Source organism: Plectropomus leopardus, chromosome 21, assembly GCF_008729295.1.
Source record: "Plectropomus leopardus isolate mb chromosome 21, YSFRI_Pleo_2.0, whole genome shotgun sequence".
NCBI lineage: Eukaryota > Metazoa > Chordata > Actinopteri > Perciformes > Serranidae > Plectropomus > Plectropomus leopardus.
In genome coordinates this window covers 20,928,355-21,072,533 of record NC_056483.1, presented here as the reverse complement: position 1 = coordinate 21,072,533, position 144,179 = coordinate 20,928,355, and the positions used below count along the sequence as shown (strand labels likewise).

Here is a 144,179-nt window from a genome sequence, read left to right as displayed (position 1 = left end):
GCCGCCCTGGCTGCATTATGTGCACATGCGAACGTAAGTGAGCACGCACACACACACACACACACAAACACACGTGAACACATATACACACACACATAGGAGTTAAATATGTCATCACCTCCTGATAGATCTTTTACCAGTCTCTTATTTCGGCAGAACCTGAGACCCTCTATGAGTATGTACAGTATGTGTGTGTCGTAGGTGTGTGAGCGTGGGGTGAATGGGGTGGGGGTGTTCTGCACACCTGCCCAGGGTCACGGCCAAGTCTCGACAAGGCTATAGCTGCTGGCCGTGAGGACACAAAAGAGAAATTCTTCTCCACTCTAAGCCGGTTAGAGCTCAACCTGCTGCACTTGAGCTGCACAGGAAGTGACACAATCAGGCGCTAAATCCTGCATGCCTTGTATGTTCAAGTGACCATGAAATGAACCATCCGCAGAGGTATATTTAAGCGCCACATGATATGGTCTGAGGTGGAGATCACAGAGGGGGCTTGTCTGAGATATACAAAAATACAAAGAGAGGCTGTGCTGTTCACCCGCTCTTGCTTATTCACACAGAAGCCATATTTGATTTATGTCACTTTTCTCGGAGGAGGCTGCTTCTACAAGGATTACCTCCAAAATAAATACTGTAGATATAATTGTGTAGTTTCAACCCTATAACTTGCAGAACAATATCTTTTGATTCTGTGTATTTTCATTACCGGGAGTCATAAGGATTTCCTCCCTCACAGGCCTCCCACCTGCAAACACAGTTCCAGCTAGGGTACTTGATGGAACATCTGACCGAGCTGAAGGTACCGTGTGATAGGTGAGAACCCGCACCAAAAACGCACATTAAAGGGATAGTTCAGATTTTTTATAATTTATTTTCTAGGCCCCCTCCCTCCCCAGCACTGCGGCGTGCACCTGCCCTGAAATGGCCTAAACCTCACACACAAGCTATTTTAGTCATTTGGTAAGGTAGCACATTTAAAGTGATCATTTTGGGCCATTTCAAACATGTGAAACAATTTGAAAGACAATTTAAAACAACGCTAAGTCCGGAAATAAATAATAGTTAGTAAAACTGCATATTCTTATATTATTGCGCAGCACATCTTCACAGTAACACACCTGAATCTACTGTCAAATTCCAGCAGGTGATGAAGACAGAGCTGAGAAACAGCATTCGTGGGATTAAAACATTGAATTTAAATAGATTTTAGTTTAATATATTCATCATCTAACACCCGCAATTTGACCTGCATGTTTTTCACCCAGATCCAAACCTACCCAAAGAGAAAACTTTAAAACTACCAAACTATCACCCACACATCACCTTTTTGCAGGGTACATTTTGGGTACCTGTTGTGTACCTGCAGTTACCTGACCCAATGATGGACTCTCGTACTCTAAGGTATCCATGATAAGTGTTTTTTTACTTACAGTAGATGGTGAACTATTCTTTTAAAGTCTCAAAGACTGAGGTGAAGGATAGCAGAGGTCAGCTGCTTGGATAATGTCCATGTTGATTCGACAGGTTTTTGGCTGCCTACCTTCCCCTACAGCTTGTGAGCTATGTGTCTGTTCACTGGTGCTTCAAGAGTTCCGAACCGATACATACAGACAACTGTACACTATGACTTGTCTAGAAAATTTATAATATCCCAGCTCTCTCCAAATGTCAACTGGAATAGGCACAAGCACCACCGCCACCCTTAACAGGACAAGCTGTTTAGGATACGGAATGAATGAATGACGAATATCTAAGGCCCCATAATTCTTTATTTCAGACCAATTACATTAACATCTCATTAATAATTTGGTTTGGCCACTTGGGGCAGTTAACAAGCTAAAGTTGTTAGTTACAGTTACTGTATTTATGTACAAATCCAGCAGACGCGGACCACCATTACAGTCATTTTCTTGTCCACACGTTAAAGTAATTCCATTATTCACAACACTTTAAAATCAAAGGTTTTCTTTGCTCTGCAGCCTTCTCAGAGGTGTTTTCCACCCGGGGTAAATTACTGTTAAATATGTGCACCAGGCAAATTGATGGTAAGAACTTACTATGTGTAATGGATAAAAACACAAGCAAGATATTTACATCATATATTTCCAAGTTTCATCCTCAGTAATAGAGGGAGAACAGTGCTCGGTCATGCCCGTGCCGTGCTGACATCACACGCTGGAAGATGTGCCCGCATAATGATTTCATCACGCGCTGACATCACCTCGCACCTCTGTCAGCCGAGAGTGATGCGTCCGAGGTCTGACGCCATCCCTGCTGTGTTTACTGGACTGCTCTGTCTGTCAAGATGACATCAACGCAGCTTCACTTCCCTGAAACGAGTGAGTCAGCCGCTCCTGTCTGTTTGACAAGAGGAGGAGAGGAGAGGAGAGGAGAGGAGAGGAGAGGAGAGGAGAGGAGAGGAGAGATGTTGAAGGAGCACTACGATAGAAATGTCAAAGATGAAAAAAACTTCCACCTCACCCTAACACCCAGCATTTTCTATTCAAATTCTAGTCGGATTTCCATCCAAATTTAGTGCCAAAATTTACAGAAAAACCTCAAAGAAAAAGCACATTAATGCATGCTTCAATCCGCAACTGTTAGGAGTGCTATTACTCTAGTTGTCAGACAAAAAGGACACAACAGGACGGCATAATTAAAAGAGTGCCAGTCAAACCTCAAACAAAAACCATATGGAAAATACGGAAATACGTTGTTTATGTTTGTTTCGTATATTTATTTCGATTGCACTTTGTTGCATTTTGTTTATGTAGATACACCACATCAGACAAGTCTAAATGCGTTTTTAAAGTCTTTTTTCTTTCAATTTCTGGCATTTCCACTTTGAGAACTAAGAAAACCTTCTGACCCATCTTTTTGTCATTTCGTTAATCCCTCCTCGCCCCTTTCTCTCCTCCTTTTTCTTGAGAAATGACAGGATAAAATATTCTGCAGCTGATCAAACTGACAGATGGGGAGCAGATCAGAGAGACTGACCCCGGGCCTGGGAACCTCTGCACTGGACCACATCATTACAGTTAGAGAGGTGAGGGTGAAACATAAGAGAGAAGAAGGAGGTTATGTGTTCTAGAAAATCATTGATCAGTTCAATTGATCAAAGTGCCTTTAACTTTTTTTTCATTAAAACCTCTGAAAATTACTTGACTATTGTTACATATTGTATTTTGTTGAGTTGTGTATTCACATCATCACAAACTTTTCCAACAATGTTAAAATCCAAACAAATCTCTCATTTTAAACAAGGTCACAGTCTGTGTTATTTGGTGTGTCAGTGGTGTCTATCTCCTTTATGCATGCGTTAGCGGTAGGTTTCTGGTTGTCCGCAAGAGAAGATCTTGGTCATTTTTACCAGTCTCAATCAACGGGCCATTTGTTTTGGAGAGGAAAAAGACCTCTGCAGATAATTCAGCTCCCACTAAAAACCCTGTTGTACGTCTGGATCTTAAGTTATCAGAAAAACAAGCTCAGCAAATGTAGACAGCAGCTGCCCCTGCTCCAGCCTCTGCCATGTTGAACAGCATTAGATAAAGACTGATTTTTAAAAAGAAACCGCTTTACTCTGTGTTTTCACCTTTTTAAATCACATGCCTATTTATTTTGGAGAAGAAGAGACCTCCGCGGATAACTGCTCCTGATAAAAACCTGAACGTTTGGATCTTTTGTTATCAGACAAAAGCTCAGCAAACGTAAATGGCAGCTTGACTCCAGCCCTTGCCATGCCAAACAGCATCAGAGAAACACTGATTTTTAACGTCAGATTGCTTCATTTATGTGTTAACTCCTTTAAACCACCCGTCTACTTGTTTTGAAGTAGAGAAGATCTCTGTGGATAATCTACTTCTCTAAAAGTCTTGTCTGGATCTTAAGTTGATCTCAAGACAAGAAAGGTGAGCACACATTAGTAGAGCAATCCCTCAATGATAAGCCAAACAGCATCCAAGAACAAGTGTTTTTTGTGTAAACTGCTCTTGTCAGTGGTCTATTTGTTTTGGAGAGAAAAAGATAATTCTGTTCCTAGAAAAAAAAACTCCACAATATAGGAATTCGAACCAGGAGAAAGAGTTGGCAATAATAGCATTGCGCCATCTTTTGTTACCGCTCTGACTGAGAGACCCCTTCCAGCAGAAAATCACATATAGTACCTCTAGGAGTATCAGTGAGCAGAAAGGGGAAATAAAGCATTTGGGCATTTTGTTAGACAGAACAAGAAAGGTTCACATCGGGCAGGATTGTCTGCAGGGGCTCAATGCTGTCATTTGGCAGTTTTCAATCTGCACTGTGCACTATTTCTTCTGGCCCGTCCCGGGAGAGAGTAAGCGAGATGGCTGGAGGAGAGCGATGCTCTTTAGACAGTGGATCAGTTATCGCTGAGCCGAGGAGGCAGAACATGTGATAGATGCTGCTCCCCAGGAGAGCTGTGGAGCATTATGGAGAGGAGGGAAAGAAGGGGATGAAGAGGGAAGGAGGGAAGGAAAGACTGAGAGGTGAGGAGTTTAAAAAGAGAGAAAGGTGATCTCAGAGGAGCTTCGTCTCTTGAGACCTTCCTGCGACTCTGGGTGACTGTGCACTCTTTATTATTGCGAGACAATTTAGCGGTGGGAGCGAAGTCGCAGGCAACACGATGTCAAGTACAGTATGATCAAACAAAGAAGTCAGAAGCACTGAACTCAGCCTCTTCTCTCATGTCTTTGCCTCCTTCCTCTTTGTTTTCCTTAACATTCTTATTTGTGCCAGTGTGTATGTCAAAAGGAAGAAAGGCGAAGGGTTTGTTTCTGTACAGAAACTCTCTATGATTCATGTTTCCTCTGCTTTGATCTGCGAGCTGTGCACAGCCCCGGGATAAACCATTTCAGGTTGTCTAAACAATTTCCAATCACTGTTTCCATATTTAGGTTCTTATATGGAGGAGAGAAGAGAGGGCCTCGCATGCTAACACGCTCCTCTCTGAGCAGTGGTAAGGAGGAGGGGGCGGTGGGGGGGAGGGGTTCTATCCATTAAGAGTGAAGTCAGACATTGATTTGTGCGGACGCGGACACGCATGCACAAACAAACATGCATGCACAAAAACGCACACATCTGCACGACCATATGCCCCCGTGAGGTCAGCTTACCGGCGTAAGCCCCCCTGAAAACACCCACCTCAATCTCTCATCTCCCTCTCAAAACACACATCTGCTCCCCAGCGTGCCTTCCCCCTTCCAAACACTTGGTGAAATCAACCCGGCTCTTATTAGTCAACCCCACCCACCTTTTCTCTGCTCACCTTCCCAATTACCCAACATAAGACCCTCAAACAATTCAGAAACTACACAGCAAACCACAACAGCGCTTCAACTCCAAGCCCGCAGCTTGATTGAAGAAAAAAATGCTTGTGTGTGTGTGTGTGTGTATGTGTGCTGCATGACATCATTCAGCTGTTCCTCTGGGCAGGACTCCATCCAACTAAATAATCCAGGCCAGCTCCATAAAGCAGGGAGTGCCGCCACATTCCCCCAGCCATGAAATATCAAGTGGTATTAAGTCACCATAACTGTCGGCCTCCTCCTTCCTCGTGCTTCCTCCTGCATTCTTAACACACAAGCGTGCACACTTCATTTGCTTCAACTCAAATGCAAAGAATCAACAAAGAGATGCTTCCCCACATATCCTCTCTCTGCTTGTGCGCAAGTATCAGATGTACCCTACGCATGCAGCAGGTGGCTCCACATTAACCTCCGCTCAGTCCGCAGTCTGAGCAGCGCGGCAGAGCGCGGCGCAGGGCAGGGATCCAGTTTCGGCCCCTCATCCCTCCATCCCTGCGGACTGCCATTATACATGACATCAGAGCCTCTCGACAGCCTCGCACAGCTGTGGCCAGAGCCGAGCTGAGCAACACCCAGGATCCACCCCACCTTATGGAATACATTCTTCTTGACATTTTGCAAAAAATGCAGCTCACTTAAAATGTTTTTGTTTTGTTTTTTCCAGAGAAATTTCTACACGTCAGTATGTCTCGTTTCTGCATTCTAACTGGTCAATAGCTTTTTCAATTAACACTGTTTAAACCTATGAGTCCTTGCTTTCCTGTAAAAATGCTGGAAGATCATAATGTCTAACTGAGGCAACACAATAAATGTAGCTGTGAGCTATAAACAGGAGTTTGCTTGTAAGATTTTTTAAATTGCAATAACTTTAACAGTAACCATAGCACAGAACAAAGCACATTTGGTGTCCTGCAGGCAAGGTCTACAAAATTATCATTATTTTTAATTTTTGCTTTTATTGTATTTATTATTAACAAGAACTAGAGCTAATAGAAATCAACACAAATAAACAACGCTTATTTATTTCTCTGAGGGAAAGGAATTCTGTGAGTTGCAAAATTTTGCTCTGGGACTATATGTACTGTATGCATCAAAGAAAAAACTGAACCTCAACACTAATTTTCCTTCAAAGTCCGGGTAAAGCTAAATTAGCGATTTCATCCAAAAACATCTAAAATTTTTTTTTTTTTTGGGTGGGCCTAAAAGCTCAGTGATGCACTGGAGCCATCCTTTACATAAACCTTCCCTGTACATATAAAAACGAGGAACGAACCGCTAAGAATCACATTAGCAGCCAACTCATGTTGCGTTCACATGGAACCCGACAGACGGCAGACCGGCGACACCTCCTGGATGGCACAGGAAAAAAGGAAAAGAAATCCGATGAAATGGCAGGACGGTAAAATACAATACGCATGACAGTAAGTTGCTATGGTGATGTCTCAAAAAATGGAATAATCGTATTAAACAAAATTATTTAGTGTCTTTTAGTTTATGTAATTATTGAAGCAATGTACACATCCATACAAGAAAGCTTTCTCTTCATACTGTATTGCAAACTTAAAATGATTGTTAAACAAAAAGAAAGTTAAATTCCCTTCAAAAGTCCTTCATTCATTCATTTTCTACATGGATGGTGAAAGGAGAACTGCACTTACTTTGTGCCTTGTGCATATTTGTCTGAAAAAGAGACGCCACGCTATCTCCGATTGAAAATTCCATTCTGGAGGATGACAAAAGGTTAAATTTTTTTAATTTGGAGGGCAGTGGCGTCTACTATTGCTGGTATTCTTTGCTGGCCTCACCTTATTTTACCAGCCTGCTCTTGTTCACTAAAATGATGGCTCGCTGTCTGCAGGATTCCATGTGAACGCAGCATCAGTAGCACAAAGCACACACATCCTCCAGCCAAAGAGCGAGCCGCCGTGCAGCTACAGACTCTCATTACCAAATTAACCAGCAGCACAGTAACAAACACACCAGGAGTGTTGAGAACAGACTCTTGCTCTGCACTTAAAAGCAGCTAACATTAGCACAGAGCACATACCCAAAGCTGTGAGCAGTAAATGCAGGAAAGCTGATTTGGGCTAAAATGACTGAAGGTCAGTGGGAGATATTCTGTTTGTTTTTATATGATTATGGCATTTAACAGACTTTTTTAGTCATGTATTTATTGGATCGAAAGAGCTAATACGGCCTGCAGACTTTGTCGAACTCACCACTCACGCCAAATAATTTGAAACGACCGAGGGCTCAATTGCAACAATTAGATTTTCATAAAATGTGTTATTCAGTTTTCACCATGTTGGTTTTATTTTTGTGTGTAGCTGGGACAGAGAGAGTAATTTCTTATTTTAGCGGTGACATCATAGAGTTAAACAGCCAATCACAGTGCTCGATGCACAAAAGAGACTTGACTGATTTTAGTTTTTTTGAGAAAAGATGTTAAAAAAAACAACGGGGCAGATGTGAACGACACTAATATTTAATATCATGCTACAAGCTCTAAAGTTAGTGGGTTAGGGTTAAACATATTTTAAGCTCCTTCAGCAGACACACCCCAAACATCCCGTAGCAGAGAACACTGCTCAGTCTTAAACGATTTTGAAACCTAATATTATAACTGTGGTGATTTCTGTCATATTTCAAATTTGGCTTGGTGATTAACACATTTTTCTGCGATGTGACAGACGCATTTCACATGTATTTTTGCTTTACTCGGACTTTAATAAGTGGAATGTCGCTTATTTTATTTCAATGTCAGTCATCCTTTTCATTTCCTGTGTTAAACATTTGTATTTCACCACAGTGTTTCGTCTCTCTCCTCCTGCATTTCTGTTTCTGTCATAGCCGCTGAGGAATGTGAACAGGTGCCGGCTCCACTTTCAATCGGCAAAAGCGTAATGGGACAAAAGAACAACTGGCAAGAGCACCTGTTTTCTACCAGGCTGGGAAACTGGAGCCCGTTCCCAAATCACACTTGAGAGTCGAAAAACAAAGCGCCACTATCCCCTGCCTTTTTCTTTTGTCACAGCTGAAGATAAGCACATACAGTTTTCATCCAGTTAACCCTTCGTGCTCTGTTTGATAGGCAGTCCCTGAGTGGTGACGAAGGAGGTTACAGTCGCAGCTCTCTCAGAAGAGCTTCACACCTTTCTGGGCTGCACTACAGAGACACCGTGTGGTGGTAGATCACAGACCACATCCCAGCAGGAACACCAAACATTACAATATATAATAATATAATACATACAAAAATAAATGAGGTTCCATATATACATCCATATAGAGTTTTAAATTTCTCAAATAATTCAACTGCAAAAGTGATTTACTGTGTGTGAGAAAACTATTGTGTATATAAGAAATTATATATGTATACTTTCAAAAAGTGGTAGGCATAATTATATTGAATATTTTAGGCAAGAACATCCCTTGTTCCCCCACAGGCCTGCTGCTCAGTGATGATTCAGGTCTGAAAGCAGCTAAAAAAGCTGCTTGTTGACTCAAACAATTTCATTTAGACAACAATGATTACTTTGATTTAATTTTTAAGAAAAGCAAAATGACAGTGAGGGCTCCGATCACTACTGGCAGTGGAGGCTGTGCGGTAATGAATGATTAGGAGAGGAAAGATTACAGCCATACTGGACCCGAATCAGAAGATAGCAGACTCACACCGGATGCAGAAAAGGTCAGTGACCACGCAAGACAAATAACTATGAAAAGGTATTTTTGAAATTGAAATGAAAGTGAAAATAAATTTAGTTTACAATAGTTCTAAGGTATCACAGTTTCATTTAGGCAACAAAGGATTTCTTTCATCACTCTCTTTGGTTTGAAACACTCCTTGAAACTACTGTCCTGTCTGTCAGGGTGCACCCGCTCATAGATAATTCAGAACCTCAAGTTTCACTCTTTGGATCCAAAATGAGCTAAGCAAAACTGTAATTAAATTTAATTATATTTTTATTATATTAAATTGACTACTTGTTTTTTTTACCATACATTCTAAACGGATTGTTACTAAATTTTGTTATTATTTGTATTTATTTTGTTTATTTTATGAAGTTACTTCTATGTTCAGACTTTTATTATATAACATTGACAACTTGTTTTTTTTACCATATTATTTTATACAGATTTTTCTTAATTTTTTTGGCCAATTCATTTTTTAAATTTTATATGTTTATTGTATGATGTGACTTATTCTCAGATTTCTATTATATTACATTGACTTTTGCACTTTTTACAATGCATTATACTTGGAAAATGTTTTATTCTTATTAAAAGGATGCATTTACATATTCTACGGTCTATAATGCTGTATAATTTTTTACAAAGGCATCTCGTAGTGTGACTAATAAAAGGTCAAGGTGAGGAATAATGCATTGTTATACCGCCTCACTTTCTGTTTATAACGTTAGATCGTGGAAAGTGGAGACAGATTGGTCTCGCCTCTTAGCCGGGAACGGAAAGTAGTAACAGCACCATAACAAAGTCTGTGTAAAACGTAAAGCCGGAAAGACTTGACTAGGGGTAAGGCAACATTTTGATGATATGTTATGCATGTGACCCACCAAGGGAGATTTAAAAAGTCTGTTGGCAGTAAGCGACTAATTCAAATAAGAGGAACAGCAGCCATAAATGTCCACAAACTGAGAAAACGACGAGATTCGAGAGCTCCTTGCCCTCTCAGAAGAGGATGAAGTCAGCCGCCATATATCAGAGAAAGTAAGAGCCCCTTGATTGTTTATTTTGTCTGGTAAAAATGTTAATGTTGGTATACAACATATCATACAGGTCTAAATTATTCAGGTTTTTAGAACAGTTTCTGTATGTTTTAAATGGTATATAGTAGTAGACTAAACTAAAGTTGTGTTTATATTGGCATTGCTTATTTTATTATTTCTGTTAGGACGCAGACTAAGTTATGTATTACAGCTATGGTGCTGTAAGGCAGTTTAGTGCGCATGACAAAAGAGGATAAGATTACATCGTGCTAGAAGACAATGAGAAGTCTGCGCAGGTGTGAACTGATATAAGTTTATAACTGTGCTTTTGTGGTGTGGGATCGTATTGTACTGTTTTATGCAAAATAGGAATAGGACACGAAGTCGATAGTGGACCAGAAGAAATGTGACTATGGAAGGACTTAACCTGCTGTACTTTTTTTAATTCCAAATGTTTTTTCCTGCCTAACGTAAATACTTGGATTTCATAAATTGACACCCTTTCAGACTAAGAGACCTAGAAACTATTGTATGTTTAACAGGCCACTATTGAGATGTTAAATGATTATTATTAGCATTTCAATGCCAATGTTATTGTTTAAAAAGCGTTGCCGACGCATGTGTTTTATGTTTTATGTTTTATGTCACACTAGACACCAATGCTACTGTGTTACACGTAACGCCTGTCATGCTTCTTTTGATTCCTCAAAGCTGCAATGTAGTATAAAATCACACACTTGAGTGGCACGATGCCACTGTTGTTTGGTAGTGTAGTAGCGTGATCTCTGTGTAAAAAGGGCTAAATACTCACTCCTTTACTTAAATCAGGCACAAGGATGCACTGAAGATAAATTATTGGGGTAAACTCAGAGTCTAGTAGTAGTGTAAGTGTGATGCTGGTGCAGGGTATGATGTGTTTCCTACCGTCATGGCAGATGAGGGGTGACGCTGGCAGCTTCTGGCTCTGGGCTCTTAGAGGTCTCATCTGGGTTGGCTCGCCATCAAAACTCCAAATCAGCTCAAAAAACTGGACCTGCAATCACTGACATTTCCAGAATGGTTCATACATCAAAAAGCTCTGTGATTTGTCATGAATTTTTTTGTGTGTGAATTCCTCTAACTTCAATAAAATGTAAATATAACATAAACTGTGCAGTCAACATAATTTAAATCTATCTAAAAAAGTAAATGAAACTCAATTTCTGTTTTAACTGAACAATGTGTATACTTTTTTTAATTAGCCCTTTAAACCTGGATCAACATCAGTTTTCTTGTGCTGCTTTTAGATGCCTTTTACAAGCTGTTTAACCCTTTGGTACCTAAGCTAATTGGTTTGTTTCTTTCAAAAACATGGGGGACAAGGCAGCAAGCAATTTGGTAAGAAATGTCCCATAAATTTCAAGAAATTTGTAATAGGTGACAATAAAATGACTTGAAAGTTAGTATTTAAAAAAAATGGCAGAGAAAAAGACTACGAAAAATTCATAATTGCTTAGATTCTATATTTTATTTTGTTACAGAAAAACAAAATGTATACTTTGTTTTTCAGTTTTCAGCATTTTTGGGGGGCTCGTTTTCTTGTTATTTTATTTATTATTTTTAAAAAAAAATTTTTTTTACAATTCTTTCTCTCTTTTTTGCTAAATTTCAAGCACTTTTCTTGTATTTCTTGAAACACAAAATTCTTGCTATTTTTTGGGCCATATCTCGTTAAGTTACTCAATGCCTTCTTACCATGTTTTTGCAAGATATCAAACCAATTTGCTCAGGTTTCAAAGCAGTTACAAACAATGTGACGTGAATCAAAACTATACAATGTAAACTTAACACAACATCGTGGTCTGTTGCTCATTTCAAACCTCATATCAGTCATAATCAATGAAATAAAATACCTGACAAAACATCATTTACATAGCTTCAGTTAAGTAGCTTTAACTATCAGGGCAAACACAGCAAATAAATACCCAAAATGTCACATTTCTTTATATTCTTTCTAGCTGAGTTGTCAAACATCTTAACTTTAGTTGCGCTTTATAACAGTTTGCTAAATGCATGGATCGTTCACTTGTAATAAATACGTTAGCTCTGGGATCGTTCACTTGTAATAAATAGTTTAGTTTAACACCTGCAGCAGCATTTGTTTATTTGACTCACCGATTCGGGACTTCCTCTGGTCAGTCGTCGGGTTTCTCCGCGCAGGGCGTCACATACACACGTCTATGAGTCAACAACAAAGTAGAAACTGTTACCGCTCTGATGTGACAACATTATTTGGTGTTTTTACTGGTAAATCTGGGCTAAATTTCTACCTTTAGCAGCAGGTGCTCTCTGCAGCGTCTGAGCTGCGCGTGCCACGTACCTGCAGTTTTTTCGCATTTGTAGGACATTTCCGTTTGTTAGCTCTATGTGACCGGGGCACGTTCAATCCCCAAACATTTTGCATCCTTTTGCTCCCGTTTTAGGTGTTGCGTCGAAGATTGTTTCCCCAATAGATATGTGTCCTCAATCCAAATCCGACTCAAACCCCTAGATTTTTATGGTTTGATAATGAAAGCACTTAATACTTAATGGTTTTATCACGAACCTGAGTGTGTTTTAGTGTGTTTCAGTTACTTCAGCGCTTACTTTTTGTGACTTATTTAGATATTTTATTTATCTCTGTTTTTTTAAGCTATTTTTTTTCCCAAATCCTCTTCTTTTTATGAAATAGGCCTATTTTATATTATATGCTATATTTTTTTTTATTATTATTATTTAAACTGTAATTTTAACGCTACAACTTTGATTAGTGCACCCAAACACTGGTAAACCATAGGAACTACATGACTGATCCTTCCTCCGACCCTCCAGGGCATGTGGACCAATTTTAATTTAATTTAATTTAATTTTTACAAATGTTATCACAACAACTAGCATTGCAACCCAAGAAGCTACAGAGGGGGGGGGGGTTATGAAAGAAAGAAAAGTTTTTAAAAAAATAATTGCAAACCAAGCATTGTTAGTGATGCATGTTTATGTGAATGTATGTGCACATGTATAAAATGTTGGCACCCAAGAATTTGAGCAGGTTTGTCTTTTATGCTTATCATTCAAATATGTTAAAAAAAAACAAAAAAAACACAGAAAAGGAAAAAACTGCAATGCAGTGGCAACTTCTTAAAAAATTATAGGGTGCAGGGGGGTTAAATGAGGCAAACAAGTGGACAGTAAAAATCATTTGAATCCAGTAGTAACATTGTATATCTCAGAGGAGACTGATGACAGGAAATTGCATTTGTTGACTTTGAAAAAAAATCTTGAGTTGAGATCACCTGAGAGGCATAAGGTCAGCCATTCCCCAGGTGTGTGTGTGTGTGTGTGTGCAGACACACACACACACACACACACACACGGACACACACACACGGACACACACAGGAACTCATGACGGCTGGGTGGATCCTCTCCGGGGCTGTAGGTGCTGTGGAGCCATATGGTCGTTCTGGGTCACCACCTCCACTCAGGGTTCAGAGGTGCCTCATCTCTCATTGACATTAGATTAGACACATTTAACAGGATTTAAGCAGACACAGCCCACTCTGACACCGCTCCTCACCTTCAGCATACGGCCTGCTTTGATTTGATTATTTACTGTAACAGCCAGCGACTCCAGCGCAGAAAAGTGCATGTCAAAAGGGCTTTCGTAAAGGCTCCAAAAACCTTCACTCCCGCCATCCAGGAAATATGACTTGCTGCAAAGAGAAAGTCTCCCACAAGAGTGATGCAAATAAGACTCAGGAGCTAAAGCCCTTTTTGTGTGCGTGCGTGTGTTTCTCCGAGTGTGAGTGCGGCTTGCATGCAGCGAGTGCTGGCAGAACATGCCCCTCTGAGGTTAGACACGCTAGATGGAAAATACCCCTCAAACACCTCCAAAATAATTCAACAGTCTCTCCTTCTTCTTCTCTTTTCCACACTATCTTTGATCTCCCCAACCCAAGGCTTCTCCCGTTCCTGATTCATCTCCCTGTACCTGCGTCTTTACGGCACCACCCTCGTGCTGACTCTGTCTCTTTTCACTGAAATTGGATTCAGAGGCTGCTTTATTCACAGAGGGATCCACTTCAATGCCTGTCTTTTTTTCCTCTTCTCCTTCTTCTGGCAAATGCCACAGCGAGAGGAAAAAAGGGGAGAGAAGTAGCAGGAGGAGGAGAGAGAAGAGGAGCCTCTTCTGGATTGCATCTTCATCAGCTGGGCCCGCTGGTGCTGCTGCAGGCTGGGGCATCCTTCTCTGCTTCTATAGTTATTCACAAAACTAAAATATAGTTTTGTGAATAAGATTCTTGTGTTCGAAAAGGCGCGTTTCACCTTCGTCTCCTTTTTCTGGGCAAAAGAAAAGACACAGGACCTATCAGACAAAAGCAGGGATGCGATATGTTGCTCTGAGACCTCTCGGGGGAGTTTCCTGATTGGAGATGATTGAGTGGCACCCTTGGGGCTAAGCTTTGCATCTCCTGAAGTGGCCCCCATCTCCTGGCTCCTCACCTGAGTAAATGGCCTCTTGTCTGCTGCCAGCTCTTGATTACTACTCTTCACCAGAGCTGGTGAGGGGAATGGATGGAGGGCAAAGATGAGGGAGCTGTGTGTGTTTCTGGAGTAATTAAAACCAGGAGGCGCAGAGAGTCGTCATGACTGGCCTCCCAAAGCCAGGAGAGCACACTGCAGCTATGCATTAATGATACTTTACTCATATAACATAGATCTGTCTATGTGTGATAAAAGTTACTGAGGATTCATAGTTAAAAAGAATCACGTCAGTCTTCTCAGTGAGTAATACACATGTTTTGGCCATCTGACAGCAGCTAAAATAATCCTTCAGCTTTCATTTATCTCCACCAGCACTCACCTAGCTCCAAACTTACTTCCTCAGTTTTCTAATCACTTGCTACACTTGGTTCCAAACTCCTGTAGAGATAAGTTATGCAGCAGCTGCTACATTTTAAGTCCATGGTCTGTATTCAAAACAGGAAAATAAAAAAATAAAAATGTGTGAAAGACAGCACACCTGGGCAGGCATCTCTCTTTGAGTACGGCTGAATAAGATCTGTGCTCTGTATAATGGATTCTCGGGCTACCTGTGTGTGCTGATAAACACCAGCAGACATGGGAAACACAGCGGCGGCGGACCGTCAACTCCAACCTGCTCACAACGCCGACCGGCCTCCATCTGTTGCCACTTTTGAAAAGAGCGGCTGAAAACACGTTTGTGTAATTTGGCATGTTCTTTCAAATGGAAATAATCCGCCTGTTTCTCTTTCCGAGGGGAGGCTCCCCTCTGTCGTGGCTTTCAAGGTAAGATTAAGAGGACGTTTTTATCGCGCGGGGGTTTAGCTCTCTCTTCCTCTGGTGATTTTTCTGCCTTCAATCTGGCTGTTTGAAATACACAGAGGGCTTTTCTGAGCTGCACTCTTTGCCCACTATCGGTCTGTGAGGAGGGAGCCGTGAATGTATAAACTGTTTAATCTAAAAAGAAATAAATGAATAAAATTAGATTACAAAGATGTGGCATAAAAATCAAAGGGAAATAAAAAAAAGAACTCCCTCGCTTCTCTGCATCCAATTTTCTCTATGATGTGAATGAAAGTGTTTCTGCCTTTAGTTTGTAGTTGGTGGTGTGGCTGAAATGAATGGAAGCATCACAGCTGTAGCATTACAACTTCGGTTCGCTATTATAAGGGCTAGCATCCAATGAAGTTAATATTAAAGCTGATATTGCCTCTAAAGCTCTTAAACTTAATTTCAAGAGACATCATTTTATGAGCTGCACCTTTTCAACAAAAGATATTGACCTAGAGACATTTTGTCACCTCCTGGCTTGAGACTGGGCCGAACAGATTGGAGCTCTGTGGCTCCGGCCAACATGACCAGCAGTGCAAACAAGTGTGACTCAGATAGGACCATATGATAAACAGTCTGATCCCACTGATGAGGAAAGTGGAGGTCAAATTCCGTGTGTGTGTGTGTGTGTGTGTGTGTGTGTGTGTGTGTGTGTGATGCTTGAAAAGCTGCGTAAGGAAATATTTTCATTGAACTCAGGGACAGAAAGTGTCATGTCTGCACTAAGTGAACATGGCTGTTTTGTATCCCATTAGAGGCTCTCAGTGCAGACACTATGTTAGCATTTTTCCCCCAGAGCAGCCTGATACAACAGCACCTTGCTTTAGTAAGAGAATCTGTCATGAGGGTTTAGTGTTACACTGGATTCTGTGACCTGACTGAATTTCAGCTGCCACTGGCAACATTTTAACTATAGTCAAAAACTATTTATTAGTAGCTTTAGCCAAAATGATAGCCATCATACAGTAGTAATTATTAGGATAACAAATTTTAGATAGCTTCAATAGCAAGGACTGGTAATCAGTAGTATGTGCACTCCGTCTATCTGAGGGTCATAACAATGCACTTGTAATTTAGTACTTTTACACCTGTAGAGTGGTTGACTCACGACTTGCGATTTTGGGCTAAGGGCCCGGCATTGTTGCATTTTTCAGCATTAAGTCAGTTCAGCCAGCGTTCACACTGTCCTTTGTCAAGTACACCAAACATTCTAAGCAAATGTTGTGTGGCCAAAACAGTCGACTATTGAACAGACTATTCAACACGTTCTCATCCCAAGTCATCACATGTTGCTACTTTGCGGTAGACGTCTGTGTCTACATATTATACTCTTGCTATCCTGCATCTGGTCTAAACGTTCTGGGATGCCGCTACCATGGTGGAATAATGCTGCATGTGGTTATGTTAGGCAACAACAGCACATGGCAACTAACACTGGGACATCAAGAAATGCACGTGTTGGCACGGATCTTTAGGTTTAATGGGAGTAGGCACATGGTAAGAAAAAAACATCACTTTCACACAAGAAGTGAACACTGCAGATTCCTGCATGAATGTTCCCTTCCTATAGGCGCCCCCGTGCAGCTTATATTATGTCGTTACCGGCAGCGACCTGATGCCATTCTGCAGTGTTTCATGATGCAACTGGTTCATTCAGCTGCGTTCTCAAGTGCTGACGGCCTTCCGGTGGCATGTAATAACACCGCGAGTGGTTCTGTGTGGCCACACGCCATCCAGCAGCGTTTCATTCGGACATGAAAGGTGGTTTTTGGCATTGCAATCTTATGCAAAAAGCATCATAAAAGCGACAGAATTGTATAAGTGTCGAATGAGAACGGGCTGGATCAGTTGTATATGCATTAGGTCTATCTGAAAAGTCATAACAACCAGCAGTGAAGTGATAGCTGATGAGATGGGTGTGCTACAAGGTAGACGGGTAGGTTACCGAGGAGCAAGTGTCCACTACATTAATAATAACCCGAGATCAACCCATTACTCTTTTAACTGTAAGCTGAATCTGATGGCCCACAGATTTCAGTCTAACACCGACTTAGTTTACATAATTAAGTGAACTGGGGCTTTTTTAGCATTTGTAGCCTTCAATGACTGTATTTAATGATGGATGGCATAACTACTCCCATAAGTAAAGCCAAATCACCTTGACTGATTCCTGGTGGCTGGCTGCAGTAAAGGTAATAACCCCTTCCTCCCAGGCTAGTTGATGGGACATAGGCCAAATTAAAAACTTCTAGCACAAGTGAAATTCTTATCATGCTGATGTATGTTCAAGTGTTCATTTTTTTGATAAGTTTGGTTTGATTATTTGGTTATTTGATAGTGTAAAAAAAGTCACATTTCATAAATTTAGTCTCCAAGCCCCAGCTGAGATATCTGAGTGGCATCCAAGTAATTGACAAAGACTTGACAGAGCCCCTCCAGAGTCACAAAAGACCTTCAGTAAAGTCTTTTAAATTTTGAAACAACGTATCAGGCCTTCTTGCAGCTTCAGCCAAATGTCTGCCACAATGGTGTAATTTCCAGTGTTTCATTCTCATCTCTTCATAACTGAACATTCCAGAAGTCAGACGGACAAATCAGCGGCCAACTGTATCTTTGCCAACCAAATGTTGAGGAATGCAGGAGGTGCTCACTGCCACTCACTCATGTCCATGATCTGCCAGTGGCTGACATTTAGCAAACATCACAGCTTACATACAGCATACACACAGATGTAAACACACGCAAGAAAGCATTCACACGTAGACAATCACTCAAATCTCACAGAGCCGAGTTCTTGCATGGGAGAATGCTGATGTGTTTTACCTCTGTATCAAAACCACATCACACGCTGAAGCCACGATAGAAGTACAGCAAGACCGTGGCAGAACAACACTCACGCTACGTTTCTCAGAGGTTTGGAGGAGAACCTGGGCTCCAGCCTTACACAGTCAGCCAGTGCTGACCACACTGCTGTAGCAGATGGGAGACAGCAACAGTCACATTGCAAGGTGAGTTTGGATGTTTGAGAAGGGTGATACAGTTTCTAACAGCTCCAAAATGCAACTTTTCCAATCAATTGTTGCATTTAACTGTAGAGCAGAAGTTCCCTTTCTAAGATTTTTATTCAATTAGGATATCCCGCTGGCCAAATGAGACACCTCAAGTCATCATTTTTACCCTAACGTGACAAAGTGCTCCTCTGTGGCCTGATTATGAGCATAATTAGTCTAGACTACAGCTGGACCTCATGTGTCAAATACAGATGAGTCAGCATGGATAAAAGGAGGTCTTACTGTAATATTGCAGATGATAGTTAATGTGTAGTGCTACATCACTTTCTGCATTTGATGATGTGTTATGTGTGCATCCCAATGCAATGCTTTTTGAAAAGTAGCGAGTAGCCGGTAGCTGCTCACTCAAGAAGAAATAAAGCTGCTGAAAATGTCTGCAAATTGGGAAAACAGTAAGATTCAGGAGCTCCTTACCCTCTGAAAAGACATATAATCGACATATAACAGAGATAGTAAATGATTGTTAATGCCAGGTTATGCCATTGGTAATGTTTAGAGAACATGTATATTTTATGTCACACTCGAGGCTGACACTGTTGCATTAAATTACATCCATCACACCTCTTCTGATTCTGCTATGCCAGCATCCTGTATGAAATCACACACTGGAGCGTAATAATACTGTTTTTGTTTGAATCTATGCATTGCAAGTGTGGTTTTTATTCCGTTGGTGAACACTTCTCTATCAGCTGAATGGTTTCTCCTGTGCATATTGATCCTCATGTGTCAATTATGTGGCTCCTTACTCTTGTGCATTCTTGTGTTTTGACCATGAACAATCAGAACTGAATGTATTTGCAATGCTACTTGCCTGTTTGTGATCTATCAAGCTTTACCAAATGTTAAAGTATCTTTTCCTGCATATCTCTCAAAGGTACAGCTTCTCATCAGCGTGGGCTTTCCTCATGTGAACTGGCAGGTCAACATTAACTCTGAAAGCTCTCCCACGTGATTTGCAAGTGTATGGTTTCTCACCTGTGTGGGTTTCCACATGACTTTTCCATGTAGGCAAATCAAAAAATCTTTTCTAGTAAATGTACAACGGCTTACTTTTGTGCATTCTCATGTGGCCTGTCAGTTCACTGTTATGTCTGAAATTGCTCCCACACGTTTTGCAAGGATATGATCTCTCACCTGTGAGGATTCTTAGGTATATATACAATTGGGACTTAAACTAGAAAATTAGAAAAGCATTTTGCCGGTGTGAGTATTACAGTGAATCATTAATAAGTTGGGGTTATCTACTTACTGCTGTCAAGCCGACGGTTTTAACATGGTTGTCTTTTGGTGTTTTACTGATACTTTTTCATCCAAAGTCATCACATGTTACACTTTTGCAGTGGACTTTAATATGTGCAATGCATATGTATTACATTTTAGGTATCCCTCTGCATCTGCGCTACAGTAATGTCAAGACATGCACATGGTAGGATGATGCTGCAAGTGGTTATGTTTAGGCAACAAAAACACATGGCAACCGACACCGGGACGTCAACAAACACATATGCTGGCACAAATGGTTAGGACTGGCACATGTGTAAGTGTAGAAAAAAAATCACATTTGGGAAGCAAACATCAGACTTCCCCATGAAAGTCCAGGTTTGTTAGACCCATCCACCACCCCTCTCTCCCACCCTATGGGAGCCCTTGCGTTCCTTATATTGAATTGTTACCGGCAGCGTTTCAACCTGACATGTGGCGTATCATGCAGACATGACAGGTTCCGTCAAGCCGCATTCTCAACTGACATTGCCCGTCTGCGAATCAGGCCGATGCGACAGATGCCATCCAGCAGTGTATAATAGTTGATGCTGTCCAGGGGCCAATCATGATTGTACGCCAAAAACACTGTCAAAGTGGTAGTATTTGACAACATCGGAATAAAAACAGGCTGGTTTTACACTGTTGTGGAGCCAGCTGCAAGTGCCCATTTGACGGACTGCAGTTTAGGTACTTCCTCTTTTATTTATTCTTTATTTTTCAGCATTAGAGGCTTTTGCTTGTGTCAGTCATTTGTTGCGCTGCACAAGTTTTATGGAGACTGCAGCAGCATTTATTTATTGCATGTTATAAATAATATAATAGGAAATGACTTCTGAAATATTGACATTGTTTTGGTGGTGGGATGAAGGGACTCCCCCCCCCCCAGTAGATTTAGTCCCTCCAGTGTTGACTCCATGGCTACGGCCTTGGCACACACACTTTCACACATGCACACACCCACAGAAGATTGCACGCTCCTAACCTCTATTACTCCTCACCTTCTGGTCCCTGCAGGACAGTTGGATGGGAGCCTTCATCTTCATCTAGTAAACATACACTCTCACTGTCAGGATAACATGCTTTCCAAAATCCATGCTGAGCCTGAACGAATGCACACGGCCTCACAAGCGAACACTCACAACACCCCACAGACAGGAGTACAAGTGCACACGCACGCGACCCCCACAGAGGAAGTGAGATTAGCTTTTTGCTGCTACTGTAATTCAGTTATCCCTCGCTGCCGGAGGCCAAATGGCGGGCAGGGAGTGGGATTCTGCTGTGTCTGTACTTTATGTGGCTGGCGGCTTGCTTATCCCTCCCGCACACAGGTGAATGCCTTTTTGCCTGTCTGTCTACTCTACACCTCATCCCCCCACTGTCTGCCCACAACCTCAGGACACCGTGGGTGCCCCCTCGCTGCTAAGCTGCCATCCCCAATCCACTTTTGTGACGGTTAATTTCTGACATGATTTCCCCTGGAGAATTTCACCATCGGCGGGGTGTGCTCACTCACGCCACCTCTGCTCCCAAACAAGCGTCACAATTACAGAAACATAATTCTAAGTTGGCAGTAGGACGGTTTTTAGAGCGGCGACACTGTGACATGGCCCACCAATGGTTCGCAATTATAGCAGTGGAGCCAGTGAGCCCTTGACGTGCCAGAGCCCACGTCATTAATCTGCAAACCCGCACGCAAATGCACACACACCATCCATGAAGTGAGTCATGAGCACACACATGCATGCATGCACACAGTGGGAGGCAGCTTTCTGGCGCAGGTTAGCCACAATCCGGGGCTTTTCCTCCCTCCACCATGGACCCCTTGCCAGGCCAGGCTTGGAAAGAGGTCACATTCTCCAAGGTGTGTCTAAACAGAGATGACATGTGGATGTGCTGGCACGAGCACCGCTCTCGGCTCCCTACCACGCACCGAAAAGCAGTCGCGGTTGTTTTCTTTCCCCTCTTTTTTTTCTTCTCTTTTTCTTCTCTTTTCCCCCCAAAGAGCAGCTCTCTGCCAGAGAAAACAGAATCATTGTTTGTTTTAATGGTTGTTCCATTCCTCAGGTTTATCCTGACTTAAAAATACCAATAAAGTAGAGAACAAGCTTGACAACTGGAATGATGCTTATGTTAATTTGGGTACGCTATTGCCTCTATCGCCTGAGGAGTCCTTTCTGTCACTTTTCATTAAACAGTTTTTCTACTGACTGACATGTTTGTGGAAATGTATCCCCGTGACTTATTCCCATCATAACATGACAGCGTAGGATTTACAGTATGTGATGTATCATCAAATCTCTCAGGGCAAACATCTAATTACACATTGACAGACAGTTATAATAACAAATGCATGAATTAGGAAAATGTGTTAAGAAAATACACAAACTATTGTGATTTCCTTTCATATAAAGGATTCTTAAAAATTATCTCTATGGTTGTGTGCTAATACTGGCCTGATTCCTGGTTCCTGCAAGCAGTTTAATTTGCGAGTGACACCTTCCTGTGAAACAGGATATCTACATTTAGACTCGAATACAAGGTGAGCAGCACATATTAAAGATCCCCTCCAGACATGTTTAAGACATAAAAATACCCTGCTTTGAATTATAATTTGTCTGATATGGTGTTGGTGTGAGTATGCTCTAAGTTTCCAAACTACATTTATAGAAGTTGGATATTGGATCCTTCTGAACTAGTCATGATGTCATAAAATCATGTCTGTACATGCAAGTCTCAAAGGTCTGGTGTGTAGGTTTTAGTGCACATTGCAACACACCGAAACTTCTGCCATGCGCCAAGTGTGTAGGAGAACTACAGCTGCCGACGCAAAAAAGCCCAGAATAGACAAACCAAACACTGGCTCCATCTAGAGCATGCTTTGACCACTGTGGGCTACTGTAGAGACAACATGTCAGACTCCGTGGATGAGGACCCACTCCATATGCAAATGGCTTATTCTCAGGTAACAAAAACACAACAAAGTCAGGACGTCAACAAACGCACATGCTGACATGGATGGCTAGGATTAGGCAACAAAGACACGGGGGTTTAAAAATCATACTAAGACGGAAAGTGAACACCTGACTGCTGCCTGCCCTATGGACGTCCTCATGCTGCTTATGTTATGTCATTAGCTGCGGCGTTTCAACCTGACACTGTCCTGCTGTGTTTTATATGCAGACGCAACAGGTTCCATCCGCTGGCTGTGTGCATATCATGCGGACACGCCTGAAGGCATTCGGCTGTCTGCCGGTATAAAATAACACTGCGAGCGGTTCTGTCTGGCTGCATTCTCATGTAACGCCGTCCAGCAGCGCTCCATGTGGACGCAAAAGGTGGCTTTTGGCATTACAATCTTATGCCAACGGCAGCTGTATTTTACGAGTTCTATATGAGAACCAGCTGTTTGCTAGCTAGTCTTTCATTTGTCTGCCTTCTGTTAAAACAGGTGTTGTATAGATAAGTCCCAATGACAATTTCCAACATCATCTCATCCAATTTAGTCACATAGTGCTGCTCTGTCACGTTGCGGTTGGACATGTAAGGTGGCTTTTGGCATCACACTTGTATGAAAAAAGCACTGACAGAGTGGCGCTATTTGACAATTTTTGAGTGAGAACAGGTTGCAACTTCATGCATCATTCGTTCCTCCTCCTTTGATACACTTTTAAAACAAACACCATCCAGTGGTGTTTCACTGGATGCAAAAGATGGCTTTTGGTGTCGCATTCTTATGCCCAAAGCACTGTCAAAACAGCAGTATTTCACCAGCTGTGAATAACTACAGGCTGGTTTACCTACTTGTCTTTCATTTGTCGGCATGCTGTTAAAGGAGGAGGTGTTGTGCAGATAACTCCTTATGCCAACTTCATGCTTCATTCGTTCTTTATCCATTGCAACATTTTCAAAGTAAATGACAGGAATAAATACAAACAGGGCTTCCAACAAAAGTTTAGCTTAAAATGGCAGTGCTGTGTTGCTTGCAGACAGCTGAAACAGTCCAAAAGAAAACAATGCATTGAAACAGACGTGTCAAATTCAATTAGGACATGGTGTTTGAGCAAATTAAACAAAAACATATAAAGCAAACCCTTCAAATAATCTAATTTAAAAAACAGTGACTGGATTTAGAATACCACCATTTTAAACTGTAACTTTAACGGCATACAGTTACTCATATTTTGTATTTTAAATACGTAACTCTATTACTTGTATTCCATTACTTTCCACTCCAGTTTACCAGCTAGTCGTTAATTTGTCTGCCTGCTGTTAGGTGCTGGGCAGATAGTGTATAGTGAGTTTATCAGAGTTTTTCCACTATAAACAGCTGCCTGCTGCTGCTAGAAATGAGGTCAATGAGAGAGTCTGAGTCAAAATAGTAAAGTTACAGGCCAAAAAATAGTGGGAACCAAAACAATAAGCTGAAAGGTGCCAAAATGCAAAATTACACATAGTTTTTTGATCCGTTGTTAAAATAAACTATTGATTAGTGCAGCTTTAAATGTTAAATACCAAAAGCACCACAGCTACTGTGATATAAAATGTAAAGAAATGAGAGGAGTATCATCTCATCCTCATTTCAGAAGGATTGCTAAAAGCACATGAACTGCTCCAAGGCAGAACTTTGAGTACCATTAAAATGAGCAGTGAGTAACATCTTAATTTTTTTTGTGTCACGAGCCCAACACTGCTCCAGTGCCTCCCCAGCCGATAAGCTTTTTAAAGCTGACAGCGCAGGATCACAGCTATCTGGTAAATGGAAATGCGCTGAAAGCTACCCACACTCAGCGGATTGCTTTGGCTTGCATCATTCTGCGTCCCTGGCTGAATTAGTGCTTACTAGGTGGTAATAAAACAACTGCGAGCTGTAGCATTGAGTTCAGGGTAAAGACAGCACATTGCCATCCCCTGGGGAATCTAAAGCCCTAAGCCCATAGGTATGTCCACAGGTCCTGGCCAAGACCTGAGTGGGTATCAGGTTCGTCGCAGAGCTCATCAGATTCAGACCTGTCCTGGTTTTGATTTACTGCATCCCTGGAAGAGAACGCGGAACATCACCTGCATCTGGTTTGCACTGACAAATCAAATCCAGTTGTGGTGGGAGGGCACGGAGTTAACCAAAACAGGGACTTTAATCATTTTTATGGATGGAGGGAGTTTACAGGTTTTTAGTATATATATATTTATGAGTTCTGGCACTCAGGTGCTGAGAGTAAATCGCAGCAGTGATCAGGCCACAGTGAGCTGCAGCGAGCACAACAGGGCAGGTGGTATTCACAGCTGAGCAGAGGTGTGGCCGAGCTGAGGTCAGCGAGGACATCATGGGAGTGGACAGGATCAGATTTAGGCAAGTATATCTTTCAGAGAACTGCACTAGGTTGCAGATGAGGTGTCACTTGATATCTTGACAGTCAATAATGTAGATGTAGTGTTTATAGAGGGTCATTATGGTAACATTAAGTAGTCAATGAGTGTTACTCTAATCACAACACGATGTCATAAACACTGGAAAGCTCTTATGGGTGTGATGACTTCATTTGGCAACTGTCAGGGAATTCAAATTGCAATGTTATGTGGTGTTTGTATAGTAATATTTCTGCTTGTAACAGCTGTTATGTACTTGCAAAGCTAAACATATCGTGTTTTTCTCCAAACCTTTCTGTTATGTTCTATATGGAGCTGACAAAGAGCAGCTTTAAATGAAGTGTATGTGAATCTGAGACTGTGGCAATAATCTTAGACTGCAGCTACAATGACTATACTAAAGCACAGGTAAGGTACGTCTTGTATTAATGTGACAAAAAGTTGCTGCAAAGAGCATTACAGAAAAAAACACACACGCATACACACACACAACACCAACAACCCTACACAGCTTACTGGCCTTTCTGTGTCTCATACAGCAAGGCCTTGATTATCTTTGCTTTCTATTTATTTATTTATTCATTTATTTATTTTCCTTCCCTCCTCTATGATGGTCTTATTTGTTTGTCTGTCATGTCACACAGTGTATTAAACTCTGTCCTGTCTTGTCTGTTCTCACCCGTCTTGTCTTACTTCACTAAATAAACCAACCAACAATCCAGCAAGCCAACCAGCAAGCCAACCAACCAAACACCCAACCAACCAACCAACCAACCATCAAACAAACAAACAAGGGGCCCTGTTTTTCTGAATTACCAAGATCTTGTAAATTCAGAAGAGCAGAATTTTTTCTTGATGATGACTTTTCTAATAATTCTACGATAATAATTGCGTTAAATGAGAATAACAGAGCACAATGTTTTTCTTAAGTAAAAACATTAGGTTTTGTCCATAGAAGAGTGAAGGCCCTATTTTAACAGTTGATAGTGCATGGTCTGAAGTGCATCGCTTAAGTGCATCCAAGGCATGTCCAACTCCGAGGTATCCTTCGGTGTCCATTTCAGGATGCCACCAGCAATGCCGGAACATCAACTAAAGCACATGGTTAGGGTTTGTTGAATCCATCCACTGACCATTCCACCCTATAGGTGCCTTCATGTTCTTTATATCACATCATTACCAGCAGCATTTCAACCTGAAGCCGCTCAGCAGTGTATCATGCAGACATAAAAGATTCTCTCTGGCCACGTCCTCAACTGATGCCACCTGACGCAATTCAGGCTGCCACGTCTTTACAGTAAATGGCAATCCATCTAACAGTTGTAAGATTTCAATGACATCGCCACCTAGAGACATGATGGACCAAAGAGTGAAAATGAACTCAACTGAGTCTTGCATCACATCTGAAGCCTTACAGAGCAACAGAGTAATACGACACTGCACAATGTCTTTTCCTTGATCTATTTTCCAATCCCTTAACAGAAAAAGTCAAAGCAGCTTTGGAGGACAGGTGTAGGTCACTCATCCTATCAGTCCAATCAGCCCGCCAGACTCTGTAGATCCTCGTCTCCTCTCTGACTAATTTCATTTAGCTATTGACTATTGAAGGTAAGTCCTTATTAGCCTCTTTTATTAACCACTAATTATGCTTCAGACAGCAGCCAGCTGTTTGCTCGCTGCAGCTTTCTCTCCAGTTAGCGTCCGGGTGTGTTGATGTGTGTATATGTGTGTGTGTGTGTGTGTGGGTCGGGGAGGGGGCATTAAACAAGCCTGTTTGTCACCTGAGGGTGAACTGTGCCATAAGGAAATGTGCTGTTTGGGGGCCCGAGAGTTTTCATGTTGTCTCCTCATCACTCTTTATAGTGCGGCTGAGCAGTTGGAGCGGGATAACACACACGTCCCATTTGGAGTTTAACTAAAGAGAGAAGCCCGGTGTTTTTGTTTCCCCGGCTTTGGGTTTTGGAGAGCACAACAGCGAGTCCCGAGGCTGAGTCACTCTCTCCTCTTGGTTACGGCTTTTTGTGTTTTTGTTTGGAACCCTGCGCGTCTCAAATTATACACCTGACCCTCTTTTCCTTGCAAACACACACCAAAAAAACGTTTGATGTCAAGCTCATTTAAGTTCTGACTGGCACATGTTTTTTAGATGACACAAGCAACCTCTTCCTGCTTTACAAAATCCAAAAAATCCACCTCTGGCCAACTGGTCTAGCAGAAAATAACTTTTACAGCGAGCGTGTGACGGAAAACAAAGTATCACGTACGTGAGTGGAACTGCACTGCAATTCTCTAAATCTTCTCTAAATCCCTCACCCAGCACCACCCAGCATGCTGTCTGCTGGGTCTGCACTCATCATCACCCACCTGGCTAGCAGCACCCTCCCCCAACCCCCCAAAAAACCCATCCACTAGTCTGCTCCCCACAGCAGGCTGCCAGGCCCAGGGCAGGACCGCAGGGTGGAGAGGTGGAGGGGAGGACGGATGGAGGAGCAGGCGGAGGGAGGGGAGTGTGTTTGTTGGTGTTGATTAGAGGATCAGAGCCTCTAATGATGCCAGGTGGCGGTAGGAGGGCAGTCTCTTGACTCCGGTCCAAAGGCTTCGATTTGGAGGTGTGGTGCGCACTTGGAATTGCACACACACACGCAGAGTCACACCTAATGGTGAAGTGCATCATGGGGGAGCTCCTCTAAAAGGCTGAGATGCTTTTGACTGATTCCGTGATTGGCAGAACCTTCAAGTATCAGCAGTTAACCTTCTCCTTCTTCCTAGATGAAGCGATTAATGTGACTTCTGTCTTCAACTTAAATCCACATTTCACAGCACGTTCTCACGCTAACCATGTTTACATGATGTAATGTGCTCACACTGGAAGCGCAAAATAAGAAATGAATGCTAAAATGCAGACTATAACAATACTTAATTCATTAAAGTAACTACTGAGGTAGAGAAAAAGTCAACCCTTGCTGAGCACTGAAAGAAAAGTAGTTTTTATTATTAAAACTAAACTTCAAAAGGAAAAAATTACTTTAAGTCCTTTACTGCGCAAAAATATAAAAAAATCTTACACATATTTTCCACTATTGGTTGGACAAAACAAGGCATTTGAAGATGCATAAGAAAATTTGACGGGGCTTTTTTTGTATCATCTTTCGGAACGAGGGGACTAATAATTAAATCAAAAGATTAACGATTTAAATATTATATTTTTTGAGATTAGTAATGGAAATAATTGAGTAGCAAAAGTCATTTAAGTACGTAATTTGTAAGATTATTATCTGCTCAAAATTCATCCAATTCATCACTTGTTAAACAGCAATTTTCTGCAGTAATGGAGTTCACAATTTGAGATGATTGTTCGGTTTATCAGTTGCTGATCCATTGTGAGGCATACTCAGTTCACTAAATGATAGAAAAGAGGTCATTTCAGGCTGGAAACCACTGGTCTAGAATATATATATATATCCAGCTTTGTCCAGAAGTTTCAACCACATTTCACAGTCTTCATCAACACATATCTTTGATAATTGTGGGGTTTTGTAACACTTCATTTCATGGGTCTGTAATTTCCTGGTTATTTCCTCTCAAGAACTGTTTAATTTGGTTCTAATATACTAATAATATGAAAAATAGGGACCATGCTCAGTTTGCACTCTTCCAGCCAACCAATAACAATTAATAGCCAGCATAAGAGAGTGCTTTTAGTCAGTGCACATCAGGACAACTGAACATGTCACAAGAATACTATTCAACAACAAGAATAAAGTTTCCAATAATAAATGAACCATGATGGTATATTTACTTTGGTTTAAATGAGGCAGTTCTTTCAAGGAGCTTTCCCCATAATTAGTACCAGTTTACAAAGTTCATTCAAGGGAATGTCCCAGGAAATGAGTAGGACACTGTAAGGACATCCCAGACTCATAAAGTAAAGCGGTTTGTCTCTCTTTCTGCAGTGTTTCTATCAGTCATCACTTCAAGTGGCTGATCAGTCAAAGCTCACGGCTTCCTGTTTTCTACATAGATATTTAAAGGTGTACTATGCAGGACTTTCCTAAAAAAACAACAATGTATGACTCATACAAGAATTATTGCTCTTGATCATCACTTATGAAGCGTGTGGTGGTGATTTTGTCTACATTATGATCAGGTCAGGCTGTTTTTATGCACTGTTTGTATGTTCACCTACGAAAAGTAACAAAATAGAATTTATAATACAACCCACATAAGCAGGAAGGATGTGCTCTCATGACCAACGTGCTGATGGAAGTAAAGACAGAAGAGGTATAAAGACCAAAAGTCTGCATAAGGAAATAGATTGGGGTGGTGGATGGGTCAAACAAACACAGGACTTTCTAAAAAGGCCATTCTTGGGATGCCTATGTTTTGAATATCATACAGACCACCAGCCCGTTTTTATTTCAAAGTTGTCAAATAGCCTTTCTTTTCCATGACAACAAATGTGACGCTCCTACAACAGTAGCTTCCAGTGTACATCCAAGCATTGTAAGGAGGAGGAGCCATGTTTGAATGCATACAGATAGTAACCAACAAGTCCTGCATAGTGAATCTTTAAATAATAAACCATACAACAGTCTCGTTCCCACTGCACAAAAAAACCTGCTTACACTCGCTGTCATCTCGCTTTTAAATGTAATGGAAAAGGTAACAATAACAAGCATTCACACCAAATGACTCTGCAGTAGTCACTGGTATGTATCGCCTCTGGCTCTGATTGGCATTAATGGAAACACAACACCCATGTGAACCTGCTAATTTCAGCCCCTTTACCAGCAAGATTTAATGATTAGCCACAACTAACTACCATCCGTTTCCTCATGAGCAGCATTAAAACATTAATTGAAATTATTCAGCACAGGGTTTGAAAGAGAGACTGAATAAGTAATGGATATACAAAAAAAAGTAACCACTATAAAGTTTGTGAAAAAAAAACTTAAAAAACTTCTTTGTTAAAAAAAAAAACTGTATATTTTCGAAGAGGCTGGTGAGACTGAGGACATGGTCACTATCTGATATGCGTTTCATAGCTCTGGAAAAAAAGTTTCTATGTGGCCCTCAAGTTTAAGATTATTTTGTTAAAAACACTCTTTAGTTGCAGCCCTGCCCAGAACTAACTTTTACTTTCTTATTTTCCATCTCGAGGTTAATTCCATCATAAACCTGGGGACTAAAGTCTAACCTTCTTTAGAGCCTGGGCTGCAGTGTGTGGTCTGCTGGAGTTGATGTGCCCCAGGTGCTGCAGAGCCTCCTTCCAGCTTTCAAAGTGACCGTCCAGGTCTAAATTGGACAGGAGACAGAGGAGAGACACAGTGAGCGAGGGGACCTGAGGCACGTGGCTGCGCTCCACATTATATAAATCCACACCACTTTATGGGCTCCATCAGGGTAGAGATCTAAATCTGGGTTAACAAGCAGAGCTTACCACTAAGAGCCCAGGGCACCAGAAAAGAGAAAAAAAGTCTCCTTTCTGAAATTCATTTCCCATAAATCATCTCAGGCCCAGGTCTTTGAAGTGGCTTTCTGAGACTTTGGACAGGAAGTGTGGGGCTTAGAGCTTTTTTCCAACCCAAAGAGGGAGAGGAGAGGAGAGGAGAGGAGAGGAGAGGAGAGGAGAGGAAAGGAGGAAGAGGAGGACAGGAAAAAGAAGGAATCAGGAGAGTAGTGGAGTAGGAATTGAGAGAGGAGAGGAATCAGGAGGGAGGAGGCAGAGAGAAGAAGCAGAATCAGGAAAGGAGAGGAGACAGGATAGGACTCAAGAGAGGAGAGGAGAGGAGAGGAGAAGAGAAGAAAAGAAGGAGGAAAGGAGAAAAAGTAGGAATCATGAGAGGAGAGGAGTAAAAATGGAGGGGAGGAGGAATCAGGGAAGGAGAGGAGGAATTAGGAAAGTAGATGAGTACCCATGGAGAGAGAGGAGAGAAGAGGGAATCAAGAGAGGAGATAGAATTAAAAAAACAGGAGAGGAGAGGAGGCATCAGAGGAGGAGGAGAGGAGGAATCAGGAGAGAAGGAATTGTCGAAGGAGAGGAAGCTGCAGCTCCATTGTGATGCCGAAAGCAGCTGATAATCCACACATAAATAGAAACTGTGAACAAAAAGGAAACACAGCACGCAGAAGAATATGTGCTAAGCCTTATTTGGACTCTCATTGTTCGCTGCTTGTCATCTTGTGTGGATTGAGGAGAGGAGGAGAGGAGGAGAGGAGGAGAGGGGAGGAGTGCCGCTGGGCAGGCACGCCGCCAAATGCAAATATTGTGGAATAAATGGTGCTAAAGCTCAACTGTGCCATTTTGCACCTAAGCCTGTGTTGAATTAACACTGTTATCATAAACAAAACATTATGTTAGTGTGGAAGTGGGCTGAGCGTCGACAGATGGTTAAGAGCATTAGGGAGATACCTGCCAAAGGGCGCCTTTCACCCCCTGTTTGGGATATTAAAATTCACAGGCGAGCCATGGCTGCAAAAGCGCCCGTGGCATATGGCCCGGTAAATATTGACTGATATTTTAATTACCCTTTGCATAATCTAATAATTAATCACAAACATTACAGTTTCACCTTTCCCCGCCACTGCCTCAGAGGTGCAGAATCGCTGTCTGTGGAGGCTCGCTATGAAGCGCTGTCACATACTAATCGAGGACGTGATGGTTTTTGTTCAAGTTCCATTTATTTTTTATGGCAAATATTCAGACCCTGACTTCACTAGAGGCCACAATACGGTATAAACATAGGACGTTACAAAAGAAGCCCTGATGCACAATGCCCCCTTTTATAGTGTTATATGTATTGCTTTATTATATTCACAGGGCTTAAGGGTGCACTCCACCAGTTTCACACATTCTGGGTCAATTCACTCGTCACAAAGAGTCCTTAGAATCAACCAGTGAAAATAATTGTCTTTTTGGTAGTGGGGGGAGCTTTATATAGTCTAAAACCTTATTCCCACGGCACAAAAAGTTCACTAACACACCTGCTAACATCTGTTTTTCAAATGACTCTGCAGTAGACACCAGTATGTATCTCCTCTGGCTCTGATCGGCATTGATGGAAACACAGCACCTGGGTAAATCAGGTGCCTTAAGTGGCGGGATACAGTGACATTCCTCCACTAATTAACCTCCGCCAAAGCAACACTAAAACGTCAATTCAAATCACTCTGAATTGAAAGAGAGACTGAAGAAATAAGTAAGAGAGAAGTAACCACCGTTAAGTTTTCACAGACCTCTCTCCATGATGCTTTCTATTGTCCACCTGTTCTCCGGCCTGTCTGTGACGTCAAACTGACACACCAACACAACTATACATGCATGCTCATCTGCTGCAGGGCCGTGTACACAGCTTTGCTCTACTGGCAATGGGTAAGCAGTCCACAGTCTATTCTTAGCTGATTTAAAGAGTTTAAAAAACCAAACTGGAAAAAGAATAAGACCCAGATCAGGTTACTTTGCTCCTGGAGCAATGCTGATGACCTGAGATCTCTAACAACTGTATCCACATTCAAAAGCAAACTTAACTATTTTCTCAGATATATTTCTGTGGATCAGATACTGTGTCTGTGTGTATGTGTGTGTGTGTGTGTGTGTGTCTGTGTCTGTGTCTGTGGGATAAATGTACTTGTAAGCCCTGAAATTAACTGCAGGAGAGTTTAACTGTGCTCGATGCGACACATAAAAGTTAACAAGGGGATTTTGAAACTATTTTAACCAAGTCATAAAATTTCACATCTCACAGGAAATAATGGCAAAATGGAAATGTTCTCTATCAAAGAAAAAGTCCCTTTGAAAACTCTGGACGGTGCGCTTTATGGATTATCCAGAAGAATCGTGAAATCATTGACAGTGATTTTCTTTTTCAAATGTGACTAGCGCAAACTAAAACTTTTGGTCATTTGGGTGAGCTGATTCTTTAGCACCTGAATACATATACTTGATGACTTCCAACCAGTTTCATTTTTCTTTGTGAGATTGCTGACCTTCAGTTTGCATCCGATTCTGGTAGGTTTTTTAGTACATCTACTACACTGCTAGATCCTCTGTGTGTGTGTATCCACATGGTGTACTGTACAGGTGTGTGTGTGTGTGTCAGGGTGTTTTGCATTCATGTTTCTGCATCCTGTAAAGGGATTGTATCAAAAGAAAAGCTGGTTGGAGCTCAGCACAGAAACTGGGCTCAGAGTCAAAACGGTCTCACAGATAATACACACACCTGGCAGAGTGTGTGTGCGCAGTACCATACTGTACATCCTACGGTCTTCCTGGAGACAGAGACAGGCGGGGTGGAGAAGGTGTTGGGGAGGGGGGTTGGTTGTTGGAGCATGTTGCACTGAGTGGGTGTGGAGGAGCGGGTGGGCGGATATGCTCCATGTCGCACATCAAACTCCTCGCAGGCCAGAGGAGTTCAGAGGAGGCATGTGCAAACGAATAATCCAGCGCAGGCTCAGCATCCAACAACTTAGCATGCAAGAGAGGGCGAGCAGATGAAAAACAGCGAGAACCATGCAGCGCCTTGCCAACCTTTTTGGAAAAGGCAGCAGCTTCTTCTTTCTCTTGTTGCTGTTTCGGGGCAGGCTGTCAGTGAGGCTGTTAAAATATTGAGCAACACTCGAGCAACAGTTGGATGAACAGAAACCTGCTGTGTATATTGTTCTACTGTGATTGCATGAAATTCCCCTCTAATTGCTCTTGTTCCTCAACACAGGCCAACGGCTGATATTGAGAACATCTGAGAGCTTTCAGCTTGTGTGTGTGTGTGTGTGTGTGTGTGTGTGTGTGTGTGTGTGTAAAGAGTTGGAGGACAGCCTGGAAAATGAGGCTGTGAAGTTTGACAGGTTGGAAGGCTGATCGCAGCTTTCACCTGTGACTTCACATAGGTAATTGAGCTTTTAACAGAATCCATAAAGCTGCCATATGTGAGGCAAACAGGCTGAACGGTTCTGTGGGTTGTTACAGCGTACGAAAACCCAGAGGAGCCATGATCAGAGCCACACAGGTGTTATTATGAGACTGACAGGAAAACATGATGACTTTCTCAGCAGTATTTTTATAAAGATAGGTCTGTCCTGGTCGTCTAAAGGCACAATTTACACAGCATAAACACTTGTTTTTTATGCTCTGACTGAGCATCTACTTTGGCTGTGTAAGATGTTAACTGCCTGGTACCAGACCTTTTCTGTTATGCACGCTTTGGAAACAAAACAATTAAATAAGTACATAAGAACCTGAAACCCCCCCCCAGATAGCTGACCGAACAGTGGGAAAGAAACCATAAAAAAACAGGTATAAATGAATTAAATTAACATTATCAAAAATATGATATGTGAGGGAAGAAGTATTCAGATCTTTTACTTAAGTAAAAGTGGCAATACTATGGTGTAGAAGTTACAACTAACAGTCCTCAATTCAAACTCTTAATTTAGTAAAAGTACAAAAGTATCAACAAAATAAAATAACAAAAGCAGAAATAGTTAGTTAAAAGTGGCAGTGATATGTATTTGATTACTAGATTCAAAATCTTGCCTTAATGTGTTCATCATAATGGCTGACATAGCACAGCATTTGAATTACTTTATATACTGCTGAATGATTTAATCTATAAAGATATATCATAGATTATCAGTTTTATTCAGATTTTGTATTAGAAATCTGAATGTGTGAAGTAACAAGTGACTAAAGCTATATATATATATATATATATATATATATATATATATATATATATATATATATATATATATATATATATATATACAATATATATACACTTTGTGTGTGTGTGTGCCCATGTACATACTTTGTATGGTACAAAGTATACATGACGTTAGTTATACTTTTCATGGTGCTTTAGTCTCTAACAGTGCATAACTTTATCCTGTTTTGTATGAAAAAGTCTTTGTAGTGGAGTAAATGTACAATATTGGAAGTATGAAGGATGATGAAATAAAGACACTCAAGTGCAAATACCTCAAATTTGTGCTTAAGTACTGCACAAATGTGTACATAGTATACTTACATTGCTTTTTAGGTACTAAAAACTCAAAGACACACGTCTCTGTCAGAGTAAACACAGCAGCAAATCAGGCTTCATATTTTGAAATGTTTGATCAATAAACATTCCTGCTTTTCTTTTCTTTCCAAAGATCTACCTTGTTTGCCGTTTACACGATGGACAACAATGAAATACAGGTGTAAATAATACAATTAATGATGGCTGAATTCCAGTTAGCTGCCTCAGTTTGAGACTGGCTCACAGTCACACTCACGGCTTATAGGAACACCTGAATAGAACAGAGCCATCATTAATGTTATTAGTAACACCTGTGCTTTTCATAAAATGACAAATAAAAATATCTGCTGTGAGAAAGGAATATGAATCATTTTCAATCAGCTTTTGTTCTTTTTAATATAATCACCTAAGAGCTACAGTGGTAATTCCCAACTTATTTAGTATCATTTTTTCCCCCTACTTTTAATTTTTCATCAGCTTCATTTGAATAACAGGCATGAATAAATTATAGATTAAGGTAATTATATAAGAAAGAAACAGAATTTGAAGCAGGAAAAATGTTTGTTTTTTTTGGTTAACTGTGCAAATCATCTGTTTAGCTTTCAGAATTATCCTCTGCTACTGTTTGTCTTGTCCTTCAGTGGACTATAAGTTTGACAAGAGAATAGTGACACACATACACCGTGTCCCTTGTTGTAGATAGTAAAAGAGTAATCTCATATTTAAATATGACTCACTGTGAATCCATCGGGAGCTTCTGTCCGCTTCATTGTCTCGAATCCACAGAAATTAGTATCATACTGCCCTCTACTGGATCTACTGGTCACATACTGAAGCTCATGATATGAATCTAAGAATTCAAAATACAGTATATGAATAAGTTAAATTTGCACCATGAAGAAAACAAAAAGGCAACAGAAATGTTGTGGCTTTCCAACATTCAGAGTTTATTTTTCTAATATTTCTTTATATCACAAAAAGTCTTCAAAATGCAGACTAGGATCTGTATATAAACTGTACACAAAAGCAAGGCACTATACACCGTATGACTGAAAAATCAGATACATTTCATAATCGCCGTCTTTGCCTTTCATTGAGCCTGTATCCTTTTTCCCGTCTGAAACAAAAACTGGATGCATCCAAATAAAGCTGCATCGCTTGATTTGTAAATGGCAAATGGTGAACTGTACAGCATTCTGTAATATCTGCTATTTATCAACATATGACACAAACCTCCGCATTAATTACATAGTTTATTCATTCAAATTTAGCTCGGTGAATATTCATGGAGCTTTTTTAAAAAATGTGGATTTGATAAATATAAATTAATTGTAACGCACAAACAAACAGAGGAATAGCAGAGAGTGTGATGTGGAGTGTGTGAAACACATGGCTGCATGGCTGACAGTATACGGGCACTGGGCTGTGGCGCATATGGTACATATGTACATACATCAACATCAAATTCAGTAAAGTTCTTGGACCTGCACTCCATGCTTATGGACGTCATCTGAATCTTCTAGAGTGTGACTTTAAAGAACACATTTAATCAGAAGTGCATTCGCCTACATTTGTCTCCTACTTCTACGACCAAAACACAAAAAAAAGGCAGATGGGAGGGAAATCTGCAGCGCAAGAAGCTGGCACATCTCTCATTCACTGATCATCTCTTCCATACCTTCATCACTCCATCAGTCCTCAACCCTCCGTCGGTTAACTCAGGAGGAGCAGCCCCTGAGCCTCCGTCACGTGACGTAAACACATGAGACAGAACAACATCCTGGTGTCTTCAGATCAGCCAATCAGAAAAGTCCTTTCGCTTTCTTCAAGTTCACCTGCTTCCAGCCAGGCAAAGCTCCGTACTCCTCTCTGCTCATGTCCAGGGCTTTCTGTGGAAACAGCCGCGCATATTCAGCATTCACACTATTGTTGACCGTACAGATTGTTTCAGATTTCAAACCAAACAATCCCCCAGCTTGCATTGCGAGTAATGAGTAACCTCTGAGAACACACTCATGCACGAGTGAGACAATGAACATCATTCTTCAGTTCAAATCCCTATTAAATATGGTTTAAGAGCTAATATCTGAAGGATTCAGTAGTTTCCACACCAGCTCATAGAGTGAGTGAACATGCTAAACGGGAAAAGAATTAGACGTTTTATCAGAGAGCAGATAAACAAAAAGAGATGATGAAGAGTTGGAAAGAAAATGGATTATGGTTAAAGGAATACATCACCACCAAAATGACCACATGAGTATCTCTTAGTTACCTGGTGTTTAATTAAATTTGTGAAGAGAACTTTCTTCTACTTGCATGCCCTCATGATGAATGAAGGATGAAAAAACTAGGAGAATTCTTAATCAGCAGAGTAATAGGGGTCCACCTTTAATAAAAGCAAAACTATATCAAAACATCTGTTTACAAACTCTCACAGAACTGTACAGTATAATCCAAGTCTCATTTATGCAGTTGTATTCTCATGACTTCCCAAAAAGCAAAAGCTTTACGACCAAGTGCAATGAACAAAAACAAAAAGACAAAAAGTAGGCCGATACATCTACATTAATCTCAATAACCAAACACTCAAGCAAGCTTAGATACCACATGTTTAAAAAGGAATTGAAAGAAGTATAGAAATTGCTATCCAATTTCTATACACAACCCAATACTATGTCGATATAGAAAGAATATTCCCACACTATCTTAAAGACTTTCCAAATTTTGCATAGAACCTACTACAATATGGACAACTATCCCTGATTTATATACAATGCTAAAACCTCAGCATTTAAAACTGAGAGTGAAACTTACCCATGCTGTCTTTCAACCAGACTCCATTGACGAAAACAGCGATTTTACCTCACTGAATACAGGAGCTGTTGCTCTACTGCTGCCTTAAACTCTTACTTTATTTGTGTTAACGTGTTACTTTGGCGAATTCAAATTAACCTGTCAAAAGACTTCAATTAGAGTTACACAAAACTAACTCAGGAGCCGCTGGTCTACTGCTGCATTGATTGGTTAGTTAAACCAGATAAAATTACTGTTTTTGTCAGTGACAAGTTTCACTTTCAGTTCCCTGTTGGAAAAGGACTGTCTGTTTGGAAAGTACAGAGTAAACGGCTGGATAAGTTAAACTTCGATTATCATGCAAGACTTGTGTGAAAGTTTGTATTTCGTTTTATTTTTACAATTGTTAAACATGGACCCCTATTACCTCAAATCATCAAGAATTTTCTTTATTTTTGGACTCTTCGTCCATTGTGAAGGCATGTGAGAAGAAGTATTCTTCAAGAATTCACACTAAAATAGGTAAATGACTGATATACAAATGGTCGTCTGGGGCGTGAAGTATTCCTTTAAACTGAGGGAGGAGAGATGATGCTGTGCAACAGGAGCACTAGTCCAGGTCATCCATGCTCACGTCAGATGACTCACCTTCCCATAAGCCCCTACACCCTGGAGGGTGGAATGAATGAAGTAGATAAGTTCATAAAAAGACAGTAAGATGGAGAAAAGATGGCAGAAAATGACAGAAGACAAGATTACAAAAAGTAAAGAGGGCAGTGAACAGGAGGGAAATCTGAAAAAGATGAAAAATTAATACACAGCCATAAGTCCAATATTCACCCTTCTATCTGTTTTGGTGTCAACAGACATAAGAGGGAAATATTAAACTATTTAGCTGCTAAATTATATACTATATATAATGTTTAACGCTTTAACACCTGAATTGACATCACTTTTCTTGTGCTACGTTTAGACATATTATTTATATATTGGAAATTATGTCAAATAAAAAAATAATAAAAATTTGATTATTAAGCACTTCCTTGACTCATTTTGTTGTGTTTTTGCTTATTTTTTTTATTCTTGTAATCTTTTAAGAGTTTCCTGCTTTGTTTTTTGGTCAACACTGGTTTTCTTGTGCACTGTTTTGACGCCTTTCGCAAGTATTTAAACCTCTGAAACCTACAAAAATCAGTTTGATGTATTTCACAAACATGGTAAAAATCATAATGAACATCTTGGCAAGAAATGTCCCGCAAACTGCAAAAAATTAGTAAAAGGTGACAAGTGGATATTACCAAAAAACAGGGGGAAAATGTTCAGACAGCTATATTTATTATTCTCCTATATATTTAAAGTGATATCACAGAAAACAGGAGAAATAGAATTGTTTAAGCAGTTTCTTGACTCATTTTCTGTTTTTATTATTATTATTATTTCTAGTTTATATCATTATGATGAATTTTATTTTTATTTTATTTTAACTAACTTATTTGTAAGTTTTTTTTATGAATTTCTTGCTATTTTTTGGGCCATTTCTTGTTAGGTTGCTTGCCTCCCTCATTTAATGTTTTTGAAAGAAATTAGTTATCAAGGGGTTAAATTGTGGATGTGGGTGTGGTTTATCATCGTTAAGTAACATCAGTGACAGCATGTAGACTGCAGGTTCTTACTTCAAAGTCCTCATCAGACAGGTAGACCTCTAGACGGAGAGGGTCGACTCCTTCGGGCAGCGGCCGGGCCAGAAGATCTGCCAGGGGGTACGTGGTCTTACACAGCCTGGCCAACACGTCCTCCACCAGGATAATCTGGTTACACACCTCTGCCTCCTGCCAACACAAACACACACACACACACACACACACACACACACACACACACACACACACACACACACACACACACACACACACACACACACACACACAAAATCTGTTATTTTTCAACACAAAAAGCACCAGAGCCGGATCTTAGATGATAAATTTAATTAGGAAATCAGTGAGGGATGATGCTTTACACCTGGACTGATCTGGAAGTCTCTTCTTTGTACAAAAAGGCAGACACTGTGAGCAATCTGGGTTCATATCAGATGACGGAATTAATCAGATTATATGATGTGATCCACTCACTCACCCTCTCAGTGATCTCAGCGATGTCCTCTCTGTGCTCCCAGCTGGGGAACATGTTGGTGAAGGTGAGTGGCTCCAGACCAGCGTGGATCAGATACGCTTTGGGAGGTTTCTTCTCATTCTTTTCTGTGAGAACAAAACAGCAGCAGAATGGCAGTTTTAAAGACACAGATTTTCTCATTTTCGGAACATTTTGGCACCTAGCAGTCGTTGCTGTGGTAATTCTGCACTGCAGTTCATATTCATTGTTGTGCCGCTGTCTGAGGGTATTCTCAATCTAACATTCAATTATTCAATTAAGAAAGAAAAAGCTAAAATGTTTTATCTCATAAACCCCCCCTCACCTTTTTCTTATTTAATTTATTCATTTTTATTGATTAACTATCTGTTCATTCATTTATTTCTTGTCTTTTTTTTCTTTTTATGTTTACTAATTAATTAATGACTTCATTTATGTTTTTCCCCATTTCTTTCTCTCCAACATACCAGAATGACAGGTTTAGAATATATATACATATGCTTATGCACACACACGCGTATACACACAGACACAGACAGACACAGACACAGAGACAGACACAGAGACAGACAGACAGACACACACACACACCGCATATACTAACATCAAATCAACAGCCTCGACCCTTGTGGAAATTTAGTTGACTGACCTATTTTCAGTGTTCTTATTTCATGTTGTTATTGTTATATTGGATTTTATTAGTTTTGTCAATGTTGTGTCTTTTGTCTTGCAATTAAAAAATAAACAAAACAATAAAAAAATATATAGAATATTACACAGCAGTCAGTAACAGATAATGTTTTATGTATCTAATAACTGGAATATTGAAGTGGAATACCTTTACAGTACTGCAGCACTGTCTCCATGGCACACTTCCTGTCTGAATCCCAGCGGATTCGGGCTGAGCCGGTGCTCTCACTGTCCTGAGGCCACCAGCCCTGCCACAGATACACCTCGTGATGGTTGTCCACCAGGAACAGGGCTGAAAATCACAGAAAGAAAACAAGATGAGAACACCATAATTAGACTTTCAGAGTGAGGACAGTTTAGCTTAAGTGGCCGCTCATCATTTTTTCAGGCAGCTGATTCATGGTTAGGAGTTAGTTTCGACATCAGTTTTCTTGTGCTGCGCTCATGCGCCTTACAGATGCATTGAAACCTCTGAAATCTAACAGCTTGGTTTGATTTTTTTTAAGACATGCTTGGGACAGGCCAAAGATATGTTTGAGGCTATTACGAAACAGTTTTGCACTGACACATTTTTTTTCAATAGTAAAATATCCATCTCTGAACATATTTTAGTCACAATTATTTCATTAACAAATTTAAGAAATCTGTATAACAAATGTTTGTTTAGGTCCCGTGTTAATGTATAAAAATAAATTAAGTTGGGCTGTGATGTCATTTAATGAGTAAAATTAAATTTATTTCTTTTACAATTAAAGCTGAAGTGAAGAAATGAAGAAAAATACATTAGAACACGTGAACATGTTTTAAAAACCTGTTATATAAAAGATCCTATTATTATCTTCACATGCACAGTAAGATGAATGCATGTGTGCACCTGGCTGTGAGGCTGCATAAAGGTCCTCCTGCAAGAACGGCATCGAGTTGACCTCCTTGGGGTTCCTGGCAGGATACAGAAACTCCACAGCTGCAAACTCCCCTGAGCTGCTGCTCAGCTGGTACAGACGTGGTGAGAAGTTAAATCTCCCTGGGTCTGAGGGTCAAAGGTCAACAAATACATAATAATAATAAGTTAATCATACTATCCACAGCTTAATTAACAATCAATGTTAAAATCAGTCTTTGGGTTTCATGCGCTTTGGTTCTCCCACCTTGCAGCATGCAGTCGTACGTTTTCCTGTCCCGCCTCCCGAGAGGTTCCCAGAATCCTGTGGGCTCGGCTCCCTCATCAAACTCCCTGATGGTCACCTTGCTGCTGCTGTGGAGGCCTGTCTCCAGAGGACAGCTGCGCAAAGACAAATATACAGACTGATGAGAACAGCACTATGAAAACAAATCAGAGATGGATTTATCCAAATGCATCAAGGCAATCAATAGAGGATCAAGGAACTTTTCGGTTATTTGTTGGCAGAAGTCAAATGGAAAAATTCCACTCGTTTGAATTTCACCTCTTGGGTCACTTTGACTTGTGCTGACTGAATACTTAAAAGGGAGAAAATGAAGTTTCCACTCACAGCTCTTTGATTTTGTTGGCGGCGGTGCGTGCCACGTCCCGTGTGTGTGGCTGAGACTTGCAGCCGTGCCACAGGTAGATGAGGGCCTGGCTAACGCTCAGCAGCACCATCGAGACTCTGGAGCGCAGACTGCTGCAGTGACAGGCTACCTCCAGCAGGTGGCCCTCCACCTCCACCTCCCCTCGCACACAATACAGACGCCAGTCACCTGAGGGGAGCAGGGGCAGGGCGAGGGTTGAAGGACATACACACTAACGTAACTAAATGTTTTTTTTTACATTTTAGGCTATCTTGCTAATGCTCATATCTCAAAAAATTTGTTCACATTAACTGTGAAAAAAAGGAAAATTCTTTATTAACGTGTAACGTGTTGTTGCCAAAAGAACACAAGAGCTCTGTTTTTTATTTTTTTGACGTGTGGGAAAATATGGAGGTCCGGAAAGTTTCAGTTTTTTTCCCTCAGGAGGGTTGCTGTTCTCGCAATCCATTTCTTCTCTGAGCCACAACACAGTTCTCATATATACTGTATGAGTCACTCTTTATGGGTCGATTATAAATTTATATGACTGCCACAGTGTGACTTTTATTCATTGAGAACAGTCAAAGATCAAGCAAAATATGGACCTCTAAACAGACTATTAGCTTATTAAATCTGTAGAAAAGAAAGATGGAATAGCAGCACAGAGCAAACTGTCTTGATGATTGGTGACTAGTTCCCTTAAGGCTAATTTTAATATTACACACACTTGTATCTCTCTGTGCACAAAACTCCATTTCATTTTTTACTTTCATTGAGTTATTTTTTTAACTAACATCAGTCCTAATCATAAATATCAAATATTCATTAATTTTCAGAATTTTAACCTTTTATACGACAGGTTTTATCATGATGCCACTATGTTTTTAATTTAAAAAATAATTATTTTCATTATACTAAATGCGAAGCAGATTATTTTTATTTTCTGATTATCACAGCCAAGGATATGTCAATGATTAGCAGCAATGTTGATTTTTAGACAGTATTATTTTTTGTGCAGTGTCAAATATCCATACACATATCACTCTACATACTAAATGAACTTTTCAAAATCAGGCTATAAAAAACATTATACTTTTATATAATTTTCTACTTTCGCTGAGATTATTATTTTAAACAACATCAAATGGAAATAGCATGTATTTTCTCCATATGCCAAATATGGTAACACCATACCCAGAAATAATGCAATGCATGTTTCTATGCTTTGATGGCTGTGGGATGAAACATTGCAGTTTGAATGGGTTTCAAGGGCACATGCCACAGTTTTGTTTTTACAGTGTATTTTACACTTATTGTAGGAGCTGAGCTGATTAAAGAAGATTAATCAAAAATACAGAGTCTTGCAAAAATATATGCCATGTGCATGAACACAGCCAAAATTATCAAAAAATGAAGAATGAAAGCATGTAAAATGGTATTAAAGCTGTAATGTCAGCTTACTTTGGGAGTTCTCCTCCTCCTCTTCTCTCTTCCCCGAGTGGATGACCATCCCTCCTTTGAAGCACTGCAGGAAACATGGCGGCTCCTTCCCCTGCTGCACCTGAACCTGGAGGAAGATGAAGTGATAGGTAAGGAGTAAAGCTCACACAACTATATATACAAAAATGGACAGACAAAGAAAACACATACAAACAATGCTCTCTGGCGTACCTGTGCTCCTCGCTCCTCGTCCAGCTCCACGGTCATCAGCGCTGACGTTCCCTTCTCGCTGACCGTGGAGTTGCGGCCCTGCCAGAAGAAGTAGCAGCACTTCTCCTTCCCAGCTCCTGCTGTCTTCTGCTGCTCAGGGTTCTGTCTCCTTCCAACTGATGATGGAGAGAGATTGTTAGAAAGATTTAATGTCTGACTAACGTGAGAACTATTCAGTGCTGCGTACAGGACTAATCATGGAACAGGATCTTATGAGACTAGAATTACCGTCTTGTGGCTGAGTGACTCAGTGAACCAGTAAAATTGTTAACAATCCATGTCTTTCCACACTCACATGTAACCATGACAACTGACAGCGCTTTAAACATGAATGTTGCTGCAAATAAGCTGCATATTCTAAAACATTGATGCGTCACACACATCTTACTCGGCAGCACAGAAGATCACAGAAGATAGACACTTAAAATTAGTGTCACTAATTCAGTATCTGACCACATTTATCCCCTTCTCTCCAAGTTTTGGCACTTAATAATGGCCAAAAAAGTGTTTTTGCAAAACATCATGATGTCACAGTGAAATTGACCTTTGACCTTTTGCATATGACATGTACTCACTTCGCCATTTTCTCCAGTAAAACATTTGTGTGAATTTTTTTCATAATTTGCAAATACATTTTTGAGTTACGGTCAAAACATTTGTGTTTTGTGAGGTCATAGTGAACTTTGACAAAGACATTCTGATCAGTCCATCCTTGAGTCCAAGTGGATGTCTGGGCCAAATTTAAATTAGTTCCCTTAAGGCCCTTGTGTTCACAAGAATGAGATGGTGGAGGTCACAATAACCTTTGACCTTTAATTACTAAATTCAAATCAGCTCTTTTTTGAGTCCAAGTGGACCTTTATGCCAAATTTGAAACAGTTCCCTCTTCCCCTGTTCTTCACATATCGTATACATGAGAATGCAACAAATATGAGGTCAAATTGACCTTTGACCACAAGGCTCTAATCAGCTCATTGCTGAGCCCAAGTAAACGTTTGTGCCAAGTTTGAATAAATTCCCTCAGGGTGTTCTTGAGATCGTGTGTTCAAAAGATTGAGACAGAAAAGGTCACAGTGACCTCTGACTACTAAATTCTAATCACTTTATCCTTGAGTCCAAGTGGACGTTTGTGCCAAATTTGAGCTAGCTCCATTAAGGCCTTTGTGTTCATAAGAATGAGACGGATGAGGTCAGAGTGACCTTGACCTCTGACCACAAAATTCTAATCAGTTCATCGTTAAGTCCAAGTGGATGTTTTTGCAGAATTTAAAGAAATTCCCATAAGGCCTTAAGGATATGGCATCATAATAATAAGTTGTGCAACCCCAAAAATAATGCCTCTGGCCACAGCTGACGCCAGCGAGGAGGCATAGAAATGATTGTTAATCTAATTTCCATCGATCCATTTTCATCTGCTTAACCGGGGCCGGGTCGTGGGGTCAACAGGCTGAGCAGAGTACTTCAGATGTTAATCTCATTTGAAATGGATGATTTAATGTAAACTAGTTGGGAGACTCTTTCATGGTTAACTACTTTGATCTACTACTGTAGAGAATAGAACAGCAGAGGCAATTCAACCACATCATTAAATGTCTGGAACAGAGAACAATGGGGTCTCAATCAAAGATGGACATATTCAGAGTGAGTCAGAGGTATTTCAGAGAAGGCTATGATGTGCAGTTTAAGTGGCCTACGTTTACAGTAAGCCACATAAAAACTAGGGTCATGCAGTGCTTCTTGGGAGGAGGAAAACTGCAAATGATCTTATTAGTGCCATATTAGGCAGTGCAGTAGTTTAACAATATTAGGTTCTTGAATTAAATCATGAATAAAGCTTTATTGACTTTAAATAGAACTCAAGCTCCTCCCGTCTGTGTGTATAAGTGATGGTGCATATGTGTAAATAGATGACACCTACCTGCAGTGCTGACCATGTACTTCCACTTCATCACGTACGTGTCGCCCTCGTGAAACTGGCCGATGCTCTGGCGCGGCAGGCGGCTGTAGTCGAACTCCAGGATGTGCCACACCTCCACCGCCAGCGTGGTGATCTCGTAGCTACGCCACTCCTCAGCCTCCACCAGACCGTAACCGCGGCCCACGTTGAAACCGTCCAGTTTGGTGCAGATGGGCGCCTGATGGACGGGCAGCATCAGGGAGGCGTTGTACGCGTGGGGGTGATCAGAGGTGGATTGCTCCTGGGGTGGACACGAAGGATAGAAATAGGAGGATAGAATGTACATATCATTTGAGGCGGCACCAGACTTAGCTAGAAATATGATATGAATCTGTATTCATGCTTGTTTTCCTTTAAATTCTATAATGCATGTGGAAGAAACTTTGTGCATGTATAATTGAAATTCAAGAAAGACCCATGGGGAATGGGCAGGTTAGGGTCAAGGAACAGATGCAAAAGTGCAGGTGTAATTGTTACTTTTTACTTTGTTACTTTTCTTTATCTGTTATTGTCTTTGTCATTATAGAAGGGCTGTATCGCATTATGCACAAATTATTTTTTTATTCATTTATTGATTTATTTCATTTGTTGAGAGAATGTCAAATATTTACATTATTCTTTGTGTCAGACTGATTATAGTAATACGTATTTTATTAGTATTACTATAATCAGTGTGACTCTGTATTACATTTTGGTACCTTTTGATCAGCGGCATGGTCATTGTTTTTTGTGGGACTGGGTGTTTTCCTGGAGTCGCTCCAGTCCAGGAACTTCTCTTTGAACAGCGTGGTTTCATTGTGTTGAGTCAGTCTGCCGAACACCGCCCAGTCAGGTCGGCCCTGACCTTTCCTACAGGTGAGGAGGACACAGTACTTCAGCCACACAATACCCGTCCTTCCATCAAATGTTCTCAATTCACTGTCCAGCAGCCATATGTTGAATTTGCTTGTTAATGACAAATATGAGAAACACTGAGGCCATCAAGTCAGACTGGAGCTCTACCCTCTGACTAATAACATGTTTTTTGGTGGTTAAGCAGTTTTTTTGAACACCTTATTTAAAGGTAGGCTGAACCACTGCATACATCTGCACACAAAATAAAACTCTAAACACATAAGTGTAAATACGATAAACTGCATTGCAGGTTTTACAGACTGTACAGAGTCGTGGTCACTGGGAAACATCCATCATGACACAAGTACAAGAACTAATTTGTCGTTATCTGATATTTAAAAATCACATACAAAAACACTGGAAACGCATATAAATGTTCCTTCAATAAGTATACACTAAGTGGCAGAAAATTTTACCAGCAACCTTTTTGTAATCGGATGTTTCAGCCTGATGCTTTAGTGTAAAGGAATCATTTCATATTGTGCCTTGAAAACTCATCAGCTATTGATCTGATGACAATAGTCAATATTTGGGAAATCCAATCTGGCCAGTGGATAGTGGGTGCAAAACTTGCGCTTCTTTGTGCCAGGTTTTTTGGCTAATCTTTATAAACAGATGTCTGCATACACGAAGATAAATACAATTTAAAAGGCTCATAAAAAGCTTAATCATTCTTAGCTGTAGCCAAAGTGTTCCTTCTCTCCACATGGACTGTTTACCTGTCGCTCAAACGTGATTAGTCAATACTGGATTACAGGGGACTTATACAAAATTGTTCCCCCATGGCCTACACATATGCAAATATCTGTTTAATAGTATTACATATCATGACTCTAATGCTTGATAAACACCTTCAGTAGAAACTGTTGCAAAATGTGGTAATTTAACACACTATTTTTCATTACATGTTTTTGCATCATCTCTCTCTGTCTATCAGGTGTTTCGAAACCTCCTAAATCACTGAAAACACACATACAGTTTTATAACGATGCAGTATGTTTCCATACTTGGGTATGAGTGGGTTGCACTCTCCCGGGTCAAGCGGGTTGATGTCACAGTTTGTGTAGTCGAAGGTGCCGTTCCACAGGTGTTTGGCCAGCTGGAAGGCCACCTTCCTCTGTGCCAGTGTGACTTCTTTTCCGTGCCATATGTACATCTCACTACCAAAGTCAAACACCAGAACCTGCACAGAAACAGAGAGAAAGACGCTTTTTATTTCTGCAACCCAACAGTGTCATTTTTTATATACATAGTGGCTTTAAATCCCAGGCTGATTTTTAACAGTCAGGATAAATGTTTTGTTTAACGTGTTTATACTCGTCAGGTTGTCTGACCTCCTTGGGGTTGAGCAGGGAACATCGAGGCACCTTGGCCCAGAAATCATCATCTGGGACCAGTTTGTCATCCATCAGGCGATAAATACAGTTTGTCTCTACAATGGCTCCCTCATACAGCTCGTCTTCATCTGGTGTTCCCGCAGCTGCAAGAAGACAGAAAAGAGGATCAGCTTGCATTTCACTGCTTCCAGGACTGTTGTGAGTTTATCAATACAAATCCTTACACTGATAACTCGACTGCCCTCCCAGAATCTTCCAAAAGTCCTTGGCAGCATGGCTGTGTGTGCTGACACCCTCCTCGATGACCTGGACGTAGTTAGCTCGGCACCCCAGATCTCTCTTTCTCTGGATGAAGTTTGCCAACTCTGAAGCCTGAAAAAATGTCAGAGAACTAAAATTAAAGCCTTTATGCCTACACGCACCAGTCAAGATGAACTTACAGTTTACATCCATGCCTATGGAAACATGGATGACCTTTGACCTTCTGGATATATAGCAAGGTCATTGTGACCTTGACCTTCAACCTCCAATTTAGAAATAGTATATTGTTGAGTCCAAGTGGGAGTTTGTGCCAAATTTGAAGAAATTCCCTCAAGGTTCTCTTGAGATATCACATTTGAGAATGAAATGGATACAAATTCACACTGACCTTGACCTTTGGCCACCAAAATCTACTTTATTCATTGTAGAATGTAAATAGATGTTTGTGCCAAATTTGAAGAAATTCCCTTAAGGTGTTCTTGAGATATCATGTTCACGAGAATGAGCAGAATCCAAGGTCACTTTGACCTTTGACCTATGACCTATGACCATCAACATTCAATAAGTTAATTTTTGAGTCCAAGTTGTTGTTTGTGCATCTACACATACAGTATTTTTAGGTTTATTTTCTCAAACCGTAGACTACCTGATGGTTTTGAGGGAAAAAAGTTCATGTTCATGACTCAGGAAGAAGAGTCTGCAAACTCTAATGACCTAATCTCAAACAACCCCCTCATAAAGAATGAAGGCCGTGGCACAGAGCATTCCTTTATGTCCAATTGAGGTCAGCGCTCTGTTCAGCCAATCACAGCTCATCAGACCAGGCTTTAAACAATAGCCGTATTTTGTGTCTGCTTCCTGCAACAACCCCCAGACACACATACACACATTTCCTTTCAACACACACTTCTTCCTGCACTGTGCCACCATTACTTCCTCTCAGCTCTGTGTTTACATCCTGCACGTGAAGTCTGCCCCACATAACAGCACCTTGACTCCACCTGTGTTGACAAAAGTCCACCCAAACTGGCTCTTTCTCAACATATTTGAGTTATTTTTGCAGCGCCCTGAAGCCAGACTCACCTTGTTCTTTTCAATGACGTTGGCGAACTCTCCGGTCCAGACGAAGCAGTGATGGGGCGTGATGAGCAGGAAACAGTCGCCACTGTTCAGGGAGGAAGCTCTGGGCTCCACCAGCCTGGTCTGGACGTGCCGGCGGCCTGGTATTACACAGGCAGGCAAAACACAATACGAAGACAGGTGGCTTATCAGTGAGAGCTCTGATTATCACTGTCAGCGTGCCTGGATTATCAGAGTAGAGGTGTCGGGGCAACAATGTGACAGCCATCACCATTTAACCCCGTACATGTATGTACATATATCTGCATTGTACCCACTGTACCCTTAATATTAAAACCTCGTTCCAACTATTTCATGTAACGTGAAAAGTCTGCTTCCTATATGGAATCAAAAATGTTTCTAATTACAAACTCAACAGTTTCAGGAGCCTCCGCACCTTCAGGTTGGGAAATCTAACCTCCTCACAAAGTGCTGTGATAGATTTGCTGTGGATTATAGACAGAGGGGTTCTGCAGAGAGGATCAGCCCAGGACAGTGTGAGGTGACCCGGGGAGAGTGATTTAGAGCCACAGCTGTCACCCACAGACGTGTGGAGGAGGTGCAAAGACACCAAAATAGATCAACTCTCATCTCCCTTTTTAGATATCCTCTGGAAAGGACGCTCTTGAAGCAGCATCCTTCCAAAGCTTTGTGTCAAACAAAAGCTATTTGTTTTTCCATCCTCTTAACCCTTTGAAACCTGAGACGATTGGCCTGATTTCGTTCTAAAACTTGAGAAGAAGGTAATGAAATTACTGAAAAGTACAATTAAGTTACTTAAAAAATAGCACAAAAAACAAAAACAAACAAACAATGGAAATTAAAATAAAAAATACAAAATAAAAGCATGATCTGTAACTACGGGCTTAATAAGTAATAATAAATTTATGGCAATTTTTTAAAATATATATAATTATGATTATTATAAATTTCAAAAGTATTTGCGTCTTTCTATTGCATAGACAGCCAAGGTTTAACCCTCTGAAATCGTAGCAAATAGGGTTGATTTCTTTCAAAATAAAAACATTACATGCAATAAGGCAATTTGAGAAGTAACTCAAAAATTAGCAAGAAGTATGTAAAGCTACAAAAAAGTTATTAAAAATTTGCACACAAAAAATAAAATAAATAAAAAATAATGGTTTGTAAAATAATTTTTATATATTTGATTAATAATTAAACATAATAATAAATCATAATAACAATTTGATAATTATAAATATAGTTTTCTGGATATTTTTCCCAAGTTTTTCTAAATCAACTTATTTTTTTCAATTTTTGGAATATTTCTTGCCAAGTTGCTCATCCCCCTCTCTGCTAGTGTTGCATTAAATGGTTATTTTAGCCAGGTACCAACGGACTATTGCCTCCACACGGTTGGATCTCTAGGCAAGTTTCTATTAAACCTCAATTGTGCAAACTGAAATTGAAAGTACAAAATAGGCTGAATGGAAACACGTCAATTTGAAATAACTCCCTTTAATACCAGGCTGGCGTGAGGTGGTATTTCAGGCAATTTGAAAAAGCCATATTTTGCAAAACTGTAATGGACACACTTTTTTGGCTTTCATAGGTCACATGATGTTATGGCTATGTGCTTGTCAGTAGGAACTGGCACCACCCGGCATGATGCAGCAGGCGCTACAAGAGGTGTTATTGCATCACATAACTCTTTAAAAGTTGAGCTGTTGTGAACCCACAATTTCTCTGTGAAATCGTGGTCTATCGCCTCCCAGAAATCCCTTACACGTGGCTGCTCCTACGTATAAGGGGCTCGCCTTTTCATTATCGCTCGCATAACACGCCTCGGTGGCCTTCGATTGGAAATAACGATGGTTAGTGCAGTGGCTCGGAATGTTATCGCCAGAGGAGAAGTCACATAACATCACTCAGCGCAAACATGGTCATCTCACAATTGTGTTTTATCAACATATCAGAAAAGACAGCTTACGTTTTGCGCAAATCTGTAATGGAAACCCCTCATTTCACTCCCAAGTTACAATTATTCTTATTACTTTGTTTTCATTTTGTAAAATAATATTGAACAGGCAGCACAGAGGTTGGCAACAATCTACTGACAGCTGGGCTGTAGGAACGTGGGCAAGAAAACAATTGTTGGTAGTCATAGAAATTTGACAGTTGTGTTTTCCATCATCTATCAGCCATTACAGCTGCATTTATTAGAGTCAATTATATCTACATGGACTCTTCTCAAAATGCGTTAATGTGTTATTGCTGGAACTATGATGAAGTCAACTAAGAGTAGGATGAAACAAATTTAAGAAAATATCCTGTTGCCCTGTAGTGGATGCAGGTGCACCTGTCTGTTTATGGTCTGATCAGCTGGTTCACTCAACTGACCTTTGACCTGTAAGAGCATGAGTTTCTTGTAAGGCACGCGCTGTTGTTGGACATCTGCTCGGAGATGTTGACGCTGCGCAGGTTGACGTTGCTGAAGTTCTCTTTGCTGGCCAGACCAGCAAGAGCCACATCAGAGAACCCAGAGTTCTTATTCACTGCGGTGAACACAAAAGAGCACAGAGGGGGGACATGAGACAGAGGGACACACGCATAACACCCAATATTCAATCATTACATTTAGCTCAGATGAACACACGAGACAACAGCTAGAGGGTAAATGACCTTTCAAGCCTGACACTGAAGGTCTCTATACAAGTGTAACAAATATAGAACTGTCCACAGACAGTTAAAGTGTTTGTACTGCTGTCAGAGAGGTGAAGGAGTACGTTATGGCAGTGACATGACATTGACTTTGTGGGTTATCTAACCCTCGTAACATGCTGCAGACCACGTCCAGCTTTTAAAGGGACTGCTCTGCACCATGACGGGAATCTGATTCAAGTCACAGATGTAGGTCAGTATGAGTCCTGCATGGAGAGACAATTTATAGACTGTATAATATCAGTATGTTTAGCTTTGATCTGAGATTGAGATGTTCTGTTCGATGTTTGTGTCAAAATTTTCTTAAGGCCGTCTTGAGATATTGCAAAAATCCTTAAAGATATCACATTCACAAGTGTGCTTGAAAAATTGCGTTCATAAGAATGAGACTTATAAAAGGTCACAATAACCTTGACCTTTGACCACCAAAATCTAATCAGTTCATTATTGAGCCAAAGCAGACATTTGTGCCAAATTTGAAAAAATTCCCTCAAGTTCTTCTTGAGAAATCAAGTTCTTGAGAACCAACGACCCCCAAAACATAATGCCTCTGGCCAAGGCTGTTGCCAGTGCGGAGGCTTAAGAAAAAACAAAACAAAAAAACCCATGGAAATCAAGGTTTTATATTGCAACACAGGGAATTATACTTAGGGTGTTATCGAGCAAATTTAGAATTCATTTTGTCCCTTGTTTAATCCCTGAGTGTTTTGCTGTCATCATCCACTCTCACTCACTCTTCTCAGCCTTCATCCTCTTGCTCTCCAGCAGGCCGATGTTGAGCCTCTGCTCTGTGTACTCGTGTCTGATGTCCTCTCTGGCAGCCAGCATCTTCAGAGGGTTTCTAGATGACTGGACGTTACGCGCCGGGCGCACCGCTCGCTTGTGCTGCACCATCTCCGAGGTCAGCCTTTGGAGGGATCAAAAGAAAAAGGGCATCGTCAACAGAGAAAGATCAGAGTCACAATGATGATCTAGTTAGAGTTTTTACTTAAAAATGACCTCCAGCAGTGAGAGCTTACTTTGGCACCTGGGGACCGAAGATGGCATCAAAGTCTTCGTCTATCGTCACCTTGTTTATGGTGACGGGGAGCTCCTCCATTTGGCGGTAGAACTTGGAAAAAGTTTCATCTTCGAGGGTCATCACTTCCTTTACCTTCTTCTGTGTGACAGTGATGGTCGCTTCTGGCAGTCCAATCACTAAGGGGGAACAAAATGAAGCCGTGTCAGGATAACACAAGCTATTATCATGTTTACATAACTTCATTATTGCTATATGCAACTGTTCATGCTCAGTCATTGCTCAAGTCAGCAACAGCATCAGTGTTGACAAGTGTGACTCTTAATAACAGAAACTCAGACCGCCTGCTTGTTCAGAGCTTTGTGCTGAAATCAAGCCAAGTAAATTTATGGCTGTAACAACTGTGTGTGATATGTGTGGTGCGTGTGCCGTTGTGCAGAGATCAAGGCCGTTCCAGATCTGAACCTGGAGTCGGACTTGAAGCTGGATAAACTGGAGTCATTCCTCGGCAAGATCAACAGTAAAGGTCAGTCATGTTCAGCATGTTGTCTCCGAGTCCATCATGCCTCTGCTTGGCACCGTGCTCAGTCACTGGGTGCAGAAAAAAAAAAAAAAAAAAAAAAAAAATCAAGTTATTTCTTTGTTTTTGCTTTTCTTCTTTAATTGTTTTTGCTAATTTATGGCTCATTTTGTTGCAATTTTTACTAATCTCTTGCTAATTTTTGGGCCAGTTCTTCTCAAGTTCTTGAAAGAAATCAATTAAATTGAAACTGATTTGTGAAGAAAACTTGAAATAAGGCTAGCAAAAGTGGCACATTTATGCACGCATCCTTTAGATTTTCATTATATCCAACACCATTTTTGAATATATTCATGAGTCAAAACAATATATATTGGGTTAAACAATGTGAAAGATTCTGCACTCAGTGACTGAGCACGGTGCCAAGCAGAGGCATGATGGACTCGGAGACAACATGCTGAACATGACTGACCTTTACTGTTGATCTTGCCGAGGAATGACTCCAGTTTATCCAGCTTCAAGTCCGACTCCAGGTTCAGATCTGGAACGGCCTTGATCTCTGCACAACGGCACACGCACCACACATATCACACACAGTTGTTACAGCCATAAATTTACTTGGCTTGATTTCAGCACAAACCTCTGAACAAGCAGGCGGTCTGAGTTTCTGTTATTAAGAGTCACACTTGTCACCACTGATGCTGTTGCTGACTTGAGCAATGACTGAGCATGAACAGTTGCATATAGCAATAATGAAGTTATGTAAACATATTTATTGTCAGTCACAAACAGTAAACGGACACTAAATATGAATCCTTCTGCACTTCAGACTCATGCATATTGATGGAATCCCATGTTTAATACTCTATTGGGCTTTAGTGAGCTAGCAGAAGTCTCACAGCAACATCACACTTCAGTGCTGATGGTGTTTGTGGTTTTGGAGATGGTGATGATAAATATGGCATTCAGTGCAACACCAAAGAAAGAGAATAAAACCTTCGATATCAGATATCTCCTCCATGTCTTTTGAAAGAGAAGCAAAGGCAAACGATTACACTGTGTTCAATCAGTGCAGCGACTGTCAATAAAGTCTACACAACACTTCAGTTAATAACCTTTATGAGTGTCTGGTGACAGTTAAGGACATAACAAAGTCATGTCATTAAGTCTAAATCAGACTGCAGCAGCAGCTCAATCCCTAAAGTCTTCATTAACCAGCTTACAAATGTGAGCGGCTCCACATGACAGCAGTGTGACAGAAGAACAGGTAACAACAGGATACACGAGTGTAGTACAGAGAAGACACAGAGGAATACAACAGTCAAACTGACCTTCCTGTGGTTTGGAGATGGCAGGGCTGCTGTTTTTGGGTTTGGAGGATACTGGAGACTGGAGCGCTGAGGGGGAGGCCAATCCTGTTGTATTAACACAGACAGACATGAACATACAAAATCCCAAAAAGGATGACATGGTCACTCTACTCTATATATGGTATAATGTACAAATTGTGAAAAAAGTTTTTAAAGGTTTGTAGGATTAGGGGCATCTATTGGCAGGAATAGTATATAATATTCATAACTATGTTTTTATTAGTTTATTATCACCGGAAAATAAGAATTGTTGTGTTTTCTCTACCTTAGAATGAGTCATGTTGTTTCTAAAGTGCACAGAATGGACAAAGCAAACACTGGCTCTAGGAAGGGCCATTTGTGTTTTTGTTTTGTTATTTGCAGGGTGTTTTTAGTTTTTAGCACTTTTGCATCAGCCACCATAGTCCTCCTACAACTTGGCACATGGAAGAAGTTTGAGTTCTGCAACCTCACTGCTAGATGCAACAAAATCCTACACAATGGACCTTTAACATGATTAATTTCCACTTTAATTTCATAGGTTAAGAAAAAAATCATCAAACACAAATTAAACCCTTTCTCAGCTGCCCCCTCTGGCTGAGCTCAGAGCTAACGGGGAACAGCTCCAACCATACAGTCATTTTCTGCCTGAGCAGAGTGCTGTCTGCTGTGTCTGAGCCTGATGGAGGGAAAAGAGGAGTCATTTTCCCCTGGCTGCTAATTGAGACGGGGCTTTGGAGGATTCAGCCCAGAGAGCTGACAATGAACTCTCTCTGGTGTAACGACTGAGTGTAATTCAGCATGCGTGCTTCTGAGAGATGGAGAAAGAGGACTGTAGAGGTTTCTTGTGTCCAGTTTGTCTCTGACCTTTCTTCATCATGCGTGCAGCCACGGTGAACTGGGTGGAATCGTTGGCGGCTCCGTGGCCTTTTGTCTTCCAGGCCTCCTCCTGGGCCACAATCAACTGTTTCCTCTCCTGGATGGACATGCGGGCCTCGATTTCCTGGACCTCCATCTCAGTGTCGGCTATTCTCTGATAAAAGAGAGACAGGAGGGGAGAGAAGTTACTGTAAGTTACAATGAAAGCTCCTGATGGATTAAATGTTAAAGGAACAACCCACCTCAAAGTACTACATGGTGATGTATCATCAGTTTGATGTATTCCAAAAAGCACTTGTGATTATGTATTTTCATCTTGTACCCACTTTGAATCAAACTGTACCCACAACAGTACATTTTGTTGGATTTTTCAGAATGATTTGGGCCACTGGACTTGATCAGGAGCACATTTGTTTTTGAGCTCTATTATAGCTTTTTTGGAAGTATGGTGTCATTTGACACCAGAGCAACAGGAAAAACAAACCACCTAAAAACACAATGGTACCATCTTAACCCTGATTAAAGGTAGGTTGCCCAAAACCTTTAATGAGTGTTGCCTGATAGAACTGACAAATTTTTGACAGAAAAAAATGTTGCTTAAAACTTTCCTTCCATGTCACGCACCAGGAGAATTTTGTTATGTTGCAGACACATCTATTTCATATTTGCCTCTGGGTAGTCACGGTAGGCTTATGACACATGTATTGGAGTTTTGTGTGTCACTGCATGAGCAACATATAATATATACCAGGGGCCGTATTCACAGACATCTGAGAATACTCTCAGGGAGCTCCTAACTCTGCCAAACAACTATAAAGGAATTCTAGCTTAAAAGTGATTTAGGAAAATCTTCAGACTAACTCTGAGTGAGGAAGAGACAGGCACTTTTATCTTAGTGGGGGGGTGGAGGTGATCCTGTTGCCTGGTATGACACATTCTTTTAACAGACGTGATTGGTTGTCACAGACATGCCTTTTTGTGAGTCTGCAAGGTGTAAATTAAATTAACTGCGTCACAATATGAGAATGACAAAGCACTGTTTGTGTGATCTCACTGCTGCACTGTAACATTTTTCCAGTTGCAAATATTATTGTGGTGTTCTCACCTTATTTCTTCCCATTTTGAGTATATATCTAAAGAGATTGACCATAAACATTATTTCATTATGTCACTGTCATGCAGTGTTTAGAGAATATTTCTCCAACCTTTTTGTCTCTTTTCCACAATTTTCTCCTCTTCTTTAGAAACGCTTAAAAAGTCCTCCCTGTTTTCTTTTCAATCTTAGAAGCTCTTTTAAGGGCAAAGACACGTCATGATTAACTTTTATCTTTATCAGAACCTGGTCTTAGCTTCAAGGGGAAATTCTTAGAAAACATCATAATTCCAAGAATTTTCTTAGAACTATGTCACTAGGAGGAACTTTTTGTACTAGGAAGCTTTGTTAGATTGTCTAATCAATTGGCAGACATCCAAAAATACCAAAAGTGCACATCCTTGTCCATGTCGTCTTCTTGCATTCAGTAGTAAAATCTCTTCCTCTTCAAATCCCTCAAAACTCAAAAGGATAAAAATAATACAAATATACAAAATAAACAGCTGACAGAAGGATATCCTACTAATCAGAATCATGTAACTAAACAAGCCAGCTGAAGAATAGCATCTGGTTACCATGGAGATGACTGACACCTTTGCTGAAGTATAAATCGAAAACTGACGAGCTCTGTTTATGTTTCTGTCAAGCAACTTACATCATAAGTGTCGGGCAACTTAGTATGTTTTTAAAAGTGATTAAGTGTTTAAATGTGGAATTTTCCTTTAACAGTGGGTCACATTCACAAGACAAAGCAGCCAAGCAAAACAAAGACACCAAAAGGAGGATAATCAATCCACAGCAAGCACATTAATCTCTGCCTCATACTGAGAAAAGGCTGTTTACCAAAATTTGAAGAAAAATGATTGATTTCCTTTCTTTTCTGCTGGATGCACATGACTTCAAACATGTTTTAGTGTCACTCACAAAGTTAAAATGACAGAAATGTTAGTTAAAGTGAAGAAAAAGAACAAAAGCAGACAATATCCTTTAGTGACCAATTATAACATAAGTCATATGGTGCTAATTTTGATTTGACTGTGTGTGTTTGCCACAAGGGAGGGGGATTTAGGCGGAATTGCGAGAGCACTGAATGCAGTATTAACGGGGTCACCTTCCGTCTCCAGGGGTGTCTCTCATCCACCTGCATGGGCCTGGGAGATCTGGTGGTCTTCACAACCAGAGGGATGAATGAGGGAGGTAAGAAAGGATGAGGATTAAGAGATAAGGATGAAAAGATGGTAGAAAATGTCCAAGCTCTGCACAGGAATTACAAGCTGCAGGGGCTGCCATGCTGATTCACAGGCATAGTGGCAAAGCTTAGGGACAAGGAGGAATATTTGGTGGCATAAAACAGGAGCGGGGGGCTTTGGAGCACTAGCGATACATAATGTGCACTTGCTACAGCTGTTTGGCCAGCGTGGCTGCTGCTGAGCGAGCAGAGCGACTCAACAGTTTGTGGGTTTGTAATGTGAAAGAATGCCAAATAACCACACGTGTGGTATGAGAGCATTGTGGAAAGCATCACTCTGTGCAGGAAAGATGCATATTGAAACAATGGGGTTTGTGAATTGTTTTTGGATTTCAGAGCTTTGTAAAAAAAAAAAAAGGTGGGGAGGAGGGGGAAGCAAGCAAAGGGAGGGCAGTGCATGCAGGTAGACGAAGTGCTGCAACTTCCTACCTGGCTGGCTGATTCATCAGGGGAAGGAGAAAGGAGAGGAGGCTCAGGAGAGAAAGTGGAGGCAAAGACCGGCTCCTACAGAGGCAGAGCCGTGGAAAGAGGAAGTCGTTTTTAAAGGGGCACACAAAGATTTTACACAGGAAGATCAGTGTGCTCACTGATGCTGGGCAGCCTGCAGAAACTGTAGAATAATGTCTGATAATCTCTGTTGATGTCATAGTGATGACATCAGGGTTACGTTGGTTTGAGCTTGGAAACTACACATTTATAACAGAAAGCCTATGTAACAAACAGGGGATATGGCGCTAGAAAGATGTATTTTGGGAACTGTAGGATCCAGTGTGTTTGGAGCTGTACTCATGCTGGGAACCACAAGTCAGGATATATCAGCTACTGTTGCTTCCATGTTGACCAGTCCCTCAAATTTATAGCAGTGCAATATTGAATCACTTCATTCATTAACTTACTGTTCAGGTACATTTAATCTAATCTCAACTGCCATTTATAATACATATCCAGTAGATGTACAGCAACATTAGCATACATTTAGCTTCATGTTTCTGGCCACCAGACAAAGGCAAATGTTCATCCTATGTTTATGTGTTTTGGGCTTAGCTGTTAGCAGCTATCGTTAAATAGTTCTCCTCCAGCTGACTTTAACACAGACTTGTTACTTACAATGTAGCATAATCAGTAAAAAAATTAGTGTGTGATCCCGAACAGTTTTAGAGTTTACTGCTTCCTTTGGTCTCGAAGGTTTCTGGGTAGATCTCTGTTCACCCTCCATTTTTTTACCCCTGCATTCATAGAAATATTACGGAGTACGTGAGCTCAGCGGCAGCTGAAGCCCCGAGCAGCTGGAGAGGAAACAGGAGGCAGAGCAGAAGAGTGTGCCAAGCTGTTTGAACTTAATGTCAACAACAGCTCTAGCCTTTGAGAGGTTGGACAAGTGATAAGAATTACAGTCTTATGCCCCGGCCTTCATAAACAGCTCACATTACCAATAAATATCTTTAGCAAATGTATGATTATTAGAGACAAACTTGAAACACACAGACACATAAAAACACACCCACAGTGTGAGAGATTGAAAGAGAAATCCTTGACACAATAATAACTCTGAAAGCCAACAAGCAGAGGTGAATTAGAGAAGCACACACTTACGGTGCTGTACAACACCTTCACCGTGATTGTACAGGGAAACACCCGCACACAGTACCACCACCAATACCATCACGTTACACACACACACATACACACACACACACACACACACACATATATAGCTGAATGTGTATAACACTCAGGGTGGATTTATCAAGAGTCTGTTAGCAGCAGCCAGGATATAAAATTTAGATCATTAATCATGAGTAATTTGAACACACTTGATAAATACCACTGCAGCATGTGTGTGTGTGTGATTTCAGCCTCGCACACTAGCCTTACCCATAGCTGGTCGGACACAGCAAAATCATCGATCATCATCAGTGCTTCATTGTCCTACACACAAGCAGGCCCAGGAGAGAAGGGACATGTTTGCTCTGATGTCCCGAAAAAAAACAACTCCCTAAAAAGACCTAATATCTAGACATTATAAACTGCTACTTTTTAAGACCCTTTAACCCTTAAACTTGGATCGACATCGGTTTTCTCATGAGGCATTCAGACGCCTTTCATAAGCTATTTGACACTTTGAAACCTGAGCAAAAAAAGGCAATGACCAATCTGTGACGGAATGTCCCACATATCACAAGAAATTACTCAAAGATGACAAGAAAATTAAATTTAGTTTTAAAAGGGGGAGGATTATTAGAAACCTCTCCAAAAGAAAAAAAAGTAAAAATTTCAAGTAAACTGTATTTATGATAATGATAATTTAATTTTTTTTCAGTTTGTTTTTTTTACTTTGTTTTTTTTTTGTGTGCTCATTTTCACATGATTTTCTAGTAACTTTTTATAACTACCATTTTGCTAATTTTTGGGCCATATCCTTTAAAGTTGCTTGTTGCCTTCTCACCATGTTTTTGATAGAAAGAAATTTGCTCAGGTTTAAAAGGGTTAAGTAGCTAAGTACTGACTAGACTATTGTATGTCTGTAACAAAGACCCTGTCCTCGGTTGGAATAACAGAAGTAATAGAATTATAGTCTTTATTGACTCTGCTGTTTGCATTTGCTTGACTCTGCTCAGTTTGTATCTGCCTAATCTTTAGCGTTGCTCCTCTTTAATCTACAACAGGAAATTGACTGAATTGTGTCCACTGGAACTGATGAATGGGAGGATGAAAACAAGATCGACTGTCCTTCCCCTTCACCTCTGATTAGCCATCACTTGATTAAAGACATCATGTTTGTCCTGATTTGATTAAAACATCATGCTTTTTGTAGAAAACATTCAGAAAAAAACAGCAGTTTGAAATCAGCTCATTCACAGCTGCATCAGAGACAAAACTCCTCCTGACCTGAAATGAACTGAAACCTGAAATCAGACTACATGCACGCGGGGCTGCGGAGCCGGCCTGAACAAACCCTGATAAGCAGCAGGGAAACAAAAACAGCCCTGCTGGTGTGGATGGCAGCTGTTGTGAATATGTCTAAACAGAGAGGTACATGTCGCGTCCCACCCAAATCTTCCCTTCAAAAACAAACATGCGAGGATGCCAACACAGAAACACGCTCAACATGCAGAGGATGAAATGAGCTTTATTTTTTAAAAAGGTAGAAGACATGCAAACAGAGACAAAGGCAAACAGAAGAATGAGAGATTACATGTAACATGCAGTTCAGTGGAAAGAAGCCAGGCAAGAAGAAACACAGAGACAAGCTTACAGAGACAGTTAGTCATTACTGTCACTGACTCTTCACAGCTATTCAAACAGTTATTTTGAAAGCGCACACAAAGTAATCCACTATTCCCTGAGTGAAAATAAACTTTGCATCTCAATTTATGTGTACTGTTGGCAAAATTGGCCTTTCAAATTCTTTCAATACACGTTAATCTTAATAATCTCTTATAACAACTGGAACAATTATTTATTATATTCTAGAGATAAATGAAACTGCTATGTATGGAATCCTTTGGATGCCAAAATTAAAAGAAACCCATCTGAGCATATTAAAATTTTATTTCCTATTTGTGTATGAATAATGTGTGACAAAAGTAAAATTTAAAAATCCTATTTTTCATTAAATTATCACTTATAACTACTATCAAAATTAAAATGATATTTGCACAATACTTTTTAGTATACTCCTAACCACAATATTGACATAATAATGGCAATACAATTAAATTAAGGAGAAATGTACATTTACAAGCTGACAATTTACTCGTTGAATTTGAAAATTGAATTTTAAACTGATATCTTACATTTAAATTATGTTCGTGCTTTAGCTTATCTACATTTAAAGCCAGTTTGCAATTTAAATTTCACATTTAGGTCACACAATGTCTGCTGATCTTCAAATTAAATGTCTGTATCACATTTATTTATGCTGAACAGTACACTGAAAATCTTTCCAAATTAAATTTTCACTTCAATTTTCGGTTGTAATTCTACATTTCTTTTTTTTTAATATATTAATTGAAGTTTTACATAAAAATTGTGTGCATCATGCACACACAAATAAAAAAACTATCTCATTTTAATTAAATGATTTCATTTTAATATCGGCAACCATAGACTTCCATATCCACGGAATGAAACAGCCCCATGAAATAACGTGCAACTGATCCAGATACGACTGGTATCTGTTCTACTGCCACGACTGAGATAAATGCAGAGTAACTCTTGATACAATCCAAGCACAAAAACATGCAACAGCTCTGTATGAAGAAAGAACACAAGGAAAGAGACAAAGAGATCAAAAGAAAGACACGGACATGGACAATACACAACCTCTCTGTTTAGAGATATCCAAAATTGTTACCACGTGCCTTTGCAGGTTTCTACTGCAAAACTGATTATTTAATGGCTGTCGTCCTTCTGACATTCCTTTGACTCTAAAGTTACATGTCAGAAGAAGAAGATCAAAAGCATCTCTGAAACTCAGTTTAAAACACAGTCTGACTTCAGAGGCTCGTACATCCACAGTGTCATAATGCGACACTGCGGATCAAATCAAATTACTGAGGCCTCGTCACTGCCACTGTGTTAGTGCTGCATTCAAGTCTCACAGGCACACAGTAGAATGCTAAAGTGGCTGTTAATAGCAGCTCCCTTGCAGTGTTCACGTGTTTGAACTTGTTTTGAAGGTACCGACTGGAATTTGAACCACAATTTGGATGCTTTTGAAAGGTAGGTAGTACTGTGTTTCAAACAGGATGCTACCATTACATTCAAACATGACATGAATGAAGCATACAGTCATAACTGTATCACACACGATGTAACAGATATCAGAGCAAGACGACGTGTCTCAGGCTCGTCTGGTGATGTGTTCAGTCAGCAGTGAGTGTGCAGGTCAGGTGGTTACCTTCTTCTTGAAGCTCTGCTCCACCTCCCAGAGCTGAGCGTGTTGGTCGCCCACGGCAACCTTCACCGCATCCTGCTTCTTATTGATCCTGTTCCTCCAGTCGTCTTCACCGCTCTTCTTCAACAAGGCCACTCTGAGGGGGGAGATGAAGCAGAAGAAGGAGAAATGTTACAATTAAGTTAAAAAGTTAAAATTACACAATTATATATGTAGGCATATTATACAATATGCATAAACTAAACAGAGAGATTATGGGCTTTTAGGAGGCACTGACTTGGAAAAATGAACTGTGACATCAAATGTATACTACAGACTGAAATAAGAGGATGGTGAAGGCAACAATGGCAACATTATAAAGGTTTCTATTAACCCTCAAATTGCAATTGCGAATACAATATACACCTGATGGTAACACATCAATTTTTAGAAAAAAAACAACCGCGAAAACATGCAAAGCATGTAAAATCGCAACCTGTCATTTTGACATGTACGTTTTTGTTCATATTTATTTTAAATGAATAATTTAAGAACACTAGCTTGTAAAAAACTGGGCTTTAAAAATATTTAGCCAACGACAAATACAGAACAAAAAAAAGGACACACAGAGCAATCAGACCAAACCTTCAGCACAGATATTAAAGTATAGACTCAATATAACAGTGCTGAAATGAAGACAGATAAGCCTGTGCATGTGGTTACTGGAAGTTTTGCAGTTTTTAAAAACTCCATTCTGCTTCCCCTCAACTTTAATCTCAACCAGTCACAACAACAAAAAACAGGGACGCCGCCACGCGCCCTGCAGTCTCTCTATGGGACTGTTGACACTGAGCAGAGGCAGACAGCCTGCCATTTAGCAGCCACAGTCAGAAATACTGTAAAGTTGTATATAAACAGACTGTCCACAGTTTAAGTATAATAAGACATAATGATCACTTAGAGATGTCTGTCAGAGTAACTGGAGCTGGGAGAGTATTTGACAGAATTTGGTCAAAACATAGTTAAAGTAATAAAAAGTGCTATGTTGAATTTCAGCTAAATGAACTGTAGGCCAAACATGTAAGAAGACAATCTATGACAAAATCAGAGCATGTAGTCTTTTAAATGAGCTGTGAAAAAAGTGGGACAACATACAAAGAACATAGAAGATAAGATCACAAAGTGAAGTATAGTGTGACAAGAACAGAGGTTCAATTATTGAGCTCTTATGTCCAAGTAGGGAGCAGAGCAGACCCATAATGGAGGGGTCAGGGAGCTGGCAGTGTCCTCTGCCCCTCTAACAACCACCCCTCTGTGACCCAGTGAGGGGGCGTCCTGTTCTGCCCCGGGGGCCCAACAGAAATGCCAAATACACAGGATGAAAGTGACACTGAATAGATGTCTCCAGCTGTATCTGGGATACAGATCCTGCCTCCAGAAGAATCCTTTTAAACCGGGAGAGACTCAAAGACGTGGACACGGTGAAAGAGTGACTGAGGTGTGTACAACTGGAGCACACTGGAACTCAGCACCCACCTTTTAACAGAAGTTTACATGGACTTCTATTATGTCATCAATCAATTTAATCGCTGTCTGGTTTGTTGACCAGTCAAACCAGTATGCTTGTTAACACAACATGACATAACTACACTTATGTAATCGTTTCACTTGTCCAGTACTGAGCTTCACTAAAAGGGAAAGTTAAAATGCACATAATGAACAAGCATACTTAAAATGCACTGCGATGGGACAACCTTTATGTCACCTGGTATAGCGTCCACCCCATATAAGCTGCAGCCTCTGCAGCTGCAAGGTTCAACTGCGACCTTTTAACTTGTACTGCATGTCATACCCCCCTCTCTCCCCCCACTTTCCTGTCTCTCTCCATTCTATAATAATAATAATAATAATAATAATAATAATAATAATAATAATAATAATAATAATAATAATAATAGTAATAATAATAATAATGATAGTAATAATATAATAATAATAATAATAATAATGACATAATGTACAATATATTAATAATATAAATTACAGAATAGAATGTAATGTAATCTTATATAATATAATATAATGCACTGCAATGATTTCATATCATGATGAACAACATTGAAGCATTTTGTGTGCTAAAGAAACAATATGCATATTTATTCCATTCAATTAAATTGATGCAATAACTTTAACAACATTCAAGAGCTTCAGTATGAATGTAGATGTCCATTCTACCTTCTACCTTCCATATAAAACATACTTTTGTTGAGATTCAGAGCAGATGTAAACAGCATTCAGATTAAATGAAAAGTTCAACATTGGTTGCACATGGACATACAAACAACATTCTCAATGGACAAAAGAAGAAAACGAGCCTCTCTCAGCTTAAAAACATTTCTAGCTTACCTCTCTTTGATGGACATGTGTCTGGCCATCATCATGTCGCTCATCTCGTCTCCCTCTTCAGGTTGAACCACGCCGTCTATGTCTGCTGCTGGAGGCTGCGAACCAGTCACTGCTCTGGATGTTACCACAGTGAGTCTGGCAGCTCTGTGAGCACAAGCACGAAAGCGCACACAGCAGAGAGAGGCCAATCAATAATTTGGCAGCAAATAGATAAATGTTAATACAGGGGATTAGACTTAAACTGCATCTTTATGCAGCTAGAAAGGGCTGATGTAAAAAAAAAAAAAAAGCAAAGATATATATAGATATAGCTATATATAAATAAATAAATATATATATTCTGCAAACTGATCCATACATCAAATTTCCCGATATTCCCCCTCTACAACATCTTAAAAATAACACAATAATCCGAAAGTTCCACCACTACGTAAAAGCACAGTGGTGGCTCTCACAGTGCAAACTCAGCAGCACAAAACAGCGTGGGAGCAAACATCTTTCATGCTTACCGAGACGCTCTCATCAGACACTTCTCACAGATTTAAACCTCCCTGCCACAGCTGTAATCAAATAACCCACGCTGTCTCACAGAATCACTGATGTTCGCTTGTCGGGCACCAGTGTCTGTTTTTTTGTCTGTTCATTCAAACTGCTCTATGACTCCACAAAATCACCCGAATGATGATGAGTTGTACACTAATAGAGTCTTAATCAGAGTGTTTGGCTCAAAAGTTACTGCTGCTCAGACACAAAGGAAGCCTGAAAACCACAATCTGAATGTGACACTGACACAAAGGCAGGAAATGTGGTTGAATATAAAATGTCTGTTGACTGTGACTGAAAGTGATGCCGGTGTTTATTTGGTCTCACAATTTGCTCTTTAAATGTTTAAAGTCCAATTTATGCTTCTATCCAGCATCACTTTGATTTCTTAAATTTGGTTCTGTTAAAGAAGCAATATGTAGTTTTCTGCTGCTAGGGGTCTCAGTTGAAACAAGACACCACGGAGCAATGCCATCATTACAGTCAGTTTCTCTCATTTACAATTCCTTCAGTGTTCATTGGTCAGGAGATTTTTATGGCAAAAATACCTGCTGAGGACTCTTTCCTCTCCCAAATAATCACACCAGGTGATTTAAACCAGAAAAAAATACTAAATAAAGCAGTTTTGCATTAAAAATCTGAGTTTTTCCAAAGTTGTTTAATACAGCAGGGACTAGAGATGAGCTACTGCTAATGTTTCAAAGCTTATTTCTCTAATAGTTAAGATCCAGTCGTCCAAAGACTAAAAGCCTACTTCAAACCAAGAGGCAACTTCAGAGGCTTAAAAATGAAGCTAATGCATAAGTGCCAAAAACTGCAGATCCTGTAATGGCCACTTGAGGCTGCCTCCAAGAGTGAGTCAATCCCTACACACCTCCATGTTAAAATGCCCAACTTTACAGCAGAAATAAACATGTTTACAGCCTGGAACAAAAAAAACCTTTTGGTCTTTATAGCTAATTCCAACATTCAGGACATCAATACAGGAGGTTCATTTTTATATAACGCACACATTTATATTTTATTTAACCTTAAAGTTGCGCATACTTAACTGCAGGACCTCTTGAGTGACAGGCTGTCTGCGAGGTGTCACTAGAGTCTGTGACTTAGATCCACTCCTCACTTCTCCACAACGTCAAGCTCTTCTTCAAATAAGGTCACTTTTGGCTCCAAAAAAAAACAAGATAGCCACGGCCCAGATGCCAAACTCTAGACTTCAGAACAGCAGTCTACAAATCAACGGATGACTAGTAACACATATCAATAAACGACCTAGATCTAAAAAGTGTGTCCTAAAAATGTGGCTTAAAACTAAATAAACAGTCTCTGGCAGAAAAGCACAACCCTGATTTATGCACAGAGCCGATATGACGCCTCTGACAGGCAACAACGACCAAATACACAGATCGTACCCTTGATTAAATTTACCAATTTCTCTGGGTTTAAATATGTTGGAGACATTTGGGACAAAGTAAGAACACAACAAAAAAGAAAATATAAATATAAATTAGTGTAGTCGTTTTAGACATTTTTATGCTGAAAAGTACACCAAAAAAGTCCTTGCAACCTTAATAAATTATATATAAAAGTTGATATCTTTATGGTAACGAGACAATATTTTTGACAACTATAACATGCTAATATGTTTAGCAGGTATAACTTGTTGCCATCTTATCATCAGGCTAAAATGTTTTAAAAGGACTTTTTAAGCACTTTTTTCCATTTTAAATGTATTTACTTGAAGCAACTAATTAATTTTCAAATATATTTTTCTGTTAAATATAAAAAATGATGTGTTTGATGTCTATCTTTTCAGTGAAGGATTATGCTGGGTTCAGACAACACAATATTAGCCCAATTATAGCTCGCCACAGACTTCCTACGATGATGTTGACAACCGCCGCCGTGTCTTGGTTGCCTCATGACATCCTGATAGAAAGTTTGATTTCTTTTTTGGTTATCCGCGACTCCGGAGTAAAAACAGAAAAATGCTGGCGTAAAAAAGCAGAGGGAACTCAGCAACTAAGTGAGCCTTGCCATTAAAGTGCAGTAAAGTACAGTCTGACATTGATGGGTGCTATCATTTTATTCTTACAGTTTGCTTATTAAATATCTAAAGCCCACCTCCTACAACTATGCAGCGTCATTTTGTTTTTAAATTCTTTTTACTTTTAAAGAAAACTGACATCATGCAGCATCACATTTTGCACAAAGAGTTCTCTCTCTGCTGTTCTTACCTCCACTGACGGCCCCGCTCCTCTGACTGTCTTGATTGTGTCCGTCCTCCTTCAGATACGCCTCCTGCCTCTCCTGGAGCATGTGTCTCTCTGAGCTCTGTACCACTTTGTCTCCCCACCCTCTGGCCTGCCACTGCTGCCCCTCCTCCTCCTCCTCCTCCACCTCCCTCCTCTCTCTTCCAGTCTGGGGCTGTGGCAGAGCAGCCTGTCTGACTGCTCCCTCAGGAGAGGGCAGCTTCCTCTTCCCTCCTCCCAGATCAGCTCTGTCCTCTCCCAGGGACCTCCAGGCAGGACCGTCCGGGTAGCGAGGGGGTTCCACCCGGGCTGCTGCTCTGGTTATGTGGATGTCTCCGGCGTGGTCAGTGGAGACGGTGCCTTCTCTCAGAGCAGAGGGGGGTGGTGAAGTTGAAGGGTGGCCGAAGTGGGAGCCAGTACTGTTTTGGAGCTGTGGAACAGGGAGGTAGAAAGAGAAAAGTGAGTCTATTTGCCACGGAGGCTGAGAAACAGGTCGGGCAAACCACACACACACACACACACACACACACACACACACACACACACAATAATTGAGAGAATCCCGCTGAGTAATCACCACCTCCCTGACTCACTGCACTTCCTGAGCATCAAAGGGCAGCCTATCTAGACGGTCACTCGCAGCCCACATCACAAAGCCATGCCAGCAACCCCCCCTACGCACAATGCATCCAGCTGCCAAAAGACACTTTCAAAATTCATAAGTTTGTGAACTGACCTCACTTTTTTGATGAGTAACAAATGACAAGCAGCAGTAAACAGCCATCTAAAACACAGAAAAATCTAGCAAAAAATAGTCCTGTAACTTCTTAATCTCTTGCTCCAATTTTCTCTCCCATGCACTCTGAGACAGGCACCAGTTTGAGCAAGTCCCTGACAAAAAGCTGCTTTCAGTCCAAGTGGTAAACGAGAGTTGAAGTCCTTTTGTTTGTCTCTCCTCCACCACAGATGCATCTCTCAGCTCTCAGCCGGACTGAAATATGGTCAGCAGCATTATCCATCCACACATCACAGCCTCATTGACACAGCACGATGAGTCAGAACTTAATCAGAAGCCGAGCAGTGCATAATGAAATCACAGGACATGGATGCCACACAGCACGTGTTCACAGAAATGTGTGGTCATTTCTGAGAAGAGTGCCGCGACTGTGTCAGCCTCCACTGTCTTGGGCAAATGCATGGTGATCGTTTTCAGAGGAACCTTACTTGTAGGTGCTCTACCGGGCTGTCACACAGCTCCTGTTCGTCCCTGACGTCTATGTCTGAAGGCTCCTGGAGCAGAAACACGCACATACTACAATGCTTGCTTCATGTTTTCTCTATATTTCAAGTAAGAATGGGTGATACTGCACTACCACTACCACTTGATACCAATAATATTTCCTTGATATCATCTTTTTTTACTTAAAGGGGACCCATTGCGCTCATTTCCAGGTTCATACTTGTATTTGGGGTGCGTACTGGAACATGTTGAAATGATTTAATGAACAAAAAACATTATTTTTCTCATGCTGTCTGCCTGAGTATACCTGTATTGTTGTACTCTCTGTCTGAAACTCTCAATTTTAGTGCCTGTCTGTCCAGAAAAAAGCCCAGTCTGCTCTCACCGGACAATGTTTTCATAAAAATGACACTCCATAGCCAAAAATTAGGGTCATGAGTTACATAAAATCCTCCGTTTTCTAAAACCTTACAATCTAACAAAACAGGAAGATGTTCTCATTAGAAAAAAGTAATGAGTTAGAACAGCAGTTCCCAACTTGTGGGTTGCAGTCCAAAAGTGGGTTGCAAAATAAAATTGAATATGTGGTAATTCATATTCAATTAATGATTAAAGAGAAATCTGGACCCCGTCGCTTGACCAGTTTGGAACCACTGAGTTAAAATAATTTCACTTTAAAAGGAGGATTTCAGTAAGGTGATAAACTACAACTGATCCTGCTGTTCCCCCTACCTGCTCCATGTCTCCCAGTGTGATGGGTTGTGTCTGGTAACGAGCGTTGGCCCTGCGCTGGCGTGTGTCACCTCTGGTGCGGGTAACCCTGATTGGAGGCTGAGCCAGTCTGTTGAACAGGGCCATCTTTTCTGCCAGGCTGAGGGTGCAGAGGTCAGGCTCATCCTGACTCTGACTCTGACTCTGGTCTTTTTCCTCCACTGTGGACACTGGCTTAGAGCGCTGGACCTCCTGAGTATCCTGCATCTTCTGAACCTCCTGCACCTGCCGCGCCTCCTGCATCCGCCGAACCTCCTGCACCTGCCGCGCTTCTTGCATCTGCCGAACCTCCTGCGCTTGCCGCGCCTCCTGCATCTGCCGAGCTTCCCGTGCCTGCTCCCGGGAGGCGGCACTTTGCTTTGAGGATGCCTGCAGGCTGAGGGCAGGAAGACACCCGAGAGACAAAGAGGTAGGAGAAAGGGAGACTTCTTGTAAGCATGGAAGGAGCTCATGCAAGCTAGCAAGTGGCATGCTACATGTCAGGCAGCATTATGGAGCTGTGTGCAAGTAATGACATCCAGTAAAAGGTTTAACACAGAGCTAAAAAGGGTTGGTACACACACAGTGAGTCATGCTCACCACAAAAAGAACTATGACATTAAGTAAAACCATGTAGTTTCCATCAATCACACAGGAGGGCACCAAAACTCTTCACTTCCTGTGGGGCAAAACCCACCAGTGAGAATACCACTCTGAAAGAACACTATGCTGTGGTGTGTGAGCAGCATTCAGAAAACATCAATCGTGTTAGTCACACACTGTGGGCCAGCGTGAGCATTCAGATCCGTGCCATGTACCTGTATGGCGGGACAGTGCTGCAAACTAGGGTGGGGCTAGGGACGCGTGCTACAGCAGTGTGAACAGTCACCATGTGTGGCACGTGAGAGGGGACGCTACAGTAGTGAAGGACAGGGACACAGTCACACATACACAGAGGTGACAGAGAAAACACACGAGAGATGAACCAGATGACTTCCAGGGAATTAAGAAAAAAGGTTCATTTGAGCTTAAGGAAAGGGAAAAAAAGCATATTGAGGTTTAGGAAAATGTGGTTGAACGCTTAAATCAAAATTTCATTTCAGAAATCATGACAAAATGAAATTTTGAACTGCAGAAGATGTGAAGGATTAGACATCAGGGTAACAAAATAAGGAAATGTTGCTACATCATGAAGCATGTGGAACTTTCAAACACCTAATATGCTAGAAACATTGTCTGAGGGAGACGGAAATTTGCTGACTGCACTTAAGAATGACATTTTATACATTACAAAATTTAAAACCAACTCATCTTTCCAGACTAAGTGTTCCCGATCACTCTGTATAACGATACGATATGACAGGATATGACACGATATGATACAATACAATACGATACATTATGATATGATACGATACATTATCGTACCGTAGATACCATGAGAGGTGAACACTTGTGTAATTTAGCTGAACTGACCCTTTAAAGTACTCTGATTGTGCTTGATTTAACGAAATAGTTTGCCAGACCTTCATTTGCTTTCCTCCTGACATATGAGATGAGAAGACTCTCATGTCTGAAGAGCTAAGTATAAAGATAGCTATCTTAGAAGTTAGCTTAGCTTAGCAGAAGGACTGAAAGCAAGTGGAAGAAGCTAGCATGGCTCTCTGCACATCTACATGTGCCTTTAAAACTCACTATTTTTCACACTGTATCTCATTTGTAATCATAAACGAAAAGTAAAAATCTCACGGTGTGGCAAGGGTTAACAAGGGTTCATGAGCTGTAACTATATTTTGGTGACCAGCAGCCGAAGACAGTGATCCCCAGTATTCCAGTTTTTATGCTAAGCTAAGCTAATCCCCCCCCTCTATCTATATGCTTGCACACACACCTTAAAGTGGAATCAATCTCACCTAACTCCAAGAAGAGCATTTCCAAATATGTCAAACTATTCCTTTAATTCAGCATTTAAAAAAAGTAACTTGAGACTTACGTGGCAGCGATGACTACTTCCTCAGTGGTGACGGGCTGAGTTCTGGATCGGTCTTGTGTCCGTCTCAGTCTCCTGTCAACCGCTGCATTCCTGGAGCGTTGTTTTGGAGCTCCGCCATCAATACTCTTCTCCAATTCCTGAATGGAAATGGAGTAAATATGGAAAAATCATTTTAAATCAATGGAGTATTTTACTTCTCTTTTACTCTAGTGGGATAATCTAAGAGCAGAGTTCAGAAGTTGTTTTGTTTTTTAAGTGAAACACTGTTGAAACGTTGGCTTCACACACTGACAAGGGAATAACTGTAATGGAAGTGTTTTTGATGACTGAATTGACCACTGAAATAGACCGAATTAGCATAACAGTAATTAGAGACAGATTGAGTATATTAATATCGTATCTATTATCAAAGCTAGTTGGAAAAAGTAAGTATCTCCTGAGACTACGGGGCAGGTCTGAGGTCAGTTTCACAGATGTGGAGTGAATGCGCTCCAATAAAAATGCTTGTTCCAGTGAATGCCTTTGCTGAAATCAAATCAGTATTTCCAAGTTTTCATCTCTAAATCCTCACAGAAATAAGAGGATAGAAAATTAAATGTGTATGTGTTTGTGTCCATGATTGAAAGCACATTGCTCCGTGCTTGGTGTCTGGAACCAGGAAAACAATCTGTAGAAATAAGAGGACAAACAGCCAATAGTTAAAGCTCACCCTGAAGAGAGAGCGCTTGGCTGCTACGCTTAGCTTGGCCCGTTCATCAAGCTTTTCTTCATCGGCTACAGAGAGAGAGGCAGAGAGGAAAGACGATAATGACAATAGACACTTTGCATATACAGAATGAAGGTTGTAGCCATCAAGAGCATACTGAAGAACCTTTTCCAGGGTAGTCGTTTCATTTCACAAATGTCTAATTTTACTTGAAATCATGTTTGTATCTATATTTTTATCAACTCCATGAATAAACAACTGAAACTGAAGTTGAAAACATTACAAAGTTTCAACAATTTGTGAAGCTAATGTATACTTAATAAGGTAGCTAGCAACCGCTGATAAAATCTGCTAACTAGCGCCAGTTGCCAACAGTCATCAGCTAGAAATTAAAAGCCTGTTTTAGTTTATGCCTGTTCGAAAACAAGTACCCTTTGTATGAAAAAATGACTAAAAATTTCAAAATTTTTTCGTGCTGTACCTGAATGGAAAGCCTGACAGGCATAGCAACAGTAGTTTAGCACTAGGGCTTCACAAACAAGATATTGAGTTGAAGGCCCTGTTCATTCTTATGAAAGTTGCTAAGTGGTGCATGAATAGATGCTCAAGAATGCAGCTCATCCTTGCCTCCAATTTGTGGTCATTCACAGAATTGCAGCAAAAAGACAAAAAATGTAAAAAAAAAAATAAATAAATGAACAACAAAAAAAATAATTTAGACCATCACTGTTAAAGAGAAGTGTGTAAAACTGTTCACAAGACAGTTCAAACTGCAAATAAGATCAATCATGACTCTTTCAATCGGAGGTTTTATATTTGTAAAACTTTCCAACAGCTGAGAGAAGTGATTTAAAAAATCAGTGATGTAATCACAATGTAAAGTCTATGGGCGGAGCAGGAACTTTTTGGAAAAGAAACACTGCTGGTCATATTCATTCGGCTGCATATTGCAGAATTAAACCCAGAAGATACAAACTTTTTTAAGCCATTCCATTGGAATGAATAGGTGTCATCTTGGGGTCTGGTGTTCAGGTGTTATCAGACATCTTTGTGTATAAAGCCAAAACAGTTTTGACTTTTTAGGTATAAAATTAGGCTCTGGTGAATCAAAACTAAGCCTTCCATAGAGTAAGCACACCAGAGACTTTGCTGGCTGAGCTGGCTATTACTGATTCAGTCCGCCTCTAACTTGAATGAAAGGATTTAACTTTCACGATGTTACTGGACTGAATAGATAAAATCCCGATAGTTAAACGAATCATTTCACAACTCAAATTGGCTTCAAAGTCCGGCACTGTTCCTATGGGTTTGGTTTTATAATAAAATGATATTTTCAAGAAAATCATTGAATATCAATGACATCACATTTACAGTGTAGAAGATATGACCATTTAACACCTATATTTGAGTTTTAACTGTGGCATCTTCTGCTGGGGAAACTTTTTACTAAAAATTGATAGCAAATTCACTGTTATGTGTCTCAGAAATATTCCATCTCTTGTGAGAAAAGAAGAGTTCCTCTTTTCTGAGCAACACATCTTTAAGTGTAAAGTACTTTAAATCCATCAATAATCTTCATTACATTTACCTTCATCACTTTACAGCAACAGCACCATCTGGCTTCGGGGCACTACAGACTATTAGAGCCAAAACAAACCACAAAACCTGTGACTGGCGTCACTGTAGAGCTACACAGGTGCGAGAGGCATGGCTGCACACACACACAAACTCTCTCTGCAATACATATGACATGACATCACCAAATAACTATTCCCTTTGACTGACTCCGCTGTGCTGAGCTCTGCTCCCTTCAATTCTCCTCAGTCCAAAAAGCGTCTCAGCTGAGTGTGTGCTTATAAGAAGCAGATGAGCTGGTTCTGCTCTTAGTGGAGCTGCTGTTGTGCTACTGTGAGCACCATAACGACTCTATAAACTCCACTTCAACATGCTTTGCTCTCCTGTTAAAAGAGGAGATTTGAGTCATTTGGCCTCCACCCCGTCTATTCTTAAAGCTTTGACATAAAGCCACTGGAAAGTCACATTTTTACTCATTTGTGGCCGGCGGCAACAGTGAAGCTCTAGATAATAATGTTGTTTTCATTGGCAACTGTACACACAGACGACATCTTGTTTATTTATTGACCACTGAATGACAGATAACAGTACCTGTCCCACACTGACTCCCCTGCAAGTATAATTCAGAGCCCATTTAACTGAAATGGAAAGCAACTCAGCTGAAACTTAATTAGATACTTCACATCATGATGATCTCATTAAGTCAGCCCATCCAAAAACAAAAGACTGTTGGAATTCAATTTACTCAGAGAGCTGTGGTGGTATCTTACCCTCCAGTTAGTTTTTGGGGACATTCTAACCTTTTAAAGAGCCTAAATATAGTGTGAATGTTTCAAGACAAAGTCAAGACCAAGACTCAAGTGTATTGAGACTGAGATAAGACCAAGATTTTGAGGGGTTGAGACAAGGTCAAGACCATGACAGGGCGATATTGAGTCAGGACCAAGACCAGACTAGTGTAAGTCCTACACTGCATGACACATTTACGGTAAAATGTGGAGCATGCAAACCACAGAAACCACTTCTCAAACTGATCAAAAAGATCTTCATTTCCGTAAATCACCCACAGAAAACAAATGAAGATTCCCCTTCATCCATCTCTTTTACTGTCATGCAGTATATATGAGTGTATGTATAAATGTCTTCATAAAATGATGAAAAAGACATTGCAAAGGTGAATTTTATGTGTAGGATCTTTCTTTTGTTTTCTATAAGCAAACAAATACAAACACTTAGGAGCTGAAATCTATTTAACCATCTGCACAGTTTAGCATTTAACTGCATTTAAAATAAAAACCCAATGTCCTCTTTGTCTGAAACCAAGACAAGATTTAGTATAAAATGTAGTCGAGTTTGAGATGAGACGAAGACCTTCAAAAAGTGGTCTTGTGACCCGTCTTGAAGGACAAAGACCAATTTTGAGTACTAAAACACTACTTTGAATGCTGTAAACGTGCACATGACGATAATTTCATGAAATGTCACGCCATGATTATCCAGGCTAGAATCAATGCAATAATAATATTTTTCCAATTATGATTAGAATTTTCTTAAAACTCTTGAAATGGCACTAAAACACACTGGAATCACTTTACCTTACATTTTGTTAAATATTGTTATTGCATAACAGATTATATTTTTTTGCAAACATCCTTTAAAGAAAAAAAAAAAACATCTTGAAAAATCAGGCTTTCAACTACTTGAAATGGCATTACATCTTTGGATATTAAATATGCCAATGCATAATAAGATCTTTTGCAGAGTCTCTGTTTTGTTAGTTTTCTTGTTGGGTGTCTGCTGGAAACAGTTATTAATATTATCCCAATCCCAACAGAAATTCACCACCCTCAACTTATTTTGAGTGTCATCATAAATTGTCATATCCCTACATCAGACTTATGCAACTGGAACTCCCAGCCACTTAATCTCATTGGTCAAAGACATACTACACTCATGCTGATAATTCCACTAAAGCTAGCCATGCTTATTCAATTACTTCAGTAACACTTGTGTAAAGTGGCTGCAGGAGTTCATGAGCTTTAAGTGTATATACAGTGCTTATGTTTGGAGGCATGTTGAGCATAATAAATCCTACATGTACGTTCAACAAACAAATAGACATGCATTTTAACCATTTATGACAAAATGTGCACATAATATGTCCACTTCCTGTTACAGATAGTCTCTGGATATCAAACTACAACCTCAAATGGGGAAAAATTGACAAAAAATAATGACTTACCTTCAGTGGAGGCAAGATCTGAGCTCACACAGGACCTTCAAAAGTGCAAAAAGAAAAGCACAATCAGCAAAAGCTGGTGGTATTCATGCAACAAGGCATATCTCAGTCATATAGACAGGTGGCCAGTTGTTAGAGACAGGAAGGAGAGTCATTAAGGAGGTGAGGAGATGCAGTGGAAAGCAGTCGTTTCAGTTGTACTGGAAATGTGACAGCGAGTGTTAGAAGAAGAAATGAAAAAGGGAAACACAGTCTAGTGGAGCAGACTAAGCTGGAGAATTAGAAGGCATTACAGAAGTCTGCTCAGTTCCATGGTCTGAGTGAGCGATTACCAACAAAGGCCAATTCATGCCTCCTTGGTATGGTCACATGTGATGACCACTGCCAAGGACCAATCAGACGGACCTTTGGCCTTTAAGCTTCCCTGTTAGCTAATATTGTTAGAGTGAGAATCAAGGAGAAAATGAATGTGTTCATGTCTGAGTGTGTGTCACGCCCACTGGCCTGTGGTACACTGGGAACCAGCTCGTGGTATTAATCTGATTATTGACTTCCTACATACTAATAGAATCATCTATCGCGTGATCATTAGTCCATAGTGCCCCAAAACCTGATTGGAATCATAATTTATGTGCATCAAAGATCATAAAATCAATGATTTCTTTGACATGCATGATCATGTGGATATTTCCCAGCATTCCTCAGTCTCAGCCATGCATTCCAGCGTCCAGAGCAGTACCTATTAGTCTCCTGGCGCTCAGCAGAAGTGATGGGCTGCGTCCTAAACCTCTCTGAGGTCTTTCTACTCTCCCCGGGACAGATATATTGCCGGGGCCTGCGCCCCCTGTCCCTCTCCCCTCTCCATAGGGCCTCGTAGCCTGCGAGCGCCCAGTCCCCTTCAACCTCACTGGAGGGGTCGCCGGAGGAGAGGGACCAACAGAGTACCAAAAGGAAAGAGACAATACAGCAACATGAGGGAGAGATAGAGAGGGACTGGTAGCAAAAGAAAAATAATTTAAGCAGAGGCATAGGTTTGTGTAATTACTCACATCATTGGTTTTTAAAGAGAGAGTCCAGATTTTTTTAAGTGTGGTTCTATGGGGTACTTATCTACAGACAGTATATTACAAACTGTAGATTTCACTCGGCACGCCCCCAGTTTGGAGAACCAGGCTGCAGTCTGACATGATCATCATATCAAAGCATATTATGTTACATTGACAGCTACAGAAAATAAATTTGCCATTATGTTACATTACATGGAACATTATCCACAGAAGATTACTGGAAAAATTTTATTACAAAACAAAATTTCATGACTTTTCCAAAACATGTATGACTTTTCAAAGCCTGGGAAACATGACAAGATACTCCATGACTTTTCCAGTTTTTTCCATGATCGTGGGAAGCCTGTAAAAGAGTTAGTTTGGATTCACTGGCACACAGTAACACAAACTTACTAACTTATTGAAGCAGCATCAGACCAGCAGCTCACATGTTCAGTGAGCCAAATTACAAATCTTCGATAGATATGTCTTTGATAGAGCAAAAATGGGAAGCTGTTACCGTCTTCCTCGTCAAAACAGGCTGTCTGACGGAAAAATACTCTTAATATTGCGTACACACTGATATTGATGTTTTTTAGGTTGAATTTGTTTAAAGTGACTAAAATAATTTGTTTTGTTAGCCTCCCAACCACATTAGTGCTTAGCTTTGCTTCGGTGTCAGACTCCTGCCTGCTTCTCCAAACTGGGATTGTGCCGACTGACCTTTACTGTAAGTAATATACTGACTTCGAATAAGTACCCCCTACAACCCCACTTCAAAAAACCTGAACTATCCCTTTAAATGTGAGCTTGACCATGCAGATTTATTAATGGCTTAAGCATGCACATGTTCATCGGGACCACGTAGTAACCAGCTGAGTTATTAAGAACAAAAACCATACATCATAGGAAGCTTAGTGTTAGGCGATTAATGCATGAAAGCCATTTCTACAGATTAGAAACTAGGCTTTGTTGTTGACATCACTCCAGCTGCAGTTGCTTGTTAGTAGCCAGCTGATGTCAAGTAACAAGCACCAGTGTGAGCTCTAGAGAAGCCAGCCAGTGAGTAGCAGCAGTTGGATTTTGCCACCTACAGCTCATTCCTGCGGCTAGTCGGAGGGGTGGTAGTGCTCTCCATGTAGGAATGTCTGAGCTGGGCCACAGACACCCGGCTGTCCTGGTCCCCCTCCCTGACCTCTCGGGGATCATGGTTTCTGTGACCGGGCCCTCTTGGATCGCCGGCGTCTGACACCGAGCGGTTCAGGGCTGTGCTGGAGCTTCCTGGACCTGCATGTGCTGCTCTTGGCTGGATGTGTGTGGCGGCCATCCCTTTTTGGATATAAATGGCATTGTCCCGCTCTCTGGGCCTGCTTTCTGATGCTTGCAGACGGGATGTGTGATCTGTGTCGTCCCACCTGGCTCTGCTTCTGTGTCCTCCTCTTGCAGGATCCTCTGCCTCAGCGTGGCTGACACTCAGCACCCTGGACATCCCTAGTTCCTCTTCTCCTCTTCCTCTCCGTGGGTCCTCGGTGCTCCTCTCCCTGCGGCGGATCTCAGAAGGCAGCACCGCCTTCCTGCTCCTCAGAAGACCCTCTGTTTTCACATCCTCTGTCTCATCAGTCTCCTCCTCTGGCTGCTGTCCGCCTCTAGACGTGGGACCAGAAGCCATGGACAGATAACTAGGGTAACCGCCAACTTCTTGTCCTCCCTGCGGCCCAGGTCGGCTGAGCTGAGCCTGAGGGTGATGGGAGTAAACCAGCTGGGTGGCTGGTGGGTCTGTGTGGTGGCGTGTGGAGGCTTGGGCCTGGTGTTGAAACTGTCTGCGGTATACTGAGGCTTCATTCCCCAGCTCTGGGCTCCTCTGGCGGCCCTCCTCTCTGGCCAGCCTCTCCCTAACTCTGATTCTTCAGGGAGACAAAGTGCGGGTTAAAATTTGTACCACATGAACACAGCATGTCTCTTAAACCCATAAAGTTGACTCCTGTACTTGCTCTGATAAAGGGAGCAAACACAGCTCGGAACTCCTGCTCTAATCTAGGTGATTCTGTGTGTGTGTGTGTGTGTGTGTGTGTGTGTGTGTGTGTGTGTGTGTGTGTGTGTGTGTGTGTGTGTGTGTTTGCTTGACAGCATGAAAGGAGGAGCTGACTCTTTCTCTTGTTTGAGTTCAGGGCTGGGTACCAAACCACAAAGTGTCCTTAGAATCCAGTACCAAAAAATAATATTTACAGTTATCATTGAATCCTGATCAGATTTTGCTTTGTTTGATCAAATATTTTCTAAATCTTTTCTAAATTGAAACACAGCTTGCCATTAGTGGTGTTACACAAAGGTCAGATTAAACACTGGTTACATTACTTGGCCACTGCTCTCACTGTAGTTTTGCTTTTTTTAAAAAATAGAAATAAAAACCTATTTACTTCATTTTTGCATATCAGCATCCACAATCATGATATTAAAAAATCTACTTCTTTAATGCTATGCTTGTTTTTAATACTTAATTGGATGGCAGATGCTACAATTAATAACTGAAAGGAGAACTGCAGCACAGAGCTTTGCCAGAAGCAGGCAAGAATTAAGGATGCTGCAGTGAGGATATTTTCTCACTGGTTAATCAAATTACAACACTAATGTTACAGATTACACCGGACAATTTACAAGAAAGACATTTGTCAGTGATGCTCAATACGTATAGAGCACGGAGCACTTAGTTTGATCTGTAACATCAGATCTTAAGATCCTCTTCTTACTTTGAACAAAATGGGACAGTAACAGTTGTCGTGGCAGTGCGTGCTTTTCTCTAAATTTGCTTCATTCTTTTTTTCTTTTCATTTTGGGCTACGGCGCAGGCTTGACAGTGGCTCCCTCCTCTCATTTATCTCCCTCTTCTCTCATGAGGATTGCTCCTGTATCACCCCCCTCAAAATTCTTTTGTGTAAAAATAATGGGGGAGCTTTTATTTTGAAGCAGCAAAATAAGGAAATGTTGTGTTTTCAGCAGCAGGGACTTAACAGACTCCTGCATACGGCTAAAAGCAAACATGAAACAGTAAAATAAAGCAGATATGTAACATACAGTACATGGAGGTGGGAGAGAAACTGAACTCCAAGCCACAGAGATTCAATTAGAAGCTACAAAAGTACAGAGTTGTTTCAGGGGGAGAGGAGGGGTTTTGCGGTGTTGTCTGCAGTCAGCAAGATATCACCGCCACCAGCTTGAAGGTGATCAGGTGCGCTTTTGGACCTACTCCATAGAAGGACCATCTCTCGTGCGGATCAGCATGTTCAAATTGACAAAAGAAATCTGTGTGGCATGATCTGACTCAGCACAGCCAAAAGTGGTCATGGAAAAAGCCCATTTCAGTTTGCAATTGTTGCTTGTGTCATCTGACTAAGTATTGATAACCAGGGGTCGACAGATTATCAGCATGGCCAATTATCGGGGGTGGTATTGGGCATTTTGCTGATTATCTGTATTGGCATTTTATTCTAATGATCAGCGATACAATTAAGTCATGAAAAAGTGTGCATATTACACTCAACTAACACCAGAGAAGGATGTTTGCAAAACATTCAAAGAAAGTGTCAGCATTAGAAGAACGTTTACTTTGTAAAACCTCAGGGAGCTATTTTTATTTATCCATTTTTAATTACAATTTTCACTTTACTTTATAAAAAATGTAGCTGGGAACTTGCTGTATATGATGTTGCAAGTTTCAGTTCTGATTAACATTTGCTAAAAGCATTTAAACAAAGTTTTGTGTTGGAGTTTGTTATATTCTATATTACGACAGAAATATTTTCATTCTTATTGTAAATGCATATATATTCCAAATATCAGTTATCTGTCTCATTAAGTACTAATATTCTTTATTGGTATCGGCCAAAACCAGTCTTGGTCGACCCTATAGACAATGCATAAGTATTTCACAAATTTTAGTTCATTCATTTGATAAACATGGGCGCTGATACAGGAAAATGAACTAAATGGATTTTATTTCTTTTTAAAAAAAAAGGCAAAATGACAACGTGGGCGGTGGGCAAGTGATGTAATCAGTGTATGTCCAATGTGTGTGTAACACAAACACAACAGAAACTATCATGGTAGGCCTACTGGAAACAGCCCAGAAACCTGTAGTCACTGTTGGAAGGACAGAAGGTCAGTACAAGCCCAGGAGAAGAAGCAACACTGCAACATCACGACCTCATGTTTTAGCCTTCATCACTGCTCAACACGTTCCTGCAAACGTTTGTTTTAACATGGGGATTAAATGAACACAGCAACATGTGAGATGAAGTTATGGTCTGAAGCAGAGGGAACAGCAGCTTGGGGTGATGAGGATGATCATGATGTGGTGTCAGCTGACTCTCAGAGCTTCAAGCAGAGCTTCTTAAACATTTTTGTCTTCTAATCAATCTAGGACCCACACTGAGATAATGAGGTTTTATCTTATGGGAAAGGATATCAGGCTCCGTCCTGACCGACAGTTTAAGAAGCACTGCTCTGTAGGGTTGATGGGTTTTGGTAAGTCCAGCTGAATGTGAGCATGGCAACATGGCGGGTAAAACTGGGGTAACACACAACCAGCCTGGGTGTACCTCGAGGGCCAGTTGATGAGGGATTGGGTATCGCCCTCAGCATCAGTCTGGAGGAACCAATCAGTGCTCAGTTTCGCCCTCGCACTGTGCCAATGAAAACCCAGTGGGAGACAAGTAAGTGAGTGGGTGGGTTTCAGTCTGGAGAGAGTATTCAGCCTTTTTCTTGGCGCACATACACAAACAGCACTACATTTCACACACCATTGACTTCACATTGAGCTTGACCAGAGTGAGAATGGCCTTGGACATCAGCAGGATCTTACTAAGAATACAAGTCCAAACTCCCCACTGAGACATCTCATTGTTATTGTGGTTTTGAGGGAGCGATCACACGCAGTAAAATATGAACAATAAATCTCTTATTTAATGTTTGTTTAATGAAGCGCAACAACCACAAAACCACACTTAACTTACATTAGATCAGATTTGGCCACAGGCTGCATCTATGTTATCAATGCATCACTGTATCAGGAGAGAGGACCTGTCTAACTGAGGTCTTGAAAACCGCAGCGAATATGCAGCTGCCATCTCACTCCACCACAGCCAAAATACAGATGAGTCACACTGATGCAGCATAAAGACAAACAGTCTAATCAGTTCCATTAAGCCCAGGGCTGAGCTCGACACAATCAAGGAGTGTCCGAAAGTCAGAGTACAGACAGAGAGAAGGGAAGAGGAAAATACAGGAGGGAGAGAACCTTTCAGAAACTAAATATTGCCTTAGACCATTGATACTCAAGTTATGGCCTGTGGGAAAAATCTGGCCCCTGATAGGGTATCAGATGGCCCCCCAAACATTTTTGAATTTGCTAAAAAAATGAAGTCATTCACACTGAAAATTGTTTTTGTGATTTTAGTATACACAAGGTGCCAGAGTGCATAAAACAGCATCAAAATAGAGCTTGTTGATCCAAAAAATGCCAGTGGAGGATCCCCTGCACCCCCCGACAGAAGTCCTAGCTAAACCCCCAATGTCCTAAAATCCCAGAGATGTCCAAACATTTTAGAAATGTTCTAAAATCTCAGAAATGTCCTTAAAGCTGAGAAACATCCTGAAATCCTGTAAATGTCCTAAAATCACAGAAATGTCCTAATATCTAAAAATATCCTAAAATCTAAGAAATGTCCAAAAATCTTAGAAACATCCTGAAATCCTAGAAATGTTCTAAAATTCTAGAAACGTCCAAACATCTGAGAATTGTCCTAAAATCTTAGAAATGTCATACAATCCAAGAAATCCTCTAAAATACTAGAAACGTAATAAAATCATCAAAATGTCTTAAAATTAGATAAATGTCCTAAAATCTGAGAAACATGCTACATCCTAGAAATGTCCTAAAATCAGAGAAATGTCCTTAAATCCTAGAAATGTCCTAAAAAAAACTGGCAAATGTCCTAAAATCCTAGAAACATGTATGGGGCTGCTGCGACTGCCCTCTGGGCTAATGTCATTATGCAAAAGTGGCCCCAAACAAAACAGGTTGAGTATCCCTGCCATAGACCAAAAGCTGTACCAGACAGGGACGTAACTAAACTGCAGAGGTCTTTGAGGGTCCACTCAGTTCTGAGGAAACGAGAACTGACCTAGGACCCAAGCCGACAGGTCGACAGGATGCACCTACCTACACACAGTCATTTTTACCTCCTTACAAGCTAGTCACTGGCTATTCATGGGTGGAGATGTATGCTAATTGCTGACAAGCAGGGGCACACACTCAGTTTATGATTGATTGGCATTCATGAAGACACACACGTGCCTATGATCAAATCTGAGTTTCCCATGGTGCTCTTGAATCAGGTATAGGTTTTTAGCACCAAGGTGTTTTATGTGCAAATCTACACAGATTTACCAAAATTTCATGAATGAGACCCATTGTGTTCAACAGTGTCTAGTAAAAGAAATAGTTTCCAAGGTCAAGAAAAAACATTTAAACTCCAGGTCATTACGTGGGTAATAAAAAAGGATGAGTTTTGTTCATAACATTTTACTTCTACGTGCCAAAAGTTAGCCATTCACGTCAGATAGGATTTTGACGCTCATTTGCGATTCTCAGAGAAAAGGGAACGGGGATGCTCTCCTTTCCCATCAGGCCTCCCTGGTCTTGATCAAGCCCAGCTGTGGGTCACTGTTCTGACCGTGGAGTCACACTGAACCGCCCGGTAACACAACACCCTCCCTGCACCGCAAACACACACACGCTGGCCAAGTTTTGAAACCTGAGAGATGGATTTAGGAGCAGTGAGAGGGGGAGATGCAGACGGGAACATGGGATACAGAATGACAGCGTAGTCGTGGGTTGAATCATCTTCATCTGTTCGTTAGCAACACGGACTGCAGGGTCAAATCTGGTCAAAACCTGGGCCGGGCCAGCTGATTGTTGCGTCACAAATTAGGAAGAAGAGCATGCTGATGCTATCTGTGCTATCTGTTTCGGAGCCAGAACACTCCTTAGCACTGTTTGTCTGCATCCGCAACAAATCTATCAGCTTTAGATGAAACCATTAAACTTTTAAGGATATCCTTTTAAAAGATAAACATTTGCTGCCCCTTGAGGTATTTAAAATCAGATGATAAAAGTGCTTAATGTTACTTTTTGAGGCTAAGCCTTTTTGTCATGTTGTGCTTTGAGTGCCTTATTTTACAGTACAGTGTTGGGAAAAGCTCACTATAGGAATAAACATACCTTATGTTCACAGTAATGTATTTTAATTAATGCAATTATTAGTAATGTAACAATTAGTGTTGATCAATCTTATGCATTCTGGTAGTTGTAGGTTTTCTACCTTCTGAGCAAAAGTGAATATCACAGTCCTTTCTCTCTGTTCTGTCTGGTCATGTTGCACCAATTTCAAAAATATTTGCATCTTTCTACTGTAGAGAAGGCCAAGTTATATGTGAGGACTCTTTTTATATCTTAGAAATACTTCTTTGAGAATGTGGGATCAGCTACAGAGCCAGCGCGCCATCCAAACATCCTCGGAAACAGCTCTTCCTAACAAAATAGCAACAGCTTGGCCTGTCAGAGTACCTCTGGGAGTTTAAAAAGTACAACACTTTGCTTTTCCCAAACAGATCCACCTGAAACCTCTGGAACACAAGCACAGCATTTTATATCAATCTGCGCTGTGATTTACAAGCCCAGCTGTGGGTCTCAGTGATCTCCGCTCAATGATTGTTCCAGAACGAGCTCAAGTTGCCTGAGCTGGTATGAAACAACAGTCCTGCCAACAGGACAACCTTGGACACGTTTTGACAGGAGGGACAGAGACAGAGATGGACGGAGGGGGAGTTGGTTTGATGGATATCCCTGTTACAGCAAGTCCATCCATTAAAGAGAATGATACAGCAGTATTCTGGTCTACATGGGGACCAGGCTTGACCTCTGTGGGTTTGAGGGGAAGCTGTGGTCTGGACCCTACAGGGGGAACGGTCTGCTAATGAGATATTAAAGACAGAGCACAGGAGATGGGCCATTTCACAGAAAGACTTAATATCTACTCTGCTGACTGAGTTTGTGAAGGAAGGGAAAGAAACATGTGGGATAAAAATGGATGAAAAAGTGACGAGTCCACTCACCCCTGTCTGCTGAGGATGTTGTGGGCCTGCTGCTCGATGAATATGTCCCCAGGAGAAGCCCCGTGTTTCGGTGAAGAGAGGGAGGTGTGTCTGCTCAGCTTGGGTGAGCTGGGTGGAACCCCTGTCACAGAGTAGTCCTTGTTGGGCGCCCTGGCAGCTGAGGACAATGATGTCACATCCATGTACGAGGACGGAGGCTCGGGAGGAGCAGCTCTGCGTTGATTCTCCAGGTTCATCAGCCTCTCCCTCTCCGAGAACGAGTCCACCCTGGTTCTACCCGTCTCATAACCCGGGTCGGGGTGCTGTGAGGCCGAGCGTGCTGCCCGTGGACTAGTGGCAGAGGTGCTGGTGTGAGAACTCAGGGTGATGTCCCGACTGTCCTCCCCCACTGAGTCCCCTCTGTTTCGTCTCTCTGAACCTTCTGACTCCTTACGGGTCCGAGTGTAGCGGGGAGGTTGCTCCGGCTCTGGCTCCTGATCTAAAGAGATGCCGTAGCGTTCTGCCAGTTGCCGGCGTCGCTCTGCCTTGTAGCGAGCAATGCGTTCGGCCTTGGACTCCAGCTCTGGGGCGCTGGGGGTGGAGCCTGAAGTGTAGACAGGCTCAGTGTGGACAGAGGACTGAGGGTCAGGTCTGCATCGAGCTCTGGACTGTCGCTCTGGAGCCTTCACCTGCATTTCTGGGCTTTCGAAGCCCTCCATGCCATAGCGCTGGACTGTAACTAGAAAACAAAGAGAACTCAAGTCAGTTATCGCCATAGAGACACAAAAAGGAGTCAAAATTTTGGAGGTGCTGCACTTTTCTCACCACCACAGGGCTCAAAGGGGTCGGAGGCCCTGGTGTATCTTGGTGTGTCCTCCTCCAGAAGCCTGTTGGCCACCAAGCTGGGCAGCAGAGACGGATGCACCTCACCCTCTATGCCTTCCAGCCGCCGAGCGATACGCTCCTTTCTACACACGGACAGGAAGGAAGAAGTACATTAGGCATGTTATTATCCTACACAACATTATCATTATAAAAAACAGACTTTTTCATACACTTACTACCCCCCTCTCACCTGTTCATTTCCCAGTCACTTGAGCTTGTTGTTATGCCTTCAAATCGTTTCCTCAGTTCAGAGACTAAAGAGAGAAAATAAGAAACACAATATTGTTATGGATCAATAAAAGGAAAACATCTGTCTTAGTCGTGTCGTCTTAATCAAACCAAAGCATTCCTTCGAAGAATATTTCAACCACAAAAACGGAGAATCCAAAAAAGGTGAACATTCTTCATAAATTGATGAAACAGGAACCACATTTACCACTGGATAAATCAAACTTGCATTACGCCACACACACAGAAATATAGAAAGGCAAAACGCTAAGTCAACAAAGCTTGGGTTGGCTTTCACTTTCAGTTTTGTTGGCAAAAATGTATTTACAAACATTAAAAAACATTCCTGCATTGTATATTGTATATCTTTAACTAGACAACAGAGAAAAAGTTTAATTGTGGCCTCTGATCAAAAAATGTATGGAATTAACATTATTGTTACAGTAACATAAGTAATTTCAACCAGTGCAAACATGAGACAGCACTAGCTAAAAATGAGGAGCCTGCTGATGTTATCAGAATGTTTCGTACATGTGTCTGTGCTGGTAAACACGAGGTGAGATTAATGGTTTAATAAGATATTTGCTCAGTGAATCCAGGTATTATTACACAATAAGTTTCACTACTGATTGCTGGGCCTAAGGGATATTTGTTCATATGGGCTTATTGCCCAGAACATCATGCTTTTCAGTGACCAGTTTTGCCTTTCCATCTGATCCATATCAACTGGTCCACTTTACAATTTCACATCCACAGAGTCTTTCTTATTCCCTTATTCACAACTTGTAAAAAGTAAATAAAAAGTGGCCTTAACAGCTTGTCAAACTATTATATTCAGCATCCAGTGGGCCACAAACCTCTGCAGGACCATTTCTCTTTATTGGAGTAAATGGAGCTGAGAGCAATGTTTCATTTTGTACAATATGTGTGAGCACTCTGTGTAGAAAACTGGTTTTTAGACAATTCTTGACATGAATCCACCTGGCAGAGAGGCTGCTGTTGCACAACAGTGACTTTCAAAAAGCCTGGGAAAGTTGACATTGTGAGGGCCATTTGCAAAGCACGCAGAAATAAAGAAAAAAAACCTTACTCACCTTTGGGGAGATTGGCCAAGAGACTAACATCTATATCCTTGGTGCTTTTTGCTGGGTCGTCTTTTTCGTCGAAGGAGAATTCTTTCTGGAAGCTGAGGGGTGCAGGAAAAATACAAAGTGTTATTGAAACGGGGGCTGTGCTGTGGGAAAGTGTGGGGATTGTTTAGAGAGAGACAGTGTAAGCAGTTGAAAGGGGCTCCACTGAATAAATCTGGATCTCAACAGTCATCCAAATCATTGCTAAATGTTGTTGGAAGCAGGATCGGTTTGAATGATGTTCAACAATGTAGTCAATCAGCCGGTGGATTATGGATGAAGCCGCAAAAACAAGGAATTAATCATCAACAATACATTTGGATTCAAATCTGCAAATTTCCTCAAGTCTGCCCTAAATATTTATCCAGAAAGGAGAAGGTTTAACCCTCGTCACACCCTCACACATATACACAGCAAATTTCTCTGGAACATACTGAAGTCATTTGTGGATGTGATTCAAAGCCACAAAGTCTCATTACAACTATTAATGAACTGGCAGCAGATTACTGATGGTAGGAAACAGGCACGAATTGGGAAAACATGACTTTGCTTTGTCCATGCCAGTGACTAGGGGTGGGCGTTATGGTTTTAAAATAATATTGCGATATTTTTAGGCTATTCCGCGATACACAATATATATATCTTGATATTTTTTAACTAATGTTAACAACTAAAATACAAATTTACTTGAACTGCAGTTACAATAAAGTTAAATAAAGTAGCTACTGTCATGTAATAACTGTTATAATAACATTTAATAAAATATGGTTATAAATAAGTTAAAGTACTTTTATAATGAAATTTTATCAGTATTGTTAGAATTTAAATAATCAAAGTGGGACCCATGGTGCTTTTATTTTGAAGGACATGGTTATCTCAGGCCGGAAGTGTTGATGTTTTTGCTGTAGACTTGAAGCTTCATAAAGCTTTAGCAGAAAGTTAAACAGATACTGCAGCGCCTTTAACCATGAGGATTCATTCACTGTTGCAAATCGCAATTGTGCTCCACGGTTGCAAAATGCAACTAAATAGTCACACGCTTGAGCTCTGCAAAAGCCCTGCTTTGAGTGTTTGTCTGAGAGAGTGCGAGAACCCCTACCAGTGACCACAGAGGGGTATACACACTGATATACATCGCAGATTATTTCTGTCATAACAGCATCTGCTTTCATGACTAAAACATCAAATTCTTATGTGGACAATGTGTTCAAGTCACAGCCACATCCACACACAGTTTAGCAGCAACTTGTCAAGCACTGTGAACCAAGTGTCCTCCCTACTGTAGAGAAATCTCTCTAACTGGAGACTAATGTGTAGACCTGGTGGTGTATTTGACACCCAGCCAACAGCATGATGCTGAGCAATCCTTCTAACACTGCAGCAGGGGGCTTTTACGCTGCCATGCAGCAATGAGCTTATCTTGTAGTTTCTCACTGAGCTTGGACACGATCCCGGTCTTAAAGTCCACAGCTTTATCTGATATCTGCTATCTGGATGGTTCCACAATCAAAGTACTACTCTAAGGATGTGTTTAATGGAAATCTCCATTTCAGTCTAGTGGGAGCTCAATCAGTCTTAATGTGTGTTTTGGAAAGGAAATAGCACATTCTCCCTTTACGAATGAAAAGTTCAGTTCATAAGCAATAAAACACACTTGCTAAGTTCAGTACATGCAAGGGGTTTTGCTGCTACAATGTTACTTGCTCTGGTGTGACCAGTTGCTTATGATGGCTAAAGGCCACCACATACTTTCTGCATATGTGTGTCCATAACGGTAGGCATGACATTAATATCATCATCCAACCATGTTGGCAAGTGTCCGCACTAGCTGAACCCATGTGAATGTCCACGTGCAGTGAATTTTTTGTGACAGTGTAGACTGTTAGTATAGCAAGGACACTGACTGTGCATGCTCGAGTTCCAGAAGAAGACAAGAAAGAAGACAAAAAATGAAGAGGAAGACAAAGAAAAAGAAGGAGAAGAAGTGGGAGGAGCAGGAGTTGGAGAAGAGAGAGAAGACAAAAAAGAGGAGGGGAAAGAAGATGACAAAGATGAATGAGAAGAAGCCAAATGAGGAAGAGGAGAGAAAAAAAGACAAAAAAGAAGAAGAGGGTGGAGGAAGAGACAAAAAGAAGACAAAGAAGAAAGGAGAAGAAAGGAGAAGGAAGAGCAGGTGAAGGAAGAAAAGAAGACTAAATATAAGAAAACAAAGAAGACAACGAAGAAGAAGGATGAGGAGACAAAAAAGAAGATGATGGAAAATAAGACAAAGATGGCAAATCGGACGCTTGCTTTGACGAGAGGTTGTGCAAGAAAATCTTCCGTACCCACGTTTGTACAAACTCATCTTGAAAGACACACAAAGACTGCCAAGCGGCAGGAAAAGCACATGCACAGAATGCCAAACTGACGCACATCCTTCATTGTTGAATGGATGAAACCGCTACAGGGTTGCAACTATCCACGAATGTTCAACGCAGAGAGTAAAAAAGCAGCCTGGAACTAATATGAGTCAAGACTCTTAATGCAGAGAGGAGGGCAGTGAATGAGGTCAATGTGTGTTGATGATGATGATCTCATTTGTTTATGGTGCTTAACATTAAAATCTCAAAATTACAGCTCCCATGTGTAGGATAATTATGTGGTTGTACAATCTTTAAAATCCTTCTGACGGCATACATTTTTGTTTGAAGAAAAGTTATTATTGCCACCACTATTATCAAAGATACACAGCAGCTTTAATGTGATGATGATTTACTAATGTCAGATCTCTTACTGTATGCGGACCTGAGTTGTTACTCACTGGGTATAACAGCTGAAAACCTGATGAAACTGGTTTAGACATTACATTTTTTAGCACGTCTTACCTCAAGGCTCTCTTCTGTAGCAATCTGGGGTTGCTTAGTTTAATGGGGGTCTCACTCCCGAGTCCTGTGGACAGGAAAAAAGTGTCAAAATTAGTAATGTCACAAAGCTCATTCCCCTATTTCACTTTTAAACAGCAGAAACTCAAGTTTTTAACCCCTAAACACCTGGACCACAATCAGTTTTCTTGTGCTGCTTTAAGATGCCTTTTACAAGCATTATAACCTCTAAAAACTGAAACAAAAATTGGTTTCTTTAAAAAAAAACTTGGGGTAAAAAGGCAATTTGACAACAAACTGCAAGAAATTAGGAAAAGATGACAAGAAAATGGCCGGAGGTCTGTTGTTTGTTCGTTTGTTTTAAAAAAAGGGAGAAATGGAATTATTAGAGGTGTATTAAAAAATAGGGGAAACTTTCAGAAAATATAATAATATTTACATGTTTTAAATCATGTCACAGAAATATGTACATGTGTTTGTATATTAGCACATTTTTTTCAATTAATTCCTTTTCATTTTAGTCTTGTTTTTTTTTATCTTTTTGTGCTCAGTTTCAGGTCTTTTTTTTTTTATTTCAAATTATTTTTGAGTAATTTCTTGTCAAGTTGCTCATTGCCTTTTCCCATTTTTTTTTTAAACAACAGTTTGCTCAAGTTTTGAAGGGTTAATGAACACATTGTAAGGAGAAGCAGTGGGCCTGTCTGCAGGTCCTTGGCAAAGGACCACATTAATTAAGTGGACTTCCACAGAGAAAACAAATGATGTGGAAAACAATAATCTGCCTGCCTGACTGAATCGCATCAAATAACAAGTGATCTGTGTAGTTAAAAAGGCTTGCAGCCCCTCTAGCCCCCACAAACATCAACAAATCATTACTCTACTTGCACCCAGAGACAGTGACTGTCTCCGTCTTAAGTATCAGTCTATGTGCCGCGCCTGAGGTCATAGCTTCGAGGGTTTGATAGAGGACTGACTGTGTGTGTGTCACTGAGACGGGCGCTGTGAAGTCTGATCGCACGTCAAGGTTGCAGTGCAGCTAGGACGATGCCAGGAGGAGCCAAGCACGTCAGCGCCACTGGGCAGCACTTTAAACCCGCTATGAATACAGATAGGGGACAGCATGAAGACACAGAGGAGCCATAGTGTCCAATATACCAGGGATACTCAACTTGCTTTACTTTGGGGCCACTTGTGCAAAATGACAGGAGTCCTGGGGCCAGTCGCAGCAGCCCCACATGTTTCTAGGATTTAAGGACATTTATAGGATTTTTGGATGTCTCAGATTTGAGGACATTTCTTGGATTTGAGGACATTTCTCAGATTTTAGGACATTTTGGATTTTAGGATTCTGCCAGGATTTAGGGCATTTCTACAATTTTAGGACATTTCTAGGATTTAAGGACATTTTTAGGATTTTTCAATGGTTCTAGGATTTTTGGACATTTCTCAGGTAGTAGGAAATGTCTCGGATTTCAGAGACATTTGTAGGATTTTATGATGTTTCTAGGATTTTAGGACATTTCTAGGATTTCAGGACATTCCTACGATTTTTAACACATTAGGGGTTCAGCTAGGATCTCAGTCAGGGTGTGCGGGGGACCCTCAACTGGCACCTTGCGTATACTTTAAGTACAAAAACAACAACCAGCACCCCACCAGGGGCCAGATTTGGCCCATGGGCCATAAGTTGAGTATCACCGCAATATACCAAACACACTATTATGGAGTTATGTGACCAATTTAACACACAAGAGTTAACAATCAAACCTAATAGAGTCTGGTATCTATTAGGAAAACGGCCAAAGTCAGTAAAGAAGGGCAAAATGTGACATAAACACCTGCCTACACAGAAATATGGCCTCATTACTGAGAAAAAGAGCATCAGTGGGTATTAAACATCATAAACAGTCTTGTGAGGAATGCGAGTTCTGCGGAACATCCCTTTAAGGAATGACTACTTCACTCCAAACCACTAAAGTGTGGTTTTGGCTGCCCTCGGACCTCAGCGTGGCGAGAGCCGTGCAATTTTGGGACAAACATGTGGTCCCACTTCCATCCCATCCGAGTTCACCTCAAGGCCACATGACACCCCCAACCCCACTCCCCCACTGCTCCACCCAAACCCCTAAACTCTCCCCCGAGGCCGCCCAACCTTAGCCCCCCACCATTCCTGATCTGTTAGTCCTTATTAAGGATGTTTGGGTTGATGCTTTAAATCCCTCCTACTTAAGCAAAACACCATTTGAGAAGAGAGACGGCTTATTTTGAGAGGGCGGTGTGTCTGGATGTGTTTGGGGATAGTCGTGTATTGTTTCAGCTGGGTGGAATACGGCTGGTGAAAACACGGCTCATTCCTTACAAGCCTTGAATGATAATCCTTGTAATCTGAGCCGATTGTGTTGTCGTTTGAAAAAGATCCAAAAATTAGGTTGACAACATTCTAGTAGATATTTCAAGGTAGGAAACACTGGTTGGATAAGACTTGTCTCTCTAGGAATTGAAGGAACGCAGCCAATTTTCCCACGAACATCAGAACAAATCTGCAACCACAAACCTGAATCTGGAGAGCCTAATAAAATCTGGGCTAAAAGAACTTCCTCAACACATAAAATTTCACATTAAACCCTTTGAACCTTTTACATTGTTGCTCCATTGTCACATCTATCTAGGTTTTCAGTATACCCAAAACAAGCCTTGGCTAGACCTGCCATGTAACCTTATTTTAGGAGTAAGTTGAGCTTTATAGAAATACCATGATTTATCTTGCAAGTGGTGCAATACATGTCCTAGGTTGTTCTTTTAATTTGAAATACTTTAAAAGCTGTTCCTAGCTAGCGCTGGACATCAATAAGATGTCAGAAAGACACTGGACTCTTGTGCTGGATGGATGTTACATATTGATGGAGTGAAAATCGGCTTGATAATGTTTTAAATGTCTAACAGTGTTAGAACCTAACATTGCATGGACATTAAGATTGTGAGGTTTTGCAGATGCTGGGTTTTGTTCTTCATTCTTTCCAACTAAATGTTTTTTAAAAATTCTACGTAAAGATGATGTTGGCATGAGACATTTGGAAGACAGATTTTGTTACAACATAACTTAAATCCAACAAAATATCAATCTCATCTGTCCTCATTATTCTGCGTCAAACTGACATTGGCATTATATGTCCTGACACTGATTTTGATAACCCAACATCAAAAAAGAATTTCAATTTAACATAAACATCTAACGATGATGGTGGCCAATTTGGTTTGGCCTGAGCCCCATTTTTTTAGCCTGCATTTCTTTACATTCTGGTCATCAATTCCATAAAATGTCCTGCTGTATTAGATCCATATAGAAAAACATCAAATGGGTTGCTTGTGATACTGAAGGAAGCATTTAAACATGATGATCTTAAGTTAAAAGGCTATATTTTTTCTATTATTTCTGTGCAGATGTATGGACTTCTACACTAAATGTACGAACACCGAGTCTGTATTTTTCATCTGACTGAACACCGACAGGCACATGTCCCCATGGCTAGAAAAGCCAAGTACGCAGCAAAGTAAAGCAACTTCCTTGTCAGCTTGCCAGCTGATTTACCTGCTGTTCCATGTGCATGTGAGCATATTACTGAAGTACTTGCAAATGGGATAGTTCTGCAAGTTGCAAGAATAAAATGATTAAGTAGACAAGGTGCAGTTTTCATTGACTACCATTATATGACAAATGAAGACTCCAGTTGTAGACAATTGTGCAACAACTGCTTTACCGTTTGCAGATCCTGGACTTCCCAGTGAATTACTTTCTTTGCTTACTTCTCTCACTCAAAGGAAAGCCTTTGCAATATTTTCTGGTAAATGAGGATTTTTAGAAACCTGCACCAGGCTTATACTTTTTGCCTCAATCAACAAGTTTTTGCCAGAGTGTGTGTTTACCGGATCTCTACAGTGCAGGTGGTGAGCAAAATGTTATCATGACCAATAGTCATAAAGGTCAAGTATTTAAGACTAACACTCAATTTGACAAACAGCAGAATTCTTTCCAAGTAAGAATGTGAAACAAAACCAGATGCTGAAGCACAGGTTAATGAGCTGCTAGTGTGAAAATAACAAAAGTATTTGTCCCTGTGGGGCGGCAGAGTTCTCCAAAGCCCGGACCTGTATTCCTTTTACACCTCACACAGCCTATATGTCGGGGCATGCGGGCCATCCAGGCCGCCTCGATGCATTCGTCATTCCAGACCCAGGCATAAAAACCTCCACAGTGATCACAGCTGTGGCAGAGCCTTTGATGCTGGCTGTAATCTACAGAAACACTATGGTTTCTATAGCCTCGAGGGAATGCGCTGGGAATTCCTCCACACTGTGCCCTGTGTGCGCTGATGAGGCTGTAAAAAGCAGCTCAACACTGATAAAACATGAGGATAAAATGATTTCATGATTCAGTGGAGTGTCATTCAGGCTCTGACGTGAGGAAAGTCTTTTATGTACAGGTATCAAAGGTGTGAAAGACTCTATAACAAAGTCTGTCTTTTTATAATTCACAATAAAAAAATAAAATGATTCACACTGGGAATTGTTTTTGTACTTATAGTTTACATAAAGGTACATAAACAGCATCAAAAGAGAGCTTGTTTATCAAAACAAAATTGGCAGTGGAGGATCCCCCACGCCCCTAGTCTGGTCGTAGCTAAGCCCCTAATGTCCTAAAATCCTAGAAATGCCACAAAAACCAAGAAATGTCCTAAAATCCTCGAAATGTTCTAAAATCTAAGACATGTCCTAAAATCCTTGAAACTCTCCAAAATCCCAGAAATCCTAGAAACACACGAAAATCCTACAAATGTCCTAAAATCCTACAAATGTCCTAAAATCCTACAAATCTCCCAAAATCCCAAAGTCCTAAAATCATAGGAATATGGTACAATCCTTGAAATGTCTTAAAATCCTACAAATGTGCTGAAATCCGAGAAAAGTCCTAAAGTCCTAGAAACATCCAAAAATCCTTGGATTGTGCTAAAATCCTAGAAATGTCCTACAATCCCAGAAACAATCTAAAATCTTAGAAATGTCCTAAAATACTGGCAGCATGCTAAAATCTGAGCAATGTACTGTAATCCTAGACACATCCCAAAATCCTCGAAATGTCCAAAAATCTTAGAAACATGTATAGGACTAGCCCCGGGCCTCCTGTCATTTTGCAAAAGTGGCCCCCATGCAAAACAAGTTGAGTGTCCCTGCTATTGACAAAGGAGCTAAGTTGTCTCTGGGAATGCTCTGCCCCGACAAATCCAACTTTAACCCAAATCTCAGGTCAAAGTTCCCAATTAGAACTGGTTACAAATAAATGGGGTTCACAAGAAGACTTGAGTGGATGTCAATCAAACAGCAATGCTTACTGTAAAAAACCCAGCGTGGTGACTATAGAGGCATCAGGGGCCGAGCATATGTCCAGATACAGGATTAACTCAGATTCCTGGGATTACAGCGAGCCCAAAAGGAAACGTGTCACTCTTTAACTGTTTGCATTACATCACACTACAAGTGTGTACGTGCATGTGGAAGTCGTAACGTCCCCCCCGACAGTCGCCCCCTCCTCTGCCTCCCCACCTGCCTGCTGGGAGACTCAAATTGTAACTAAAGCTTTTCTGAGAGAAGCTTAAGACGTAAAGCATTAAAAAAACAGATGGAGAATCAGAAATGAGGTAAAGCCGTGTCTACAAACAGTAGGTTTGACAAAAGGATGTGACAATAAGCCAATTATGTCCTTAACACTAATAACAATGAGTCCTAGCTCAGGCTCTAATTTAATTCTGGGGAGGAAACAGAGAGCAAAAGATGACTACACTGACACATTTGAACCCTCGAACAAACCTCAACACACACCCTCCTTCCCTGAAAAACCAGTCTCTCTGCTCGTGTAAAAGCCTGAAACTGTGGGCCACCTGTTGTGGATTCCCAGACAGTTCAGCGTGGAGAAGCCAGATCTCAACACTCACTTCTCACTCAGGAAATATTAGAGAAGGGTGGGAATGAGACGCACTCTGAGCAGCAGACATAAACCTGTGGCTTGTGCACAATATAGCGGGATGATATGATCTCTAAATTTACCTTAGCAGCGATAACATGCAATGATATATATTACAATACACGATATTTCCTGAATCATGCTGACTCATGCTTGGTTTGATTACAGTATGACAGAACTTCTGTGTTATTGTCCAGTCACCACAGAAAGTGGCACAATGAAATCAAACCCCATTTTGTCATGAAAGAAGAGGTTAGAGATGCTTGGTGACATATGCTGCCTTTTCAGGGCTCTCATGATCTTGTGGTTACATGAGAATACATGTACAAGATATGCTTGGCATTCAAGTGGTTAAGTTGTCAGAAAATGCTGCTAGGCAACAGCAACACGGATGCTACTACTGGCGTCTAAAAGCCACTAAGGCTAACAATTTAGCAACTACAGCAAATACAAAGGCACAATGACAAAGGGAAAAAATGAAGCCTTTGGGAATATCAGCATTTTCCTTAGGCTTATAATAAAATTAGGGAAGAAAAACTGTATTAAATTACTATTTAATACCATCCTTGGTCCTAACAAATGTTTAACTATAATGCATGCTAGGCGAGTATACTAACGTTGATAATAACGTTATTTTTGATTGCTGACTTGACGTCATATGCATAAACATGGAGGGCAACATGTTAAGTGTAATATGGTATTAGTTTTAACTGCTGTCCATCTAGAGTGACCTAGTATAAATATAAAATATAATATATAACATGTGGACCACATAAAAAATAAAATAATATATAAAAACATTTCAAAAAACTTAAACAGTTATCAACCTTTTGTCTAAACACTAACAGCATTAAAATGCAACCCATCTTCTCTCCAGTGTCCATGTCGTTCTCAGTTTACGACCGTGAAGCACATGAACACAACAAAGTCGGAAGAACGACTGTCCAAATCAGAAACTACGACCTTTTCGACATCACATGAATGCAGCGCAAGTCTCTAGTGCCCTTGCTCTATAGGCCCAGTGATATGGAAGATATGGGGATTTTTGTACCAAGTTGAAGTTTAGTGGCTTAATGCACCATTAAGCATCTTTTACAGGAATGAATGGGGCAATGCCCCAAACACTGTTTCCAGTACTCTTTATGCATCCATGTAACTGTCATGATAGCTTGCTGTTGGTCAACAGTGCAAATTTGAGAGTGAACATTCACCAGAGTTAAACACAACATGAACAAATTGCACATATTTACTTTGCCCTTGCAATGGAATTTGTCTGGAGCAATTCCATTAAAACAAACTGATTTTCCTGAAAAATGTTGGCATTTTAAATGTTGGTGTGACTTAGTCTTTTAGTCTTTGGCCTATGACTGAAGGTTTTAGGATTTATATGTGAATATTTTATGATGCGACGAAATCTAGGTCGATAAAAGTGTAAAAATGTTGAAAATTCAGTAAATTTGGTTCGTTATTCAGCCCCACTGGTAAAGCCAGAGAATAAATCCATATATGCAAGTCCACTTTCCTAAATCTGAGTCCAAGTAGCTGCAGAGCCTCGAAATAGCTTCTTCCTCAGAACAGCCCCCTGCACTGTTAGAGTCCCTTATCTCTGCTACGTAGTGTCCTTGGAGGCTACAGCTGCAGTGCAAGGACAGCTGGCTGGAAAGCAGGACAGTGAGCAGAGAGGACGGGAGTCTGCAGTTTGTTGCCTGCCAACTTCTAAGAGCTCAGATTCCCAGCTCCACAACCGGAGTAACCTGTCCCCCCGAGCTCCCAGCCTGAGCTCCAAATCTCAGCTGCAGAGCCCCCAAAAGTCGCTGCTCTTACCTTGGCTGCAAAACTTGACATGAGTCAGGTAATTCGAGATCCACGGGTTCCGATACATTTTGGCAACAAAGTCGGGGGGGGAGAGGGTCAAATTGATGAAAAAGACGGGAGCTGCCTGAGAGATGATGCAGCTACAAAAGCAGTTTGTCAGTGCTCTGGGACAGATGGAGAGAAAGAGACAGAGAGAGAGAGGGGAGTCAGGTAGCGTTAGAGAGAGGCAGAGGAGGGAGGGAGTGGAGAGAGACGTCCCAGCCGCAGTGCCGGTACAAGTCGAGGTCCTGGTAGGGGAACGGAGGAGTGGTGAAGCTGTGGCTGTTAGATCCTCCGCTCTGGTTCCTTTAGCTAACCAGCACCCATTACAACAACCTGTCCTGCAGGGCTAAAAGCTGCTCAGAGAGGGCTAAGCTCATTAGCAAGCAAATTAGGCCCCATCCGTACTACAGATTGGAGCTAAGTGTCCTGCATGCTTCAGAATGAGCTGCACAGAAAAGAGGAAAAGAGTGTATGTGTGTGTCTGAGAGAGAGAGTGAGAAAGAGAGAGAGAGAGAGAGAGAGAGAGAGGGAGAGATAGTTAGGAGTATCCCAGGAGAGTGCTGCCTTCCCTTGGCTCGCACACATGAGCGGGATGCCAATGAAACCGGTGCATAGCGTCAGAGAAGGAGGGGAGAAGAAGCGCAGGCAGGGTGGATGGGAGTGGAAATAAAGTGAGCAGGGGAAGAGGAGAAAGTTAAAATGACCCTCTCAGCCAGATGAGAAATTCCAGTCATCTCTCAGCGGGGACAAAATAAAAAGAACAGCATGGAAAGAGAGAGAAAGAAAGGAGGCGGAAGGGACGAGGAAATGGTAAGAAAGAAAGAGAAAGAAAGAGTTCTGCAATGTCCACTATCATTATGCTTAACACCGTGGTTCTTCGTACAACAGCTGAAAAGAGGCTCATGGGGAAGACAAATAGCCTGATTTATCGACATCCCCACCATTCTCCCTTTAACGCACTCATCAAAAGTGTTTGTGCGTCCCAAAGCACACATAAACTGATATTCCCAGAGAGCCATGGCGTGTGTGAACCCATTTCCTATTATGATTATGCAGTGAGTGAATGCCAAGAACGACACAAAAGCACTCACACGCACCTCACCTATACATCAACATGACAACGACGTGCTTGTCATTGTACCGTGAGGGCATTGTGGGGAGGCTGGCGCAGAGCCCGACGCTGCTTTTCAGACGCCGTTAGGAAAATAGTGAGCGGTATCTTATCTTTCTGCAGCATGCAGAGAAGAAGCTGTCAGCACTAAACACACGGGCATCAACACAAAGCAGATCTAGCGGAGGGAAGAGGTCGCAAACATCTCAATTTGGGGGCTGCAGAATAGCAAGAATCAGGGTAAGCCTGATAATACTATTCCCATGCTGTGATTTCCAGAACACGTGCATGTCCTCTACACTTCTTGTAAATGTAAAGCAGGTTGTTGGATGATTTGAAAAACACCACCACACACCAGGCTTATCACATCATAAGATTTGTCAAAACCTATAAATCTGTCTAGCCTCACCATCAAGGGTTTCACAGGTGTGACTGACTGACTGACTGGAGTGTGTAAACTTTAGAGGTGGAATTTTTAGGATCCGTCTCAGAGATGAGCTCATCTGGCTCAGCATGTGAACTGCACATACACACATACATCAAAAACCTGCCATTTCACACGGGGGCTGAGCAGACAGGGAGAGCACTACCTGCACGCAACACTTAAACTCTATTACTTTCAGCACCAGCCCTCAGAAGACGGACTGTGATTCATCAAACTCAAACTCACTGCCAGACTGTCAGCAGATTATTCAAAAAGTCATGTTTTAACAAAGCTATTGATGAACTTTTGACTTGGTCGTGACTACAAATTGAAAGTTTAGTTTAAATAAAAATGAGGGCGCTAAAGAGACTAAAACGTGAGGCAAACTATTCCAGTTTGTGATAATTTCATTTGATTTTTTTTTTTTTTACAACTGTAAAAGCAGTTTATAAGCCACATGATTATATTTTACTAGCAGTCTGCCACCATTATCTGCACATCATCTCTGTTCAGCCCACTGATGTGGTGGTATCGGGGCTGCCTCACAAGGTCACAGTAGATGTTTGTGCCAAATTGGAGGAAATTCTCTCTGGGCCTTCTTGAGGTATTGGATTCATAAAAATATGATGGCTGTGAGGTCACAAATACCTTTACCTTTAATCACCAAAATTGAGTCCCTTCATTGTTCAGTCCAAGTGGACAATTGTGCCAAATTTGAAGGTATTCCATCAAGGCATTCTTGAGATATTATGTTCACAATAATGGGACAGACCTGGTCACAATGACCTTGACCTTTGACTACCAAAATAGAATCAGTTAATCACTGAGTCCAAGCAGAGGTTTGAGAAAATTTTGAAGAAATTCCATCAAGGTGTTCTTGAGATATCGCTTTCACAAGAATTGGATGGATGGATGGACAGACTCCCAGAAAACATAATGCCTCCAGCCAAACACAACAAAAATGGTTGTGATGCAGCATGATGCACTATTGAGCCACCCAATATCATCGCAGGGGAAATTCCATCAGCGCAACATGCCTAGTTGGTTACAGCCATGAATGTCTTTGGGTCCTTCATCAAGAATCTGTGGAAGAAGGGTGCTGCTATCTATTCAGATGGGTCAAATGTTTTTAAACCCAGCAAAACTTTTGTTAGTTATTGCATATAAGACACACAGCATTGTGTATACAATACTCACATACAAACTGACAACTCAATTGCAGATGCTTTCCAAAAAAGGCAGAGTCAAACATGTGACATCTAGTCTAGCTATACAAGCTATAACATATAGTGTGGTAACCATGTAAAAATCTCCTTTGAAGGACCTTTACGTCATGATGTACAGTCATCGATGATGTAAATCAAATGCAAACCACTAAGACAGATCTCACTATCCAAGCTGCCATCATCACCTCTACACCGACTTCTATCTACCATCTGTCTGACTTGTATGTAATGTTTGTTTCTTTGAGTCATCTGCAACAAGAATGACATCAGACCTACAAAACCACCCTACAGTTCCTACTCTGTTATTAGCAACGATGAGCCTTTACTGCCAAGGAAAGGCAAGTCCTTACAGGTCGCTGCAGTGATGCAACGCTGCTCTTGCTCTCTAATCTTTGTGGTGGATTGGGGGATTATTCAGACGGTAATGTAGAACCAAGAGAGGAAGTATGCAAGCAGTCACTTTAATTGCTAAATGGTCTCGTTTGCGTGTGTGTGTGTTTAGATTGCATATTGTATTGGGTTGTACATACAAAAAGAGGATAGCTGTTTATATTGTAATTGGTTATATACAAAACTGGGATAGTTATATTTGGTTGTACATAACAGTGGGATAGTTGTTTATATTGTATTGAGTTGTATATGAAATTGGGGTAGTTATATATATATATATATATATGGGCAGGAATAGATAGTGTGTAATTTGTTTGTTGAGTAATAATTAGTCAGTATGCTCCAGCAGGAATGAGGAATTTGAGCCTGTGCAGTGCCGCATTAAGAGGAATTACTTTTGCTACATATCACAGCCAAAGAGTCGAACAGGAAGCTGCACTTTAAACAAACTGAGGAAAGCCAGCTGAATGTTGACTTTAAGAGTGAGCTCTGATATTGATTATTATTTGGCTGTGAAGATGAGTTTTCAAACTAGTTTTAACTATTTATGATCCTTTAATAAAATATAATCCTTAAGCCTTATTAAACACTTCTAGGAAGGCAAACCTTCCTAGAAGTGGTCCGTCTACTTTGTTGGGAAACTCTGTGGGAAGTTTGCTTCCGTAAATGCCAACACAGACTATAAACCAGTCGAAAATGGTTTGAGATGACAGTACAGAGACCAGAAACTGGTTCAAAGGGCAATGTGATTGAAAATTGAAGCCATCTTTGCTGCCACACTGTAAAACATGACAAAGTGGTGAAACCGATATGTCCCAGGAAACCTAAAGCCATTTAAGGAGAGCATTCCAGGAAACTACACTGTGACCCATGTAGGGTCTGAACACCATTAGAGTACCAGTATTTTTGGATCAAAGCTGACAATTGACAATAATTTGTGTTGATGCTCAAAGTGGTGGTGACACTTTCGTGCCAAAATATACAGGCATTCCATGTTAGCCCCAAGCTTTTGTTTTTGTCAGCCTTTGAAATACCATGAAACCAAGAAAAATAAAACAAATTCATGCATTCTTATGTGGGATTTAACTGAATTTATTAAATGGGTTGAAGACCTCGCAGTGATGTTCCTGTGCATAATGCATTAACAATTGAGAGGAAGCAGTAAACTCACTAATGATGCTACCATTTTTACAATAACGCAACAATAAATCCATGTCGAAATCATCGAAAAACAGTAGCATCAGATGACTTTTTATATGTTGAAAGTAGCATGTCACAAAAACCACTGTGACTTAATCTTTTACTCTGGATTTTACTGTCATTCTGTCTATTTTAGTAGGGTTTTCCTTGTTTAAAAAACCTGCATGCACATGATAACTTGAAGTGTCTGTTGAAATTTAAGCATTAAAAGGAGTTGGCACCAGTTACAGTGAGCACAAACCAGTGGGCTAATTACTGAAAGCATGTGAAATTTGAAATTAAGAGATGCAAGCAATTAAAATGTTGGCTGATGCCTAAGCCTTGACCGACTGAATATTGAATAAGCACTGAAAGCAGTTGAAGTGGAATCGCTGAAAGGCATTTTAACTTTTTCTTTCACTTTCACGTCCTGTAGAGAGTTGAATTTTCAATTAATATGCACTACAAGTAGCTCATGGACTTATAAGCTTGTATGAAATCACTAAAAGCAGTTGAAGTGGAATCACTGAAAGGCATTTTAGCTTTTTCTTTAACTCTGAAGCTCCGTAGAAAGTTGAATTTTCAGTTAATATGCACTAAAAGTAGTTCATCTACTTATGTTTGTATTTACTGAAAGCAGTTGAACTACATTTAAAAAGAAGGGATGAAAGCAACAACACTGTCAAAAAATATCTATGTAGACAAGAGACTGAAAACAGTCATTGCCAAACAACTGTCATTTGAAATGTGAGAGATGCAAGCAGTTTAAATGCTATTTAGTGAGTAAGATAAAAGCAGTTGAAAGGTCAGTTAACTGCAAATGATATAGGCATTTGAAATTTCAGTGAAGTGTCAATGATAGTTTGAGTACATTCACTGTTAAAAGTTGAAGAGTCAGTTTGTATGTACGCAGTCATGTCAGTTGAAATGTTAACTTGTTAATAAAATGTATTAATTGCAATAACAATGTCAGTATGAGGCTGATATATTGGAGAACACTAGGAGGAAGGCACTTCAGGTTCTTGAAATTAAACAGCACCAAGAGCGGGGCAGGTTATGTTTAATGTCATAATAACAGAGCCACACCTCTCCACTAATCATCCCCCCAGATGTTCAGTCAGCTACGCATTCAGAGTGGATGCTATTTCAGCCTGGACAAGCTCACATGTGCAGCCAGTCACTGGGTCATTATTAGATAAACACTTCCAGACAGTCCATGTTTGCACTTAAAATGACCTCCGTTGCGCAGAGGCATCCCGACAGGTCTGCTACGAGAGAAGTGCTTAATGGCCACATCACCTTCACGGTCGGAAAATCTTTCAGACGACAGCGAACATTGAGACAGGAGGATAGAAATAAGCATTAGCAGGGCTTGTCTCCTGCTCTGGGCTCTTTCACAGCCATACTAGAAATAAAGTACAGATTTATGGCGTCCCTCAGGAAAGATATCCGTCTTGTCTGGCGAGAGAGTGGTGGAGGGATCCAGTGCGCACCACAATGCTGTCTCTGCAGACACATAACAGAGCCTTAGCCTCTGCAGCATCGCCATAAATTCAGATTGGGGGGAGAGAATGAAAGGTAAAGATATTCATATATGAACATAAAGGGAGTTGAAGGGAGGAAAACTCAGACAAAAACTCCATTTGCAATGTTGTTTGATGTCAGTTTGAAGCAAACATATTTTTCATTGTGCACTTTGACCTGAAAAGAGTGAAATTGGTATAAAAAAGGAGGTAGAAAATGTTCTTTGCAAGATGTCAGTTTCAACTACATATTTGAAAGTGATCTACAAGTTAGATCATTTCGTAACCACTGTATCATGTATGCCTATTAGCATATGCGCAGGGACTTTGCACATAAACATCGGAAAGTAAAAAGTGTGTAAATGTCCACTGAAAGAAATTGATAATTTTGTTAAAGAGCTGAGGATAGTTAAAGTGTCTGTTGATGTGTAAGCAGTGATAGCATATAAAATGCTACTGTAGCAAGTGGTTAAAATAATGTGTAATGTGTGTTTTGCTTGTGTCAAAGCGGAATAACTAAAACTTGTCTTTTAAATTTAAGCATAAGTAGGACTAAGTCATTGTTTTGCAAGTTACAACTAAGTCTCAAGTCTTTGCACTGAAGTCCTAAACATTGAATTTTGACTCTTAAAAAAGTCATAATATACTCTTCCCCTACTGTTGCGCCATTTTAACAACAGTTATTTTAATTTACAAAAATCATGATAGTTTTTATTTGTTAAAACAAGTTTGTCAAAGCTGTTACATCTCTGTGGGTAATTTGTAATGTTTTGTATACAGCAATTTGTTGGGTTTTTTTGACGATCAAGTAGTTTTTATGCATGTAGAAAATTATGTGACTGGTTCCAAGTTTATGAATTATACACATTTGATGTTTTAATTTGACTTTTCTTTTGTGCTTTTTTTAAATTTTTTCTTACCCTGTTTCTTATTTAACTTAAAATGCTGCTTCCTTGTCCTATTTGTTGACCCATAATGTTCAAGGTGAAAAAAAATAAAATAAAAATCATAGATGTAATTTATTTTACTTGCAGACAGCTTCGAAATGGAAATGTTTGCCAGCCAATCTGTCCTATGACAGAATGTAAGTTGTAGTGTTAACAGAGTCGACAAGCTAGCTTAAATATAATTGTGCACATGTACGTTCAGTTGCACCCTACAGAGCCTCAGGTCAGACATGACAGACGTCAGACTTTAAGAGACACTCCTGGACGCGAGCTTCAGCCCTCGTTATCGACTTCCTTTCACAACTGCCTCAAGTCTTTGAAATTTTACAGTTGCACTGCAAATAGATACACCAAGACAACGCTGACCTTCTCTGGCCATTGTACAGTGTATTAACACCCAGAAACACACACATACCTCAGCGTGGCTTTCCAAAAATAAAACAGATAAGAGGTCTTAAGTAGTGGACTCAGTCACTTCAAGTGGAGGGCTCCAAGAGGTCTAGTGATGTGTGCCTCGAGGCCTATCACACAGCTGAAATTTGACCCAGCTATAACTCAGTTAAACCAATGGAAAGATTAAGGTGGTTCCATATCCAAATATCTCAAGTCTTTCTTTTAGGGTTGCAAATTGTAAGCACTGTCCTGTACAATTTTGCTTATGTCAAACAATAATAAATGTTTTTTTCTTCAGTCAAAACTCACAGCAGCATATTGTAATTACTTTGACAGCATTTCATACCCTATTGATTAATTGATTAAATTTCACACGGTTGATCGAATTCCTAATGACCGATTAATCAATCATTGATAAATTGTATCATCCCCACTTTCTTTAAAATCTAAAAAATCTAATGCTTTTTTACAAAGCAAAAATCCCACCCACAGATATCCCTAAATTGTTATGTATCACCAATATGTGATGTTCAATGCCATCACGAATTTCCTGCACTGTCTTTCAAACTCTATGAAGTCTTGCTTTGTGATTCCACGGTGCATTTGCGGTTTCACAGACACCAAAATCTGACATTTGCTATTATCATTTTCTTATTATTAAACAGGTTACTATGGTAAGAACATCTGAAGTCACATTGTCTACTTCTTGCCAATCATCCATGGGAATAAAATATGCACCAAATAACAAAAACAGACCAAAAAACCTACTACAATGCCAGATAACATTTTTCCTTCTCTTGCCCCTTAATATGAAAGAAACTAACAGTGAGAGGGCTGCACACTTTCCAAACTCATAACTGCAATCACGATTCATTTGTAATTATAGAAATCGATACAGCACCATCTGTTCCTCAGTGATGATGTGACCCTTGAGGCATGTGATGCACCTGAAACCCTGAGACACACGTCTACACTATCTGATTCAAACCGAGCCCCGGGGACAGATAAATACCCAAGTCACACACACACATTCAGAGCATTCAGCTGTTAAATAAACACACATGTGCGTGCCTTAGTGTGATACACAGCACATCTGGTCAGGAGAGAGAGCTACGGCACCAGAAATCTTCATCGATCCCACTTGCCAGGGAATTTTGTTTCCATCCCCAAGCACTGCGGACACCTTCCCAAGAACTGTCATCCTGCAGGACGGGAACACTTAAGGGGATGGAGAGGCAGCGGTGGAAAGCCTGTGTCTCTCCTTTCCCTCCAGAGTCGACACAGTCTGAGGTGAGCCAGCGGAGTGGCGGCTGCCATTGGTGAAGTGAACCAAATGTAGCTGCAGTGATTGGTGCCTGGCAGGATACACCTATTTCCACAGTAAGAGCTGGAAACTCAGTGAACTATGAGATTTGTAGTACAGGTCTTTCATGTTTAAATAAATAAACATGTTACCAACAGCATAGGTGCTAATCTATGGTTGATCTATAAAGAACATTTTGATCAGCCACAGATATTGAATAGATGTATAAACTGACCTTTCATTAAATCCCTCCCCTAAACAGCTTAGCAACTGGACCAAGGTACAACAGGCCTGCCAGGTGTTGGACTCCACATTGCTCCAATGAGAGTGGTACCATGCGCTTTTTTTGCCAACTCTTTTCCAATAAAAGTAGCTAGCACTGGCTCCAAAAGTCGCTAAAAGTCGCCAGATGATGTCATGCACCCATTTGCAAATGACATCATCAAGTATTCATTTGGGATAATAGAAGCATTTTACATTTTGGTGAATTAGGTTTTAAAAAATCCTCAACAAAACATTTGAATGCAATGAGAGCTTTTTCACGTTTCCAATCCACAGAGCAAAAGCGTAAACGTAACCAAAGAATCTCACTACCAGTAAACGTCTGTGGCAAGCAACTTGTATGGGGATGAAATACCATAGCATATAACTGAACACTTTCCCTGTTGGTCTGAATAAGTGTCTAAATTTGTTGCTCTCTAGAAATAAAGTTGCTCAGTCTAGCAAGAAAGACACCAAGTAGGCAACACTGACTATGCATTTCAGAGAACTTTCCCTTTTCTTTTTTAATCTTGTGTACATGTGTCCCTTTTTATTTATCATTTTGTGCCCTATCTCTAAATTCAGATGTTTTTGCAGTACCATGAACGTCGGGGTGTGGATAGTTGATCATTTAATCCGTTCAGAAATGATTAGATTGATTGATGAGAGCAGATGGTGTTGTAGAGTGAGTGAAAGTAAACTTTTACCGGTCTCATTATCACTGCGCCTGCTGTTCTACTGCTCCATCTGTGACAACAGTACGCTCTGTGGTCCGCAAGTGTGGTGCAATGCATAATCAAACAGTAGTGCTCCTAATGAACGGTCCAGCATCAAAAAAAGAAAATCTATTTTTAATTGCAGTGGCCTGTCAAAAATAAATGAATGTGTGGGAAACCCTGCATAGAAACAAACTTGGCAACAGCGGACGTTGGTGGTCTGTGAGGCCTTTAAATACATCAAGACATGTGGATAGAGCATTCTCTTCACTGTACTGGCCTACTAATTTGTTCTGTTTTGCTATTTTTTAAAATGTATTTGTTGTGTCTTGCTTAAAATATACTACACTGCCCCCCTGCTTGTGTGTAAGCTTTCAAAATAAGTGCAAAAACTTGGACAAAATGAATACAGAGTACAGCCCAAAGGCTCGATCCTTATATGTATCCAACATTGAGCATTAATGAGCCTGAAGAATGGAGAGTTTGACAGGCATAGGACCAGTAACTATGGGTGACTCAACGTTAGTTAGACCAACATAAAAACTAGTGAGACACAATCATTAATGGCTACTATTTCTCCTCATTTTTTATTTTTTTCCCTGTATATCTTTTCACTGAATGATCCAAACCATGGTGATTCCTCTTTTCCACAGTTACGTCCTATGAGATTGTATGAATTGCTCATGAGTATTTCTACAAAGAGTTTTTGACGAATTGTCAGCACACACCTGGCAGTACGCTCCCACAGTGTCTCCAGAGATGGTCTGTTCTCTCTCACTTTCTGGCCTTTTCTTCCAGCGACTTCTCATCTACTAAAGCTAATTCAGCAGTCGAGCCAGACTCCATTAAAAATAGAGACAATTCTAAGAAAAGGTCCAAAGACAAGTCAACATGAAACATGTCACATCACTGTGGTTGTGTTCAATACTCACAGTTTGGTTTGGTAAAAGGCTTAGGGTTTAAGTATTATAAAAACAACATGGCATATGACCATTGCCAAAGGATTCAGAGTTGAAAAACTCAAAGTACAAAAGCTACAGTTTCTAATGTGTTAGTGAGAAACGCTTGCAATTTTTAATGTATTTGCATCACTTTTGTGTCTTTATCTGTATCTTTTGTGGTGTTAAACTGTAACAAAATCATGAATACCTGCGGTCTGTAATGCCTCTCACCGACAGCAGATAGTGTCAGAGCTCAAGTCTGAGGTCAACGTCAAGGGCAGAGACCCCAGCTCAAAGTCCTCCATGCTATTAGTGGCTCATCATAAATCACCACTAATTAGATTTTAACCTGGTGCCGGTGGGTTTAAAATAAAGGAAAAGCTGTTGTGGAGGTGTAAATATGCACTTAAGACCCACCACGTGAGACCACCAGGATTAAGCCTCCTGCAAGACTCTGGGTGCTACATTAAGCCTGGCGAGGGTCCATAGACAGGGACATTTTAGCCTCATCTGGCTGAGACAGAGTGATGGACATGGATCCAATTACAGTAGACAGGAAAGTCATAACTCTAACTGTCAAACTTGTTTAGTGACTCCACCAGTGCATTCATTATTCTAGTAATTAATTGGTCATTATTCTGCCAAACATCCCCTGGTTACAACTTATGTGACAGTTTCCTCCTTTGTATAGGCTACTACTTGTTGGTGAGCAGAGCCAAAATGATTTATTTGATTCAGAGCTGCTCAAATCAATACTGCCCAAAACAAAACAGTAAATACACAAAGCTAGCAACTAGACGGTGAACATAACGGAACAATTAGCAGCTGAAGAGCCAGATATTTTCCTGGATGGAGAGCGAAACAGAGCGAAAAGTGGAGTTGGACGACTTTAAACACATGCTAATGTTGCTCTGTGTCTGCTGCGTGTGTAAAAAGGAAACTTTTTGCTATCATGTAAGTCATGTCACCTTTATAAATATAGTTTTCACAACTTTTTCCATTGCCCCCAAGTGGCCAAAAAAATATTAATGCTTTAGCACAAATTCAGTAATGTGCACCATGAAAGCACATTATCAACTGAAATACAGTGTCTCAAAGATAAGAATGCAGAAGCTGCCTTAAGGCCCTACAGCTATTTAAAAGGGGTATTTCTTTTCTTATTTCATATATAACCTATTCGTTAAATATTATGGGTTTTTTTTTATTTTGAATATGAATGTGTGTTTACATTACATACCATATGTTCCTATAAAAAGTGCCGCTGTTCTACATTAGTCATTCCTCTGCTGCAATGACTTGTACAGAGATGCTGAGATGCAGAAGACCCAGAAATGCCGACCAGGTATAAAAGACAGCGTTTTAGACACAGGATGAATACAGGTGTTCAAGCACAGCAGGTATGAGGGAGGGAAAAGGTGTTTTTTGAACATTAGAGCAAGCAAAACTGTTATACTGGGACCCCAAAATACAACATGAACCCAAAAATGAGCATTATAGGTCCCCCTTAATTGAATTTAAATAAAATTACAGGCAGTAAACATTTGGCTTTCGAGGCTTCAGCTGGTTATCCAACATTGTTGGTTGGAGAAAACTAATGCCGGACCTTAGACTGTGTTAAAAATGTGACAGACATTTCAACTAATTTCTAAAAGTACCACGTCTAAATTAAACAACAAAAAAAAGCAAATCTTGAACTAGACTGCCAGTTGATATCCCGACAAAAGTCTTGACAACAGGGATTAAATTAACAGGATGTGGAGTCTACAAGGAAATCTGAGTTGGGACACACATGTGACACGTTCATGTCCAGCTATGGCGACAGAGCACTAAACAAAAAAAAGTCTCAGGTCAGTCTAAGCCCTATTTAACTTGTCGTCCCTGTGTTTGGCCATCCCTGCCTGTTGACAAGGGGACATCCAGGCTAAAATAAGGCTTTGAACAGCAGTATGAGACATGTCCAGTCCTGGTGCTTCTGTCAGTGAGACATTAATCCACACACAGGCTCAGATATTTGTCTCTGTTGTCTGTGAAGGCTGCAAACACACTGTTGTAGGTCTCTCGCGCAGTAATGTGTCCTTTGATAGAGCAGCTCCTGGTAAACTGACAGGAACAAGCTCTCCATCTTGACAGGTGAATAAGCCATCAGGCCTGAGCTCAACTCCCCAAAAGGAAAATGAAACACTCCAACTAGGGCTCTCCACATGATTACCTGGACCCAGACACAACACAGATCCATCAATACTCTGACACATGAACACAGTGCACTTCCTCTCAACCCCAGTAAGAGATCAGTTGCTCTGGATGGGAGCCAGTCAAATCACAGCAATTGCCCCCGCGGCAGTCTGACACCGTGACCAACAGTTGGGAAAAGTGACAGTGACACAGCCAGAGAAACAGCCAACCACTGACAGTGTGTAATGGTAGACAGTAAACATCACCGCTCTGCCTCATCTCCTCCCACGCTTGAAATCAGATCAGACCTCAGCCAATTAAGTAACTGTGAACTGGGACTCGTTTATATTTGGAGCGGATGGTAAAAATAAACCAATCGCTCAGGGCATCATGATTTAATGATGCGTGTATGGAAGCAATTAAGAGACATAATTGTTTGAATTTTTAACAGCCACCGAATCCTTAATATTGAAATTTAAACACCTCTGAATTCAAAGCATTGGAATATTTTACTTTGAAAATCATAAATCTGAATTTGCTCTAAATGTACCTTTTTGAAATTAAAATATGACACTTTTTGATTTGCACTTTAGGAGCTGAATTTTAACATACTTTTTTTTTTCAATGTTCACAAACTTAGATCCAAAAATGCAAGCTGAAAAATAAATAGCAAAATCAGGTACAAACAATTGCACAAAAACTACACAAACTAACTCAATTTTCAATTTTCAAGCCGCTTTCTTGGATCACATGACTGACAGACCATGCTCTGATAGGCGACACATTTTGGGGGGGATAATCAAATTCATCCTTTAAAACAGCAAATCAAGAAATTTCAAAATAGAACAAAAACACTGAGATAGTGTTTAAAATGTCAGTACAAAGAATTCAGTGCCTGCTAAAATTAAAATACTTATGTCTTGTATTTTCTCCCATAGCATGAAAGAGCGCAAACATTACCCTTAAATAAGTATGAACACGGAAACATCAGGATTACACTGGTTTGGTGTTTTGCCCTAACATTTTAATTAAAAGAAAGAAGTTTTCACACATTAGATGGAGGCGGTTGCTAAAACATGACATTCATTTTGATTGTTTAGTGTTGAGCATAGTGCTTAAAGGAGAGTATGGGTAATAATTAAAGACAGGGCTCGTATCAATGGAAAAACTTGTGTAAAATGTTTGGTGTGTGTTGCCCTGTTAGGCAGCACTCTATTTCTGTCGGTGCGTCCTGACAGAGTGAGAGCAGGTGCAGCACAATGAACAACTGTAGTCTCCACAGTCAGTCACTCAGCACTGAATGAATCACACATGGAGCGGCTCTGTAGCCCCAAAATCTTGACTGCTGACACAAGGACAGTTTGCTGATCAAAATGCAAAATCCAGCATAGGTGGAAAGTCTCATTATAAACTGGTAAAATGTACCAGACTGTATTAAATTATTATTACCATAATCCAGAGTTGATTTTCTTACAAACTTGTAATTTTCAAAAGTTTAACTACTTCTCCAAAACTTTAGGAACCTACCTGTATAGGCATCAAGCCTCGAACCGTCAAACGTTTTATCCAATTGATAAAACCATTAAAAAGGTACATCAAAGCAGCATTTAATCACCAAAAGACATTCAACAATACTCATCAGATGAAGCCACATACCTTCTTGATGTAGGGTATCTTCTCAGAAAGCCATTGGGTCTTATTGTTTAAGTGTTTCAGGTGCTTACAGAAGAATTTAGCTAAAAGTCTTTCCTGTGTTGTCCAGAGTCGACTGGTTCCACAGTCTCTGGGAAGGTCAGAGCTCTGGAGGCTTGTGGGACAGGACTACTGGGACATAAAGATAGACTGGTCAAAAGGGCCTGCCAGCTAACACCCCCCACCCCCCATCCCCCATCCCCTCTCTATCTACGAGCCTCCTTTGGGGCGCATGTGTTGTGGCTAGATCCACAGCAGGCATGAACACGAGGGGTGGGTGGGTTAGTGATAAATTTAGAACGGTGCTTTCCCACTCCATCAGCGTCAGGCCAGATCAATCAAATGACGAAAGTGACAAGTGAAGCTAATCAAAAAGGGGGATGTGGGAAGCTAAGATGATGGAAGATGGCCATTAAACCCTGGCACATTCAAAAGCTAAAAATTAAGGAATTACCATTGTAAAATACCGCGTAGTGAAGTTAACAAACACTGAAGCTACAGTCCAGGCTCTCCTAAATATTCTGGCATTTGAGATTTTTTTTTAATATGTCCTAATTTATCTGGTGTGGTCACAAAACACTCTTTAGATATTTGCTGAAATCATCAGTCTGTCATCGAAACGTTTATCAATTAAAAATGTGGTTGGTTAATCTCTTTAAACAGATTTTCACCATGAATGCAGTTTTTTTTTTATTTAAAAGAAAAAGAAAACTATTAAAGCTAAATTGTTTTCACACAATAGGCAATGGGTTGTGAGTAGGACTGGGCAGTATGGCATTAAAATATTATTGCGATATTTTATGGCACTATTGCACAATATTTTTAAATGTCCTTTAGACTAATGTTTACTACTAAAATAAAAAATAAATAAACGAACTACAGTTACAATAAAGTTATATAAAGTACAATGAAATTCAATTAAGTATCTACTGTCAAATAATAAAGTGGAATACACTACTGTTACAAAAGCATTTAGGGAAATATAGTTATAAGGAAGTCAAATAAAGTATTTTTATAGTGGAAAAAAAAAAAAAGACTAAGACTTTTTTTAACAGATACCACCAGGAGTCATTCACTGTTAGCAGGCAACAAAGTAATAGTTCTAAGGTTGAAATATTATTAATATTTCAAAGTTGCACTGGTGCTTCATGATCACAAAATGTGACTAAATAGTCATGATCGGAGCTCGGCGGACAGAAAAACACAAGGCCTCACCTGCTCACTCTACTGCTAGTACCACTCATTACATTAGACTGCTACCGTAGGAGTGTTTAACTTGATGATTTATTCACTGTAAGCTGGAAACAAACTAACAGCTCTCCAGTTCATATATTAATTGCATTTGCAAACCGCAGTAGTGCATCATGGTCACAAAATGTGACTAAATAGTCACGGCCTGGAGCTCTGCAAAAGCACTGCTTTGAGTGTGTGTCTATGAGAGGCAGAGAGCCGTAGGAGAAAAGAGGAAACCAAAATGCCTGTGGCTTATAAAAATGACGTGACAATTTATACTTGATTTTTGCAATGTAGTCATTTTATACATCATGGAACAAGCTGTAATACCTGGAGTATAATCGATACATCACCTACCCCTAGTTCTGAGATGGTATTTTGGTCAATGTGTTCTGACCTCCCACATGGACAGTTTAAACAGGATTTCATCAATACTACTCAGACTAAAGGAGGGAAAATAGCGCGCCACTGATACCAAAATGTTGCCTACAGGCTCTGCATATTATGCAGGTATCTCTTCTCTGATGACTAACTAGGGTTGTTGTCGCTCCCCCTAAGCAACAGTGGCATCACACAACTCTCATCATGGCCATGTGTAGGACTTACCATCATGAGTAAACTGTGTGAAGTATGTGGAGTGTCCCTGACTTAAGTTAGAATGTAACTTGCTTTTTATGGAAAATGTTCCAAATTAAATCCAGTGGGAAAACCCCATTTAAGGACTTTGACTTTTAACTTTTGACAGCACTCAATCTTTCTGAAATAGATCTCTGTTAGTCTCTGGGGTCAAATCGACTGTCAGGCCAATAATGCCGCTAAATAACACAAAATGGCACCATACAAACAAACAATGTACCAGTTACAGATTGAAAAACCTGATGTTTGATACACAACACAGTAAGTGTTTGCTTTATAAGTCAGTTAAATCATTTTCTATGATCTGTTCCATTATCTCATTCTGAAATATATTAACTTACTGGGAAAAACTGAACATGTGTCGTGAAGTCAGTGTTGTAAATCACATTCCAATTTAATGTCCATAAAATACACATATTTAATCATTCACGAATATCTGGTAAGTCCAGCTCTCGTAAATGTTTGAAAAAGGGGTCCCACATCATGCAAAATTTCCTCAGGCAGCCTTTCATTACACGCCTGATTTCTTCTAGCTTGACAAAATTAAGGACTTTATCCAAAGAGTGTGTGAAGGGGGTATTGGAAACTTCCACCTGGGTAATACCAAGCGTCTACTACTACTTTCGTACTTTATGTCATAGAACAAAACATGAAACCACAGACCTTATTTAAGACATCTAACCAAAATCCCATTTAAAAAACACATAGACTTGAGATGAGGCAACTAAAGTGCTAAGTGCTATATTGGGCCTGTTACCAGATGGTGAATTATATCTCATGGGTCGGGGGCTAGCAACAGGAAGTAGCACCACAGATCAGCAGAGACACTGGAGCATCGTAATAAAAAAAAATAAAAAAAACAACAGCTCAGTCTGATTTGATGCATGCAGGGTGTAATCATTTCTCACAGTGGAAATCAAACCAAAAAACTCATCACCAAACAAAGTCCATTAGTGCTAAAAAGTGACATGAAACTACTTGAACAGGCAATTCACCGAGCAGACAAATATCTCATTCATCATGCTAATTACACGTTTGAGGTTCAAACTCACAGCGAGGGACAACACCGGACAGATGGAGAGGAAGGAAGGAGAATCAAGCACACAAACACACACACACAAAGACCCTCAAAGATAAGAACAGGGCTCCGTTTCAGCTGGCCACTGAACAAAGGACACACTGGGCAAAGGAGAGGACACTGGGACACTGCCAGTCAGAGGGAAACTGGAAGAGGGGGACATAAAGGACGAGGCTGAGATTTCTCATTTAGTGTTTGGTTTTTGTGGACAGTAGTTTGTTAAAAATAAGGGTTACAGAATCGTTAGAAATGGCATGTACTGACTATCATTAGAGACACTTCCAATGTGGTTTTGAGCTTCACAGCAAAGAGCACCATCTAGTGTTGGAAACAAGGTACAACCACAAAGTTCACTCCAGCCTTCTGCTCTGCTCTGTTGGCTTTCTGAATCCTAACAACACCTCATTCTTCAAGATGTCACACCAACTGATTTGTTTATGGCCGTGTGAAAAGGTAAACCCTAAAAACGATTCGTTTCAGCTGGTTAAGAGAGCAGGTCTGGGCACAGGGCCAAGCTGCGAGGTCCTTCAGCAGGGCCTTTGTACTTTGAATAGAGCTTTGAAAGCGGCGGGGTTCTGCCACTCCCGGGCTAATTAGCACTGGAGAAACATTAGTACTTCCAAAGACGGCGGAGAAATGTTGAAGCAAATGTGATTTCAATTTAGCCCCCCTTGTTAGGCGAGAGCTGGATGTTGATTGCTAACATGCCCCAACCACACTGAACTGTCAGCACAACACAGAAAAACTGAGGGCAAAAGAGCTCTCCTCCTGTTTTTCCATAAACAGTTGCAGATAGACCACAACAATGTCTTTGGGATGCAGAAAAACTGGAAATATGTGTACTCTTAAGCCCTCTCCCCTCCTTCGCCGCCTTGCTTTGATGAGGGTGAGTTGTGCAGGCAAACTCACATTTAGCATCTTTGGTTAAGAAGAATATTCTGTGTAATACGCAGAGCCTTAACGCCCATGAATGTGGGCACGGATGACTCCCGAGACAGAATGGAGCAGTTCAGCCCTGAAACCGTCCAGCAGCATGAGACGCTATTCAAACGGAGCACTGAGCATGAACCACCAGCGCCAATTAAACAAAGACACAATAAAAGTCTGTTGAAATGTTGTGAAGAGAAATAACAGATGAGGGAAAGAGAACACCACAAGAACAGGGAGAAAAATACAGAAAACTATTTGGTTACTGAAAAAAAATCCATCACATTATTAACCAACAACACACCCGGAGAGCACAGACCTCCGACAATGCCAAATGCTTCACCTCACCAGGTTTTAAACTGTGAAAAATTATTGTGTATCTTCCTCGTGATTCAGATCCACGCCAAAATCTGATGGGTTCTTCCTTAGAACATGTTTCACCCTTCCATGGGCCAATAGTTTTTCCACAAACCAACTAACAAACACCAGACCAAAAACATAACCTCCATGGTGTTGGTAACAATGTTTCATAATATGTGACTACATTTTGGAGATTACAGGACGACTGGGTTTATGGGTTTGAAAGGATAGTGAAATTCTAAAAGGGTCGGCTTTAGGATGAACAGACCGATTTTGTTAAAGAAAATAAGGTTAAATGCACTGTACCTGTAAAAAAAGCTAACTTAATGGCACTCAAGCTTGCAGGAGTAACAAAGTTTAAATTAAAAGTCTTCATTAGTCTCTTTATTCATACAATATAAATCAGAGTTCAAAGCAGCTAAAAACACATTATTTCTGCATTTCAACTGCATGATACGGTCCAGATCTGCTCAACTTGACTCACTCTATTTTGGTTATTCCATTGGCAAAAGTCCAAAATTGTATGTGGTGGGTTTTTTTTTGGTATCACCTTGGTCAAGAGTCCAAGCCAAGTAAGCTGATACCAAAAGGCTGCAACAAAAAAAAATGTACAGTCTTGATCAATCTGCCAATTATCTTAACGATCAATCGATCAATCATAACATTTATGAAATTATGAAAAAATTTTAAAATGTCCATCACAATTTCTGAGATTCCAAGGTTATGTCTTCAAATTGCTTCGTTTTTACAGCCATCAGTTGAAAACCCAGAGACTCCCCGTGTACTATCATAAGTGACAAAAAAAAGCAGCAAATTCTTATGTTTAGGAATTTAAAACCAGCAAATGACTGACATTTTTGTTTAAAATTGACTGAAACAATTAATCAAGCGTCACTTGCATAACATGGGACAGCCATCGCAACATTTTTTCTAACAATAGTGACAATCATTTTTTTCATCACTTGACCCAGATTTTTTTTTTTTTTTTAACGGCAGCCTGTCAAACTACGCTGTACACAATGTACAATGTGTCATGCAACTGACAAAGTGCATACGTTTCTCTGTTTGGTTGCCAACAACGGATTCAGTGATGAGCTGAAGATGATGTCAGTTTCACGCTGCATCACGATGGTCATCAGCTAAAAATCCTGCCTACACTGAGCGGGTACTATCCAAGCCATATGTTCTTCTACAACCTTAAATTTGTGAGTGACTTTCAGTTATAAAAGCCTTTCTATAAAAGCAAAATAGGCGAGCTTGTTCTGTTAATCCCATTTTTAGTGGAGCAGCAACTGGCACCCAAAAAGTAAAAACCTTTCCTCCTATTACTACCCAAACTCTGCCAACTCAACCAAGCTGTGCTCTCCCCAGACTGCACTGGAAGCATCCAGATGTGCCACTGTGGTTTTGATCAAAGCCTTTTCTCTGTCTAAACACTCTAAGTCCTCTTCCCACCTCTGGCGTAGGGCACATCAGGCCCAAAAACAACACAAGAGGAAAGTTTACTCATGGGCACCTTTTGGTGTAGCACCAAACAAAAGATTTTAAGGAGTCATTCTGCAGCCACAAATAGAGAGCAGATAAGAGCTTGAAAGGGCAGATAAAGAGGTTAGTGGGTGAAAGAAAGAAATGGGGAGTAGAAGAGAGGGCATGAGTGTGATAAAAGCACTCAAGAAAGTGAAGAGAGAGAAAGATAAGGCAATAAAAGGTGTAGTTTTTGTCAGAAAGAGAGGCTCTGTTCATATTGCGACCAGCTTATCTTCACAGCACCCATCAGCAGCAGGGGACAGGGGCGGAGGTGGTGGCGTGTCAGGAGCTATCAGCCTTCTCTCCTCATTTCACCTCTACCAGAACTTCACTGCTATAAGGCCTGCTCAATGGTAAAGCTCTTACACAAAGCAGATAAATAGGCTCTCAAAGCCCATTAATGAGCGGACAAATCCACCGCGGAGAGCAACAGCTGAAGAAAATGGGACAAACAGAGGTTGAGATGGAGAGATTAGATGATGGATCGGGGGAGAACGTGAACATAAACACGGGATTTTACCTTTCATGGCTCCTCTGCTTTAAGTTGTTTTTGGATAATAAATTTTCTCCAGTAAAAGTCAGTATCCACAGCGAGAACAGATAGAAAGAGATAGCAAGGACATAGTAGAGAAGAGGAGGACAGAGAAAGAGTGAGACTGCCAGAGGGTAGGACTGGAAGGACTACGAGTCACATGACCAGACTGGAAGCGACACCACTAACCACGGCCCACAAAACCACAGGGTGGGTTTGGCGGTGACACTCGCGTTGGCCCGTTAAGGCAGCGACAGGCGCAGTTAGAGTCAGCCTGGCATCTGGGGGTGGGTGACCAGGATCCAAGCCAACCATTTATCGCTGAGAGAGAGTGAGACGTACACCTGGAGTGTGTCTGACAGCGCTAACGGACATTATGACAGCGATGAATAGAAATTTGTCCTTAATGAGCAGCGGAGAATAAGGATGAAAGGTAGAGGGGGTTGGAGAAAGTGATTAAGCATAGATAGGAGGGGGGAGGAATTCCTTTTTATTCCCTCCAGCGGCCCTGATGAGTCAAACAGAGGGACACCAGAAAGAACAGCCTGAAGGCAGAGGGAACAACTTTCCCACATGGCTGAGGACCAAAGGCCATAACTGACGAACATTATTCCAGCTTGCGCAGGAGATAAGGGAGGCTGCTGTATCACTGCCTCTGACACTCTGCAAGATAGTTTTCCTCCAGGTCAGAGGTTAGACACACTCAACTGGCGCTGTGCTGTATATCAGACTACAAGCCTGACTAAAAGAGAATGTATTTCAAACGTCTGCAAGGAATATACAGACGATATCCAAAGGCCGATGCTGACATGGAAGAGGATATAGTGTAGCATGAATTAGCTACAGCATGGAAAATCCTGTATGGGAAACTAGAACTCTCAGCTGAAACTAGCGGTGAATACATTTAAGTTTTCAGCTCCTCAAGTCAGAATGGCCCACTGTAACTATTCAGATGTTGAATAAAATCTGACCTAAATTTCATACTTCACTTACAGAACATATTAAATCAACTTTTCGTAGCAATAATAGCATAAATTTGGTATTGTGGTCCTAGTGATGTAGTAGATGTAAGTCCTAAATTGTCCTTTAACCAATAGTTTAGAGGAAAATATTTAGGTCATAAAGGGACAGTTCATCCCAAAATTAAAAAATCCATATTTTCCCCTTCATCTGAAGTGCTTTATATCAGTCTTGATAGTTTTGGTTTGAGTTGCAGTGTGTTGGAGTTATCAGCTGTAGAGATGTCTGCCTTCTCTCCAATATAATTGAACTACATGGCACTCAGCTTGTGGTGCTCAAAGCGGCAAAAAATAAATAAAAATTCCAAAAACTGAACATATATATGTCTCTTTCCAGAAATCGTGACCCACTTACTCAAGATAATCCACAGACCACAAACAACATTTCCTTCTGCACAGTGATAGAGCTGGCAGGTGTAGATTATCAGAAATTAATGTCATTTAAAAATCATTGGTTTGCAACTTTATTTAATCCCTGCATCTTATTTATGCTCTATTTTATTTATATTTTTTATTATATGGACTTTTAACTATCATTTTTGTTTGCCTTTTTAATACTTATTGTCTTACTGTTGTAATTTTCTAGTCTTGTGAAAGTTTATGTTTAGTTCTTTGTGTTATCCTTTAAATTTTGGGTGGTTATTTCAGTTTTGCCAATTGAAGCACTTTGGGATGTATTTTTGTAAGAAAGGTGCTATGTAAATTAAGTTGAAATGAGTGGAGTCGAGTTGAAAGAAAATAGTTCCTACATGAAACTGCTCACAACAGAGTCTGTGGATTATCTTAAATAACCGAGTTATGGTTTCTGGAAAGAGATATTGCTGCTGAGTTTTTCATGTGTTTTTTTCCTCCCCATCTAGATTGATAAACAGCACTATGGATAAGAGGAAAAATATGTATTTTTGTTACAAGATGCTCCACTTTGTTTAGCAAATTGGTAACATTTGCCTGCCGGAAGGTGCTGGTTAGGTAACTAAGTTTAACAGAGTTTGTTTTTTTTTTGCTTGAACCAGCTGAATGCTACTGCTGAAAACACATTGCTGATGAGAGCAGAGCTTGTGAACCAGAAAACCGAAACAATGTGTAAAAAAGAGGCTAAAAAGTTTAAAAGAACTAAGGGAAAGTGTCATTTTGCATGGCCTGTGTCAGTGAACCCTTTTAAGTGACAATTATTCAATCCACTGTTAAAGATAAAAAAAAATATAGATTAGAGCAGCTTTAAGGAAATCTTGAAAATCTATTTCCACTGAAAGCTCTTAAAGACTTACACTGATACTGTTCCATCTCTGGTTTTGTCTCCTACCGCCCAGTTGTTATTGCTGGCTATGCAGAGAAGTCAAAAGTTTTGGTCTCGATCGATTTACAGAGTTCACACTGTGCTAATTCTCAACAAGCATTACAGCATTTGAGACGTGATTATTGTGTTGGAAAACATGCAAACAAAGCAGTTTATCGTCTCAGGCAAACTAAGCCGCCAAACAGTCCCAAGTGGAGAGGGGCCCAGAGAGGTAAGCCAATCAGGAAAAGAGTGAATGAATGTAGCAGGAACAAGCGAAAAAAGTGCCAAAATACTGTCATAGTCATAGTCATAATTATATGTCTCCACAAGCGTTCAGACTCATGGTAGCCATGAGAGTTAGCAGTGCTTCAAATATGAATGCTGCTGAAAAGAAGCTACACATATATACAGTAATTTGAGGAAATTTACTCTGGTGTTCTTGAGATACTGCGTTCACAAGAATGAGACAGACAGGGTCACACTGACCTTGACCTTTGACCATCACAATCTACTCAATTAATAGTTGAGTCTAAGTGGATGGTTTGTGCCAAATTTAAATAAACTATCTCAAAATGTTCTTGAGAATTTGCATTCATGAGAATGAGACAGATGAGGTCACACTGACCTTGATCACTGCCTATCTCCGTTCATTGTTAAGTCAAAGTGGGTGTTTGTGCCAAATTTGGAGAAATTTCGTCATTCGGCATTCTTGAGATATCCTACTCACAAGAAAGAGATGAATGTGAGGTCATAGTGACCTCACATTCATCACATTCATTCAGACAACGGAAAAAATAATAATGCCTCCAGCGACAGCTTTTCCCATTGTGGAGGAATAGAAACATTATATATTTACATAGAATAGTGGGCTTTTTCAGCTCTGTGGCTGACTAACACTGTCATGTTTATAGATCATGGGCATTGTAGCCCAGTCAGGCTTTGACATGAGTTTGAAATGCTGCTTGTGTTCCACACGTGCACATGGTGACATGGCTGTGAGTGTGTCCGCATGTATACACACCCACAACCACACACTCTACCATCCGAGGCATCCGTGCGAATGCTTGCCTATAAAAGGCCGACTCTTCGCTCAGGCATGGCATCAGACCAGGGACAATGACGAGCAGCACCAGGTGTAGGTGAATGTTAGTGTACGTCTGTTAGGTTGACACAGTCATCCTATTAGACTTCACGATGACTCCTCTTTAACTCATCACCCACGTCAGATCAGTGCTAACTGGACAGACATGAGAGGGGATAAACTGCACCTGGAACCACCTGATAACATCCAACGCAGTGACCTCACACACTCAGCTGCATCACACTCTGTTATTAGAATTAGGCATGGGTGAAACTGATATTGGATGATTAAATCCATGTAGACAGCCAGATAGGTGGAGTTTCCCTTCCCACCACAGGATAAATAGCATCGTGCTGTCAATCACATGTGACTAAGCAAACTGAATTTCAAATATTTGAATTGAAGCAACAGGCAAGACCTATTTACAGCCTCTATTTGATTCAGTCTTGCTGTCATTGTGAGTATCCTGTTACAGCATGAGTCATGTCCATCTCATTCTGAGCTTCATCAGCAGCCAGCCATGAATCTTTAACTAACATACACAATGCGGGACGTAGGAAAAACACCCTTCAGTGATTGATGGGTAACTGTCGACAAGGTTATAATAATGTACAGAAGACCAGCAGAACACATATGATCCTAATTTACAGAAGGAACAATGTGGGTGGATTTGGGGATGTATAGAGTCTTCAGGAGCTCAGGGGGCTGAGAGGTAAATTACAGTTTGGGTAAACATCAGGAACCTGGAGGAAGCTTGTGAACAGATGTTGCTCTGCTCAAATGTACTTAAAGTTTTAAGGGACAATATAACATCTTATTTTTGTAATTCTGGTCATCATTTCATGTAAGTTAATGGTAACATTGTACTCCGTCACTGGCACATGGTAATAACTGAAAGCAACCCAAATGAGCATATAAACTGTTTTAAAATCAGCTCAGAGCTTTTATGATGGTTAGACAGTAAAAGGTTCTTTTTAGAGCACAAGTCAAACTTATACAGTAAAAGTGGCGGGGACAAAAACAGGAGTTGAAGTTAAAGCTTTGCTGTGATCTGGGAACATGGCAACATTGCAAAAAAGTGGTCCATAGTCAAAAAAAACCTCAGGTTGTAAATAAGACAGAAGTTTGGCCAGATTCTTTAAACCACTGGTTCTGAACCTGGGGGTCAGGACCACCGCTAAGCTTGCAACACCAACACAGAAGTGCTTTGTCTGACTTTTTTTATATTCTTTTTGGGGGCCTAAAAATGTTTAACGATCTAACAAAAGGAAAAAAATTATAACTCACTGGTGGAACTCTTGACAGTCACATCAGCGAGATAAAACTCCAGTTTAACGACTCCTTTAACCCTTTGAAACCTAAGCACATGGGCCTGATTTCTTTCAAAAACAGGCAAGAAGGAAAGAAGATGAAAAAAAAAAGAAATTGACCCAAAAAATGGCAAAAAAATTAATAAAAAGTACAAGCAACATACCTAAAAATAGTTTAAAAAAACAAAAACAAAACAAACACATAAAAATAAAGTTTAAATAAATACTCATAAAACTTAATAATTCTGTAACATATTTAAAATATGCAATTATGATAATTAAAAATAGATTTAGATTTTTACCTTAGCTTTTTCCGAGAATAGTTTTCGAATCTACTTATTTCTTGCAATTTATTGAACACCTCTTACAAAGTTGCTCATTGCCTTTTCTCCCATGTTTCTGAAAAAAAAAAAATCTATTTGTTCGGGGTTCAAAAGTTTGAATCTGTTGTTGTTTTGATGATAAATTCTAAGGGCAAACAGTGGCAGACTTGGTCGGAAATCTGATCTGACTTCTCGGTGTGAGGATATCAGTTAGTGAGGTGGAAATAAACATGTTGGTGAGTGGATCAAAGTCCATCAGGGTCTCTGCAAAAGCACTCAGAGCATTTTCCCACTCACTGACACAATTAGGCCACTCAAGTCTGTGTGTGTGTGTGTGTGTGTGTGTGTGTGTGTGTGTGTGTACTTGGCAGCACGCTGCATATTGTGTCAACACAACAGCTGCTGAGTTGTAATCTTTCTAGCATCGAGAAACACATACTACACACACAGCGGGAAAGTTTGTCCGTCAGTGCCAGTGAAGGTGTTGGACTATACTGACATTAGAAGGCCGTGTTGTGGTGTGAACTGCCCACATCACTACTTCTGTTCTGACAGTGGACATACGGTTGCCCAAACACCCACACTAAACCTGAAACAACCCCACCCACAATGCTAGCAGCAGGATGTGAAAAGGTACTATAAATTTTAACAGTGCGATTTACATCACCCAGGTATCCATGAGGACATGAGGGAATGTCAGCTCTGCGGGGGGCAGGGGCTGTGTGTGTGTGGAGCTTAGAGTAAGGTGGGGAGAAAAGAAAGTCACAGAGCAGAGTGGCTAGTAGCCAGCAATAAAAAACAAATAGGCTGCTGGGTACGGTTCATCCAGGTTGTTAAAGACTAGCAGACCTTTAGCAAGCAACAAGAGAAATATGGAAGTCCCCTCAGGTGAGGAACTACAAATAACTGACAGAGGCCTCTATGGCTTCAATGCCAAGAGGCCACTTCGTCATTTCAGAAATAACCTAGCATCTTGGGAACATGCTTACTTTCTTGCTGAGAGTTGGATTTCAATACACAGTGTTGTATATGAACGTGCTAAAAGAGTGTGTTCATTGAACATGCTTATGACTTTGGTGAACGGTGAACGAAATGTGTTTGTTTGCACTGCTTTATGGCAAGATTTACAACACCTAATATGCCAGCATGGCTAGTGCTATTGGCAGTTCAGACAATGGAGCTACTGGTAATGCTGAAGACAGTTCAAATGAATATTTTTTTCATTGGAATCTATACTGACATGTTCATAAACCTCCTTCAAACATTTCTTAATGGAAATTGTGGCTGTCAAATCCAGAAAAACAATTCCAAAGTCAGACGCACCGGCAACAAATTTAGACGACATCAAGATGAAGCATCTAACCAGTCTTGGGAAATGTCTGCGAGTGAACGATGATCACAAGAAATCATTAACAAAAGGGTAAGACCATGAGTCAACAGCCGCAAAGTTTCTCCACCCAAGTCAAACAAACATTTTGTAAAGGACTGGTTACTGTTGTTTCCAAACAACAACAAGAAAAACTTGCACAATGCTACATTGTAGGAGATGAATGACCATGAAGTAGTTCGTTTTTTGTGCATGTGAACTTAACAAATCTAAATTGTGGACCATGAAAGTGAATAAGTTCATTTAAATCTGTGTCAACTAAACTTTAAGAAAGGTCTTGTAAAGTGTGAACATGCACAACACCATCAGTGCCACTCTTATATCTGTGCATTAAGAGGGGTCAATGCCAATACTGTTGTTGGGGAATATCAGATAAATAGATAGATAGATAAACTTTTCATAAGCCTTCATCAGGCAACATAGAGGCCAATACCATCGTATCTATGATGGTTATATCTATCGGCCCAGCTCTACTGATCTTCTTGCCCTACTCTTAACTAACTACTTTTTTTGGAGCATCATAGTTCCATAATTTGACCCACAAAGCATTAAAATATAGTAATTCATTATGCAGCCATAGTGGAGATCCTTAAGACAGGAACAATAGTTTTGCGCAGCTGTTTTTTTTTAATGAAATGTACAACTGAGCAAGTTCAAGGAAGCCTGTGAGTTTCTAAAAAGTGCTGTAAACAAATAAAATACAGGAAAGATAAAAACAACTATGAAATAAAAATGCACACTACATGTGTTAACAGGATTAACACAGGATTCCTGGGAACATTTCTGGCTATTTTATGAAACACTTAATGTGGACCCAATTTGGATAAAACTATTTTAACAAAGACTTAATCTGGGGTTCTTTCATTATACCATAAAAATATATGACCTCTACTAAAATGTTAATGTAGCCATAACTTTAAGTAAACATTTGCAGAATAATACCAAAGCCACACGGAGAAGTCCAAAACTACTAAAGAATAATAATTCATGTTAAGTCAAAAACTAGAATATCTATAAAAACAAAAGATAAACAGTAAACAAGAAGCTGTTACCATGGCGAGGAGTGTAAAGTTTGGCATCTACACAGCCGGGGTCTGTTGTTGATTCACCTCATCATAGCAACACATGATGTCATTGACAAATGGTTAGCAGTGACTGAAGCAGCAAAACAGAGAAAGGCCATGTGAAGGTCAGCTCATGTCTGGCTGACCCCTGGACAGGAAAACACTGATCCCCCCCCCCCTTCCTCCTGTGATCAATGGGCCACGCTGCTGCTCAGTAATGTACAGTATTTCCTCTTGGCTGCAGGTGATGTGTCTTTGTGTCTCATGAAACATTCAAGAGAGGAATGTGGTTTTATGAGAGGGACAAATGGACTCAGCTGATGTACTCACAAGATGACCGTTGTGACAGAAGAGTTCCACTTTCTCCCTCCAGTGTGCGGGCCCCTGGGCGCCACCTGGTCCTGAAAACAAATGATTGACTTAGTCAGCACAGTGTGTCAGGGATTACGACTTAATATCAAAACCGTGATCATTTCTTTTCCCCCTTAAATGGTGCAATAGCTCTGGGAAATGAGCACAAGGTGCAGAGACATCTTAAATCAGACCAGTCCACTGTTACATTAATGTCACAATAAATCAAATAACTTCTAATAACTCCTGACTGCATTTAGACAAGTGAAAAGGTGCCGGACAAGAACCTACATATTGATTAACACATCTGCAAACATGTATACATGATTTACCCTGAACAAGAATTTAAACACTTTTTTAGCCTCCTTTTTTCACAGCTATAAAGACTTTTTTTACATACAATAGATATTCTGTCAAATTTTGGTTGCAAATTTGTTAAAATCCATGTTAGTGAGCACTTCTTCTTTTCCAACATCATCCATCCACCTTGGCATGGTCACAATCTTGATATGACACACCTGTCAGTTGGATTATTTTGGAAAAGGAAAGTGGAAAAGGAAAGAGCTCATTAACATGTTTTCACATAACATTGTGACCAAAATTTGAGAGAATAAGTCCTTTGAGTGAATGAAAAAAAAGTCTTACAACTTATGAGTACATGAAACAACACACAGTTTTCAGTACACGATCTCAATTGTTGGACTGGTTGGTTATTTTTAACAACTGCTGATGATATTTCACATCAGAGAACTATGAATATGAATGAGTGAACCAAACATTTACAAAAGCTATTCACATATCAGATGCCTGTCAATTAGTGGACAACAGTGTAGCATTGTCTCTGTGACCTAAATCAGCGTATACCCACCCTACACATCATGACAAATGCCACAGGTCTGTGAACCAAGTGGCCCTGCAGCCCTGTTGCAATAGTGACCGAAATGCATCTTAGACAGACAGAAATACAGACAGACAGATTAGAAATTAAATGTAAATTTCTTTATGCTAACATCACAGTAGCTGTTCTCTTTAATATTTCTGCGTGTACTTAAAATTGTTGCAATTGTTGGAATTTGTGTTTATTTAATTCACTGGTTTGTGCAAAAATGCATATGGATTTTATCCATAAACTGTTTCGAAAAGATTGCTGCTTAATTTTAAAGATCAACAACACTTTTTTAAGCAAGAAAAAAATGTGTGAAATAAATATGTTATCCTCGAATGATAATTTGCATATAATTTATTCACCCTGTGTTTAGTTGGAATCTGGAAGAAAACACCTTTTCTCACATGCCTTCGAACAAAGAATCCAAAAACAGAGAACATCCTTGATGATTTAAAACATTTCCACATTAACAGTCTCAGGCATGCCTCTGCCCTGTGTAGGCAATGGTGTTTTAAAGCGAAAAATACATGTGTTTGTGAAGTACTGAACCAACGACTGATAAATGAGACTTAGCTTACACTGTACGGTGAGAGTTTATAATCATTTATTTTGATATAGTTTTGCTGTTGTTTAACCTGGACCCCTAATACTTAATTCATCAAGAATTTAGATTCTTCATTAACCGTGGAGGCATGCAAGAAAAATAGATTTCTTCACAAATTCAAAGTAACTCGAAGGGTGAGTAATTGTTATACAAATAGTCATTTAGAGTGTGAAGTATTCCTTTAAGACTCAATTTTAAAGCCAGGGGTCTTATTAACAAAAAAATTACGTTATTAATAGTTGCATTGTTTATTGGCTTTAATGAATGTGTGCCAAATAAACAACTTTTACCATTCTAATATCAATAAATAGCTGCTTTTTGTTACTCGAAATAGCCATTGACAGATTTTGAGGCAACGGGTCCAAAGACAAAACGTATATATGGACCCGACCACGTCAAATTTAATAGAATTTTTTATATCAATATTTAATTAAATTTGACGGAGAATTTTATCGATATTGCATACTTCTATTCTAGTGTTGGAGATATAGTAGAGATGTCTGCCTTCTCTCCTGTATCATGAAACTAGATGGCACTCAGCTTGGTCCTAAAAGCACCCAAAAAATAAATTTGAAACTAACTACTTTATTTCAAAAAAACGCACAGAAGAAAGTGTGCATCTACTCGTGTAACATTATAATTAGCTCAGTGGTGCTAGGTGAGCTAGCAGAAGATGCACGCTTTCTTCTGTACGGTGATTAGAGTGGTGGCTGTAGTTTAGCAGATATGTTTTAGAAAATCCTACGTTAAACTGCTTATAAAAAGCTCAGTGGATTTTCTTGTTTAAACAGGTCACAGTTTCTGGAAAGAGACATTGCTGTTGAGGTTTTCAAATGCATTCTTTAATTTTTTATTTTATTTTATTTTCAGCACCACAAGCCAAGTGCAATCTCGTTCAGTTACATTGGAGAGAAGGCAGACATCTCTCCGGCCGATATCTCTAACCCTCGACAACTCACACCAAAACTATCCAGACTGAAAAATAGCACTACAGCTAAGAGGAAAAATATGTATTCTTGTATTTTGGGGTTATCTTCCCTTTTAAAGTGGCAACAAGCAAGAATTTTCCCTCTCACATAGCAGTTTTATTACATAATTATTAGAATCAGTTTGCATCAACTGATATCAGCTGTGAGTCAGTGATTATTTCACCAAATGTTGATTTAGGCTATCTGTCTTTCTAAAGTCAGCCTCCAGCCTCCTCGAATCCCTGTACACTTTCACTTACTCAACAAGTGACTCTGAATCTTGGTGCAGTTCCTTCTTACTGCCAATAGAGGCTGATAAAAGGGATTAAACTACTTAATACTGCTTTAGACCTTTTTTGGATAAAGTGGAAGCCTTTGAACAAAGACCCTGCATCAGATTCAAGTCCAGGCTGACACGCCTTAGACCATCGAGCCTCACAGATGCTCTTGAAATAGCAATTTGGGGGACGTTAAAGTGTAAGGAGGGGAACTTAGAGGCATGAGCTTGTTTTCACAAACTAGTGAACTGGAACATAATATGTGTGCAGATCCACAAGGCTGCACAGCCAGTGAAAAGCACAGTGTTTCAGGCAGACGGGCGTTACATCTTCAAGGTTCCTCTGTTGCTCCAGATCACAGAGGTACCAGAGTGAAAAAAATCTGACATTTAAGAGGTCTCCTTTTTGCTTTTTCAAACAATACTGTGCTCAACTCCAAATCAACTCTTCCCCACAAAGTTTTTTTATGAATATTTATGAGTTTTGTTGAGATTGATTTACTGGGCAGTGAACACAAGAGGCAGGGTTGTTTTGAGGATTATAGGCCTATAAATCATTCCTGCTTTGCATGCTTTCCCTCTGATGTCATAGCAACCGAGCCCACCCAAACCATACGTCAGCTCATCAGCAAACACTGATAGACCAAAAACACACACACATGCAAAAACTATGTTACAGGTGGAAGCTCGTTTCATCACCAGCACTGAGCCATGTCTCAGAGCACTGAGCATCTGCTTCCAATAGCTCCTCTCCTCCTCCTCCTCCTCCTCTGAGGGGGCCTGTGGGAGGCGGTGGACCCATCGGACCCATCTGAAGCCCGAGCCCCAGCTCTCCGGACCGGGGCCCCCAAAACAATGATGTAACACCCAACAGGCTTATGTAACTAACCTCTGCTGGCAGTTTCTCCCTCTCAAACACAGAAGGTGGAGACCCTGAAAACACTCACAAGACACAAGTACTCTGGACTGAGATTCAGAGTGTGCACACATGCACACACACAGTGACAAAGTGGATGGATTATATTTAAAGGTTGGTGCAACCACATCACAAAAGACATTTTCCACTTAGTTCTATCTTGTAGATATATGTTTGTCTTATTTGGTTTTGAGTGGCAAGCACAGATTTCTCATGATCTGGCTGAACCACCTTATGAGAGGCATCCTCTGATGCACTCTAAAGGCTCCTATATACTGTGTTCTAACAGCAATCTTGCCGATTTATTGCATGTCAAACTGTATGAGACAGACATAAACACTTTGGTCATGAATTGCTGATATTTGCTCAGAGTAGATTTATTAGTATCACCTTATCTGTTTGTTATTGAGTCATACACTGCAGTAAAAAAAATGGCAAAAATGTGTTCAAGGTGGTTTGGAAAACATGAAGCCTTACATAGTTTGTTCAAAGAGCACTGACAAAGTTTATTTTTAATTGAAAAATGTCCTGCTAAGAATATGTCAGTTCTTTAAAAACCTAATTTATAGGATCCTTACCAGAAATATATATGTTATGAGTTTATGTAAAAATTTAATAAAAAGAAAAACAGCTAACATAGCGTTATCAGATGTTATCAGTCTAAACTATCAGTATGACAATGTGAGGGTCTAAGGACAGAGGGATGCTGTATGTTGTAAAGCCCTCGGAGGCAAGTGTGTTTTGTGATAATAGGCTTTATAAATAAAATTTACTTTACTTGACTTGACTATATGGTTTGTCACAGTATAAGTGAATACAAATAAATACACAAAAGATACCCATAATATGTGAAGAAAGTAATATTGTCACACCTAATTTCCTTATTAAACAGAAATACAACTGTGCAACTTTTGAATACAACTTTCTCCCGGTCACAAAAGACTGATGAGGCTAAATTGACTCATTAACACATTATAAAACACACTCAGTCTCTCTCTGTCATTGCTGGCCGCTGGCTGTTTACTGTCCTGTAACTTCTTCCTCCATCACTAGGTGTCGCGGTGTCTTTTAGCTCAACTACCTGTTCCACTAGTAGAGACTGGAGACTGAGCTCTGGTGGTGCATGCTGTGCACCACATAAAATGAGTTTAAAAGAAAGAGGTGCGCCTGTATATGTGACAGTTTTTAAAAACATACTTTAGGGATTTCCGAATAGCCTAGTACTGTAATACTGTTATACCGCCCATGCTTACATTGCATCAAGTCGCACCTTAGAGTGTCACAGGAATTGACCCTTCACTAAGCTCCCTCTTTTGGATGGTCCGCCAAGCTGTTGGAGCTAGCATGGGGCTCACACTGCGATTAATTGCACTATTTTGAAGAAATATTATCTAATTTGGGGAAAAATGAAAAATCTATTTCAGAGAGAAGCAGACAGAAGGGTCTACAGTATGTGTCTGAAGGATATAAACAAGATCCCAAACTCACTCAGCAGCAAAAGCAGGTTAAAAAGATAAAGATACAGGCTACAAACTAAACTACAGATCACACTGTAAAAGTGAACCACTGCATCTCATCGCCTGGCGATCGAGACAGAAGACAATGAAAACAAAGGGAAACTTTGCCAAAATTCAACCAGCTGTGTGTAGCTGTGTCCATCGCAGTGTGTGCAGGTGAACAGTGCTTGGCTTTCTCCCCATACCACTAGTGCCTGGTCCTCCACTGGCGGTGGGGAGCTCCAAGCTCAAGCTTAAGTGGGATTTTTCTGTTAAATGTTTTTTCTGTCCAAGTTAGTGCACTTGCAATCAATGGTGCTTCCTTCAGTTCGATAGGACAGGTGTGCAAGTGGGAATTCAACATTGCGGAGGTCACTACTGCACAGACTCTGGCTTCAAATGATGTCAGCAGTGCAAAATGGCAGCAGTCACAGCCATTATGTTTTAGCTTCATTTTTATACAATTGGGACATGTTGTCCATCTTTATATACAGTCTATGGTCTAGTACAGCCAGTACACTGTCTAATGTTGGCTAATGCCAGCTAGATATTATCATATAACTTTGACTCAGTCAGTTTGACAACTTTATAACTTCATTCTCTGCCTGTGCTACTAGTTTAGCATCACCACCACAAGTGCACACACATGCACACACAGTCTTTAATAAGCTTCCTTAAAGGGATACTTCACTGATCTTCAACCAGCTTTGTATCAAAACAATGTTGGTAGTGTGTGTAGATGAACTGTGGTAAATTTCCCTCTAACTTACCAATGTCTAGATATTCCACTTGGTGTAATTTACATCATTTGGTAGTGTTTCACTGGCTCTCGGGCTGTTGCTAAACTACAGGCTATACTTCTGCATTTTCACCCACCACTGCTGACACAAAGAGTATAGAGCTGGATCAAGAGACTTGCCCGTCCCTCTCTCTCTCCCTCTCAAACTCAGACTGAAATCCAATCGAACAGTAAAAGCAGGCAATGCTGACTGAAAACAAATCAATATCATGTTACTGCACTAACTATTTCTCCCCTGCAATGTTTAGAAGCATATTTTAATGCCCCGTCTCTAGCTGTAACAGCAAGAGTTTGTGAACAGGAGGTGGGTGCCATACTGCTTCCTGCACAGTGAAAATGGAGGTCAAAAAATGGAGATCAAATGGTAAAAATAAGCAGCGCTGATCAAATATAAACCAAGATTCTGTTACTGAGTTGCATATTTCTCACCTCAAACGTTTGCAGAAACATGTTTTAGCTTACCGTTTAACTTTAATACGAGATCTGCCATTGTTTCACACGGACCAGTCCATATTACATCATCCACCAGCCAGAGTGTTTATTGGTCTGATCAGGCACGTTGCATTCTGGTAGTTGTAGGTTTTCTACCTCTTGAGCAGAAGTGTCCTTTTTCTCTGTTTTCTCTGGTCATGTAGCATTAATTTCCAACGTACTTGTATCTTTCTACTGAATAGAAGGCTTAGTTTTATGTGAGTGCCTTCTTTCTAATCGGTGAAATACCTCTTTGAGTGAAGACAAGAGATCTCATTACCAGACAAGCTTTGTGGGCTCCCAGTTTGCTGGAGTGGAGATAATACACAGAAACAGCCCAAAGCCATCGCTACACAGATAATCCCTGTAGACAATTACAAAGTCCTACAACAGCAGACAGGTTAGAGGCCTAATCACCACTTTGATCCCACTCCACACTGGATCCTCCATTATTATTTCTTTATTCAAAAAGATACAGACACTACATCACCACATCAGCAGCACATTACCGGATGCTGCCGTCAAAAGACAATGAATAGTGTAAAGGAAAGTTTTAGTGCTGTTTCTTGTTTTGCAGGCTCAGGCTATGTGGGCCTAAATGTCAGGCTGATAAGTCGACCTTCAACTTGGAAAAGGAAATGTGTGTGTTTTCATTAAAACTGAAGCAAAGGCAACATGCACGAAGGAGTGAAAACAATGATGCACAACCTAATAATGCTTTCCATCAGGGGTTGAAAATTGCACCGAATTCTGATTGGATGTGGATGCAATTTCAGTAGGACAACTTTTGCAAGACAAGGAACATGAACAAAGGGAAAAGCTGCCTTTTCATACCCATGACAACACCTGAAAGATGTTAAAATGAACCAATGCCCTCAGCAGATCATATTATACCTGATCATGGGAAAACAGACAATTTACCAAGCACTGGCATAAGGAACTATGTTACAAGTCGCTTTTTTAGACACAAATATGAGGGAGCAGCTCTATGATCAATCTAAAGTCAATCCACTCTCTAGCCGTTACAATAATCCCGCTCAAGGTTCTCGACTGTTGCCACAATCCTTGAGGTTCACTGACCTCACATCTTGAAGGTTCGGTGGAGGCAAATGGCTACTAATTAGCTTCCTTGTGCACTTCCACGTGCGAAGCAAACACACAAAAGTAGCCTTCCTCATTACTCACACGTTATTTACCTTGGCAGTTTGTAAGCAGCGGACTACCTGCCAAATAAGAAGGAAAGGAAAAAACACTTGGACAGTGCAGTGTTTATGCATGTGGGTGTGTGTTTGTTTAAAGTGTGTGATATAGTTTGACAAAATGTGCATTTACTCAACTTTAGCGGTAGACATAATCTACATTAGTTTGATACACTGATCCAGCCTGCTATGCAAATTTGCATTGCAATGATATGTTTGCCAGCCATTGCTGCAAATCATGGCAATATGCAGTTTTCTTTACAGATAAATAAAATCATAACACGTGCACGTTGGGGCAGCGTGTTTGCTTATTACACACCGAAGACAATATGAAAAACTACAAATTTAAGCTGCTTTGCTCATCATCATCGCAGGTATACTACAAGCAGGTAATTAAAGACTTGTAAGGTATTGCAAACATCTTGCGGTAAGTTCGGCGATCAGATAACCCTTTAAATGAAACTTCACTTTAAAATATTTTCAATTTTAGCATTTAGTTAGCTGCTGATAACAGCCCATCCCTGGAGTCTTTCGTATACAAAACAGTGTGAGGATAACTTGCGTGCCATTTCTAAAAGTCCAAATTTCATTTAATAGACGCTGCATGGTATGTTAGATACATGCCGAAATAAAGGCAACATTGTAATGAATCACACAAGATTTCAAATCGTGTTTGTTTTGCTAGGCAACTTCACCAATGAGCGTGGCAACTTTAAATTGCTAGATTTTTCTAAGCAATTTGGTGCTGCGTTGTCCCAAGCGCAAGCACCGACATAGACCGATGTCTTCTTCTGTCTGCTGTAGTATTGGATGTCATGTACAGTGTAACATTATATATATCTGGCGCCGTTGCTTCATTCAGAGATAATAAAATACTCTACTGTGGCCTTGGGGTTCTAGTTTCACAAGTTGTCTAAACGCAAACTCATTATTACCCCACCTTTTACTTTCCTGAAAGAGGAGGTGTAAGCCAATGAGGTTGGTGTCGGCTAATATGAACAGTCTCCACCTGTCGGGAGGATGGGCTCACCTGGATGAACACTGTAACTAAGGCTTCATGAGAGAAACATTCAATTATTTCACAATATTTTAAGGATTCCATAACAAACAAAATAGTCCCTAAATGCACCACTTGACCGCTGCACACATTAGCAACATGTTGTGTTGCAGGTTGTCGCGTGGACAGACTTCAAACTTCTCTCCTCTTTTTTTCTGTCGTTGTACGAAACCCCACGAAGTTGACCAACTATTACAGTCCTTCCTCACGTTAGAAAACAACACGAAACTGCATTTTCATGCACAAACATTCAGGCACATGAACTCACCGACGGTGTCTTGCAGGGAGCTACCTCTCTCTGGTGGCTGTTAAACCTCCGCCAAGCACGAGCTCTTGTAATATCCCGCAGACACACACACGCACGCTCACCCGACTGTCATTCACGCAAGTCCGCCTGCTGTAAACTTCTTCTTCTGTCAAGACAAAAGCAGTCACACAAGGAGAGACCGGGTGGATTTTTCAAAATAAAAGCTTATTAAATACGGACTTCCTTATTAAGGAAGTAACCATGACATGCTAACATTGTCTTGTTTTTTAACATAGATCAGTTTTCTTTTTTCTTGTACAATATAGAACATATTCAGTGGTGAGTGACGTATTCAGATCTTTTACTTGAGTAAAAATAGTAATACTAAAGTTTAAAAAACTCCGTTAAAGGAAAAAGTCCAGCATCCAAAATCCTAACCCTTACCTAAATAAAAGTACAAAATAGCATCAAAATATACTTAATGTAAGTGTAAAGTACTCATTATGTCAGATGGCCCATTTCAGAATTCTATAGGATATATTATGTTTTTGAATTTTAATCACTGATACAATTGTGTGATCATTACTTTAATGTTGCAGTTGGTGAAGGTGGCAGTGGCAAGCTCCTGGGGAAGCTTTCCCAGGGTGCCAAAAATGTCTGGTCTGGCCCTGCCTTCACAATCATAGAGTAACAAGTCAATTTCAAAAGAGAGCTCATAACTTTCTAAACATACAAAATGTGCAGAGATCAAGAGCAAGTAAAATATCACTCCAGCTTATTTTATTTCACTGATTCCAACTGTATAACATAATAGCTTGGTTATTTTCTTAAGTGATTTATTTTGCGCTTTTATTTTGAAGGCGAGATCCCATTAGCATTGATCTCAATATTCTGGTTGAACGCTGCAGTCTGGCTTGACTCAGCTCTTTCCTCTTATTATAAAGGAACAGAATCCTTTCTGTTCAGCCACATTGTGTTCACTTGTGGTCAGACAAATCTGAGCCAGCAGTAGGTCTCTGCTAAAACAGGTCCAACCCCTCTTTCTCTGCTACAGATATAGATATATTTGAAATTAGCACATTTTTCCCCTCATCTGCCTATTAAATATTCTCTCCGATACACATGCACAAACACATTGAGTGTGTTTTTCCTGCAGTGACTCATGGGGTCAGCCTCAGTGCAATGGACAATCAATTCTCAGTCTGCTCTAATGGCAGAGTTAACAGTCCACATATCCTGTCCATTAAAAACAAGCCCAGATAAATATTCAATTAACCATAGCTGGAGCTGCTCCTATCTCTGTGACTCCAGCATTTAATAGGCTTGTAAAATGCAAAACGCTGGAGGTGAATACATGATCCTCTCTTGCTGTCAACCCCTATTGAAAGAGAGGATGCATTATTTGGAGGTTAAGGGCACAGTTTTCTATCAGATGTGAGTCGCTGAGGTGGAAAGGTAACCATGTGACTTTGTTTGACTGACTCGCTGCCTCTGCTCTTTGTTCACTTTACCTCCTTTGAATAGTCTCCACAGTTCCAAGGCATGTTGCTAAGGGAAACAGGCCAGTGGCAAACAAATGATCCCCAACCGCAGTCAGAATAGTTGATGAGCCCCATAGTGAACATGAAACTCACCAGCAGCCATATGGAAAACACAGAGGAGGAGTTAATTGGTTTGGACCTGTAGGTTGATGACAGGGCCCACACATGGCAGTCCATCCCATCTTCAGTGTAATGATATTCTAAGTTATGCAGCATTGTGGTTGCAAATATATTCCCTATCTTGGTATCTCAATCATGTGTTAACCAAGAAAGATAAAGGACTCTTTGTTTACAAAAGAGGAATCTCGTACACAATGCTTTTGTTGCTGCTGAGCTGCTACCAAATACCTTTCGCCGTGCTGAAAAGGATGACAGTTATAGCGCTGAGCAGTGCATTCCATAAATGCCAGTAACTAAGACATGAAAGTTGTAAATCAGACACACAGAAGGCAAACAGGCAGACCACAGACTCCCAATTGACCTTATGCTGTTAGATGATTTCTTACTTCTCCCTGACTGAACTGTTTTATCAGTGAACAGAGACAAAGATGTGCTTCCCCATCAAAATAATCTGCAACTATGTTTTTTCACACTGGTACCTGTTTATATCTTTTGAAAAGTGATCTCCACGAATGTAAAATTTGATATTTATTTTTTTTAATCAAAAACTAATTTCAAACCATTGATCTTAATTAACTAAGTCTTCATTAAGATGAATGGTTTGTGAATTTTAAGATAGATTTTAAACTAGGAGCAACTCAAATAGCTTTAAATGAAGATTTTTAGAAAAGGTTAAGGAATACAGAAAAAATGGTTTAACGGGACAGTTCAACCCATAATCAAAAACACATATTTTTCCTGTTACCTGTATAGCTATCGGTCTAGATTGTTTTGGTGTTAGCTGCTGAGTGTTGGAGATATCGGCCGTAGAGATATCTGCTTTCTCTCCAATATAATGGAACTATATGGCACTCGGCTTTTGATGCTCAAAATGCCAAAAAAAATTTGAAAACTCAGCAGCAATGTCTCTTACCGTTTACTCAAGATAACCCACAGACCTTGTTCTGAATGGTTTCATGTGGAACTATTTTGTTTCTACCGAACTATACCTACCACTGCGCAAAAGGAAGCAAGCATCTACTCACAGGCAAAACACTCATGTCATCCTCCTACGGTTTATTGTTTGGAACAAAGAAAATAGTTCCTCAATTAAACTGCTCACAGAAAGGTTTGTGGATTATCTTGAGTGACAAGGTCATGGTTTCTGGAAAGAGACATTGCTGTTGACTTTTTAAAATGTCTCTTTTTTTTTTTTTGCCACATTGAGGACCACAAGGACACACATCACTACAGCTGATATCTTCAACATTCTGCATTTCACACCAAAACAATCTAGATTGAACACTTCTTTAAAATGTAAATGCTGAGAAATTGAATATTTCCGTACTTAATTCCATACTAAACTGAGATTAGAAATTCAGAAATGAGGGAGTGTAACGAGACAGAAGCTATGTGTGGAATAAGCTGTTTGACATCCTTTACAAGGTCATTTTAACATGGTCATTTTAACCTGCTTTAAGTAAAAATATATTGATAAAAGCAGCATTTGGTTTCTCCATTTTTTCTTTTTAATTTCTTTTTTTGTTGTGTTTTTCCTTTCAAATCCAGGGTCTAAGCATAATGTTGCATTTCTTATACTTTCCAAAACCTTCTGAGGCGAATTTGTGAGTTGTCATATTTGAATATTAAAAATAAAAACTATTTTTACTTGACTTGAGTGTGCCAGCAGGTTTACAGCAGGCTTTGAAGCTATCCTTTTGAACAACATCATTTGAGGATACAGAAACTTTTTCTCCCTTTCCCCTTGTGTCATACTATATTTCAATCCATTAGATTTTTATGTTTATATGCACTTTTCTATGCGCTTACACGACTTCCAGGTCAATATTTGGTCAAATAGCCCATAATGGTTTCTTGGCGTTACATGAAGGTGGGTAATGCCAATTTAGTTTCTTGACTTTGGAAAAGTGTACCATGATATCCATGTTGTTGACTGTAGCCCCTTCAGTCTGACTAATATACAGTCTGTTTTGCTCCCTAAACAGGACCAGATTCTCGAGTACTTCCGGAGTGGTCTGATGGCAATTCCATTTGGCACTCGATGCACAAGAAGCACATGTGGCTCCAGCAGGCCTTTGAGGTTGTGACGTTGCACACATGGGTTTGGCATGTATTGAACAGCTCGGGCAACCACGAGTTTCTGAAACATCACATAAAACAGAGAGGGGCTGAGTGAAAGCCATCTGAAAAACATCATCACATCATCAATAAAACACAGTTGTGTCAAAGCAAAAGAATTAAGAGTCACTCCAGTATGGTTATGCTTCCAGTGTAGATTTCCATTTGAGTTTAAATATTTAAAAATATCAAAAGTCTAAAGCCCCTCTAGGGGCCCCTACAGGCTATCATTTTATGACATCCTGGAATGGGATGTGGGGTTATGAACGGATGCAGTGAACAATGTTTTTTCTATTCTTAGAGCAATACCAACAGTCGGGCTAAAAATATGCTTTTTCCTGAGGGTGTCTCTACGGGAAATACCATTGGGTCATAAAAGTCAAAAGGGATTGTCAATCTTACAGCATGAATGTGCTCAACAAGTTTCATGGCAATCTACCAATGTGGTGATCTGATTATACTGTGTTATTTTGGCCTGAAGGTGGTGCTAGAAGAAAGCACACAGAGTGTCCAAAATAGACAAGGTTAATTTTCCAAAGAGCATACATTTTTTCTCAGAAAATTTCATGTTCATTATATTTTCATATTTGTGGTGTCCATGTGGATATTTTGCCCTAAAAGTAGAAAGTTACAACCAAGATTAAGCCATGCTAGCAGCTCTGAGAGGCTTTACTTATGTATAGTTTTTAGCTAAATGCTAATGTCAGCATAAAAACATGTTAAAAATGTCAATGCTAACATGCTTATATAATTATCATGTTCAGCATCTTAGTTTGGCAATTTAGCATGCTAACATTTACTGATTAGCAATTAACCAAAAGCAAAAGCTGATGGGAGTGTCATTTTTGTTTGTTTTATTTGTACAGATTTGGTCATAAACCAAAGCATTGTACAAAGTTTGCATACATTTTTACTTTATGATGGCACTAGATGATCACCAGGTCAGTAGGTTTCACCATCGGGGGACCGTGAATCTCTGTACACCATCAGAACAACGTGTGTTGCAGTAAAATGGCATGCAAAATTAACACTGCATACTTGTATGCCCTCATTTTAAGGATATCCATGAGAAATATGGACACATGACTCCACTGAACTGAGTTCACACTTGAAGACACAGATCAAAGAATTTTTGTCATGTTACACACGTCTCATATTTTTGGAGCACCAGCAAGCCTCTACAGAATGACGAGACTGTGGTAGTTTCCATTTCATTTTTTTACTTACGGGTTTATCGTATATATCAATTCATTTCTATATTGTCTGGAACCAAATATTTTATTTGTTTGTGTCAGTAAAATAACTAACTCTGAAATTTCCATGGCCATCTCGTTGTCAAAATATATTACTGGATAAGACAATACTTTGACCTAATGGTGGCACTAGAAGAAAGGTCAGGAGACCTCTAATGTCATCAGGATTCATCCTCTGGGCACCATGGATATCTGCGCAAAATTTCATAGCAATCCATTCATAGTTGTTGAGATGTTTCAGCCAAGTAGGCCAACCAACTGACAGACCTCCATTGCCATCCATATTGTCATGCCACTCAGGCAGATAAATGGTCAAAAGGTCACAAAAACCATTAATGTTTATCCAAGTAATAGACAAAGTGTTGATTAAAGGGAATATTTAACACACTGGGAGATACTAAATAAAAGGCCATGAGTTCATCCTCCGAGGGCCATGATTGTTTATATTTTATTGCAATATGGACAGGAGCTGTCAAGATATATTCTCTGACTCAAAGCATTGGACAGACAGACTGATGGACCAACCCATGTTTAGAGACATCTAACAGCAGAATATTTTATACTATATTACAGTGTTGCCAGACAGTCCATCCATCACGGCTAAGAACTGTGCTCCACCCAGAGACTGAAAATTTTAAAACTGTAATGCTTTAATTGTATCCATCTGCCACTGCATGCAACACTTGCAAATGATGAATTCCTCAGTGTTCTTTTGTTTTTCATTCAAGAACAGCATATCTTATTAGACTGAAGCAAATCTGTGTGCTTTGGGAACTGTACCAGTATAAGCAAAACAATGTAAGCTCAAATGCATATTTTGCAGTTTTTAGACCTTTCAGCTGCATGTCATGGCCTTTATTCAGTAACTGAAGATGGTATCTGGGTACTTGAATGAGAAGAATACTGCTCCGACTTAAGACAGGGACGAACACTGCTAACTCAACAGTGGCCACCAGGAACTTCATAGTTGGACTCCATTTCATCTCGGAGCTGATGGAGCATAAGAAATGCCACAGAAATATGTCAAAATAATGAACTGTCATTCACAAATCATTAATAACAATGTTACTAATTAGCTAGCTTATTAGGTACTGAGACAACAACATACTGACTATTTCTTTTGTTAAGTTTATTATAAAGAAAATGACCGTAACGCATTGAAACATTAAACTCAAATATTCTGATGGTTATCGCAAGTTTTGTATCTTTATTTAAGAATATACATTTGTTTCTCTTGTTTCTTGTGCAGCTATCATGTCAATGATCTGTCACAATGCTCAGACTGAAGTGTGCCTCTGAGAAAACTCAGTTTGTCAGGCCATGTAGCCCTGACACTTTGCCCTACCCCTCTATCCCAACAAGTATCAGGACACCCTACCCCTAGATGTCAAAAACAGAGGGGTAAGGGCTAAGAGGTAGTTGCAAGGGGTGTATTGGGATTGGACCCAAGTGTTAAACTCTTTAAGAATCAGCACCATCCATTCATTCACTAAAAAGACATGACCTCATGAGCTGCATATACCATAGATCTCTTATCAACATGTGACGGATGCTCCTAACTTAGGTTACCCAATGATCCCTGAGCCAACTCCCTTTACTTAATTAAGATCCAAAGCTTTTTTTCATCTTCACCAAAACCTGTAAACACCCACTAACATCTGGCTTTTTAATGCAACAGTTATTTGTACAGTCTGCATTCACACCCGGGTCAAATGACTTTGCAGTAGTCACGGGTATTTATTGCCTCAGGCTCTGATCAACATTGATGGAAACACAATACCCGGGTGAATGCACTAGTTTCAGGTCCTTAACCGACAAATGCAATGGCACGCTGCTACTAAGTACTATCTTTCTCCACCTAAGCAGCGCTCAAACATCAATCCAAATCAGTCAGCACCAAGTTCAAAAGAGAAACTGAATAAGTTAGAGAGATATAAAGAGAAGTTTTCACAGACCACTGTCTATGCTGCTTTCTACCTTTTACCTGTTTTTCAGCCTGTCCAAGATGTTGAACGTGGCACACAAAAACATTCCCCACACACACACACACACACACACACACACACACAGGCACACAAACAAAGGCATACTTGTCTGTTGCAGACAAGTGTGTACACAGCTCTGCTGTACTGGCAATGAGAAAGGAATCTATAGACTATATTTGGCGCGTTTACCTGTGTTTATAAAATCTTCGTGCATGCACTAATATTGGTGGAAAAGGGGAACAAGAGATGCAATTGTAAACTAGTAGTGGAACTTCATTTTAGATTATTTTAGTTACATGATTTTGTATTTTTTTGCCACTTACATAAGGTAGACTGAATGCCTTCCAAGAGACATGTCAACAGCCTCACTGTTTGGTGGCATATAAAAAGTCCCCAGTGCCCTCTCGTTACAAAATTTCATTTTCCATCCTGTATTTCCAAAATCTCCCTCTCTGGCGCTTTTGACATTACACAAAAATGCTGGAAAGAGAAAGTAATAATATCATACCTTTTACATAACATGATATTAATCCTTTGAAACCTAAACAAATTGGTTTGATTTTTTTATAAAAACATGGGGAAAAAGGCAGTGAGCAACTTAATGAGACACGATCCAAAAATTTGCAAGATATTAGTAAAAAGTTGCAAAAAATAACCTGAAAATAAGCCAAAAAAAGGGAAAAAAAGAAGTTAAAGACAAAGACAAACAGAGAAATCACCCAAAAGA

At 40.4% G+C, this 144,179-nt stretch overlaps 1 protein-coding gene across 1 annotated transcript; it reads right to left on the bottom strand.

Moving 5' to 3' along the window:
• Positions 1-36,067: 36,067 nt before the first annotated feature.
• On the bottom strand, positions 36,068-99,518 carry svila (supervillin a). The gene is given in 44 exon segments (XM_042510894.1): positions 36,068-37,030; positions 38,583-38,603; positions 39,608-39,763; positions 40,068-40,189; positions 40,921-41,064; positions 41,647-41,802; positions 41,921-42,054; positions 42,284-42,491; positions 43,764-43,869; positions 43,974-44,128; positions 45,931-46,210; positions 46,668-46,818; positions 47,871-48,046; positions 48,198-48,343; positions 48,425-48,572; positions 49,545-49,681; positions 51,942-51,980; positions 51,983-52,096; positions 52,997-53,169; positions 53,282-53,459; positions 54,273-54,359; positions 55,132-55,215; positions 56,017-56,182; positions 58,233-58,289; positions 58,800-58,874; positions 60,246-60,299; positions 63,274-63,406; positions 65,656-65,797; positions 68,436-68,880; positions 69,675-69,740; positions 70,423-70,837; positions 71,259-71,354; positions 72,434-72,570; positions 73,143-73,207; positions 76,957-76,991; positions 77,693-77,860; positions 79,094-79,903; positions 82,595-82,678; positions 86,172-86,889; positions 86,976-87,118; positions 87,226-87,289; positions 88,358-88,449; positions 91,261-91,324; positions 99,098-99,518. Coding segments are annotated over 44 exon segments (7,089 nt in total). The 5' UTR covers positions 99,156-99,518; the 3' UTR covers positions 36,068-36,943.
• Between the last annotated feature and the right edge of the window lie 44,661 nt (positions 99,519-144,179).